This window comes from Salvelinus namaycush, chromosome 9 (assembly GCF_016432855.1).
Source record: "Salvelinus namaycush isolate Seneca chromosome 9, SaNama_1.0, whole genome shotgun sequence".
Classification (NCBI taxonomy): domain Eukaryota; kingdom Metazoa; phylum Chordata; class Actinopteri; order Salmoniformes; family Salmonidae; genus Salvelinus; species Salvelinus namaycush.
In genome coordinates, this window is record NC_052315.1 from 43424279 (window position 1) to 43568457 (window position 144179).

Consider the following 144179-nt stretch of genomic DNA (forward strand, 5'->3'; position numbering starts at 1 on the left):
TAAAGTAAAAGGTGTATGTTTCTGTCTCCATATGATATGGTAAATATATCCAATGCAAAAAACATTTACATTTAAATGGTATTAATATTAATTTGTATATATTTCCGTTAATTCCCATATATTCCCGTTAATTCCCATATTTTCCCGTTAATTCCCACGGAAAGTTTCCACCTCTGAATATTCCCCAAAATGTGCAACCCTAGTAAGGTGTTGGGACTGCTGTTGGGACAGCTTTATGTAGGCCCTAACAGTTTGTTTGTCACCGTTATAGTGCAATTCATGTATTGTTTAGTGTTGTATTGTGTTGTGTAGTGTCTTTGCTGACATGCATCCAAATTATACTTTTTTGGTTTGCACCACCAAGCTTTACATGCTAAAATCACCACTGCTTACAACCTCTGCTACAATTAGGCCTATGACTCCAGAGAAGTGACATAATATATATATGTATATATCCCTAGTTGATATTGACTGCCAACATTAATAACTTTAAGCTACAAATGCAGTTGTAAAACACAATTTTTTTCCTGTAGCCTATCTTGAGTTTAGAAAATGGATCCCCGTTTATGGGTGTATTAAATGGCAGGCTACATTTGCTCAGTGATTGTGCACACGTTTCGAGTGTGCACACACGTGATTGTGCTTGTGCGTGGGTCACAAGTTGTATACCACTCCTTTTTGGGGGTAGGGGGTCAAAAAATGTGAAGTCCACTGGGATAGATGATAGTGGCAAAGAATTGGGTTGGAAAATGGTAGCTTACAGTATTTCTTACAATCTTCTATTATGACTGGAATTGTGTTAGTCATTGTTAATAAGTGCAGCATTTATTCCACTTCAAAATAGTTTAGCAAAATACTATACTCATCAGGTTGTGCTGCTTTCCCCTCTTCTTGTAATAATTGCTCAATTAGTATGTGACCGCAGTTGCGGGAAAAACATTATTTGGGTGCCTTTTTTTAGCTTGAGCACATGCCCCCCAAAAGGTCTGTGCATGGCCCTGTCATGCAGTAGTGGAAATAACATCATTGTTATACTGTATGAGACAACAGGAGAAACCATGGCTCTGGTCAAAAGTAATGCACTATATGGGGCCAAAATGGTGCCACTTTGGATTTGTCCAACATGTCCTTGTAGCCCTACATACCTCATCACAGACACATCCAGACAGGTGTTTATTCTTACAAAGTAGGTCAGAAAAGACCCACCTTAAGGGCTGAAATCAATCCGTAACGCATTAAAATGTTCCGATTGAGATGACAATACGCAGCTTGTGTATGCAGTCTCTCCCAACGCAGGAACATTGCCTTTAAATTTCTCAGGCAAACTATAACACGATACTTCTGCGATACGGATGGAATCTAGTTTCGACCTGTTGCCTTTGTCACTTGTGTTTGCAACACCAAAGTGAACAACCATTTATAAGCCTCAAGCAAGCACTATCCTTACCAATAAATTAAGCTAAGCTTAATACAGTTCCTGTATCCTCCAGTAGTTTACAATGTTGAGTGCAATTACTGTAACCTATACCTAACCCAGTTCAAATGACTCGGTTTCTTTTTTATTTGAATTTAATGTGCGTAGCCTAATGCAATTATTTTCACATTTTAATTATTGTCCTAAAGTAATACAACTTAACGCCAATTACTGTACATGGGCCTATATGGTTTGGCCATTTCTACACATTAAGCTCAACTATTGACAGTAATAAACTACTGGATTCAATAGCCTATCTATTTATTGCCTACATTTGTTTATATTTTCAAATTCTGATCTTTTCCGGCGAGTAATTCCTCACGAAACCCAGACAAAACAATACCATTATTTTGGGTACTTTCATGAAATGTAATTCATAGAATAGTCCTTTGGAGGAAGGATTGTTGTTATATATTTGACAGTTGTATCTAAAAGCATATTTATGACATTTTGGCCTTACCCAGGCCTCCTTTAAGACTCCATAGTGTTGCATCTGTAGGTGCTATAAAGCAAACATTGCTGTCATATAACGCTTTACTGCTTGCTCTGTAATAGTATTTTGATTTCAATAACCTTATGAATATTGACAAAAATAAACATGAATATTGAAAATATCAAAAAATGTATATGGATAATTGTTCAGTATATTGTTGAACATAATATACAAGCACATCAAAGTTCCAGGGTGGGATCTCTGCCACTTTTAGAGTTCTGATCCAATTTGTAAGCAAGGAATATTTTTTGCAACGGTGAGGGAGTGCCAAGATGGAGGCGCGGTGGCTTCAAAACTGCGCCCCGCAGTCATCTAGTATATATATAAATCATTGGTTACATTGACTGCTATGCCAATTTCTCTGTAAAATGTAGCATAACTTTAAAACTAGCAGAGAGCCCACTCTGGAACTTTGACATGCACCTAGAGTATGTTATGTTCAACAGTACGGTAAGGCTGTGGAAAAAACAACAACACTGCTCAATCAAAGCAGTCTAACCTATAGCAGACCGCTTTTAACACACACATTCCTTTCCACACACCCACTACTTTCCTTTCCACACACCCACTCGCCCATACTCTGATCGCCATATTGGGCTACAGGTACCCCCTTCTTTAAAAAGAAAAAAAAAATGTGTCTGGGTTTCTTGAAGAATCACTCAGGTATGAAAAATGATCCAGACAATATATTATATTTTCTCAGCATTAACAGATGGAAAAGGGTGTAATTGCGGCCCGCAATTCGGGGTGTTGCTGCATGTGGGTATTCCTGCATCTGCAGGAACTCCTCTTTATACTTCTATTGGTATATTTTGAAGCTAGGACTCCAGTACACAGGGGCGCTGCTCTGTATTGGAGTAGCTAGCGGTAGGCGGGGTCGACACCGGTAGACAGTGTCCTTCGCCCCCGTCTGTCAGGCATGTTTTTCTCCAGTACACAACAGGCAGGAGGCGGGGGGCAACACCATGTGCCAGCTAGCTAACTAGCAAGCACATGGTGTCTTACCCGCCTGCTGTGCCAGCGGGAGGCGGTGGCGACTGATAGACTGTGTCCTTGGGCCCTGCCTGTCAGCATAGTTCTCGGGTACACAGCAGGCAGGAGGCAGGGGCGACACCGTGTACTAGCTAACTAGCAAACTAGCACACGTGTCACTAACTAGCAAGCTAGCTAGTTAGCACATGTTGTCGCCCCAGTCTCCCACCTGATGTGCTAGCAGGAGGCGGGGGCAATCAGTAGACAGTGTCCTTGGGCCCCGCCTGTCAAATCAAATCATATCAAAGTTTATTTGTCACGTGCCCCGAATACAACAGGTATGCTTACTTACAGGCTCTAACCAATAGTCCAAAAAAGGTGTAAGGGGAACAAAAGGTAAGTAAAGAAATAAAACAACAGTAAAAAGACAGGCTATATACAGTTGCGAGGCTATAAATTAGCGAGGCTACATACAGACACCGGTTAGTCAGGCTGATTGAAGTAGTATGTACATGTAGATACGGTTAAAGTGACTATGCATATATGATGAACAGAGAGTAGCAGTAGCGTAAAAGAGGGGTTGGCGGGTGGTGGGACACAATGCAGATAGCCCGGTTAGCCAATGTGCGGGAGCACTGGTTGGTCAGCCCAATTGAGGTAGTATGTACATGAATGTATAGTTAAAGTGACTATGTATATATGATAAACAGAGAGTAGCAGCAGCGTAAAAAGAGGGGTTGGGAGGGCACACAATGCAAATAGTCCGAGTAGCCATTTGATTACCTGTTCAGGAGTCTTATGGCTTGGGGGTAAAAACTGTTGAGAATACTTTTTGTCCTAGACTTGGCACTCTGGTACCGCCTGCCATGCGGTAGTAGAGAGAACAGTCTATGACTGGGGTGGCTGGAGTCATTGACAATTTTTCGGCACGGTTTTCTCAGGTACACAGCAGGCAGGAGGCGGGGCGACACTGTGTGCTAACTAACTAGCAAGCTAGCAAACAGTGTCACTAACTAGCAAGTTAGTTATTTAGGACATAGTGTCGCTCCAGCCTCCCGCCTGCTGTACTAGTGGGAGACGGGGGCGACCGGTAGACAGTGTCCTGTTCAATGAAGGAAACAATGGGATGCTCGAGGGGCGCAGTAGTACATTACTGGGCTGCGATCACACAGTATTGGAGATGCGCCGACGTGTAATGACGTCACGGGAGAACGGATGGAAGCAATTTCGTGGACCACTTTGCCTCATAATAATCGAGAGATGGCGTCCTGTACCCAGTGAATAAGCAAAAAATTATCTTAAAGAATTGACGAAAAGATGCTCTAATGACATTTATCATTAGGCTACGAACACTGTTGAAGTAGGCTAATAATAACAATAATCTTTCACTGATAGAAAGAGCATTTGTTTTGGTTCTGCAATAGCCTATTCCACCTGGTTTCACCAGATTTAACAGGGGTGGGTTCCGCGGCGTTTGTTTCAGCATCCTCCAGCCTCCGCCTCTGTGTAGTCTATCCAACGCGAGGACGGCGAAACTAGAGACAGGGAGAGAGGGCGATGGCTGCCGGTGGAGGATGCGGGGAGACTGTGGATCAGTACCGGGCGGAGGTCGAGCGGCTCACCCAGGAACTTGCGGATGCGAACAGAGAGAAGATCAGGGCGGCAGAATGCGGTCTTGTTGTGTTGGAAGAGAACCAGACTTTGAAGCAGCAGTATGCCGATTTGGAATCGGAACAGGAGACGCTGAAGCAGGAGTTGGAACAATTACAAGAGGTAGGCTAGTATACACTATGCTAGAGGATGCAGCCTTTTCCCAATCTATTCAAGATAAATTATATTATATTATGTACAGCTCAATCACCAAACCTATTATTAGATCATATTAGGTTACACGAAATGGCAAGACAGGGCCCCTACAAACATATTTACGTTTGGGTGAGCTTATTGCCATATGTTTTGTACATTTCTTTGACATGATCCACACATTATTTGTATGGAAAAGGTATGTGTGTGTGTGGGTTCGTAGTCCACTTTTTGCATCTTACTTTGCATGACCTCTGTCATTTATCTCTTGGTGAAGTGCATATGTCCTGTGCAGTCATGGAGTAATGAATTATGTTAAGTGCTGTCTGTGATAGAGACTGAGGTGATTTCCCTATTCTCCCATCCTCTCAATGTGGGTGGCTCCCGTCCCTAAGTGCATTGGACACACACACACACACACACACACACACACACACACACACACACACACACACACACACACACACACACACACACACACACACACACAAACTGCAGGCATTGTTTAAACTAGGCCCTTTCTAATGCAAATGTCACCCTTCACAAAGCAAATATGCAATGCATCACAGTAAAGTTAGCCTTTTAGTCATTGTTTGAGTGCATGGGGTCAGTTGTCATTCAGACTGTTATGGTGGGACTGTAAAGATCTGCTCAAGAGATGAGGTATGCACAAGAGTAAATGAAGGAATGCTTTGGTAATTGGAGCTTCAGAGTTGCTGTCTACTATGGTTTGTGTGGTGGCTCACTTGCCTTTTGATCCAAGTGTCACGTTTTCATGAAGAATCTGTGAAGTGTCTGGATAGGTCCTTGGATCCACTTCCACAACACTGCTGGGCGAGCTCTTTTTCTAAAGTTTCATTTCTAAAGTAATTGTAACTGTAAAGAATATCATAAACTCCATAGGTATTGAGTTTGTCTGTCCCCACTTGCCAGGGCTTGACAAATGTATGACTATGTGTTTATGCATTCGGTCAAACATGCATAAAGCAAAAGGGAAGAGCAGATGCTGACAGAGCTCCAAGTTCAAGGTCATTATGGAGGTGGAGAACCTGTAGTGCTATTGGGAGCAGAGACTAGAGTCTAGAACGGTTGACGTGGGAAGGGAGATGGGCAATAACGGCAGTTTGATATGGATTAAATTCCCTTTGCAAAGCAGCCCAGTTCTATATCAGATTTAAACCAGTGTCATCTTTTACAGTACGGTGCATGGTTACCAACGACTTAGTCTTAGTTATCAAGATGTATTTTACTGTCCTGAATCTATAACCCGTTTAACTCTGCACTTAGCCCTGGGCTAAGAGAGTTCTTATCATCAGCTTTTCAGAGCCAGCCGATCACAGAGTTCCATTGTAACCTAATTTGAATATTCATTAAGCTTAGCACTGGGCTAAGAAAGTTGATATTTTACTCATTGACAATCTAGTTTTAGAGTTTCCTAATTTGATATAATTGTGGAATTTCACACATTGGTTTAATGTATGTCATAATTATTTTTATTCCCCAAAGCCAGTACTATGAAACAAAGATAAATTATATAAAGAATGATAGTAAAAAGCTTTGGAGCACCTTAAATTACATTTTGGGCAAAAAGGCAAACTCAGCTTCATCATTCATTGAATTAGATGGCTCCTTCATCACAAAACCCACTGATATTGCCAACTACAAGATTAGCAAACTTAGGCATGACATGCCAGTAACAAACACCTAACCCACACATCCAAGTAAAGCTGACCAAATTATGAAAGACAAGCCTTTTTGAATTCCATAAAGTGAGTGTGAAAGAGGTGAAAAAATGATTGTTGTCCAGCAACAATGACAAGCCACCTGGGTCTGACAACTTGGATGGAAAATGACTGAGGATGATAGAGGACGATATTGCCACTTCTATTTGCCATCTCTTTAATCTAAGTGTTTAAAAAATGTTTGCCCTCAGGCCTGGAGGGGAGCAAAGGTCATTCCGCTACCCATGAATAGAATAGCATCCTTTACTGGCTCAAATAGCTGACCAACCAGCCTGTTACCAAATGTTAGTAAACTTTTGGAAAAAATTGTGTTTGACCAGATGCAATGCTATTTAACAGTAAATCAATTAACACGACTTTCACAAATGACTGATGATTGGCTGAGAGAAATTGATAATAAAAATATTGTTTGAGCTGTTTTGTTACACTCCAGTGTGGCTTTTGACATTATCAATCATAGTATGCTACTGGAAAAACATATATGTTATGGCTATATCGTGGATCGAGACTTACCTGTCTAACAGAACACAGAGGGTGTTCTTTAATGGTTGCCTCCAACATAATCCAGGTAGAATCAGGCATTCCCTAGGTCAGCTGTCTAGGCCCCTTTACTTTTTTTCAATCTTTACTAATGACCTGCCATTGGCTCTGAGTAAAGCCTGTGTGTCTATGTATACAGATGACTCAACACTTTACACGTCAGCTACAGCGTGTGAAATCACTGCAACACTAAACAAAGAGCTCAATGCGCACATTGCAGTTTCTCTAGAGATAAATCAGATCCAGCCTGAACTGTGCGATGTAGTAGGGAGTTGTAGTTTCCAACAGACCAATATTCTACATAGTTTAGTGCATAAAACGTGGTAATTAACTACATTGACCATAATCCATTGTCCATCTACTTGCCCGGTCTGTGTTTCTTTTACACCTGCTACGGAAGAGACAGAAGAATGTGCGATCGTGGGGTGATATAGAGAGACGATGTTGCTTCGCAAGGTATCTCTACCTGAAAATACATGATTTAAGTGATTGATAGTTGTTATTTATTCAGCAGTCATAAAAGTATGCCTTATTTACTTTGAAGAACTACAAAATGGGGATTTTGTCAGACAGCATATGCAACAGTTCTATAGAGATTAGAGAATGACTTTGAATGAAATAATGGAAACACTTTACTTGGCATCCAGTGTCATAACACTTTATGACATGGGCATAACCATGTCATATGTCATAACAGCTGACATAACTTGTCATAATATGGTCCTTACACTGTCATGACCCATATATTTATCCCTATTGTGACATATATTGCGTTCTTGTATGGCTCGTTATGACACCTACATAAGTGTCAAACCCCAGATTTATTCAAGTTAGTTTTTCCCTGCCAAGTAGTTTCCTTTCGTTTGAAAGTTTGTTTCTTAAATCCTGTGTTGTTGTTGTATTGAATTCTTTCCAGTCATGTTTTTTTCACATATTTTAAATAACTTGTAGAAAATACACTTTATTACACTGTCATGAAGCATTATTACCATCATAATCATAACAGTTTTCAGCTGTGCTAACATAATTGCAAAAGGGTTTTCTAATGATCAATTAGCCTTTTAACATGATAGACTTGGATTAGCTAACACAACGTGCCATTGGAACACAGGAGTGATGGTTGCTAATAATGGGCCTCTGAAGGCCTATGTAGATATTCCATAAAAAATTAGCCGTTTCCAGATACAATAATCATTTACAACATTAACAATGTCTACACCGTATTTCTGATCAATTTGATGTTATTTTAATGGACAAAAAATTTTCTAAGTGAGATTTCTAAGTGACCTCAAACTTTTGAACGGTAGAGTATATTATTTAATGTATGTAAAGATAAGATTAAATCAAGAATAGTCTGATGGGTGACAATATTAGCCTGTCACTTGTGAGTTATATATTATGACTTGTGAATGATGCCCAGCATAAGGAAACAATGCCTATTTTTTGCGACTTTTTCAAATCATAGTCGCACACCTCATGTAGCCTAGCCCATAGGCCTATATGTTTTAATAAGGTTTGTATCACAACTAAATTGGCCAAATAACTTAAGCACAATAATCCGCTTTACAAGGGGTGTAGAGCCTAACTGGCATACATAAGCAGCGTGTGAATTTCACGTTTGGGGAAGATCATTTTCACCATAAAAAATGTTACCTTTATAATAAAAGCATTACATGCATAATTGCATTTGCGGTCACTTTTGATAATGGTGTTTTCCACTAATGGAACATTTGCGCTTATAGCCTACTGCCCATGTGCGCATTGCTGTGCTGTTAATGTGAAGAAATAGACCAATAGTTTATCAACATTTTAAGCTAAATGTTCTGATCTGTTGTGTCATTGCGTAAAAAAGGTTTTTTGATGCTATTAGTTGTATTAATTTAGGATCTATCGCATCCCACAACTGTCCCAGACTATGTTTGGAATATTTATTTCTCGCACAAAATAGAATGTCAACTTTTGTACTATGGGCAATAGTAGATTGACATAGACTAGTGCTTTTACTGTTCGTTAGGCCTGCTCATCTTGTTGGCTGACGAAACGTAAATGTGGACAGTTCTTCCAATATCTTCAATATGCACCTCGGAATTGAATAAACGTGTCCCTGATCTGTCTGTCTTCACTTGTAGCCTGTGAGAAAGACCCGATGGAGCGCACATCACTCAGGGAGAAGGGCACAATGGGCAAAAGGCATGTTTTTTTTAGGGTGCATTACTGCCACACAAAGGGGATGCCGCTGTGAAATTCAAGACATTATCAAGTGCTTGTCAAATTGTGAATGAGTGACTGATTTAGGTTGTAAAGCCTGCTCAAAAAACATAGCAGAGCTCATGCCTTTCAAGCAACGTTTTTCAAATCATCATTAGGAGTTGCATCATGCAGCCTTACAATGTATTAAAAATCGAAACATAGAGCCCAACGTTTGTAGAACAACTAAAGTTACATGAATAACTCTAAATTAAGCATATAGGAATACCTATTTCTTTGTTAATCGCTCAACACTGAATAGCCGCATGTGCGCACTCCCTCAAATCGTTTGGAGAAAATATCCTCTCTTTTTTATTCAGCTTTGTTCAATTGTATTCTTCATACTATAAAATAATGATACGGGATTCTAAGCAAATCTTGTCTGCTAAATTAAATAGTGTAGCCCACAGCCATTTGGCATAGCCAGATCAGGACCTAACATAAGGACAACTCAGAGTATGCTATTCTGTTCTTCTGAAATAGGCTTCTTTAGACCTGTGTAGAATAAATCATGGATTTATTGTGAAGGTGTAGGCTATATTACATGGATTTATTAGACATTTTAAAATGTAGATGTTCCAAAGGTCTACATCAGTGGTGATGTGTGTGGAAGCCAGGAGATGCTAAATGTGTTTATTTTAATTAACGGTCAATTGCTGTGAGACCGACAGTTATTTGCTTGACAATCACCGACTGACAAAATTTCGTGACCGCCACAGCCCTAGTCATGACAGTGTCATGACCATATAATAACAGGTTATGTCAACTGTTATGACATATTATGACACGGTTATGACCGTGTCATAACGTGTTATGACGCTGGGTGTCAAGTAAATTGTTACCGAAATGGTAAAGTCGTCAAATAAAATAAATGTAATATACACAACAACTGAAATATTTTATGAAGGTAATGTGAATCAATTATTAACCATAAGTGATAAGCAGTAATGGGCAGTCACTACCATCGTGGAACTTTTATTCATTGTTTTATTCTGTGTTGTTACAGCATTCAACCCACATAATGGATAGTGCATTTAATGATTTAAAAAAAAATATCGAACCGAAACCGAACCGACCTCAAAAAGCATTAATCGCTCAGCACTATAAATTATACATGCATCATGGTTACATTCGTGTGCATTTTTGGGTTGTACAGTATGTGTTCTGCTCTACTAGTTGGACATGGTATGAATAGTGCTTTGCTTTGACTGGCACTCAGATGGCAGAAGTATTAATTGGGCCTCCTGTTGAATTTCTAATTCATGCTTGTTATTCAGATTGAATTAATATTGAATTTCAAAGCATTTTTTTGTAGTATACTGTCTGATGTTTGTACTATATGAGTGTGTGTTGTGTTTATGCCACTCTTTCATCTGCGTGAAATAAAGAGACATACCAATGCCTAGCAGCTCTCCACCACAACTGATCTCAGTCTGTTATGGATCATTTATTGAGTGATGATGTGTGGGATGACGAGGCAGAGCAACAGAGGAAGATGGAGAGAGAAAGAGAAAGAGAGAGAGAGGGAAGAAGGATCCATAGTGATTGATTAGAGACATGGGAAGTAGTTCACCAGACACAGTGCTCCCTGACAACACTGTCTGATGTACACCAGCTCCATATCCTAAATCCTCACTGTGTAAGATAGCAATGTCCATTTTCAGCTGTATTCCTCCGCCTCCACTGCTACACTGCTTAATCTGAGTCATCCTCTGCTGTGCCTCTGCCCTGGCTAGGCTACCACACACTATATCTCATTCTGTATCTAGACCTGTGTGGAACTCTGTTTTTCTGCCTACATGCTGACTGATAAATGCCACTGGCATGTTGTTGAATTGTACTGTAATGCTATTCTTGAAGGCCGTTTTAATACTTTTTCAGTATAGACTTTTAGTTTGTGCACATAGTTTCACATCGGTCTCTGCACCTGCTGGTCCCTCCCTACCGTGTAGTAGTAGCAGCAAGTGTTCTTTGTATCCCTGCCTGCCTGTCTCAGAGTCTACGGTATAGCCTAACAGAGGACACATCAACACTGGAGGTGATATAACATCCCAGGAGGATAACCTGCTGTTTCCCTCCTCTCTCTCATGTCTTTCTATGAATATTAAACAGAGAAATAGAGCGCGTGGAGCCCGTCGTACCAATAATAACACTCTCACCTTCCTTTTCCTCTGAATTGTGTGTGCCTATCCTTAACATGCAGGGAACTGCAAATGGAAATTGGAATTGCTTCCTGGATGGAGTGGCGGGCAGTTGAAATCCCACAGCTATTGTTTATCCTGATGAAATAGATCAACACTATTGGAATTGTACGTTACACATTCATTCTTCCTTCTTTATTTTACACTTTTATATCCTTTGGAGAACAGTTGCGGTATAGTTTTGACCCCGACAAAGTTAATTTCCTATTTGTCAGAGGCAGGTATGCTAGAGAGCTGCTGTTGCATTCCACACATTGACACATTCCTATGGACAATCAGCATGACTCAAGAGTGAACCCACACCTGGAGAATGACATCGGCTAACGTGATGTCGCTAATGACACGTCGGGAATGACGCGTTGGTAATGACGTTATGGTAATGCCATAAAAACACTAATGATATGTCTTTGGGAAGACCAAACCAACACAGGGCTCACGTTGTGGAACCTTAAGTCTCAATGTCAGTAGCCTACTGTATATTTATGATTATAACTTAGATCTGTTTTAGTGCTCTCCACAGACCGCTGCATAATGGTTGTTGTTCTGTACTTGAAGGACAGAGCAGAAATAGGCTGTAGTACTGTATGTGCTTGTTACACTAAAATCAGCCAGGAAGCCTTTAGCATTACTCTTATGGGTGAATTCCCAGTAACTATACAGTATATGGGTTGTAGGTTGTGGGTTGTCAATATTTTACCCGGGTTGTCAATATTTTACCCACTGGCCAGTGTTTTAGTGACAGGCCAGTCTCGAGGGCTGCAGATGGAGTCCTCTCCACAGTGGTGGTGCCCACATTACTCTCCAATTCTGTCTCCTTACTGCAGTCTCTGGGTAGAGGATCGGCCTATCAGAGAGAACTAGTGGAGGGAAGAAAACAACATTACAGCAGCATATTATTAGGAGCTGTACAGCCAGGGATGTGTGCTCATATGGATATGAGTACTCCATCAGCAAGTCAACGGGGCCGAAAATCATCTACAGATGTACTTGACAGTAGAGCAGATCACATACACAGGCTTCAATTAAGAAATGCTTTTGAAACAGACAGTTAGGCATCGACGTGTAGTGTACAACCCACCTAGACACGGCTCCCTATTCCTAGACACTGTCACATATAGGATGGAAACCATCGTTTTGTCTCTATGCTGTCACACACGTTCAGGTCTGAAGAGTGGCTGATGTCTGAGGAGCACAGACTCAGAACTCATTCCCGTCAAGGATTTGAAGAGCACACTGTTTTGCGAACGCAGTGTCTCGGAAGTCACCTTGTTTGCCATGCATACGGTCTAATATTTCAGAGGAGTGTACGATTCAATGATAAGAGTAAAACCCAACCTAAGATACATTTCTCCATAAATAATTGCTAAGCATGTTCTTCCTTAGATACGGAGTTACTGTAAATCTAAGGCTTCAATGGTAAGAACTGAAATTTTACTATTGTAGGGAGGAGAGATTTTTCTAGAATAGTTCAGTTGTGAAGCTGAGGAGCAGAATGCCATGTTAAACATGGATGATTAATGGTTGCGCTTGGTGGTGGGCATAGCAACCATTTCTGTACATACTGTAGTTATGTTCCTAGACAGCCAGGCTCTCTGGGCCTGTAGTTGGAGTGTGTTGGAGCTGCATGGTCCTTGACTGTGCCTTTCACAACATGGATTATAGAGCCCATAGGAAGACCAGCTCAAAGTCACATTAGTTAGCAGGCTGGAGCTAGAGGACTTCAGAGAGCAAGATATTTTCTTCATAATTTACTGTGGACTTTTATAACCCCTTGCCTCCACTCAACTGTACAGTCTTCAAAGTCTGGTTGATCAACATTGGTGAATCCAGATTGTTGGCTAGGTGAAGATCTGACTGAATGTGCTCTCAGTTTGAGAGTTCAAATGCAGGTTGTGGTAGGTGGAGAGAGAATTGAAAAGTTAGTGAATGGGTGAAAAGAAAAGAGTCCTGCATAATGGAGAAGTATACTTAACCCTGCTTTGCTGTGCTGAATCTGCCTACTGCGGTTGAATAAGTGATTAAAAAAAGGAGTGGGGTAGAGGACAGCTTCCCTACTGTCCCAACAGAGGACATGTGGCAGTAAATGTGAGGATGTGGCAGACTTTTCTGTGAGGAGAGAAAGGAGAGATGCATTACAGGTTTTATTACCCTGCTCTCCTCCTCCTTCCTGACATCAGCATGGTGGGGGGGGGGGGGGGGGGGGGGGGGGGCAGAATCGATACATGAGGAGACCCCCTCCCCCCTGCTAAGTCTCTCACCCCTCCCCTGCAACTCCTTCCTTCATTAGGTCAGTTTCCCCCCTGGAGAGAGGAAGGGGGAGAAATATGCATTGATTTTATACCTGAGATGCATTGTGTTGGGCTGCTTAATGATGTGCAGTATGTGGCAGTGTTAATTTCAAACACCAATTTTCAGTGGCAATTGACTAGATGATAACTGACTAAATAGACCCAGAAAAACTATAACTTAACTAAAAATATTTTTCATTTCGGTTGACGAAAACGATACGTGACAACATTTTCTCTGTAACTAAAATCTGACTAGTCAAAGGTTTTTGGACATGTTGAGAGCTTTTCAGTCATATTAGTTTGGTCCAATCAAAAGCATGCATGATATTAGCAGAATTGTAAGGCTTTCTAATTGCAGTGTTGCAATGCTGTTATTGGTGGAAAATAAATTCCATGCCCAGATCATTCACGAGTCACCTCTCTGCCCGTCAGCCGTTTTCCATCAGGCAGCAACAAATAATGTATGTAAATAAGGAACACGCCATGGCTACTCTCCCAGTGGTAAAAGCTCCCAGTAGAAAAAGGGGCGACGTTTGAAGCCACTTTACTTATGTCGCTTAAAACAAGAATGAATGTAACGTTTCCACGGGAGAAGTCAGCGTTTGCACCCACAAGTTGACGGAGAAAAATGCTACCAATATATACAGTATATATATATATATATATACATACATACATACATACATACAAACAATCAGGTAATAACAGATTGATAATGCTAGCTAGTTAGTTTGCTGCAACCTATCAGATCTGTACTTATGACAGAACTTTGATTACAGTATGTCAACACAATGTCAAGGGGTGTGATTTTTAATCTGCTGCAGAGTAATGTGTTCTTCTGCCAAGTTGGCTGTTGGGAAGAGAATCATGCGATAGGATGTTGTGCAGAAAAATATGTTTGTAGGACAAAGCTATGTATCTTTTTGCACATAGAAGTCAGACATTTATGTGTACTATATGTTAATGAGGCAATAAAAAGGTGATGTGACTAAAATGTAATGGTACTTAGTTGACAAAAATGGCCCAATGTTTTTGTCATTTTTACAGTAACTAGACTAAATCATTATTCAAATGACAAAAATGTCACTAATACTTAATGATATGAGTCAAAATGACTAAGACTAGTCCAAATCTAAAAAATAGTGGCAAAATTAACACTGGTATGGGGAGAAACATGTGCTCGTAGTCAACAAAACTCAATCAGCGATGTAATGCGATATCTTCAAAATGGATGGCAACAGCTATTGATTGAAAGCCACCAATGCATGAAGTGGTGAAACAAGATCATGTAGTAATTGTGTTTCAGCCTCCATTTGATGTCTGGTGCCTGTCTGACGTAGGGATCATCTGAGCCAGACTTCAGTATGGAAGTCACATGCTGTAGGTTGAGCCAGGGCTTGGAGGTCTCATTGCCTTGTAGTTAATTTTTTTTATTGCAGAAAAACCAGTATACATACATACAATAAGTATACAAACAGACAATGGTAACATATGCTTGGGGGTACAACAAATTACAGACTATACAAAGACCTTAAAAGAAACACACATATTGATTGTTTTACCAGCGTTCTTATTAGAAGACTGTTGAATGGTCTTAATGTACTGCTCAAATTCCTTATAGAAAACACGGAAGAGTTTTTTTATTAGTGAATTTACATTTATGAATATTTTGTCATTAGCGCAATTGTTTTTCTATCACGCCCTGACCTTAGAGATCCTTTTTATGTCTCTATTTTGGTTGGTCAGGGCGTGAGTTGGGGTGGCCATTCTATGTTTTTGTTCTATGTTTTCTATTTCTATGTGTTTGGCCGGGTGTGGTTCTCAATCAGAGGCAGCTGTCTATCGTTGTCTATGATTGCGAACCATACTTAGGTATCCTTTTCCCACCTGTGTTTTGTGGGTAGTAGTTTTCTGTTTTTTTGTCTGCACCAGACAGAACTGTTTCGCTTTCGTTCTCCTGTTTGTTGTTTTTGCTCGTTTTTTTTTTTTTTTGATTAAATCATGAACACTTTAAACGCTGCACCTTGGTCCACTCTTCCTTCAGCCCACGAGAAGCGTTATATTTTCTTTATCCTTATTATGGTTAAGGAAACCGAGCAGCACATTCTCCCATAAAAAAACTAAAGTCATCAAGAATATGAACAATTACAAAACTATGAATATCTTTCCATCATTTTTTTTTACATGTAGACAATGCCAAATTAAATGCAAAACTGTTTCTGGATGCTCAACACAAAGTACAATAAATGTTAATGTCTTTTTGGAGTTTCTTCTGGTAATGATTCGCAGGGTAATACTTATGGATCATTCTGAAAGATCTCTTTGACCTTGTTACCAAGCAGGTATTTGTGTGGTAATAACCAAACAGATATTATTGACAAATATAATCCAGTAAGTTGTGACATAAGGAATGGAAACAATATCCCTTTGAAATAAAGCACCTATAGATCTGTTCTGAGGGAGCAAGGAGAAACATTTTTTTCCTATTGGTGAGTCAACTGTATTAAGCGAGGGTTGGTCAGGAAGGTGAGGTCTGGCTACACCTCTGAACAACATGAGAGTTCCAGATGGAATAGCATCAAAGACTATAACAAACTCTCTACGTGTAACAGGGATATTGTAAAGAGATAAAAAATTCCTCATAATTGAGTAACAATGCTTCTGCATTAAAACGTTGACTCACCAGCAGGATATGATTATTGAACCAGTTCTTTAAAAATAAACTTTCTATACAAAATATCATACCTATGTGGGGGAAAATGATGTTTATATATTCACCTGTTTGGCGTGCAAGCCCGACGTCGGTACACTTATGACAACAGCCAGCTCAAAGTGCAGGGCGCGAAATTCAAAAGATATTTTTTTTAAATATTTAACTTTCACACATTAACAAGTCCAATACAGCATATGAAAGGTACACATCTTGTGAATCAAGCCAACATGTCCGATTTTTAAAATGTTTTACAGGGAAGACAAAATATGTAAATCTATTAGCTAACCACGTTAGCAAAAGACACCACTTTTCTTACTCCATCAGTTTTTTACTCCATCAGTAGCTATCACAAATTCGACCAAATAAAGATATAAATAGCCACTAACCAAGAAACAACTTCATCAGATGACAGTCTGATAACATATTTATTGTATAGCATATGTTTTGTTAGAAAAATGTGCATATTTCAGGTATAAATCATAGTTTACATTGCAGCTACAGTCAGAAATTGCACCGAAAGCAGCCATAATATTTACAGACACCAACGTCAAATACCTAATTACTCATCATAAAACATTTCTGAAAAATACATAGTGTACAGCAATTGAAAGACAGGCATCTTGTGATTCCAGACAATATTTCCGATTTATCAAGTGTTTTACAGCGAAAACACAATATAGCGTTATATTAGCGTAGCCACAATAGCCAAAAACACAAGCAATTTCCCAGTAGCAAAAGTAAGCGATCGTAACAAACAGGCAAAAGATATATAATTTTTGACTAACCTTGATTTTCTTCCTCAGATGACAGTCCTATAACATCAGGTTATACATACACTTATGTTTTGTTCAAAAATGTGCATATTTAGAGCTGAAATCAGTGGTTACCCATTATGCTAACGTAGCTACTATTTCCCACAACGTTCGGATATTTTACTGACACTTTTTCTGACACACATATTCTGACCAAATAGCTATTCATAAACATAACTAAAAAATACATGTTGTATAGGAAATGATAGATCCATTAGTTATTAATGAAATCACAGTGTTAGAATTCTAAAAATAACTTCATTACGTTATGCAGCTTCGGTATAGCTTAGAGTAGCCAAAACGTTGGCCGCCCACGACTAGTACACAGTTCGACAGATATATGAAATAGCATCATAAAATGTTTCTTACTTTTGCTGATCTTTCATCAGAATGTTGGACAAGGTGTCCTTTGTCCAGAACAGTCGGTGTTTGGATTTAGAACCTTCATTTTCCCTCTCGATTTAGGAAGCGCACTTGCCAAGTGGCACAAAGTTCTCCAACGTCAACAAAGTCAGAGAACGGAACACGGCAAAACTCCCGAAAATTTTTCAATAATCTGATGAAACTATATTGAAAAAACATACTTTACGATGATATGGTCACATGTATCAAATAAAATCTATCCCGGAGATGTTAGTCGTTCATAACGACAGCTAAACAGAAGGCAAATCCATGTCCTCTTTCGCGCGCTCCAGAAACAGGATATGGACGGTCACGTCAAACAAAGAGCTTTTATTCCACCTCAGACCAAGATAAACACGAAATTCTTTCTCTCACCGCCTCTTGACAACCAGGGGAAGGAGTATGAAGTGTACGTAGACTCTTACGTATCATGCCCATGTATAGGCAGGAAGTTGAACAGAGCATCGATTTCTGACATTCCACTTCCTGGTCAGGAAGTGTGCTGCAGAATGACTTCTGTTTCACTCAGAGAAATAATTCAAACGGTTTTAGAAACTAGAGAGTGTTTTCTATCCAATAGTAATAATAATATGCATATTGTACGAGCAAGAATTGAGTACGAGGCCGTTTGAAATGGGCACAATTTAACTGGCTACTCAATACTGCCCCTTGCAGCCATAAGAAGTTAAGACACTGAGGAGAAGAGGAAGAGGGGCTAAAGGCATGTCTGCGATTTGGGGATATATGCAATCTGTGTATTATTCTTAATTGGATTGCTCTAGTACGATTACATATAGATATTGTTTTTGCATATCTCCAAATGTCCTCCCACCTCTCTTCGTCAATAGTAACAGACAATTCTTTCTCCCACACTTGTTTCACGCTCTGTGTGTCGACAGCAGAAAGGGACCTTAAAGCATCATAAAACAGACTTACAGACATTTTCCTTTGTGGGAAAAAAGCATTCTTTCAATGACAGACATATCAGGGTTACCAATTAAGGTGGTGCTCTTCACAATATAATGTCTTACTTGTAGGAAGCGGAAAAAGTCCTGCTTTGGGAGTCGATATTTCTCGACCATCTGCTCAAATGACAATAAAATCTTATCAGCAAATAAGTCATTTAGTCTGCATATGCCCTTATTAAGCCAAAAGTTAAAGCCAGCATCCAGCAATCCTGGACCAAATCTGGGTTGTTAAGAATTGGGGTAAGAGCAGAGGTTAGTTTGGACCTTCCCAGGAAGCGTTGAACTGACCTCCATACTTTGAGTGTGTTAAGTGTAATAGGATTATTGCAGTGATCTTCTACAGACTTGAAACTTCTGAAAAATAAAAGAACCTTTTAAAGGGGTATTTTGAAAGAGAAGTCTCAATGTCTAACCAAATAGAGGAGTCATCGTTTGTGATCCAGTCAGAAATATAACATAGGTGGGCACACCACTGATAGAACCTGATATTGGGTAGATCCAAGCCACCCATATAACTTGGCATCGGCAAACTTAATGATGGTGTTGGAGTCGTGCCTGGCCGTGCAGTCATGAGTGAACAAGGAGTACAGGAAGGGACTGAGCATGCACCCCTGAGGGGCCCCTGTGTTGAGGATCAGCGTGGTGGATGTGTTGTTACCGACCCTTACCACCTGGGGGCAGCCCGTCAGCAAGTCCAGGATCCAGTTGCAGAGGGAGTGTTTAGTCCCAGGGTCCTTAGCTTATTGATGAGCTTTGAGGACACTATGATGTTGAACGCTGAGCTGTAGTCAATGAATAGCATTCTCACATAGGTGTTCCTCTTGTCTGGGTGGGAACGGGCAGCGTGGATTGCATCATCTGTGGATCTGTTGGGGCGGTATGCAAATAGGAGTGTGTCTTGGGTTTCTGGGATAATGGTGTTGATGTGAGCCATGACCAGCATTTCGAAGCACTTCATGGCTACAGATGTGAGTGCTACGGGTTGGTAGTCGTTTAGTCAGGTTACCTTAGTGTTCTTGGGCACAGGCACTATGGTGGTCTGCATAAAACATGTTAGTATTACAGACTCGGACAGGGAGAGGTTGAAAATGTCAGTGAAGACACTTGCCAGTTGGTCAGTGCATGCTCACAGTACACGTCCTGGTAATCCGTCTGGCCCTGCGGCCTTGTGAATGTTGACCTGTTTAAAGGTCTTACTCACATCGGCTGCGGAGAGCGTGATCACACAGTCTTACAGACTGGTGGTCACATGCATTTTTCAGTGTTATTTGCCTCGAAGCGAGCATAGAAGTAGTTTAGCTCATCTGGTAGGCTTGTGTCACTGGGCAGCTCTTGGCTGTGCTTCCCTTTGTAGCCTATAATGGTTTGCAAGCCCTGCCACATCCGACGAGCGTCAGAGCTGGTGTAGTATAATTCGATCTTAGTCCTGTATTGATGCTTTGCCTGTTTGATGGTTCGTCGGAGGGCATAGCGTGATTTGTTATAAGTTTCAGGGTTAGAGTCCCGCTCCTTGAAAGCGGCAGCTCTAACCTTTAGCTCAGTGCGGATGTTGCCTGTAATCCATGGCTTCTGGTTGGGGTATGTGCGTACGGTTACTGTGGGGACGACGTCATCGATGCACTTATTGATGTTATTGATGTGTTGTACTCCTCAATGTCATCAGAGGAATCCCAGAACATATTCCAGTCTGTGCTAGCAAAACAGTCCTGTAGCTTAGCATCTGCTTCATCTGACCACTTTTCCCGGCCTCTAGGAGGGCGGCCTCTGGGTGAGTGTTTTCTTGTTTGCTTATGGCGGAATACAGCTCATTCAATGCTGTTTTAGTGCCAGCCTCTGACTATGGTGGTATGTAAACAGCTACGAAAAATACAGTTGAAAACTCACTAGGTAGGTAGTGTGGTCTACAGTTTATCATGAGATACTCTACCTCAGGCGAGCAATAGCTTGAGACTTCCTTAGATATTGTGTACCAGCTGTTATTTACAAAAATACATAGTCCGCCGCACCTTGTCTTACCAGACGCCGCTGTTCTATCTTGCCGGTACAGTGTATAACCAGACAGCTTTATGTTGATAGTGTTGTCGTTCAGCCACGTATCTGTGAAGCATAAGATATTACAGTTTTGAATGTCCCGTTGGTAGTTTAATCTTCCGCGTAGGTCATCTAGTATATTGTCCAAAGATTGAACGTTTGCTAGCAGAATGGAAGGAAGTAGGGGTTTATTCGATCGCCTACAAATTCTCAGAAGGCAGCCCGCCCTCCGGACCATTTTTCTCCGCCTCCCCTTCATGGGAATCTGGGCTTGTTCCCGAGAAAGCAGTACATCCTTCACTTCGGCCTCGTCAGACTCGTTAAAGGAAAAAAAGGATTCTGCCAGTCCGTGGTGATTCATCGCAGTCCTGATGTCCAGAAGTTATTTTCGGTCATAAGAGATGCTAGCGGCAACATTATGTACAAAATAAGTTAAAAAATAAGTTACACAGCCGGCCGCGACCGGGAGGTCCATGGGGCGACGCACAATTGGGCTAGCGTCGTCCGGGTTAGGGAGGGTTTGGCCGGTAGGGATATCCTTGTCTCATCGCGCTCCAGCGACTCCTGTGGCGGGCCGGGCGCAGTGCGCGCTAACCAAGGGGGCCAGGTGCACGGTGTTTCCTCCGACACATTGGTGCGGCTGGCTTCCGGGTTGGAGGCGCGCTGTGTTAAAGAAGCAGTGCGGCTTGGTTGGGTTGTGCTTCGGAGGACGCATGGCTTTCGACCTTCGTCTCTCCCGAGCCCGTACGGGAGTTGTAGCGATGAGACAAGATAGTAATTACTAGCGATTGGATACCACGAAAATTGGGGAGAAAAGGGGATAAAAATTTAAAAAAAAAAAATAATAATAATAATAAGTTACAAACAACGCAAATAAACAAACAAAAAAACACAATGGGTTGGGGGCACGTCGGTTCTGGGCCCGTAAAACGTCTGCCTTCTTCTCCGACGCCATCTTACTTTTCAGGTCAGTGCTTCTGTCTTCTCCTCTCTCATCTAGCCAGCTGGAATATCTATGGGATGAGACAGCCGTTAACCCATCCCAGATTAACCCACTTAATTAACCCACTATAGCAACCCTATCAGAGAAGCCTTGTAACTAAGCGTGATTGTTAAGTTGGTCGTGGAAAGTGAGGTTGTGGTTATTGATGTACTGTGCACATAAAGTTGATGGAAATCTTAGAGCACGTGCTGCTACATGAATTCATTCGAGGGTATAATTCAATGTATGTAATGGAGAGCAGGATATTTAAGCAATAAGGCCCGAGGGTGTGTGGTATATGGCCAATATACCACGTCTAAGGGCTGTTCTTACGCACGACGCATCTCGGAGTGCCTGGATACAGCCATTAGCCGTGGAATATTAGCCATGTACCACAAACCCCTAAGGTGCCTTATTACTATTATAAACTGGTTACTGAAGTAATTAGAGCAGTAAAAACAAATGTTTTGCCATACCCATGGTATACGGTCTCATATACCACGGCTGTCAGCCAATCAGCATTCTTGGCTGGAACCACCCAGTTTATAATGGCTGTTACATCACATACACAAACAGAGGAACAGAGTGTGCTTGTATGGGCCTAATGAGTCGTTAGGCTGATGACATCACCCCTGTGTGTGGGCCTACAGTACACCCAAATTCCAAGACCCACATTCACACTAAGGGTGCTCTGTTGACTGCTCTGTAAACTCTCTCGCCTATAATGATTGGTGTTGTGTGAGGAGAAGACTGGGTTGTTTGCAGTCACCCAGTACACTAAAGACTAGAAACTGTGAGTCTCGTTCCCATATCATATAGTCCTGGCAAGTGAGGGAAAGAGACTGTAGACTCTCCCTCTGTCTCATTCACGCCTCCTGCTCTGTGACACAGCCATTAGCTGCCTCTCTACGTGTCTGCTGGAGCTGACACAGAACACCAATCAGCCTGCCTGCTGCCAGAGAGCGACGCTGTCTCTCTCTCTCTCTCATCCCTGCAATTACTCAGCTAATGCAGATTTGTCAAACAAAGTGAACATGTGAGTGTGTGTTGTTCTCCACATTAGAGCTCTATGCCCGTATCCACAAAGCATCTCAGATTAATGCACGTTTTGTCCTCATCAAGCTTTGATTATTTTAATCAAAGCTTGATAGTGCTCGGGCACTAGTGCTAGGGCAAGGGGCAAGGGCAAAAACCAAAATGTGCACCCAGGGGGCCCCAGGACCGAGTTTGGGAAACTCTGCCCTAGGGTATCAACAGATCACTGAGGATGAAGTCATACTGTAGAATTGTCAGGGTGAAAAGTGTTGTGTCATTCAGACGGTTCTGGATGAAGTAACCACAGTCAGTTAAGAACAAATTCTTATTTAAAATGACAGCCTAGGAACAATGGGTTAACTGCCTTGTTCAGGGGCAGAAAGACAGATTTTTACCTTGTCAGCTCGATCTAGTAACATTTTACTGGCCCAACGCTCTAACCACTAGGCTACCTGCCACCCCTAAGACATAAGAGCAGGGCTGCCAGAAAAAGTGTGGCGAGGCGGCATTTGCCACAGCACTTTTCAATCAGGTGTCGCAGCGCCACTCCATTTTTTATTTAGTTTAATAAAATATATTGACGTATAGCGTTAAAAAGAGGGGCAAAGTGATTTTTTATTTTTTTTACCAGTTTGCCATTTTATCAACTTGTGCATAATTTCGCTTTCAATTCACATCGGAGTGCTGCTGCAGGCTCTGTGCGTGTCTTGACTAATCAGATTCACGGAAATCGCAGTTTGCGCGGGGCACAAAGCTCAAGGCTTGCTCTCCACATTCCTCCAGTATTTATTTAGCAAGGGTGATAACACATCACTCCCGACAGACACAAGCAAATACACTCACATAAATATAGCAACCTATATACCTAAAGATGTGCAATCTGACATGAAGTATTGCAGGGTTCCCCAACTGACGGGCCGGCAGCCCCATAAGTTTTCTAAAAAAATATATCAAAAATAATAGAGACGTGATCGTATAAAAATGTAAGCAAGGTTTGAAATGATTATCTTTTAGTCAAACATTATATCCGTTTGGGCTTCTTGGGGTCAATTGGCAGTCTACAAATGATTTGTAATTATGTTCCCAGCCCCCCGACCATCCGCTCAAGAAAAAATCTGCCAATTGCTAAATCTAGTTGATGATCCCTGATGTATTGCATGGAAACTAGACTATTTTTCAGTCTGATCAGCAGCGGCTACATAGTCTAGCCTATTATGCGCCCTGTCCCTCTGTCCAGTGGAAACAAATCGGTAACGTTGTGTATTTATTGCCCATTTGTTTGAGAAAATGTGAATGGGATCAAATTTGGTTCCAACTTCAAGCTGACTAGGCTACCTAGACTTTATCAACACAAAATTATTAACTGGAATTAATCAATAAACACAACAGCTGACAAAGACTGACAAAGGCCTAGAGTTACATAGGGCAGGACTACACAATGCAAACCAGCATAAAGCAAGCTCAGCCCTGTGAGATGTCTTGTCCAGTCATGTTGGTTTCTCTGTGTCTGTGTACAAGTACAGTACAATGTTGCTGCAGTTTGACAGGGTTTTCATCCTCCCCAAGGCCAGGAGTTTTTTAAAACCATGTGACCTAATTACAAAAACTCTTGTCCCATCAGAGCCCGTTTTAAACCGTTTTACAACAGATGAATCACGGTATACTGTATAAGGTTCAGAATTTTACCTGGTTAGGTTACCAGTTCAGAATAAATCATTATAATTGCCACACCACTCTGGGACCTGTGGTGCCACTTCTGCATAAGAGGAACTACTCAGATTGAGACAAATTGGTGACTGAATGGGTTCCTTTTATTTCTCCAGATACACTTGATTTATATAATACAGACCATCAGTTAATGCCATTCATCACCTTTAATTTAGACAAAATGGAGATAACTGCAGAAAAATGAAAACATTTGAAACTTACAACAACAAAAAAGAAACCAAATGTATGATTTGATGTAACATAGTGTTTCCTTGAACATTTATATATGAAAGAACATTCCCTGTTATCCACTTTTAGGCTTTGTCAAAAGTTGGGAAGTGAATACTTAGTTTCTGATTGACTTGGGTAATGACCAATGGGGCAGAGTTTTTACCGTCATTGTCAGTGCCGGTGCTGAAGAATGGATAAAGTTTAGCAGGTTTTAAAGCGTAATTGGAGAAAGAATAGATATGAGACCTGTTGTCCACATCATAAAAGGAGACCTGACCCTGTTCATAATCAATATAAATCCCTATCTTCTGGGGCGTCTGATTAAGAGAGAGGAGGACAGGAAGCTTATCAAGAGCTATATACTCATTCTCATCCCTCATCCATAGAACCAGGTATCCATTGTCAGGGTCCAGAATAGTCATTCCCTTCCTGTTGATGGATTCTGCTGCCACTCCTAAAGCCCAGTCAGTCTTTCCTTCCACCTGCACCTCATAGTAGAATCTCCCTGAGGAGAAACCCTCCTTTCCTAGGACATTAACAACCAAATCAAACCTTTGAGGGCTGTCTGTGACATTTTGCCGGAGATCTCCAACTCTCACTTGTTTCCCGTCTTCAGAGACGATGAGGTAGGGATGTGCTGTATCAGGGTCCAGAGTCACATTCACTGCACACTTCTTGATCCTTCCCAACTCAGCAGCAGACAGCCTGTTCTCTTCACTATCGAGTGCTTCCCTCAGCTTGTTCACAGCTCTCCTCATAGCTCCAACACTGGGATCACTGTGAACGCTGACCTCAGACCAGTCGATGGTAGCCGGTGGGGTACACAGGGATGGGAACATCTGGAGAAGGTGGAGGTGGTCTTCAGTGTGGGAGAGCTGCTCCAGCTCATTGTTTCTCTTCTGTAGCTTAGAGATTTCCTGTGATATCTTTAGAATGTGCTCTACAGCCCGGGTTGCTGCTGCTTCCTGGTTCTTCTCAATCTCCTCAATTACTTTTATGTAGGTCTTCTCAACGAGCCTTGCTATTTCAGTCAGTAACAGCACTGTGTCCTCTTTCTCCCTCTCCACATTTTTCTCACTGAGTTTTGCAGCGTGTGCGATCTCCTTTACCTTCTCATGTCGGTCCTGGATCATCAGCTGCATTTCCACCCTCACTTTTTTTACGTCTATCTCTCCACACTCATCCCTTGTGTGGACATAGTGGTTCTTGTCCTTGCAGAATGGATACTGACCAGTTTGGCCGCTTCCACAGGTGTGTCTGTCTTGATTCATGCTGTACTCATACTCCAGGTCTTCCTCCTCATCATCGATGTCAATATCTTCTTCGAATTCGTCCAGAGTAGCGGTGCATGTCATGCACACAGATAACAGCAGGTACAACAGGCTGGCATTCAGGGCCCTCCCTATCCTATTGTTGTTTGGTGACATGGCTGGGAACAAGAAAACACAGTCATGTTTTAGTTTAGTTTAGCTTAGTTTTTGTTCAGTCTATCTAGAATATGAATGCAATGCCCCATTTAAGAACTGAAACTTTAATGACTGGTATATATCCATGTAGAGATAAAGGCAGCATTGGTTACGTGTATTCTCTGGGGAAAAAACTTTGCTTGGCCCATGTTGGCTCAGTCTGCCAGTCAATGACTTATGCATCATTAGCCTGGTTAAATTGAAAACATAACAGAGAGGCTAAATCTCAAACTGAACAAATCTTCTAGAAGTGACTTTGTTGAACTACACAATCAATTTGAGATGTTTTAGGATGATTTGGACAGAGTGCTTGAAAAATGCTTATATACACTCTATATACAGAAGTATGTGGACACCCCTTCAAATGAGTGGATTCGGATATATCAGCCACACCCGTTGCTGACAGGTGTATGAAATCGAGCACTCAGCCATGCAATCTCCATGGACAAACATTGGCAGTAGAATGGCAGTAGAATGAACTGAAGAGTTCAGTGATTTTCAACGTTGGACCGTCATAGGATGCCACTTTTCCAACAAGTCAGTTCGTAAAATTTCTGCCCTGCTAGAGCTTCCCTGGTCAACTGTAAGTGTTGTTATTGTGAAGTGGAATGGTCTAATAGCAACAACGACTCAGCAGTGAAGTGGTAGGGCACACAAGCTCACAGAATGGGAACGCTGAGTGCTGAAGTGCCTAGTGCGTACAAATCGTCTGTCCTCGGTTGCAACACTCACTACTGAGTTCCAAACTGCCTCTGGAAGCAACGTCAGCACAATAACTGTTTGTCTGGAGCATAATGAAATGGGTTTCCATGGCCGAGCAGCCGCACACAAGCGCACCATGCGCACTGCCAAGCGTCGGCTGGAGTGGTGTAAAGCTCGCCGCCATTGGACCATGGAGCAGCGGAAACGTGTTCTCTGGAGGGATGAATCACACTTCACCATCTGGCAGTCAAACAGACTAATCTGAGTTTGGTGGATACCAAGAGAACGCTACCTGCCCGAATATATAGTGCCAACTATAAAGTTTGGTGGAGGAGGAATAATGGTCTGGGGCTGTTTTTTATGGTCCGGGCTAGGTCACTTAGTTCCAGTGAAGGGAAATGTTAATGCTACAGCATAAAATTATATTCTAGATGATTCTGTGCTTCCAACTTTGTGGCAACAGTTTGGGGAAGCCATTTCCCGTTTCAGCATGACAATGCCCCCGTGCACAGACTGGCCTGCACAGAGCCCTGACCTCAACCCCTTCGAACACCTTTGGGATGAATTGGAATGCTGACTGCGAGCCAGGCCTAATCGCCCAACATCAGTGCCCGACCTCACTATTGCTCTTGTGGGTGAGTGGAAGCAAGTCCCCGCAGCAATGTTCCAACGTCTAGTGGAAAGCCTTTCCAGAAGAGTGGAGGCTGTTATAGAAGCAAAAGGGGGACCAACTCTATATTAATGCCTATCATTTTGGAATAAGATGTTCGACGAGCAGGTGTCCACATACTTTGGTCATATAGTGTAGGTAACATGACTTGCATGGGATTTGTGCCACAAATGCTAAAACTTCAGCATTTGAAAACAGTGCCAGGCCAAGCATGGATTGCTGTCATACCTTGTATCAACACCAAACACATACAAACACTTCTCACTCAGGACGCAAATAATAATTGGGATGCCAGTGACCAAAAAGTTGAATTTATCCTGGGGCATATTACCGTAATTTCTGGACTATTAAGCGCACCTGAATATAAGCCGCACCCACTGAATTTTTTTAAAATATGTATTTTGTACATAAATAAACCACACATGTCTATAAGCCGCAGGTGCCTACCGGTACATTGAAACAAATGAACTTTACACAGCCTTTAAACGAAACACGGCTTGTAACAAAAATAAATAGGCTTTTAAACGAAACACGGCTTGTAACAAAAATAAATAGGCTTTAACGAAACACGGCTTGTAACAAAAATTTTAAAAATAGCAGTAAACAGTAGCCTACCAAGAAAGTCATTGGTCACTATCTTCCTCCTCCTATGCACTGAAACCACTGAAGTCATCTCCTTCGGTGTCGGAGTTGAATAGCCTCAGAATTGCTTCATCTGATGTTGGATCGTTTTCATTGTCGCTCTCGTCACTTTCATCCGGAGGCAAATTCCCCGCTGAGCTCATGCTGCCCTCTTCAACACGCAGCAGTCCAGCCTTTCGAAACCCGTTGATGATAGTGGATTTTTTTGACAATGCTCCACGCTGTCAGGACCCACTGGCAGACTTGACCATAAGTTGCTCTTCGAATGCATACAGTTGAAACACCTCGGCCGTCTGCTCTCTGTGTGTTAACCCAGTCTTCAAGCTCATTTTCTAGTTCGGGCCATCTGCTTTTCTTCCCTCTGAAAGCTTTTGTTGTCTTTTTGCACTGAGTCAGTTCCTCACGCTGCTGTTTCCAACGTCTTATCATCGACTCATTAAGGCCAAGCTCCCGTGCAGCAGCTCTATTTCCTTTTCCAACAGCCAGATCGATCGCCTTCAACTTGAAAGCTGCATCATATGCATTTCTCCGTGTCTTTGCCATGATGAGGGTGACAAAATGACTACCGTAATCAGAATGATGGGAAGTTTGAGCGCGCTCGATTTACGTCACATTATGTGACGGTGCTCAGTTTTTGGGCGGCATGAATCTTGTGAAAGCGGGAAAAATCCATAAATTAGCTGCGTCATTGTATAAGCCGCGAGGTTCAAAGCGTGGGATAAAAGTAGCGGCTTATAGTCCGGAAATTACGGTAGTAGGATACTACCATGAAATAACATTTGAACTGTATAATGTATTGTAGATAATCCACAATTTATCTACAAAAGTTTGCAATGTCCAATCTATACATTGCATTTCTATTAAAGCTACAATATGTAACTTTTTAGGCGACACATTGAAATGTGGGACATACATCTTAAATTCTCATTGAAAGCAAGTCTAAGAAGCAGTAGATATGTTCTATGCTTGCTATTTCTATGCGTCGCGTTCTTAAGTTTTATTTTTGCGTCTTACTTTCAGCTTCAAACAGCTGAAAAGACAATAATTGTTGGTTATGGGAAATATATTTCACAGAGGTTTAGATGGTACAATGATTCTCTACACAATGACTGCTTGTTTTGTCACATAAACTGAAATTAGGCGAACTATTAACATTTTTACAACCAGGAAATAGCAGAGTGATTTCTGCATAGTGCACCTTTAAAGCGTTAAATGTCCCCTTGGTAAATAAACTTGTCCACTCACCTGATTATGTGTTTGCCTCTAGTAGTGTCTCAGTTGGCTCTCTTCTTTCACTTCACTTGAAAGAGGATTACTTTATATCCAGTACCTGGCCAGGATAGTTTCACTTTACTATAATACCCTGACGTCAGTCATACCAGCATAAAATATGTATTTCCTCCTCCTCCCACTTCTTATAAAGAACTATTGCATAACATCAACTTAAAGGAACTCAAGTAAAATATGAACTTAACTCAAGTCGGTGCACATAGCAATGCACATTATATAATTTGGACTTAATACAACACCCTAAATCATCAAACCACTAGTTCAGTGAACTAAACCACTGACTCCATGGCAGCCCAGTATATAGGACATGAGGCCCTAATGAATCTTTATGGAGAGCTGGAGACAGAGGACTGGGACACATCTCTTTCCATGCAGACACACACACACCCTTATTTACCACATGGCTGCCTGGAGTTTGACAGGTCCTATGTGGTTCTTAACAGTTTTATGCATGGATGGAGGCTGAGAGGCTGTCACAGCCTCAGGGGATATCAAGACTCAGGATAAGACCCAGATGCAGACACAGCAAAGGGCAGGTCGAGGACAGGCAGAGGTTCCTAATCCGAGTCAATAAGGGACAGAACAGCAGGCAGGCTCAGGACAGGCAGAAAGGTTAGAACCAGGGAAGACTAGAAAACATGAACTTACAAAATGGCAAACACGCTGGTAAGACCTGACAAAACAAGACAAACTGGCAAGAGACAAACAGAAAACGCAGGTATAAGTACACAGGGGATAATGGGGAAAAATAGGAGACACCAGGTGGGGGGTGGGGACAAGCACAAGACAGGTGAAACAGACCAGGGTGTGACAGGGGATCAGGTTAAGAGACATAAGGTGCAGATTTTTTGGTTCTGAAATCTACAGAAGAGACAGGAAGGACAATGACAATATTCAGAGTCATATATCTGTAAAGCTTAGAGAGGATCTCATGACAAATGCTGTTGAAGTAATATGGCTACAGGTTCACCTGCCTCACCTAAAGCCTATTATTGTGGGAAGTTGCTATAGACCACCGAGTGCTAACAAACAGTATCTGGATAATACACTGATTGTACAAAACATTAGGAACATGACATAGACTGACCAGGTGAAAGCTATGATCCCTTATTGATGTCACCTGTTAAATCCACTTCAGTCAGTGTAGATGAATGGGAAGAGACAGGTTAAAGCCTTAAGACAATTGAGACATGGATTGTGTATGTGTGCCATTCAGAATGGGCAAGACAAAAGATTGAAGTGCCTTTGAACGTGGTATGGTAGTAGGTCCGAGGCGTACCGGTTTCAGTGTGTCAGGAACTGAAACGCTGCTGGGTTTTTCACACTCAACAGTTTCCCGTGTGTATCAAGAATGGTCCACCACCCAAAGGACATCCAGCCAACTTGACACAACTGTGGAAAGCATTGGAGTCAACATGGGACAGCATCCCTGTGGAACACTTTTGACACCTTGTAGTCCGTGCACCGACAAATTAAGGCTGTTCTGAGGGCTAAAGGGGGTGCAATTCAATATTAGGAAGGTGTTTGTAATGTTTTGTACACTCAGTGTGAAATGCTTGATGGTGTATATGATACTAACAGAGGTATAGTTTCTGCCTTAAAATTACATAAAACAATTGACTACATTAGATTTTTGTTCCTACTTATGTACACAACTGTCTGTTCAAACTAGAGGTCGACCGATTAATCGGAATGGCCGATTTAATTAGGGCCGATTTCAAGTTTTCATAACAATCGGTAATTGGCATTTTTGGATGCCGATTATGGCCGATTACATTGCCCTCCACGAGGAGACTGCATGGCAGGCTGACCACCTGTTACGCGAGTGCAGCAAGGAGCCAAGGTAAGTTGCTAGCTAGCATTAATCTTATCTTATAAAAAACAATCAATCTTAACATAATCACTACTTAACTACACATGCTTGATGATATTACTAGCTTGTCCTGCGTTGCATATAATCAATGCGGTGCCTGTTAATTTATCTTTGAATCACAGCCTACTTCGCCAAACGGGTGATGATTTAACAAGCGCATTCGTGAAAAAAGCACTGTCGTTGCACCAATGTGTACCTAACCATAAACATCAATGCCTTTCTTAAAAAAATTTAACCTGCATATTTAGTTAATATTGCCTGCTAACATGAATTTCTTTTAACTAGGGAAATTGTGTCACTTCTCTTAAGTTCTGTGCAAGCAGAGTCAGGGTATATGCAGCAGTTTCGGCCGCCTGGTTCGTTGCTAACTGTGTGAAGACCATTTATTCCTAACAAAGACCGTAATTAATTTGCCAGAATTTTACATAATTATGACATAACATTGAAGGTTGTGCAATGTAACAGCAATATTTAGACTTAGGGTTGCCGCCCGTTCGATAAAATATGGAACGGTTCCGTATTTCACTGAAAGAATAAACGTTTTGTTTTCGAAATGATAGTTTCCGGATTTGACTATATTAATGACCTAATGCTCGTATTTCTGTGTTTATTATATTCTAATTAGGTCTATTATTTTATAGAGCAGTCTGACTGAGCGGTGGTAGGCAGCGGCAGGCTCGTAAGCATTCATTCAAACAGCACTTTCCTGCATTTGCCAGCAGCTCTTCACTGTGCTTCAAGCATTGCGCTGTTTATGACTTCAAGCATATCAACTCCTGAGATTAGGCTGGCAATACTAAAGTGCCTATAAGAACATCCAATAGTCAAAGGTATATGAAATACAAATGGTACAGAGAAATAGTCCTATTCCTATAATAACTTCAACCTAAAACTTCTTAACTGGGAATATTGAAGACTCATGTTAAAAGGAACCACCAGCTTTCATATGTTCTCATGTTCTGAGAAAGGAACTTAAACGTTAGCTTTTTTACATGGCACATATTGCACTTTTACTTTCTTCTCCAACACTGTGTTTTTGCATTATTTAAACCAAATTGAACTGTCCACATTTCATTATTTATTTGAGACTAAATAGATGTTATTTATGTATTATATTAAGTTAAAATAAGTGTTCACTCAGTATTGTTGCAATTGTCTTCATTACAAATATATATATATATATATATATATACCCTGCTCAAAAAAATAAAGGGAACACTTAAACAACACAATGTAACTCCAAGTCAATCACACTTCTGTGAAATCAAACTGTCCACTTAGGAAGCAACACTGATTGACAATAAATTTCACATGCTGTTGTGCAAATGGAATAGACAAAAGGTGGAAATTATAGGCAATTAGCAAGACACCCCCAATAAAGGAATGGTTCTGCAGGTGGTGACCACAGACCACTTCTCAGTTCCTATGCTTCCTGGCTGATGTTTTGGTCACTTTTGAATGCTGGCGGTGCTTTCACTCTAGTGGTAGCATGAGACGGAGTCTACAACCCACACAAGTGGCTCAGGTAGTGCAGTTCATCCAGGATGGCACATCAATGCGAGCTGTGGCAAAAAGGTTTGCTGTGTCTGTCAGCGTAGTGTCCAGAGCATGGAGGCGCTACCAGGAGACAGGCCAGTACATCAGGAGACGTGGAGGAGGCCGTACGAGGGCAACAACCCAGCAGCAGGACCGCTACCTCCGCCTTTGTGCAAGGAGGAGCACTGCCAGAGCCCTGCAAAATGACCTCCAGCAGGCCACAAATGTGCATGTGTCAGCATATGGTCTCACAAGGGGTCTGAGGATCTCATCTCGGTACCAAATGGCAGTCAGGCTACCTCTGGCGAGCACATGGAGGTCTGTGCGGCCCCACAAAGAAATGCCACCCCACACCATGACTGACCCACCGCCAAACCGGTCATGCTGGAGGATGTTGCAGGCAGCAGAACGTTCTCCACGGCGTCTCCAGACTCTGTCACGTCTGTCGCATGTGCTCATGTGCTCAGTGTGAACCTGCTTTCATCTGTGAAGAGCACAGGGCGCCAGTGGCGAATTTGCCAATCTTGATGTTCTCTGGCAAATGCCAAACGTCCTGCACAGTGTTGGGCTGTAAGCACAACCCCCACCTGTGGACATCGGGCCCTCATACCACCCTCATGGAGTCTGTTTCTGACCGTTTGAGCAGACACATGCACATTTGTGGCCTGCTGGAGGTCATTTTGCAGGGCTCTGGCAGTGCTCCTCCTGCCCCTCCTTGCACAAAGGCGGAGGTAGCGGTCCTGCTGCTGGGTTGATGCCCTCCTACGGCCTCCTCCACGTCTCCTGATGTACTGGCCTGTCTCCTGGTAGCGCCTCCATGCTCTGGACACTACGCTGACAGACACAGCAAACCTTCTTGCCACAGCTCGCATTGATGTGCCATCCTGGATGAGCTGCACTACCTGAGCCACTTGTGTGGGTTGTAGACTCCGTCTCATGCTACCACTAGAGTGAAAGCACCGCCAGCATTGAAAAGTGACCAAAACATCAGCCAGGAAGCATAGGAACTGAGAAGTGGTCTGTGGTCACCACCTGCAGAACCATTCCTTTATTGGGGGTGTCTTGCTAATTGCCTATAATTTCCACCTTTTGTCTTTTCCATTTGCACAACAGCATGTGAAATTTATTGTCAATCAGTGTTGCTTCCTAAGTGGACAGTTTGATTTCACAGAAGTGTGATTGACTTGGAGTTACATTGTGTTGTTTAAGTGTTCCCTTTATTTTTTTGAGCAGTGTATAAAGATCCAGTCCATTAAAAAAAATGGAGGCCTCTTACACTTCAGTGTTGTGATGCAAAAATCCTAACAAAATGCTTGGCGCTTAGAATTTAAAAAAGTATTGTCAGATATTATTCATCCTAATCAGACAGGTTTTTTACATGGACGATACATTGGAGATAATATAAGACAAGTACCGGAAACAATAGAATACTATGAAATATCGGGGACACCAGGCCTGGTTTTCATAGCTGATTTTGAAAAGGCTTTTGATAAAGTACGACATTACCGTGTAGATTACCAATTAAATGGTCTGACGGAGATGTGGACATACTCGGTATACAAATCCCAAAAGAAAGAAATGATCTCACTCCAATACATTTTTATAGAAAATTAGCAAAAATAGTTAAGATCTTGCTACCATAGAAAGGAAAATACCTGTCTATTTGTGTAAAAATCACCCTGATTAACTCTTTAGTCATATCACAGTTTACCTATTTGCTTATGGTTTTGCCTACACCTAGTAACCTGCTTTTTAAATTATGTGAACAAAAAATATTCAATATTATTTGGAATGGCAAGCCAAACAACATTTAAAAGGCCTATTTATATAACAAATATGAATTCAGAGGGCAGAAATGATTAAATATTAACTTCTTATGGCTGCAGGGGCAGTATTGAGTAGCTTGGATGAAAAGGTGCCCAGCGGTGCCCAGAGTAAACTGCTTGCTCCTCAGTCCCAGTTGCTAATAAATGCATATTATTATTAGTATTGGATAGAAAACACTCTAAAGTTTCTAAAACTGTTTGAATGATGTCTGTGAGTATAACAGAACTCATATAGCAGGCAAAAACCTGAGAAATTCAACCAGGAAGTGGGAAATCTGAGGTTTGTAGGTTTTCAACTAATCGCCTATCGAATACACCGTGGGATATGGATCAGTTTGCACTTCCTACGGCTTCCACTAGATGTCAACAGTCTAAATAACCTTGTCTGATGCTTCTAATGTGATGTGGGGCCGAAGGAGAGGGGAATGAGTAATGTCTGCCATGAGCTGACCATGCTCTGACCATGCGCGTTCACATGAGAGGGAGCTCTGTTCCATCGCACTTCTGAAGACAATGGAATTCTCCGGTTGGAACATTATTGAAGATTTATGTTAAAAACATCCTAAAGATTGATTCAATACATCGTTTGACATGTTTCTACTGACTGTTGCGGAACTTTTTTACATTTCGTCTGCTTTTAGTGAACGCGCTTTGTGACTTTGGATTTGTTTACCAAACATGCTAACAAAAGTAGCTATTTGAACATAAATGATGGACATTACCGAACAAAACGAACATTTCTTGTGGAAGTGGGAGTCCTGGGAGTGCATTCCGACGAAGATCAGCAAAGGTAAGTGAAGATTTATAATGCTATTTATGACTTTTTTTGACTCCACAATTTGGCGGGAAATTGTATGGCTTCCTTTTGTGGCTGAACGCTGTTCTCAGATTATTGAATATTGTGCTTTTGCCGTAAAGCTTTTTTGAAATCTGACACAGCGGTTGCATTAAAAACAAGTGTATCTTTAATTCTATGTAAAACGTGTATCTTTCATCAAAGTTTATGATGAGTATTTCTGTTATTTGATGTGGCTCTGCAATTTCTCCAGATATTTTGGAGGCATTTCTGAACATGGCGCCAATGTAAACTGAGGTTTTTGGATATAAATATGAACTTTATCGAACAAAACATATATGTATTGTGTAACATGAAGTCCTATGAGTGTCATCTGATGAAGATCATCAAAGGTTAAAGATTAATTTGATCTCTATTTCTGCTTTTTGTGACTCCTGTCTTTGGCTGGAAAAATGGCTGTGTTTTTCTGTGGTTTTGACCTAACATAATCGTTTGTGGTGCTTTCGCTGTAAAGCCTTTTTGAAATCGGACACTGTGGTGGGATTAACAAGACGTGTGGTGTGAAATTATGTGAAATACTTGTATGCTTGGGGAATTTTAATTATGAGATTTCTGTTGTTTGAATTTGGCGCCCTGCACTTTCACTGACTGTTGTCATATCGATCCCGTTAACGGGATTGCAGCCCTAAGAAGTTTTTAAAGCATTAGACCTCTCACTAAAGGCATCAGTCATACAAAAGTTATACTTAAATCCAAACTGGTTCTCTAGTAAATTGGTAGGAATGTCTCATCCCATGTTCAAGAATGGCCTTTTTCCCTTTATTCAGATTACAACTGCTCACTTTCGGTTGTTTGAAAAGGAAATAATCTCCAAAATATTATAATTTTTTAAAGAAGCCTTAGAAAGTTGGTTTCAATTTCAGTTTAATCCACCTGAAAAGACAGAACTAATAATACAACAAATATTGTGGTTAATCTCAAATATACTAATTGATTATTTTTTTTTATTTTTTTTTGGAAAACTCTGTTTATTAAGTTTTACACACACAGACAAGACAAAGCAATATAAATAATATACTCAACTAGAAAAAATACAAATAATACATTAAAAAAAAAAAAAAAAGCTTTAAAGATACCATACTTTAGACAAGTTAAACACACCAGGCAGAAGGCTCCAAAGGTTAAAGGGCAATCTATAGTATAGGGACAGAGCAAACACCTCACCATTGTTCCTGTAAACAGTCAAGGGATGGGGTGGAGAAATGCAACCACTCACAGACAGTCAAGGCCACAGACCAACCATCCACTGGACCAAAAATAAAAAGTTTACAATGCTTTAAAATAAAAAATGAATAATAATAATTTTATGTAGGCGTGAACAAAATGTAAAAATAAAAATAACTGGGAAAAACAAGCTCACACCTTAGTCTCTGCCCGGGCAAGATGAACAAGGCATCCGCAGGTCACAATCAATAAGCACATCAACCTTAATGCCCCCCACCCCCACCCCAGAAAAAACACAGGCAAATGCTCATCCAACCCCTAAGTCACAGGGGGGTCAAATACAGACTTATTTTGGTTTTAATAGGAATGCCATCAGAGGATGGACTGTTTAAAGTAAGACCGGAATGGAGCCCAAGCCTCATTAAACAGTTTGGGGTTCCCACGTGAATTGAATTGAATTTTTTCTAGTTTCAGAGAGCACAACACATCTCTCACCCAATATTTATAAGATGGGGGAGCTGCCATCTTCCAGTTCTGTAGTATTAGCCGTCTAGCTAAAAGAGTTGTATAAGCAACAGTGTCCGACTGGATTCTTGACAGGGGGGTACCTATGGGCAGTACTCCAAAAAGGGCTGTAAGGGGAGAGGGATCTATAACAGTGTCATCAGAGAAACATTTAAATATTAATTCCCAGAAACCTGACAGTTTATGACAGCCCCAGAACATATGCAACAGTGTGGCTGGTTCAATTTTACATCTGACACAGGTAGGATCAAAATCAGAGAATATTCTTCCAAGTCTGGCCCCAGACCAGTGGATACGGTGAACCACCTTGAATTGAATGAGGCTGTGTCTAGTGCTAAAAGAGGATGAATGCACCCTGCGCAGCACAGATTCCCAGGTGTCTTCCCCAAGTTCCTCCCCCAAATCCTTTTCCCATCGAGTCTTTAAAGGCACCAAAGAAGGGTTCTGTAAGTCATGAATGATTGCATATACATCTGAAATTGCGCCCCTAGGAAGCTTGTTCAGCTCCAAGATGCTCTCTATAGCTGTATTCGCAGGCCTATGGGGAAATTCAGGTGTGTTAGCTCTGACAAAGTTCCTAGTCTGGAGATAGCGGAAAAAAGTGGGATTGGGGGAGGTTGAACCTTTCCTGTAGCTGAGCAAAAGGGGAAAATGTGTCATCAAAGAATAATTGGGCTAGTGAGGAGAGGCCTAGTGAGTGCCAGATGCCAAAAGCCCCATCATTCAAAGATGGAGGAAATAAAATGTTCTGATTGATTGGGCCTGATAGAGAAAAGCCTCGGAGGCCAAAGGCTAAACGGAACTGATTCCAAATTTTAAGAGACTGCTTTACAATTGGGTTGACACACCTTTTGCCTAGGGAAACTGGGAGAAACGAGCACAACACAGAAGAAAGTGCAGAAGGTTTACACGATTCAGACTCCATCTGGACCCAGAGTGGTCTAGGGCCAGTAGGATCAGTCTGCAGCCAGTACAGAAGGGCTCTGAAATTTGCAGCCCAATAGTATGTCTGAAAATTTGGTAGAGCTAAACCCCCCAATGACTTAGGCTTCTGTAAATGTTTTCTACCAATCCGTGGTACCTTGCCATCCCAAATAAAATGCATGAATGTTTGATCCAGTGAAATAAAAAAAGATTTTGGAATAAAAATGGGTAAACATTGAAATAAATATAGAAATTTGGGCAACACACTCATTTTAATGACATTAATCCTTCCGATAAGAGAAAGAGGTAGCGAATTCCAAAAAGTAAAAGATTGTTTCAAACTGTCTGCTAGAGCAACCAAGTTTTCCTGAAACAGATTTGAATATTTCCTTGTCACTTTAACTCCCAAGTAGGTGAATTGATCCCGGACAATCCTAAACTGAGAACTTGTAAAAGAGCACTTTAAAGCAGCCTTGTTTACAGGAAAAAGCTCACTCTTGCCTAGATTCAGCTTGTACCCTGAGATTGATCCAAACCTTTTAAGAACAGATAAGGCGCGTGGCAATGAGGTATCAGGGTTAGAGATAAACAAAAGGAGGTCATCCGCATATAGCGAGACTTTCTGCTCTGAGCCCGTCCTGATTATTCCTTGAATGGCATCATTAGAGCGTAGTGCAATGGCGAGAGGTTCGATTGCCAAAGCAAACAACAAGGGGGAGAGTGGACAGCCCTGTCTGGATCCGCGGTGCAAGGGAAAATAGTCAGAGGACAAGTTGTTAGTCCGTACCGAAGCCATGGGGGAAAAATAAAGAATCTTTATCCACGCAATGAATTTGGGGCCAAAGCCAAATCTATAAAGGGTAGCTGTTAGGTAATCCCACTCAACGCGGTCAAACGCTTTTTCTGCATCAAGTGAGACCACCACCTCTGGGTCCTCCGACGCTGGGGAGTACAGTATATTCATAAGGCGCCTAATATTGAAAAACAAATGCCTATTTCTCACAAAGCCAGTCTGGTCAGAGTGTATTACTTGGTGCAGCGAGCCTTCCATACGGATGGCTAAAAGCTTGGCTAGGATTTTGTAATCACAGTTTTAAAGCGAGATTGGGCGATAGGATCCACATTCCATGGGGTCTTTGTTTTTCTTTAACCTGTTAGGCGGGCTGTCCCGACATCGGTACATTTATGACAACATCCAGCTCAAGTGCAGGGCGCGAAATTCAAAATCTATTTTTTTTTTATATTTAACTTTCACACATTAACAAGTCCAATACAGCATTTGAAAGATAAACATCTTGTCAATCCAGCCAACATGTCCGATTTTTTAAATGTTTTACAGAGAAAACACCACATATATTTATGTTAGCTCACCACCAAATAAAAAAGAGGACAGACATTTTTCACAGCACAAGTAGGATGCAAGTAGCATGCACAAGCCAACCTAACTAACCTAGAACCAACCTAAATAACCTAGAAAAAACTACCTCAGATGACAGTCCTATAACATGTTACACAATAAATCTATGTTTTGTTCAAAAAATGTGCATATTTTAGCTATAAATCAGTTTTACATTACTGCTACCATCATAGCTCCAGTCAGAAATCGCACGGGAGTAGCCAGAGAAAATACAGACACCAACGTCAACTACTAATTACACATCATAAAACATTTCAGAAAAATATATGGTGGATAGCTAATGAAAGACAAAGATCTTGTGAACAGAGCCAATATTTCCGATTTTTGAAGTGTTTTACAGCGAAAACACAATATATCGTTATATTAGCTTACTACATTAGCTAGCACACAGCAGCATTGATTCTAGTCGAACGGTAGCATAGCACAGTTCGACAGATATATGAAAAAGCATCCCAAATTGGGTCCTTATCTTTGTTGATCTTCCATCAGAATGTTCTCCAAGGGGTCCTTTGTTCAGAAACGTCTTTATTTCGATCCAGAACGAACGATTTCCCTCTTGAATTAGCAAGCACACTGGCAGTGCGACGCTAACCTCTCCATCTTGACAAAATTCTTGCGTCGCATTACGTCTAAAGTCCAGAATAAATTTCAATAATATAATTAAACTATATTGAAAAAACATACTTTAGGATGATATTGTGACATGTATCAAATAAAATCGAAGCCGGAGATCATATTCACCTTTAACGAGCGTTTTCCAGGAGCCGAGTACAGGTCCTACTTCGCGCCCAGAAAAAAAAAAAAAAGTGCGCAAGTCTCACTCCAAGAGGTTGTGTTCAGTCCCTGGACGAGATATTCAAGTCCTTTCTGCTCTCACTTCCGCATGACACCCAGGGGAAGGCGTATGACGTGTTTCTACAGTCCTAAGTGACATGCCCTTTTATAGACAAGGTCTTGAAGAGAGACATCGATGTTGGAAATCTCACTTCCGGATAGGAAATGGGCTGTAAAAATAGTTCTGTTCCACTTAGAGAAATAATTCAAACGTTTTTAGAAACTAGAGACTGTTTTCTATCCAATAGTAGTAATAATATGCATATTGTAAGAGCAAAAATTTATTAAGAGGCCGTTTGAAAATGGGCACATATTTTCCAGTTTTTCAATACGCCCCCTGCAGCCATAAGAAGTTAATAGTAATGAAATTGAAGCCTGATAAAGACTAGGCTGTAGCTTTGAGGTATTAAGGCACTCTGCAAATAGTCGAGACAAGAATGGGCAAAGCAGACCAGAAAACGTCCTGTAAAATTCGGTTGGAAAACCATCCGGACCCGGTGATTTACCACTTTTCATTGCGGACACTGCTGTTGCAATCTCCTCAGGTGTAAATTCTTCTTCTAGACAGTCATGGGTGTCTGTATCAATTGAAGGCATATTCTGGCCATTAAAGAAGGAATCAATCAGCAAAGGTTCTTGAGGGGATTCAGAGGTGTATAGCGCAGAGTAAAATTGTTTGAATTGATCATTGATCTCTTTATGTATAACTGTGGTGGCACCAGACGGGGTCCTTATTTGTGGGATTAAACGTGAGGCCTCAGATTTACGGATCTGATGTGCAAGGAGTTTACTGGCCTTGTCGCCTTGTTCATACACTCTGTACCAAGCTCGCAAGAGTAACTGTTCAGCTTGCCTGGTAGAAAGCTCATCAAATTCAGATTGGAGTAGTTGGCGCTCTTTATGCAGATCAGAGGAAGTAACCGTAGCATACTTCTCATCCAATGTGGCTATGGATTCGCTCAGGTCCCGAAGTCGCTGAGAGCGAACTCTGTTTTGGTTGGCTGTATAAGAAATAATTTGGCCACGTAGGTATGCTTTGAGAGACTCCCATATGGTAGAGCAGGACATACCTGGTGTTGAATTAGTTTCTAGGAATAAGGTGATTTCAGAAGAAATGAAATTGACAAACTCCTTATCTGAGAGTAAAATGGAGTTAAGACGCCATTGATAACACATAGGAGGTCGCTGGGGAAACTCTAGTTCAAGCACTAATGGTGAATGGTCAGAAATAACAATACTCTCGTAAGTACACCGCCGAAGGTTAGGCAGAAGTTTTTTGTCCAAAAAGAAGTAATCAATCCGGGAGTATGTTTGATGAACATGAGAATAAAAGGAATACTGTCTATCTGTAGGATGTAGGAGACGCCAGGCCTCAAACATGGCATATTTCTGAAGAAAGGCTTGAATAAGTAGGGTACATTTAGATGGGCCTGTAGTTGTTCGTGAGGACTTGTCAAGAACTGGGGACATTTTGCAGTTGAAATCCCCCCCTAAAATCAACAAATGAGAATCTAAATTGGGTATAGCAGACAAAAAGGAAGAAATGAAACTTGTGTCATCCCAATTGGGAGCATAAACACTAGCCAAAACAAGAGGGGTAGAAAACAGTTTACCGGTTACTATGACGTATCGTCCCTAGGATCAGCGATAACCTCAGAAGCTACAAAGGGAGTAGCTTTATCAACCAAAATGGCAGCCCCTCTTGATTTACTATGAAAGTTAGAGTGGAACACTTGACCAACCCAGTCCCTACGCATCCTAAAGTGCTCACCAGTCCTCAAGTGAGTCTCTTGTAGAAATGCAACATTTGCATTCAAACCCTTTAAGTGTGTCAACACCGTCTTACGCTTCACTGGGTTATTAACCCCTTTGATGTTCCACGAAATGTACTTGATCGCATTGTTTCGGCCCCTCTGGGCATTCCCGTTATACAACCCTGTCATTAGAGCATAGAATGGAAAAGCAATGAGCGCCCAAAAACCCCAGAATAACTTGTCTCAGAGTAATAATGTACGGTGGTAGATGTTTGGAAAAAGTACAGAAAAAACCCCGAAAAAGACAGAATGACAACATTAGAACTGAACAATTCAACCCCTCCCCCCACCCCCTCCCCCCATCCCAGACAATACCTCCCCAAACGAGGTACAAGCCTAAATAGAACATGTTCTCTTCGCACAGTATGTCTGTGAGAGTGCGGTCTTAAACCTAAACCCACAGTCCCGCTCTTTAAAGTCGCGTTTTGTTAATGGATCAAACAGCAAAAAGAGATAATCATTTTTAAAATAAAAAAAATAAAAGTGAATCCCTTGTGCAAACGAAATTACAAAAGCACCACTTGTAGATGTATAGAATTATATTCCCAGTCTTATAACAGGCATTTGAGAGAGAAAATAAAGAAAATAAATAAAATGTATAAAGGCTCTCAGCCGAAAACCTAATTTGAAGTAAGGAAATCGTAGTAAGACAATCAAAAATAATAATAATAATTATTATTATAATAGTTGTCTAGTTGAATGCTGAGACAGCTTACGACCAAGACCAAAAAACTACGTGTGCGCAACGTTGAACGCTTGCTGGGCATAAATGACGCTCAGAACTTTTAAAATTTAAGTGAAGACCCCAAAAAACGTGTCGCCTCAGGAAGCATTTACTGTTTACTGGGTCAATGCAAACGGATGCAGTAAACAAATAACCAAGAATATTTTGAGTCACTGAGACACTATGTAAACAAACTGAATAGGTGAGCAAGACAGCCTAGAAACACAGGAGTAAAGTAAAACCTCAATACAATGAAATTAAAATGACTGAATGCTTGTAAGGCAAGCACACTAGATGATCAAAACATTAGATCACATCAAATAAGCCTGAATGGGTTCGCCAACTCCCCAACTATACAAAATTAGCATGTTGTAGCTAAACATAATTGTACCACAGGTGGGTTACTTACTATCCACAGTTCGCAAGCAACAGTTGCTGAACTATGAGCAAGTTCAAGACTTCTTGATGTGACGTTGAATGTGAGAGAGAGCCTCATCCGGAGATTCAAATGTGTAGTCTTTACCATCATGAGATAGCCATAAACGGGCCGGGAATCGCAGTCCGTACTTCACACCTGGATGGTCCCGAAGTAGTCGTTTGGCCTGTCCGAAAGCTGCGCGCTGCCTGGAAACAGTGGGGGAGTAGTCCTGGTAGATGGAGAAGCTCTGTCCTTGAAAGCTCAGAGTGGTATTGCGGGCTCGTAGGAGAATCTCCATCTTCTCATGGAAAAAGTGCACTCGAAGAATTATGTCACGGGGCCTCTCCCCATCCCGGGGCTTTGGGCGCAGCGACCGGTGGGCACGATCAACCAGGGGCTTTTCATCTAAGGCAAGAACATCCTTCAGCAGCCCAGAAACGAAATCCGTGGCGCGAGGCATTTCCGCTGACTCTGGGACTGATACAAGTCTCAGGTTATTGCGGCGAGAGAATCCCTCTAAACTTACACAGCTCTCCTTCACCTTTTTCAAATCCGCAGCTAGGCGTTTCACGTCAGCCTCCAGGGATGTAGTTAAGTCGGAGACATTTGTAGCGGAGGTCTCCAGTGCTGCAATCGTTGTAGTGTGCGACGCCATTGTTGTTTTGAGTGATGTGATTGCTGGCACCGTCTCGTTCCGCAGGATGGTTAGATCTGCTTTTAAAGTATCAGAAACCTCCTTTAGCCTCAATCGTAGCAACCACCTCCGTTTTCATTTCAACTATCTCAGAGCGTAGTAGTTTGATGGCCTCGAGAATGTTCATTTCAGCGCCGCCAGGCCAAGCCGCCCCCCCGGGTAAAGTGTCAGTCCCCGGGCCGTCAGGCTCAGGAGAGGGCGGTGATGAGAGTGTGTCTTGTAGGCCGGGTTTTCTCAAAGTCATGCTTTTGGCCTTATGTTTCGTCGACATGCTGACATTTGGAAGTAAAGTAGTCTTGGTTTTTACGGGAAGGGATCACCAAAATAATATATGAAAATAAATACGGTTCTGCTGCAAAATTCACATAAACTTTAAAAATACCACGGGAGCAAACGGAAAACACGTCAGTCGCACATGGCGTCCCTCCAATCCCCGATTATTTTTTTTACACATATTTTTCGAGGAAATACATTTTTTTTAAAGATATAATTTTAGCGAATGATATCATAAATAGGACTGGTGGAGTTATGTCACCCATGCAGCTAACACAGACATATGGAAATGTCTGCTCTACCCAAAATTACAACCAACTAATTGCAGCATTACCACAAAAATGGAAGAGTTAAGTAGAAGGGGGAGGAAGTAAGGAACTTGTATGTCGGCCCTGCATTAAAGAACATAAATGGTTAAAGAAAAGTGTGATAAATAAAAACATATACCAATTTCATCTCAAGACCAAAAAACTAACAGCTATGCCATATAAATTGCTAAATAGTTGGGAGGAGATTTTCGATTACCCATTCCATGGCACATGGTTTATGAATTGATACGCAAAACAACGCCGGATTCAAAACTTCTAGTTTTTCTATTTAAATTACTACACAAAATTCTTGCAACCAATAAAATGTTATATATATATATGGGGGATACAATCTTCCCAGCTCTGCAGATTTTGCTGTGAGGAGGCAGAGTCATTAGATCATTTATTTTGGTATTGTCCATATGTAGCTCGTTTTTGGTCACAGGTCCAGGAATGGCTGAAGAGTTGCAACATTTGCCTAGAACTAACGCTGCAGATAGCAATACTGGGTGATTTGAAAAACCATAGTCAATCAATAATATAATAATTATTTTTGCAAAAAAATTTATTTTTAATTTACAATCTGTAGAAGCTATGAGAATAGAAAGGTTCAGTACTTTTGTGAAGCATCACAGCACAGTTGAAAAATATACAAATAGAAATCCAAAATGGATGGTGTTAGGCGATAGATGGGAGGGGTTGAATGGAGCTGAAGGGTGGGACTAATAACAAGATTGTCATGTCCTGACCATAGATTGCTTTGTATGTTTCTATGTTTTGTTTGGTCAGGGTGTGATGTGGGTGGGCATTCTATGTTGTATGTCTAGGTTGTCTGTTTGTATGCGTTTGGCCTAGTATGGTTCTCAATCAGAGGCAGGTGTCAGTCGTTGTCTCTGATTGGGAGCCATATTTTGGTAGCCGGTGTTGTCAATGTGTTTTGTGGGTGATTATTTTCTGTTCAGTGTTTTTTTCTATTTCACCGTTCAGGACTGTTTCGTTCTCGTTATTTTGTTTTGTGTTCATGATAATAAATTATCAATATGGACACTTACCACGCTGGTCCTCCTCTTCTCATTCCAACGACGAGCGTTACAGAATCACCCACCACAACCGGGTGGATGGCAAGGGACCCTGGGTACAGCCGGGAGAATATCGCCGCCCCAAGGCAGAGCTGGAGGCAGCGAAAGCCGAGAGGCGGCGTTATGAGGAGGCAGCACGACAGCGTGGCTGGAAGCCCGAGAGGCAGCCCCAAAAATGTATTGGGGGGGGGAACACGGGGAGTGTGGCTAAGTCAAGTAGGAGACCTGAGCCAACTCCCCGTGCTTACCGTGGAGAGAGGTGGTCCGGGCAGGCACCGTGTTATGCGGAGAAGCGCACGATGTCCCCAGTGCGCACGCATGGCCCGGTGCGCTACATTGCCGCTCCTCGTATCGGCCGGGCTAGTGTGGGCATCGAGCCAGGTGCTATGAAGCCAGCTCAGCGCATCTGGTCTCCAGTGCGTCTCCTCGGCCCGGGGTATATGGCACCAGCCCTATGCACGGTGTCCACGGTTCGCCAGCACAGCCCAGTGCGGTCTGTTCCACCTCGCCGCACTGGCCGGGCTACGGGGAGTATCCAGCCAGGGAAGGTTGTGCAGGCTCGGTGCTTGAGACCTTCAGTGCGCCTCCACGGTCTGGTCTATCCGGTGCCTCCTCCACGTACCAGACCTCCGGTGGCAGCCCCACGCACCAGGCTGTCTCTCCGTGTCCTTCCTCCAGGTGCTCCCGCCTGTCCAGCGCCGCCTGAGCCGCCAGTCTGTCCTGAGCCGCCCGTCTGTCCTGAGCCGCCTGAGCCGCCCGTCTGTCCTGAGCCGCCTGAGCCGCCCGTCTGTCCTGAGCCGCCTGAGCCGCCCGTCTGTCCTGAGCCGCCTGAGCCGCCCGTCTGTACTGAGCCGCCTGAGCCGCCCGTCTGTACTGAGCCGCCTGAGCCGCCCGTCAGTCAGGAGCCGCCTGAGCCGCCCGTCAGTCAGGAGCCGCCTGAGCCGCCCGTCAGTCAGGAACCGCCTGAGCCGCCCGTCAGTCAGGAGCCGCCTGAGCCGCCCGTCAGTCAGGAGCCGCCTGAGCCGCCCGTCAGTCAGGAGCCGCCTGAGCCGCCCGTCAGTCAGGAGCCGCCTGAGCCGCCCGTCAGTCAGGAGCCGCCTGAGCCGCCCGTCAGTCAGGAGCCGCCTGAGCCGCCCGTCAGTCAGGAGCCGCCTGAGCCGCCCGTCAGTCAGGAGCCGCCTGAGCCGCCCGTCAGTCAGGATCCGCCAGAGTCTCCCGTCAGTCCGGATCCGCCAGAGTCTCCCTCCAGTCCGGATCTGCCAGAGTCTCCCTCCAGTCCGGATCTGCCAGAGTCTCTCTCCAGTCCGGATCTGCCAGAGTCTCCCTCCAGTCCGGATCTGCCAGAGTCTCCCTCCAGTCCGGATCTGCCAGAGTCTCCCTCCAGTCCGGATCTGCCAGAGTCTCCCTCCAGTCCGGATCATCCAGAGTCTTCCTCCAGTCCGGATCTGCCCTCCAGTCCGGATCTGCCCTCCAGTCCGGATCTGCCCTCCAGTCCGGAGCTGCCCCTCAGTCCGGAGCTGCCCCTCAGTCCGGAGCTGCCCCTCAGTCCAGAGGCGCCCCTCAGTCCAGAGGCGCCCCTCAGTCCAGAGGCGCCCCTCAGTCCAGAGGCGCCCCTCAGTCCAGAGGCGCCCCTCAGTCCAGAGGCGCCCCTCACTCCAGTGGGGTCCTCTATTAGTCCTGAGGAGGATAAACGAGGTGTGTTATCGATTACTACTTCCTTCGTATTATCGTATTAACCCCTCGTTTCATGTGTCTCTCCTCAGGCCGGTGGTAGCTGGTCCCCTGCAGGACGGTGAGGTTCCGGAGGTCCCTCCGCCCCCTCTGGACATCGAGGGGCCCCCGGCGTACACGATACGGGCCATTCTGGACTCGAGACGCCGGGTGAGGGGCCTGCAGTACCTCGTGGACTGGGAGGGGTACGGGCCTGAGGAGAGGTGCTGGGTCCCGGTGGGGGACATAATGGATCCATCTAAGCTGAGGGAATTCCATCGTCTCCATCCGGATCGCCCGGCGCCTCGCCCTCCGGGTCGTCCTCGAGGCCGGTGTCGGCGCGCTGTGGGAGCGCTGTGGGCGCGTCGGGGGGGGGGGGGGGGGGTACTGTCACGAATATGACCGAAGGTGGCTCCCCTTCCCGTTCGGGTGGCGCTCGGCAGTCGTCGTCGCCGGTCTACTAGCTGCTACCGATCCTTTTTTCCCTTATCGTTTTGTTGGGTCTAATTGGTTTCACCTGTTCCTTGTTTGGGGTTTTTGGGTTGGGTTATTTAAGTTCAGTTAGCCCGCTTGTGTTCGTGCGGGATTGTTTTGCTGTAGGTGGTATAGGAGTGTCTCTGTTTTTTTGTATTGTCCGCTGTACAGTATATGTACCTGTGTAGTACATTATTTTTGGAGTGTTTACGCCTGTGTTCGGCGTCACCCTCGTTTTGCGCGGTATTGTACGGAATAAAGTGTTTTTTTCCGAATCCTCTGCTCTCTGCACCTGACTCCACACCCATCACTCTACGCACCGTTACAAAGATAACAAATGTAAAACATACGGGTTCTGTAAAATGTATATAGGTTCGGAAATTTTGTGAAATAGCACAGTTACAAATAGAAATCAAACTGGATGGACATCAGAAATAGAGGAAGATCTAAAAACAAACAAAATATAACTATTGTAAAATAGATTGTGTCTGTAAAATGTGTATAAGATGTATAAACTGAAGGTAGAAGCCTAAGTGTTATTGTTTATTAGTTTACTCTAATTGGCATTTTGATGCCATCTATTTTGTGAAGTGCACCAGTCCCTCCTGCAGCAAAGCACCCCCACAACATGACAAAAAAAGATATGGGGGATTGTCACGCCCTGACCTTAGAGATCCCTATTATTCTCTATGTTTGGTTAGGTCAGGGAGTGACTTGGGTGGGAAAGTCTATGTTTTCTATTTCTTTGTTTTTGGCCGAGTGTGGTTCCCAATCAGAGGCAGCTGTCTATCGTTGTCTCTGATTGGGGATCATATATAAGTTGTCATTTTCCTTTTGGGTTTTGTGGGATCTTGTTTTCTGTTTAGTGTCTGTGCCTGACAGAACTGTTAGCTTTCGTTTTTTTTGTCTTTGCTATTTTGTTTTGGTGTCATCAATAAAAAGACGATGTACACCTACCACGCTGCGCCTTGGTCCACTCTTCATTCTACACACGAGAGCCGTTACAGGGATTGGAAATGATGGAGACAATTACATTGTTGCTTCCATCAATCTTTCCGCAATATTAAGCTGATCCACCCCTTAATTTAAAAAAAAAAGTAGCTATATCCACAGTAAAACGAGTTCTATATCGACATAACCTGAAAGGCCGCTCAGCAAGGAAGAAGCCACTGCTCCAAAACCACCATAAAAAAAGCCAGACTACGGTTTGCAACTGCACATGGGGACAAAGATCGTACTTTTTGGAGAAATGTCCTCTGCTCTGATGAAACAAAAATAGAACTGCTTGGCCATAATGACCATCGTTATGTTTGGAGGATAAAGGGGGAGGCTTGCAAGCCGAAGAACACCATCTCAACTGTGAAGCACGGGGGTGGCAGCATCATGTTGTGGGGGTGCTTTGCTGCAGGAGGGACTGGTGCACTTCACAAAATAGATGGCATCATGAGGCAGGAACATTATGTGGATATATTGAAGTAACATCTCAAGACATCAGTCAGGAAGTTAAAGCTTGGTCGAAAATGGGTCTTCCAAATGGACAATGACCCCAAGCAAACTTCCAAAGTTGTGGCAAAATGGCTTAAGGACAACAAAGTCAAGGTATTGGAGTGGCCATCACAAAGCCCTAACCTCAATCCTATAGAAAATGTGTGGGTAGAACTGAAAGGCATGTGCGATCAAGGAGGCCTACAAACTTGACTCAGTTACACCAGCTCTGTCAGGAGGAATGGGACAAAATTCACCCAAATTATTGTGGTAAGCTTGTGGAAGGCTACCCGAAACATTTGACCCAAGTCAAACAATTTAAAGGCAATGCTACCAAATACTAATTGATTGTATGTAAACTTCTGACCCACTGGGAATGTGATGAAAGAAATAAAAGCTGAAATAAATCATTCTCGCTACTATTATTCTGACATTTCACATTCTTAACCTGTTAGGCGGGCTGTCCCGACATCGGTACACTTATGACAACATCCAGCTCTATTGCAGGGCGCGAAATTCAAAATCTATTTTTTAAAAATATTTAACTTTCACACATTAACAAGTCCAATACAGCATTTGAAAGATAAACATCTTGTTAATCCAGCCAACGTGTCCGATTTTTAAAATGTTTTACAGCAAAAACACCACGTATATTTATGTTAGTTCACCACCAAATACAAAAGAGGACAGACATTTTTCACAGCACAGGTAGCATGCACAAAGCCAACCTAACTAACCAAGATCCAACCAAACAAACCTAGAAACAACTTCCTCAGATGACAGTCCTATAACATGTTACACAATAAATCTATATTTTGTTCGAAAAATGTGCATATTTGAGCTATAAATCAGTTTTACATTGATGCTACCATCATAGCTACAGTCAGAAATAGCACGGGAGTAGCCAGAGTAAATACAGACACCAACGTCAACTACCTAATTACTCATCATAAAACATTTCAGAAAAATATATGGTGTATAGCAAAATGAAAGACAAAGATCTTGTGAATACAGACAATATTTCCGATTTTTTAAGTGTTTTACAGCGAAAACACAATATATCGTTATATTAGCTTACTGCAATGGCTAACACACAACAGCATTGATTCCAAGTAATCGGTAGCGATAGCACAGCTCGACAGATATATGAAATAGCATCCCAAATTGGGTCCTTATCTTTGTTGATCTTCCATCAGAATGTTGTAAAGGGGTCCATTGTCCAGAACGGTCTTTGTTTGGATCCAGAACAAACTATTTCCCTCTTGAATTAGCAAGCACACTGGCCGTGCGGCGCTAACCTCTCCTTCTTGAAAAAATTCTTCCAATGCATCACGTCTAAAGTCCCGAATAAATTTCAATAATATAATTAAACTATATTGAAAAAACATACTTTAGGATGATATTGTGACATGTATCAAGTAAAATCGAAGCCGGAGATTATATTCATCTATAACGACGGTTTTCCAGGAGGCAATTCAAGGTCCAACTTCGCGCCTTCGAGAAAAAAAATTATGGCGGACCTCTCACTCCAAGAGGCTGTATTCAATCCCAGAACGAGATATTCAAGTCCTTTCTGCTCTCACTTCCGCATGACACCCAGGGGAAGGCGTATGATGTGTTTCTATGGTCCCAAGTGACATGCCCTTTTATAGACAAGCTCTTGAAAAAAGACCTCGCATTTGGAAATCTCACTTCCGGATAGGAAATGGGCTGCAGAAAGAGTTCTGGTTCACTTAGAGAAATAATTCAAACGGTTTAAGAAACTAGAGAGTGTTTTCTATCCAATAGAAATGATAATATGCATATTGTACGAGCAAGAATTGAGTAGGAGGCCGTTTGAAATGGCCACCTCTTTCCAGGTTACTCAGTGCTGCCCCTTGCAGCCATAAGAAGTTTTTAAAAAAGTGCTGATCCTAACTGACCTAAGACAGGGAATTCTTACTAGGATTAAATGTCAGGAATTGTGAAACTGAGTTTAAATGTATTTGGCTAAGGTGTATGTAAACTTCTGACTTCAACTGTACCTTAATAGAAAATGACTCAAGTGAAATTCACTCAGTAAAATACTACTTGAGTAAAAGTCTAAAAGTATTTGGTTTTAACTATACTTAAGTATCAAAAGTAAAAGTAGAAATACTTTAAAGTGACTTCTATTAGGCAATCCAAACAGCACAATTTTCTTTTCTTTTTTAATATATATACGGATAGTCAAGGGCACACACCAACACTCAGACACAATTTACATATGAAGCATGTGTGTTTAGTGAGTCTGCCGCATCAGAGGCAGTAGGGATGACCAGGGATGTTCTCTTGAAAAGTGTGTGAATTTAACCATTTTCCAGTCCTGTTTAGCATTCCAAATGTAACAAGTACTTTTGGGTGTCAGGGAAAATGTATGGGTAAAAAGTACACTATTTTCTTTAGAAATGTAGTGAAGTAAAAGTTGTCAAAAATATAAATAGTAAAATGCTAAACGTTGGTGCACATCCGCTGGATAGGGAGCCATTTCTTATGTTCAACATAGGAGGGCAAAGCACAGGAAGTAGCTCTTTCAGTAGTTTTGTTCGAATAGGGTCCAGTATGCAGCTTGAAGGTTTAGAGACCATTACCATTTTCATGAATGTGTCAAGAGATACAGGATTAAACAAGTTGAGTGTCTCCATTGATCCTAGGTCTTGGCAGTTCTGTGCAGACTCAGGACAACTGAGCTTTGGAGAAATACGCAGATTCAAAGAGGAGTCCGTACTTTGAATGTATCACTGCTAAAGTGAAAGCTATCCTCTCTTGTTGATTGCTGCTTTTTAGTTAACCTTGCGACAGTATAAAATTACATTTTGGATTGTTCGTATTCTCCTCAGTTAGGTTGGAAAAATAGGATGATCAAGCAGCAGTGAGGGCTCTTCGATATTGCACTGTACGGTCTTTCCAAGCTAGACGGAAGACTTCCAGTTTGGTGGAGCTTGGGTATTTTTTGTATACCAGGGAGCAAATTTATTGTGACAAATATGTTTTGTTTTTATGAGTGCGACTGCACAAGGTTAAATTTAGATCCTCAGTTAGGTGGTTAACTGATTTTTGTACTCTGACGTCCTTGGGTAGGTGGAGGGAGTCTGGAAGGGCATCTAAGAATCTTTGGGTTGTCTTTGGATCTTTTGTTGGAGTCTGAGCAGATTATTTGTTGCGATTACAAACATAATAAAATGGTGGTCCGATAGTCCAGGATTATGAGGAAAAACATTTAGATCCACAATATTTATTCGATGGGATAAAACTAGATCCGGGGTATGACTGTGGCAATGAGTAGGTCCAGAGACATGTTGGACAAAACCCACTGAGTTGATGATGGCTCTGAAAGCCTTTTGGACTGGGTCTGTGGACTTTTACAAAAATGGGAATATTATCAGTGAATATTATCAATATTACCTACAAGGTCCGATAGGAATTCAGGGAACTCAGTGATGAATGTTGTATACGGCCCTGGAGGCCTGTAAACAGTAGCTGTAAAAAGTGATTGAGTAGACTGCATAGATTTCATGACTAGAATCTCACAAAAACGTAGTCATTTTTTTTTGTAAGTTGAAATTTGTCAAATCTGTCATAAATGTTAGCAACACCTCTGCATTTGCGGGATGCGTGGGGGATATGGTCACTAGTGTAACCAGGAGGAGAGGCTTGAGCCATGTTTCAGTCAGACCAATCACATCAAGATTATGATCAGTGATTAGTTCATTGACTATGACTGCATTGGAAGTGAGGGATCTAACATTAACCTGTTGAGGACAGAGGGCGCTGTTTTCACTTTGGGGGAAAATCGTGCCCAATTTAAATGGCCTCGTACTCAATTCTTGCTCGTACAATATGCATATTATTATTACTATTGGATAGAAAACACTCTCTAGTTTCTAAAACCGTTTGAATTATATCTGTGAGTAAAACAGAACTCATTTTGCAGCAAACTTCCCGACAGGAAGTGGAAAATCTGAAATCGATGCTCTGTTCTAGGGCCTGCCTATAAATGTCCTTGATATTTATTAGTATACATGCACTTCATACGTCTTCCACTAGATGTCGACAGGCAGTGAGAGAAGAAATGGAGTGTATAACTTGATCTGGGGTCGAATAAAAGCTCTTTGTATGACGTGTCACCAGTTTCCTGTTTTCTGGAGCGCGCGCGAAGGGACCTGGTATTGCCTTCTGAAAGGCTGTCGTTATAGACGACTAATATCTCCGGCTTTGATTTTATTTGATAAATGTGACAATATCATCGTAAAGTATGTTTTTTCAATATAGTTTTATTAGATTATTGAAATTTATTCGGGACGTTAGGCGTGTTGCATTGTGTGCCTTTGTTCAGGAAGGAGAGCTTCGCGCTACTTTGCTAGCTTTCCGTGCTAATTGACTGGAGAAGAGGACATTCTAAAACCAAACAACGATTGTTCTGGACAAAGGACCCCTTGTACAACATTCTGATGGAAGATCATCAAAAGTAGGACCCATTTTATGATGCTATTTCATATATCTGTCGAACATGTTGTACTAGTAGTTTGCGCCCAGATTTTGGGCACGCTCTCGCTATAACTAAGCTGGATGTTGTAATGAAGTTATTTTTAGAATTCTAACACGGCGATTGCATTAAGAACTAGTGTATCTATCATTTCCTATACAACATGTATTTTCTAGTAACGTTTATGAATAGTTATTTGGTCAGAATAGTTGAGTGTCATAAAAATATCCGCACATTCTGGGAAAAAGATGCTACGTTAGCACAATGTATAACCACTGATTTCAGCTCTAAATATGCACATTTTCGAACAAAACATAAGTGTATGTATAACCTGATGTTATAGGACTGTCATCTGATGAAGGTTAGTGAAAATTAATATCTTTTGCTGGTTTATTCCCTATCGCTAACGTGCCTATTGCTATCGCTAACGTGCCTTGATGAATGAATGCGGTAGTGTGGTAGGCTATTGTAGTAAGCTAATATAATGCTATATTGTGTTTTCGCTGTAAAACACTTAAAAAATCGGAAATATTGGCTGGATTCACAAGATGTTTGTCTTTAATTTGCTGTACACCATCGATTTTTCAGAAATGTTTTATGATGAGTATTTAGGTATTTGACGTTGGTGTCTGTAATTACTCTGGCTGCTTCAGTGCTATTTCTGACGGTAGTTGTGATGGTAGCTGCAATGTAAAACTGATTTATACCTCAAATATGCACATTTTTCGAACAAAACATAGATTTATTGTATAACATGTTATAAGACTGTCATCTGATGAAGTTAGAGCCATGTCTATGTTCATAGATAAAATGAGAGCACCCCTCCAGCTAGGATGGAATCCGTCACTCCTCAGCAGGCCAGGCTTGGTCCTGTTTGTGGGTGAGTCCCAGAAAGAGGGCCAATTATTTCCAAATTCTATCTTTTGGGAGGGGAAGAAAATGGTTTCATCCATCGATTGAGTTGTGAGACAATTACTCAATGCTGACACATCTTTCTAGCTGATTTACACGCTGAAGCGATGTTGCGCTTGCTGACTTCTGACTGTTTCATCCTAACATCGTTGGTGCCGACGTCGATAACAATATCTCTATACTCTCTACACTCGCTAGTTTTAGCTTTAGCCAGCACCATCTTTAGATTAGCCTTCACGTCGGTAGCCCTGCCCCCTGGTAAACAGTGTATGATCTCTGGATGATTATTTTTAAGTCTAATATTGCGTGTAATGGAGAGGGTTTTCAATTTGTCACAGCAAATGATGGGATGCTTCGGCGGCTTTGGCGGCTCAGACCCCGTAACGGGTGGAGGAGAGACCTGAGAAGGCTCGGCCTCTGACTCTGCCTTAATGGGGAGAACCGGTTGAAAGTTTGTCGGCTGAATGAGCAACACCGGTTGAACATGCGGACAGCATTTCTTTCCGGAAGCCTTGAAAACAAATGTCCGGCTGCGGGGACTGTGCAGGGGGATTTATACTATTATCTGTACTTACTGCTGGCACAGACGGTGTTGCATCCTTTCCATTGCCTAATGATTGCATCTGAATCTGTGCATTCAACACAGCTATCCTTACTGTAGTAACCTGGTATATTTATGTTTACCAATAGATGGCAGTATTGGCTCAAGACAGGGGTTTGCTTTCTGCTAGCCGTAGCCATTTCCTATGTCTGCCTATATAACCGTGATTTAAGAAGGCTTCAGGTAGCTTAAGCCAGGTGCATTAGAGAATGTTATTCTAAGTTACAATTAAATAATAAACCGTACTTACGTGCCATAAGTCATCAATCTAAGAAGCCTCTAAGGATACTACATTCACCATAAGGCGATAGTTCTCCTGTATATTATGAGTACAGCGACTGCAATGTTAATGTTACTACTTTTTCGGCTGGTGGAGGTCCTGTAGAACCATGTCCAGATAAAGCGTCCGGGGTGAAAAAGTTGAATGAAAAAGTAGAGCGAGGAAAAAACGAAGACGTTCGTAAATTTATTATAAGTAAAAAATGAAAAGTTTGGCACATAGCCAAGTAGTGTCGTGGAAATATTCGGTCAATCATATTTCACAAATACCGGAGCATGTGCATTCAAATAGACTTGTATTACAATATAACAAAAGCCGAGCTGGTTCATGAAACAACTCCCTTTCCAATCTTGGCAGACTACTTTTACACTGAGCCGCCCGTCAGTCAGGATCCGCCAGAGTCTCCCGTCAGTCCGGATCTGCCAGAGTCTCCCTCCAGTCCGGATCTGCCAGAGTCTCCCTCCAGTCCGGATCTGCCAGAGTCTCCCTCCAGTCCGGATCTGCCAGAGTCTCCCTCCAGTCCGGATCTGCCAGAGTCTCCCTCCAGTCCGGATCTGCCAGAGTCTCCCTCCAGTCCGGATCTGCCAGAGTCTCTCTCCAGTCCGGATCTGCCAGAGTCTCCCTCCAGTCCGGATCTGCCAGAGTCTCCCTCCAGTCCGGATCTGCCAGAGTCTCCCTCCAGTCCGGATCTGCCAGAGTCTCCCTCCAGTCCGGATCTGCCAGAGTCTCCCTCCAGTCCGGATCTGCCAGAGTCTCCCTCCAGTCCGGATCTGCCAGAGTCTCCCTCCAGTCCGGATCTGCCAGAGTCTCCCTCCAGTCCGGATCTGCCAGAGTCTCCCTCCAGTCCGGATCTGCCAGAGTCTCCCTCCAGTCCGGATCTGCCAGAGTCTCTCTCCAGTCCGGATCTGCCAGAGTCTCCCTCCAGTCCGGATCTGCCAGAGTCTCCCTCCAGTCCGGATCTGCCAGAGTCTCCCTCCAGTCCGGATCTGCCAGAGTCTCCCTCCAGTCCGGATCATCCAGAGTCTTCCTCCAGTCCGGATCTGCCCTCCAGTCCGGATCTGCCCTCCAGTCCGGATCTGCCCTCCAGTCCGGAGCTGCCCCTCAGTCCGGAGCTGCCCCTCAGTCCGGAGCTGCCCCTCAGTCCAGAGGCGCCCCTCAGTCCAGAGGCGCCCCTCAGTCCAGAGGCGCCCCTCAGTCCAGAGGCGCCCCTCAGTCCAGAGGCGCCCCTCACTCCAGTGGGGTCCTCTATTAGTCCTGAGGAGGATAAACGAGGTGTGTTATCGATTACTACTTCCTTCGTATTATCGTATTAACCCCTCGTTTCATGTGTCTCTCCTCAGGCCGGTGGTAGCTGGTCCCCTGCAGGACGGTGAGGTTCCGGAGGTCCCTCCGCCCCCTCTGGACATCGAGGGGCCCCCGGCGTACACGATACGGGCCATTCTGGACTCGAGACGCCGGGTGAGGGGCCTGCAGTACCTCGTGGACTGGGAGGGGTACGGGCCTGAGGAGAGGTGCTGGGTCCCGGTGGGGGACATAATGGATCCATCTAAGCTGAGGGAATTCCATCGTCTCCATCCGGATCGCCCGGCGCCTCGCCCTCCGGGTCGTCCTCGAGGCCGGTGTCGGCGCGCTGTGGGAGCGCTGTGGGCGCGTCGGGGGGGGGGGGGGGGGGGGTACTGTCACGAATATGACCGAAGGTGGCTCCCCTTCCCGTTCGGGTGGCGCTCGGCGGTCGTCGTCGCCGGTCTACTAGCTGCTACCGATCCTTTTTTCCCTTATCGTTTTGTTGGGTCTAATTGGTTTCACCTGTTCCTTGTTTGGGGTTTTTGGGTTGGGTTATTTAAGTTCAGTTAGCCCGCTTGTGTTCGTGCGGGATTGTTTTGCTGTAGGTGGTATAGGAGTGTCTCTGTTTTTTTGTATTGTCCGCTGTACAGTATATGTACCTGTGTAGTACATTATTTTTGGAGTGTTTACGCCTGTGTTCGGCGTCACCCTCGTTTTGCGCGGTATTGTACGGAATAAAGTGGTTTTTTCCGAATCCTCTGCTCTCTGCACCTGACTCCACACCCATCACTCTACGCACCATTACAAAGATAACAAATGTAAAACATACGGGTTCTGTAAAATGTATATAGGTTCGGAAATTTTGTGAAATAGCACAGTTACAAATAGAAATCAAACTGGATGGACATCAGAAATAGAGGAAGATCTAAAAACAAACAAAATATAACTATTGTAAAATAGATTGTGTCTGTAAAATGTGTATAAGATGTATAAACTGAAGGTAGAAGCCTAAGTGTTATTGTTTATTAGTTTACTCTAATTGGCATTTTGATGCCATCTATTTTGTGAAGTGCACCAGTCCCTCCTGCAGCAAAGCACCCCCACAACATGACAAAAAAAGATATGGGGGATTGTCACGCCCTGACCTTAGAGATCCCTATTATTCTCTATGTTTGGTTAGGTCAGGGAGTGACTTGGGTGGGAAAGTCTATGTTTTCTATTTCTTTGTTTTTGGCCGAGTGTGGTTCCCAATCAGAGGCAGCTGTCTATCGTTGTCTCTGATTGGGGATCATATATAAGTTGTCATTTTCCTTTTGGGTTTTGTGGGATCTTGTTTTCTGTTTAGTGTCTGTGCCTGACAGAACTGTTAGCTTTCGTTTTTTTTGTCTTTGCTATTTTGTTTTGGTGTCATCAATAAAAAGACGATGTACACCTACCACGCTGCGCCTTGGTCCACTCTTCATTCTACACACGAGAGCCGTTACAGGGATTGGAAATGATGGAGACAATTACATTGTTGCTTCCATCAATCTTTCCGCAATATTAAGCTGATCCACCCCTTAATTTAAAAAAAAAAGTAGCTATATCCACAGTAAAACGAGTTCTATATCGACATAACCTGAAAGGCCGCTCAGCAAGGAAGAAGCCACTGCTCCAAAACCACCATAAAAAAAGCCAGACTACGGTTTGCAACTGCACATGGGGACAAAGATCGTACTTTTTGGAGAAATGTCCTCTGCTCTGATGAAACAAAAATAGAACTGCTTGGCCATAATGACCATCGTTATGTTTGGAGGATAAAGGGGGAGGCTTGCAAGCCGAAGAACACCATCTCAACTGTGAAGCACGGGGGTGGCAGCATCATGTTGTGGGGGTGCTTTGCTGCAGGAGGGACTGGTGCACTTCACAAAATAGATGGCATCATGAGGCAGGAACATTATGTGGATATATTGAAGTAACATCTCAAGACATCAGTCAGGAAGTTAAAGCTTGGTCGAAAATGGGTCTTCCAAATGGACAATGACCCCAAGCAAACTTCCAAAGTTGTGGCAAAATGGCTTAAGGACAACAAAGTCAAGGTATTGGAGTGGCCATCACAAAGCCCTAACCTCAATCCTATAGAAAATGTGTGGGTAGAACTGAAAGGCATGTGCGATCAAGGAGGCCTACAAACTTGACTCAGTTACACCAGCTCTGTCAGGAGGAATGGGACAAAATTCACCCAAATTATTGTGGTAAGCTTGTGGAAGGCTACCCGAAACATTTGACCCAAGTCAAACAATTTAAAGGCAATGCTACCAAATACTAATTGATTGTATGTAAACTTCTGACCCACTGGGAATGTGATGAAAGAAATAAAAGCTGAAATAAATCATTCTCGCTACTATTATTCTGACATTTCACATTCTTAACCTGTTAGGCGGGCTGTCCCGACATCGGTACACTTATGACAACATCCAGCTCTATTGCAGGGCGCGAAATTCAAAATCTATTTTTTAAAAATATTTAACTTTCACACATTAACAAGTCCAATACAGCATTTGAAAGATAAACATCTTGTTAATCCAGCCAACGTGTCCGATTTTTAAAATGTTTTACAGCAAAAACACCACGTATATTTATGTTAGTTCACCACCAAATACAAAAGAGGACAGACATTTTTCACAGCACAGGTAGCATGCACAAAGCCAACCTAACTAACCAAGATCCAACCAAACAAACCTAGAAACAACTTCCTCAGATGACAGTCCTATAACATGTTACACAATAAATCTATATTTTGTTCGAAAAATGTGCATATTTGAGCTATAAATCAGTTTTACATTGATGCTACCATCATAGCTACAGTCAGAAATAGCACGGGAGTAGCCAGAGTAAATACAGACACCAACGTCAACTACCTAATTACTCATCATAAAACATTTCAGAAAAATATATGGTGTATAGCAAAATGAAAGACAAAGATCTTGTGAATACAGACAATATTTCCGATTTTTTAAGTGTTTTACAGCGAAAACACAATATATCGTTATATTAGCTTACTGCAATGGCTAACACAACAGCATTGATTCCAAGTAATCGGTAGCGATAGCACAGCTCGACAGATATATGAAATAGCATCCCAAATTGGGTCCTTATCTTTGTTGATCTTCCATCAGAATGTTGTAAAGGGGTCCATTGTCCAGAACGGTCTTTGTTTGGATCCAGAACGAACTATTTCCCTCTTGAATTAGCAAGCACACTGGCCGTGCGGCGCTAACCTCTCCTTCTTGAAAAAATTCTTCCAATGCATCACGTCTAAAGTCCCGAATAAATTTCAATAATATAATTAAACTATATTGAAAAAACATACTTTAGGATGATATTGTGACATGTATCAAGTAAAATCGAAGCCGGAGATTATATTCATCTATAACGACGGTTTTCCAGGAGGCAATTCAAGGTCCAACTTCGCGCCTTCGAGAAAAAAAATTATGGCGGACCTCTCACTCCAAGAGGCTGTATTCAATCCCAGAACGAGATATTCAAGTCCTTTCTGCTCTCACTTCCGCATGACACCCAGGGGAAGGCGTATGATGTGTTTCTATGGTCCCAAGTGACATGCCCTTTTATAGACAAGCTCTTGAAAAAAGACCTCGCATTTGGAAATCTCACTTCCGGATAGGAAATGGGCTGCAGAAAGAGTTCTGGTTCACTTAGAGAAATAATTCAAACGGTTTAAGAAACTAGAGAGTGTTTTCTATCCAATAGAAATGATAATATGCATATTGTACGAGCAAGAATTGAGTAGGAGGCCGTTTGAAATGGCCACCTCTTTCCAGGTTACTCAGTGCTGCCCCTTGCAGCCATAAGAAGTTTTAAAAAAAAGTGCTGATCCTAACTGACCTAAGACAGGGAATTCTTACTAGGATTAAATGTCAGGAATTGTGAAACTGAGTTTAAATGTATTTGGCTAAGGTGTATGTAAACTTCTGACTTCAACTGTACCTTAATAGAAAATGACTCAAGTGAAATTCACTCAGTAAAATACTACTTGAGTAAAAGTCTAAAAGTATTTGGTTTTAACTATACTTAAGTATCAAAAGTAAAAGTAGAAATACTTTAAAGTGACTTCTATTAGGCAATCCAAACAGCACAATTTTCTTTTCTTTTTTAATATATATACGGATAGTCAAGGGCACACACCAACACTCAGACACAATTTACATATGAAGCATGTGTGTTTAGTGAGTCTGCCGCATCAGAGGCAGTAGGGATGACCAGGGATGTTCTCTTGAAAAGTGTGTGAATTTAACCATTTTCCAGTCCTGTTTAGCATTCCAAATGTAACAAGTACTTTTGGGTGTCAGGGAAAATGTATGGGTAAAAAGTACACTATTTTCTTTAGAAATGTAGTGAAGTAAAAGTTGTCAAAAATATAAATAGTAAAATGCTAAACGTTGGTGCACATCCGCTGGATAGGGAGCCATTTCTTATGTTCAACATAGGAGGGCAAAGCACAGGAAGTAGCTCTTTCAGTAGTTTTGTTCGAATAGGGTCCAGTATGCAGCTTGAATGTGTCAAGAGATACAGGATTAAACAAGTTGAGTGTCTCCATTGATCCTAGGTCTTGGCAGTTCTGTGCAGACTCAGGACAACTGAGCTTTGGAGAAATACGCAGATTCAAAGAGGAGTCCGTACTTTGAATGTATCACTGCTAAAGTGAAAGCTATCCTCTCTTGTTGATTGCTGCTTTTTAGTTAACCTTGCGACAGTATAAAATTACATTTTGGATTGTTCGTATTCTCCTCAGTTAGGTTGGAAAAATAGGATGATCAAGCAGCAGTGAGGGCTCTTCGATATTGCACTGTACGGTCTTTCCAAGCTAGACGGAAGACTTCCAGTTTGGTGGAGCTTGGGTATTTTTTGTATACCAGGGAGCAAATTTATTGTGACAAATATGTTTTGTTTTTATGAGTGCGACTGCACAAGGTTAAATTTAGATCCTCAGTTAGGTGGTTAACTGATTTTTGTACTCTGACGTCCTTGGGTAGGTGGAGGGAGTCTGGAAGGGCATCTAAGAATCTTTGGGTTGTCTTTGGATCTTTTGTTGGAGTCTGAGCAGATTATTTGTTGCGATTACAAACATAATAAAATGGTGGTCCGATAGTCCAGGATTATGAGGAAAAACATTTAGATCCACAATATTTATTCGATGGGATAAAACTAGATCCGGGGTATGACTGTGGCAATGAGTAGGTCCAGAGACATGTTGGACAAAACCCACTGAGTTGATGATGGCTCTGAAAGCCTTTTGGACTGGGTCTGTGGACTTTTACAAAAATGGGAATATTATCAGTGAATATTATCAATATTACCTACAAGGTCCGATAGGAATTCAGGGAACTCAGTGATGAATGTTGTATACGGCCCTGGAGGCCTGTAAACAGTAGCTGTAAAAAGTGATTGAGTAGACTGCATAGATTTCATGACTAGAATCTCACAAAAACGTAGTCATTTTTTTTTGTAAGTTGAAATTTGTCAAATCTGTCATAAATGTTAGCAACACCTCTGCATTTGCGGGATGCGTGGGGGATATGGTCACTAGTGTAACCAGGAGGAGAGGCTTGAGCCATGTTTCAGTCAGACCAATCACATCAAGATTATGATCAGTGATTAGTTCATTGACTATGACTGCATTGGAAGTGAGGGATCTAACATTAACCTGTTGAGGACAGAGGGCGCTGTTTTCACTTTGGGGGAAAATCGTGCCCAATTTAAATGGCCTCGTACTCAATTCTTGCTCGTACAATATGCATATTATTATTACTATTGGATAGAAAACACTCTCTAGTTTCTAAAACCGTTTGAATTATATCTGTGAGTAAAACAGAACTCATTTTGCAGCAAACTTCCCGACAGGAAGTGGAAAATCTGAAATCGATGCTCTGTTCTAGGGCCTGCCTATAAATGTCCTTGATATTTATTAGTATACATGCACTTCATACGTCTTCCACTAGATGTCGACAGGCAGTGAGAGAAGAAATGGAGTGTATAACTTGATCTGGGGTCGAATAAAAGCTCTTTGTATGACGTGTCACCAGTTTCCTGTTTTCTGGAGCGCGCGCGAAGGGACCTGGTATTGCCTTCTGAAAGGCTGTCGTTATAGACGACTAATATCTCCGGCTTTGATTTTATTTGATAAATGTGACAATATCATCGTAAAGTATGTTTTTTCAATATAGTTTTATTAGATTATTGAAATTTATTCGGGACGTTAGGCGTGTTGCATTGTGTGCCTTTGTTCAGGAAGGAGAGCTTCGCGCTACTTTGCTAGCTTTCCGTGCTAATTGACTGGAGAAGAGGACATTCTAAAACCAAACAACGATTGTTCTGGACAAAGGACCCCTTGTACAACATTCTGATGGAAGATCATCAAAAGTAGGACCCATTTTATGATGCTATTTCATATATCTGTCGAACATGTTGTACTAGTAGTTTGCGCCCAGATTTTGGGCACGCTCTCGCTATAACTAAGCTGGATGTTGTAATGAAGTTATTTTTAGAATTCTAACACGGCGATTGCATTAAGAACTAGTGTATCTATCATTTCCTATACAACATGTATTTTCTAGTAACGTTTATGAATAGTTATTTGGTCAGAATAGTTGAGTGTCATAAAAATATCCGCACATTCTGGGAAAAAGATGCTACGTTAGCACAATGTATAACCACTGATTTCAGCTCTAAATATGCACATTTTCGAACAAAACATAAGTGTATGTATAACCTGATGTTATAGGACTGTCATCTGATGAAGGTTTATGAAGGTTAGTGAAAATTAATATCTTTTGCTGGTTTATTCCCTATCGCTAACGTGCCTATTGCTATCGCTAACGTGCCTTGATGAATGAATGCGGTAGTGTGGTAGGCTATTGTAGTAAGCTAATATAATGCTATATTGTGTTTTCGCTGTAAAACACTTAAAAAATCGGAAATATTGGCTGGATTCACAAGATGTTTGTCTTTAATTTGCTGTACACCATCGATTTTTCAGAAATGTTTTATGATGAGTATTTAGGTATTTGACGTTGGTGTCTGTAATTACTCTGGCTGCTTCAGTGCTATTTCTGACGGTAGTTGTGATGGTAGCTGCAATGTAAAACTGATTTATACCTCAAATATGCACATTTTTCGAACAAAACATAGATTTATTGTATAACATGTTATAAGACTGTCATCTGATGAAGTTAGAGCCATGTCTATGTTCATAGATAAAATGAGAGCACCCCTCCAGCTAGGATGGAATCCGTCACTCCTCAGCAGGCCAGGCTTGGTCCTGTTTGTGGGTGAGTCCCAGAAAGAGGGCCAATTATTTCCAAATTCTATCTTTTGGGAGGGGAAGAAAATGGTTTCATCCATCGATTGAGTTGTGAGACAATTACTCAATGCTGACACATCTTTCTAGCTGATTTACACGCTGAAGCGATGTTGCGCTTGCTGACTTCTGACTGTTTCATCCTAACATCGTTGGTGCCGACGTCGATAACAATATCTCTATACTCTCTACACTCGCTAGTTTTAGCTTTAGCCAGCACCATCTTTAGATTAGCCTTCACGTCGGTAGCCCTGCCCCCTGGTAAACAGTGTATGATCTCTGGATGATTATTTTTAAGTCTAATATTGCGTGTAATGGAGAGGGTTTTCAATTTGTCACAGCAAATGATGGGATGCTTCGGCGGCTTTGGCGGCTCAGACCCCGTAACGGGTGGAGGAGAGACCTGAGAAGGCTCGGCCTCTGACTCTGCCTTAATGGGGAGAACCGGTTGAAAGTTTGTCGGCTGAATGAGCAACACCGGTTGAACATGCGGACAGCATTTCTTTCCGGAAGCCTTGAAAACAAATGTCCGGCTGCGGGGACTGTGCAGGGGGATTTATACTATTATCTGTACTTACTGCTGGCACAGACGGTGTTGCATCCTTTCCATTGCCTAATGATTGCATCTGAATCTGTGCATTCAACACAGCTATCCTTACTGTAGTAACCTGGTATATTTATGTTTACCAATAGATGGCAGTATTGGCTCAAGACAGGGGTTTGCTTTCTGCTAGCCGTAGCCATTTCCTATGTCTGCCTATATAACCGTGATTTAAGAAGGCTTCAGGTAGCTTAAGCCAGGTGCATTAGAGAATGTTATTCTAAGTTACAATTAAATAATAAACCGTACTTACGTGCCATAAGTCATCAATCTAAGAAGCCTCTAAGGATACTACATTCACCATAAGGCGATAGTTCTCCTGTATATTATGAGTACAGCGACTGCAATGTTAATGTTACTACTTTTTCGGCTGGTGGAGGTCCTGTAGAACCATGTCCAGATAAAGCGTCCGGGGTGAAAAAGTTGAATGAAAAAGTAGAGCGAGGAAAAAACGAAGACGTTCGTAAATTTATTATAAGTAAAAAATGAAAAGTTTGGCACATAGCCAAGTAGTGTCGTGGAAATATTCGGTCAATCATATTTCACAAATACCGGAGCATGTGCATTCAAATAGACTTGTATTACAATATAACAAAAGCCGAGCTGGTTCATGAAACAACTCCCTTTCCAATCTTGGCAGACTACTTTTACATTTTTCCTCCTTACTCATAGTAACTCCTCTTAATGCATCATCCCCTCTGACATTTAGCCATCGTTATCTTATTGCCTTGCACTAAGTTTAGTTTGGTTTCATATTAGGGCATGGATAGAGCCACAGCAATAGTCCAAAAATAGACATGTTCTCACCTTAAGCCAGGTTCATGCATGTAGGACCATAGTAACAGTCCTTGGCACTTTACAGAAATAACCATACATGTCATCCTGCTAACTCCTCTGAAAGGGACACCCATGTTCTGGAAAAGACCCAAGAGGTGTAACCACAGCAACAGTACATAGTTGGCCATAACACAGTTACAGGAATAACCAGCCGTGTCCACACCCCAGACAGGTGCATGTCTAATGACCCAGAGCACATATAGAGTGCACTAGTTTTGCTGACTATCCTGATATGTATAATGGCCACACATGTTCTGGAAAATTCACAATAGTAGCAACAAACAGCACAACAGCATGGAGACAAGTCCGGAAGTTGAGGGCGGAGCAATAATTCATTATTATCGAGCAAAATGGGTAAATATATCCTGATATTACTTTTTGTCCATATCGCCCAGCTCTACTGATATGTCCAAAATATTATATCACAATATTTTTCTAATTTTGGATGGTATGGCAGTATTTGCCGGTATTATACATTTCTAGTTCTAAATATGTTTTATGTGTAGTGCATGGATGGCAATACATTCTAAATGTTTTATACTTATTAACCAAACTAGGACAAAACTGACAGTAATGCAGCGTGAGACCAGTTGTACTTAAGAGTATCTTAGCCGTTATGCCTTACTTTCATATTTTACTTTGTTCTATTGTGCTTTTACCAATGGCAAAAGTACTTTATCTGAAACCGTCTAAGAGCAGCCCATAGGCAACAGCTTGCAGGAGGAGATGAGGAGGAGGGTTTCTACTGACACAGGCTGACTTTGCTGAAGGGCACAGTAGAACAGCAGAGCCATGGCCTTCTTTAGCGCTTGACATGTCGCCTCTCTCGCTCTCTCGCTTGGAGTAATTGAAGCTAGGGTGATGGAAAGGGTCCAGGAGTTGCTGCCATTGCATCATGCTGATGAGTCAGGGCAGTGGCAGAGTGGCCTTACAGGGCATATTGTATTAAAGCCTCCTTTCCTCTCCTCCTTCCAGCCCACTTCATCTCTGTGTTCTGGCCCTTTGGCACTGTTACCACTGCCGCACTCAAATGAACCAATGGCAGGGATGAACATCGGAATTGTGTGTGTGTGTGTGTGTGTGTGTGTGTGTGTGTGTGTGTGTGTGTGTGTGTGTGTGTGTGTGTGTGTGTGTGTGTGTGTGTGTGTGTGTGTGTGTGTGTGTGTGTGTGTGTGTGTGTGTGTGTGGCAGGGTCAGCATTCCTCCCCTCTAGGGCACATTTCCCAGCTGAGAGAGATGTACACATGACACAGTTAGAAAAAGCTGGTACAATCTGTTGCAAAAGGAATGAACTAAAGCAATCTAGTCCTTTCTCTTTCCTCTGAATGAATAAAGATTTTACTATGATAATATCACTCCCATCCATTACGGTTCTGCTGCCATTTTGAACCAGTTCTTGTGAAAGATCTTATCTCAATAAGATGAAGCTGGCTAAATAAAGGTTAGATAAGATACAATCCTACCTGCTGACTTGTTTGTCACAGATGTGATGTGTGTAGGAGTTAATGCTGTGGTGCTCTAGTTAGGAGTGGAGAGGAGGAATGTTCTCCTACTTGGCTTAGGTGAGAGTATCATTACATCCCTGTGCCTAGCCTCATGCCCACCCTCTCTGTGCCCATGCTGGACCACACAGAATGAGCATCAATAAGTGATGGCCATTCTGGGCTCTGGTCCAGGCGTCCCTCTTATCAGTGGTGGGATGATGAGCAGACTGGGGCCAAATGTAATTGCTTCAACGAGAGGAGCTGAACACTGGCTTTCTCCTGGCTGACCTTTAAAATGAACACAGCATGTACACAGACTACAGACAACACAAGGTGGGAGGGAAAACACTGAATATGAGATTGTTGTTGTGTCTGCTACGGATTTGGTACCATGCTGAGTGTAGGCATTAGTATTTTCTGTAAGGCTTTTCCTGTTGATGCCAAAAGTACAAGAGACATTGTACAGTACATTTTGTATGGTTTATGGGAAGGATTTTGATGTCTGTAAATGCAGACGCATTCACGCAACACACACACACACAGTCAGCTATGCTTTGTTTTGTTTAGTTTCAGTTTAGTAGAACGTCAATGGAAATTCCCAATCAAGAATGGAATCTCAACAGATAAAGGCAGCATTGGTCACAGGTATTCTCGGGGTAAACCATATGACTTGTTAAAATGAAACCAAAACCGAGATAGAGATCTAAATATTTGCGTTTTAAAATGTATTTGTTAATTAAGTCTAGCTTGTAATCCTGGATGTGTAGCTAACAGGTGTTTATTCATACAGTAGATGCCAGCTTTTAAATGTTTAAAGTTCAAATGAGAGCAATCTACTGTGTTAGAGAATAATAAAAAAGCATATCAAATAATTGTGTCTTTCGTCTCTCTGTGTTTCATACACTGAAGAAAAATATAAACACAACATGTAAAGTGTTGGTCCCATGTTTTATGAGCGGAATTAAAAGATCCCAGAAATGTTCCATACGCTCAAAAAGCTTATTTCTATCAAATGTTGTGCACAAATATGTTTACATCCCTGTTAGTGAGCATTTCTCCTTTGCCAAGATAATCCATCCAGCTGACAGGTGTGGCATGTCAAGAAGCTAATTAAACGGCATGATAATTACACAGGTGCACATTGTGCTGGAGACAATAAAAGGCCACTCTAAAATGTGTAGTTTTGTAACACAACACAATGCCACAGATGTCTCAAGTTTTGAGGGAGTGTGCAATTGGCATGCTGACTGCAGGAATTTCCACCAGAGCTGTTGCCAGAGATTTGAATGTGAATTCTTCTACCATAAGCCATCTCCAACGTCATTTTAGAAAATATGGCAGTATGTTCAACTGGCCTCACAACCGAAGACCACGGGTAACTAGGGCTGTGGCGGTCATGACATTTTGTGAGCCGGTGATTGTCAAGCAATTACCTGCCGGTCTCAGGGTAATTGACCTTTAATTAACATAAACATGTTTAGCATCTCCTTGCTTTCAAACCTTTGGAACGTCTACATTTTAAAAAATTCTAATAAATTAATTTATTATAGCCTAGACCATCACAATAAAGCCATTTAGTTATTTTTGACAGGTCTAAAGAAACATGATATGAAGAAAATGTAGTCTATTTCAGGAAGAACGGAATAGCACACTCTGAGTTGTCCTTATGTTAGGTCCTCATCTGGCTATTCCATATGGCTGTGGGCTACACTAGTTCATTTAGCAGGCAAGATTTGCTTAGAATACTGTGACGTTATTTTATAGTATGAAGAATACAATTGAACATACATGAATTAAATAGAAAGGATATTTTATCCAAATGATTTCAGAGGGAATGTGCACATGCATGTGTTTAGCGGTTAACAATGCTTAACTTAGAGTTATTTATGCAACTTTAATTGTGATACAAACGTTACGCTATATGTTTTGATTTCTAATACATTCTAAGGCTGCATGATGCGACTCTAATAATTATATTTTTTAAAGTTGCATAAAAGGCATGAGCTCTATTTCTTGCGCAGGCTGCACACACTTAATCAGTCTCTCATTCCCAATTTGACAAGCACCTGATAATATTCTCAACCGTCAGACTATTCTTAATTTAATCTGATCTTTACATATAGCCTACTAATATACAGTACCAGGCAAACGTTTGGATACACATACTCATTCAAGTTTTTTTTTCTTTTTACTATTTTCTACATTTACAATAATAGTGAAGACATCAAAACTATGAAACAACTCATATGGAATCATGTAGTAACCAAACAAGCTTAACCTGGAATGCTCTTTCAACAGTCTTGAAGGAGTTCCCACATATACTGAGCACTTGTTTGTTGCTTTTCCTTCACGCTGCAGTCCAACTCATCCCAAACCATTTCAATTGGGTTGAGGTTGGGTGATTGTGGAGGCCAGCTCATCTGATGCAGCACTCCATCACTCCTCTTCCTGGTCAAATATCCCTTACACAGCCTGGAGGTGTGTTGAGTCATTGTCCTGTTGAAAAACAAATGATAGTCCCACTAAGTGCAAACCAGATGGGATGGCGTATCGCTGCAGAATGCTATGGTAGCCATGCTGGTTAAGTGTGCCTTGAATTCTAAATAAATCACTGACAGTGTCACCAGCAAAGCACCCCAACACCATCACACCTCCTCCTCCATGCTTCATAGTGGGAACCACACATGCGGAGCTCATCTGTTCACCTACTCTGCGTCTCACAAGACATGGCGGTTGGAACCAAAAATCTCAAATTGGGACTAAGGACAGCTTTCAATATGTCTAATGGCCATTGCTCGTGTTTCTTGGCCCAAGCAAGTCTCTTCTTATTATTGGTGTCCTTTACTAGTGGTTTCTTTGCAGAAATTCTACCATGAAGGCCTGATTCATGCAGTCTCCTCTGAACAGTTGATGTTGAGATGTGTCTGTTACTTGAACTCTTTGAAGCATTTATTTGGGCTGCAATTTCTGAGGCTAGTAATGAACTTACCCTTTGCAGCAGAGGTAACTCTGGGTCTTCCTTTCCTGTGGCGGTCCTCATGAGAGCCAGTTTCATCATAGCGTTTGATGGCTTTTGCGAATGCACTTGAAGAAACTTTCAAAGTTCTTCAAATTTTCAGGATTGACTGACCTTCATGTCTTAATGTAATGATGGACTGTCATTTCTCTTTGCTTATTTGAGCTGTTCTTGCCATAATATGGACTTGGTCTTTAACCAAATAGGGCTATCTTCTGTATACCACCCATACCTTGTCACAACACAACTGATTGGCTCAAATGCATTAACCTCTCTGGGATATTCGGGACGCTAGCGTCCCACCTCAACAGCAGCCAGTGAAATTGCAGGGCTCCAAATTCAAAACAACAGAAATCCCATAATTAAAATTCCTCAAACATACAAGTATTTTACACCATTTTAAAGATAAACTTGTTGTAAATCCAGCCACAGTGTCCGATTTCAAAAAGGCTTTACGACGAAAGCACACCAAACGATTATGTTAGGTCAGCACCTAGTCACAGAAAAACACAGCCATTTTTTCAGCCAAAGAGAGGAGTCACAAAAAGCAGAGATAGAGATAAAATGAATCACTAACCTTTGATGATCTTCATCAGATGACACTCATAAGACTTCATGTTACACAATACATGTATGTTTTGTTCGATAAAGTTCATATTTATATCCAAAAATCTGAGTTTACATTGGCAGGTTATGTTCAGTAATGTTTTGCCTCCAAAACATCCGGTGATTTTGCAGAGAGCCACATCAATTTAGAAATACTCATAATAAACATCGCTAAAAGATACAATTGTTATGCATGGAATTATAGATAAACTTCTCCTTAATGCAACCGCTGTGTCAGATTTCAAAAAAACTTTTCGGAAAAAGCACACCATGCAATAATCTGAGTACGGCGCTCAGACACAAAAACAAGCCATACAGATACCCGCCATGTTGTGGAGTCAACAGAAGTCAGAAATAGCATTATAAATATTCACTTACCTTTGATGATCTTCATCAGAATGCACTCCCAGGAATCCCAGTTCCACAATAAATGTTAGTTTTGTTCGATAAAGTCCATAATTTATGTCCAAATACCTCCTTTTTGTTCGCGGGTTTAGTACACAAATCCAAACTCAGGAGGCGCGGGCAAGTCCAGGCAAAAGTTCAGACGAACTTACAGTTCGTAGAAACCTGTCAAACGAAGTATGGAATCAATCTTTAGGATGTTTTTATCATAAATCTTCAATAATGTCTCACCCGGAGAATTCCTTTGTCTGTAGAAATGCAATGGAACGCAGCTAACTCTCACTGAGCCTGAGACTGAGCTCGTGGCACTCTGCCAGACGCCTGAATTAATCAGCTCTTATTCCCCCCTCCTTCAGAGTAGAAGCCTCAAAAAAGGTTCTAAAGACTGTTGACATCTAGTGGAAGCCTTAGGAAGTGCAATATGACCCTGTAGACACTGTATATTGGATAGGCAAACCTACAAAACTCAGATTTCCCACTTCCTGGTTGGATTTTTTCTCAGGTTTTTGCCTGCCATATGAGTTCTGTTATACTCACAGACATCATTCAAATAGTTTTAGAAACTTCAGAGTGTTTTCTATCCAAATCTACTAATTATATATATAAGTTAAGAAGGAAAGAAATTCCACAAATTAACTTTTAAAACTTCTTATGGCTGCAAGCCCGATATCGGTACACCTATGACAACATCCAGCTCAAAGTGCAGGGCGCGAAATTCAAAAAAATATTTTTTTTAAATATTTAACTTTCACACATTAACAAGTCCAAGACACCAAATGAAAGATACAGATCTTGTGAATAAAGCCACCATTTCAGATTTTTTAAATGTTTTACAGGGAAGACAAAATATGTAAATCTATTAGCTAACCACGTTAGCAAAAGACACCACTTTTCTAACTCCATCAGTTTCTTACTCCATCAGGTGCTATCACCAATTCGGCCAAATAAAGATATTGATAGCCACTAACCAAGAAAAAACCTCATCAGATGACAGTCTGATAACATATTTATTGTATAGGATAGGTTTTGTTAGAAAAATGTGCATATTTCAGGTAGAAATCATAGTTTACAATTGCACCCACCATCACAACTCGACTAGAATAAATACAGAGAGCAACGTGTATTACCTAATTACTAATCATAAAACATTTCTTAAAAATACACAGCTCACAGCAATGGAAAGACACAGATCTTGTGAATTCAGACAATATTTCAGATGTTCTAAGTGTTTTACAGCGAAAACACAATAAATCGTTATATTAGCATACCACATGTGCAAACGTTACCCGAGCATTGATTCAAGCCAAAGAGAGCGATAACGTAATCATCGCCAAAATGTATTAATTTTTTCACTAACCTTCTCAGAATTCTTCCGATGACACTCCTGTAACATCATATTACAACATACATATAGAGTTTGTTCGAAAATGTGCATATTTAGCCACAAAAAAACGTGGTTATACAATGACAATACTAGCAAAACTAGCCTGAAAATGTCGGGCGCCATTTTGGACAGTGATCTGGCGTAATGAATAACTAATCGTAAACTTGACAAAAAAATATAGGGTGGACAGCAATCGAAAGACAAATTAGTTCTTAATGCAATCGCTGAATTACATTTCTAAAATTATCCTTACTGTGCAATACAGGGTTCGCCAAGCGAAGCTATACCAAAAAAAATGGCGGAATATGCGTTTAACATTTTTCGACAGAACAACGATTTATCATCTTAAATATTTCTTACTATGAGGTGATCTTCCATCAGAATCTTGGGCAATGTATCCTTTCTTGGGTCTAATCTTCTTTTGGTCGAAAGATGTCCTCTTGTCCGTCGAAATGCCCACTAACGTTCGACCGGGACCCCGAAACGTGCCCGGCGCTTCAAAGTGCATCACAAAGCAATGCCTCAAAATCGCACTAAACGGATATAAATTGCTATAAAACGGTTTAAATTAACTACCTTATGATGTTTTTAACACCTATAACGAGTAAAAACATGACCGGCGATATATTACTGGCTAAACAACAGCTTGGAAAGAGAGCAGGTCCGACGTCCATCGTGCGTCAGGCGCAGGGAGCAAAAGAACGGTACATCCGGTCTTTGGCCTTTTATACAGGCCCTGATTGCGCAATCGACTCCATTCAAATTGTCACCTCTTACTGACATCTAGAGGAAGGCGTGGGCAGTGTTTGTATCCTCATAGCATTTACAGGGACTTTAAAACTGACCTGGGACCAGAGTCCAAGATTTCTGAAATCTCACTCCATATCAGGAAAAGTGCTGTAGAATGAGTTCTGTTCCACTCAGAGACATAATTCAAACGGCTATAGAAACTAGAGAGTGTTTTCTATCCAATAATAACAATAATATGCATATTGTACGAGCAAGAATTGAGTACGAGGCCGTTTGAAATGGGCACCTTTAATCAGAGCTACTCAATACTGCCCCTGCAGCCATAAAAAGTTAACAAGGCACACCGGTTAATTGAAATGCAGTCCAGGTGACTACCTCATGAAGCTGGTTGAGATAATATCAAGAGTGTGCAAAGCTATCATCAAGGGTGGCTACTTTGAAGAATCTCAAATAAAAAATATATTTTGATTTGTTTAACACTTTTTTGGTTACTACATGATTCCATATGTGTTATTTCATAGTTTTGATGTCTTCAGTATTATCCTACAATGTAGAAATTAGTAACAATAAAGAAAAACCCTGGAATGAGTAGGTGTGTCCAAACTCTTGACTGGTACTGTGTGGAATTACAGTTTTTCTATTAGAATGGCCCACAAAAACAAAACGTCATTTGTAGCCTGCACTGGAATAGCAAATGGAGATTACGTGCAGTTATGTCTTTAATATGCAGGCATAGGCGGCTCGTCTATAAGGCTAGGGAAAGCTTTTCCTAAAGTCATTTGAATTACGTCAACTTAATTGAGAAAACAACAGTATAGCCTATCCTATTGGCACCAGCGGAGAGCATCAGCAATATCCTCAGTGAGTAGATAGTCACTATTTATCATTGTTGACACAGTGCTACTTACAAGTTAGTTTTTGGACAATAATTTCCTCCTTCCGTTTAGATGGACGTCATATTCTATTTGTGTCTCCCCTTCTTGTAGGCCTATTATATGGACGTAATTTTTATTGATATGTTTGTCACTGTCAGCAGAGTAGGCTACCTTTTGTCCTAATAAAAAGGAGTCTGCTAATGTCTCCAGTCATATATAAAGTGTAGTAGAATTGCATGAAATGTGTTTACAACAGGCCACATTTTTCCCATGCAAAGAAAGAAGAAACGTATCTGTTATAGCCTAGACCTACTCTATGCTGTACATGCTCAGTCATGCGTTGTCTTTTCTTGCAAACATTGAGTTATATTATTATCCTAAATGATGACTGTCCAATCTACCCATCACATTAGGAATAGTAGGCTATCTTACATAAGTCTGCAAATGAGATTATGCATACAGTGCTTTATTATAAAGTTGCTTCCCCAAAGATTGAAACTCACGCGCCGCCTATGTATGCCAGTTGTAGAGCATAGTAATGTTTAATTTTAAGAATTGAGCAATAAATATGGCATCACCAGAAATCTGTGATCCTCTTTTAAATAGTGGCCAGTCAAAACTCTGGGTTTATAAGAACACATGTTTCACTAGGCTCTGAAGGCTATGAGAAAGATGAACAGAGCAAAGTACAAAGAAATCCTTGGTGAAAACCTGCTCCAGAGCACTCAGGACCTCAGACTGGGGCGAAGATTCACCTTCCAACAGGAAGCCAGAGCCCAGACTTGAACCCGATCGAACTTCTCTGGAGAGACCTGAAAATAGCTGTCCAGGGATGCTCCCCATACAACCTGACAGAGCTTGAGAGGATCTGTATAGAAGAATGGGAGAAAATCCGCAAATACAGGTGTGCGAAGCTTGCAGCGTCATACCTAAGAAGACGCGATTCTGTAATCGCTGCCAAAGGTGCTACAACAAAGTACTGAGTAAAGGGTCTGAATACTTATGTAAAAAATTATATTTCATTATTTTTGTAAATTAGCAAACATTTCTGAAAAACTTTTTGCTTTGTCATTATGTGGTATTGTGTGTCGATTGATGAGGGGGAAACAACTATTTATTCCATTTTAGAATAAGGCTGTAACGTAACAAAATGTGGGAAAATTCAAGGGGCCTGAATACTTTATGAATGCACTGTAACTGTTTGTTACATGCAATATGCTTTGTGGAATCCAACGGACAGATGTAGGCGCTCCGGTTTTGTGATGAAACAAATGTGTGGTTGAATTTATTCTGCTGTGTGTTTTTAATGTCTCGGTCTTAGGCCTATATATAACGGGGGCAAGGCAAATTAACTAACAGGTTTTAGAGCAAACAATGCAATTATCACAACACATAGGTTGTAATATGGCTTTTTTTCTGGTTTGCCCAAGGATTTTACCCACCGCTACTGGTAGACAAACCTATTAATAGATGTATAGATGTACAGGTAACTACTGTACCAAAATAATGGAAACACTTGAGTAAATGAGGGATACAAAGTATATTGAAAGGAGGTGTGGTTCCAGAGTTAATTAAGCAGTTAACATCTTCGGTTGGGCGGTATCCAGATTTCCATACCGTGCTTGTGCCATCCCGGGATATACGGTATTATTGGTAGTGCATACAAGGGGTGCTATTTAAAAAATAATAATAATCTGAACAAAATGCTAACAAGTACTAAGGAATCCTCATAGAGAATGCTTACTAAATGCTAATGAGCACATTGCAAACATTATATACAGTTTCTGACCTAAACTATACAAGTAACAAAAAAATTCTACCCACAGTTTGCTGCACGCACAAAACGAATATTAGCCAACAAGGCTCTTGATCTAAGAGGGGATTCTCTGCTGTTACCAAGCGAATGCTTGATTTTGGAAGAAGCTAGCCATTTAGCTAGATAGCTAACTAAACTAAATGCACAACTGCAAAGCATTTAGCACATTTTAGACAGTTAACTTAATAGTTATAGCTAGCTGGCAAACATTTAGTTGTGAATTCCATACTGTAATTAGGTCACCTGGCGCATGCTGCACGACAGTGAGTGACTCACAAGTCTCCGGTCTCTCGTCATTGTGTGCTTGTAAACAAACACCACATGACGCTTGACTGGGGACTACTGTAATCTACATAACAATGTGTCAGGTGAAATGAAGAACGCAATGTTCTAATGTGTTGCACAAGATGACCTCAGGAATTTACTTACATAATAACTACAAATATTCAAATAAATTGTTTCACCGGTATTGACGGTATTGGAAAAACATCCCGTGGCTTTTTCCAAATACCCCAGTATATGGTATATACGGTACACGCCCAAGCCTATTAACATCTCATCATGCTAAGGGTCGTGTAGAAAAATGCCCAGTTGCCCAATATTTTGGCTACCATGGCTAGAAGAAGAGATCTCAGTGACTTTGAAAGAGGGGTCTCAAAAGAGCATAGGGGGTTTAACCCTTTGTCGCGTACGATCTCATATGTGTGATCATTGTTGAGTTTTCTCTGCAGCGTACAAATATGGGATTCGAACAGTACCAACAGAATGTACGATGCAACAAACGCATCTGAACAGCATTCTTGTCTGAAAAGCATCTAAATAATGTTTTGTACTGATGGGAAATATATGTCTTCACAACTTTATTCCTCAATTTCACCTTTTATTGTGAAAGTTAAATGCGAACTTCATCATCCAAGCATCACACGGAACACATCCACAGCCATACTCATTCCATCAACCAGTGTTACGTTCCCCAGTTTCTGTGTTGTTGTGGGTTTGTATGTGTGTGTGTGTATTTCAGGAAATGGCTTCCTGATAAGAGAATTTTGTTCTCCAGGTACATAACCCAATTTAATTATATTACTCAGTCTGCAAACCAGAATTTGTAAGATCCTGGTCGAATGAAACGGACGGAGGCCAGCTACAATAGATAGTCAAAAAGGTTTATTCAGAGAACGTTCTAAAGTCAGGAATAGAAAACAATTCATTTTATACTGACTTCTCACACCCACACATTCACACAACCAAACGCACACACACACACACGCACACATACAAACAGACGCACACACACATACACATGCATACAAACAGACGCACACACACACACACACACACACACACACACACACACACACACACACACATGCATACAAACAGACGCACACACATGTCCTGCTACCCAGCCGCCAGAGATTAGTGACCTTGTCCTTGAGTCATACTCCCTGTTCTTCTCCCAAATCTCTAGTCAGGTCGGCACCAAGCTCAGACAGTCTGTGTTTATAATACCATAAAGACATATTGTCTTTACCCTAATTCTGACTAGACTACACATTTATTGATTATGATGTTATACATTCTAATCACTTCCATACAATTATATGTTTCAGGGCGGAATATTCTAATCATTCAATTAACCGATAATTCTCACCTAACACTTCCTGGAATCCTAAAGCAGCTGATTGGTCGGCCCCATCGCTGATTGGAGCTCTGACCCCTCCCTCTCGTCAGGGGAAACAGCTGTCTCGTCAATTACCAACTTCTCCAGCTTGATAAAAGCCAGTGTTCCTCCCTCAAGGAGGAGAGCTTCTTTTTATGTCTTGTGTTGATTGTTGTGGCTGTCAGTAAAAGTTTTGTGGATATTATATTGTAGCCGCTCCTTCAGAGGTATGTGTATGCCAATAGGACTTAGTGATTTTGGTTATTGAAATTGTTCACTTAAATTATTCTGTTTCATTTGTTCCCAGGGGGGGAAGGGGAACGCACCTTGGGAGTGTTTAGGCAAGAGGTCTGCGGGCATACATAACCTGTAGTATTTAATCTGTCCATGCACACTAGGTAAGACCTGGGTGGACCACCCCCTGTATTTTGGTTAGCGTGCCAGGTGGTGCTAAAGGTTAGGTTAGAAGTGGGAAGGCAGGTAAAGGTAGGAGAGGGGATTCCATAACTTTTACTTTCTTTACTTTGGTCCCATCCAGCCCCTTTTCCCCACATTACCGTGTTAAGGAATAATAAATTCCCTGTAAACAGTATTTTTCTCTGCCTCTGTCTTTCCCCGCACCTACGATCCACGGGGAGTTGAGATGTAGCGTTGCGTTCCCTCCTCCATGAGGTGTACGTAACACCAGCCTAAATAAAAGGTTGTGCTGACAAAAGAACAAAACATAAGTTAGCGACCTAACAGCTAGACTTGTTTACAATGTACCACATCTCTGGTGAGCACAAGGGAGAAATGTAATATTGTTTAGAAAGAGATGTGTGTCAGCTACGCATGTTTGGTTATGTTTGACAAACAAAAACTCCCTAATCTTAGAATGCCATTCACTTTAAGGCATATTAAGATGGCTGTTATTCATTTTGTCGTTCAGCCACAACTTGGTGACACATAAGATATTACAGTTTTTAATATCCCGTTGGTAGGCTATACAGTGGGGATAAAAAGTATTTAGTCAGCCACCAATTGTGCAAGTTGGTGGCTGACGTACTCCGAACGTGCGCTGACCAACTGGCAAGAGTCTTCACTGACATTTTCAACCTCTCCCTGTCTGAGTCTGTAATACCAACATGTTTCAAGCAGACTACGAAGGTCGAAAGCCATGCGTCCTCCGAAACACAACCCAACCAGCCGCACTGCTTCTTAACACAGTGCGCATCCAACCTGGAAGCCAGCCGCACCAATGTGTCGGAGGAAACACCGTGCACCTGGCGACCTTGGTTAGCGTGCACTGCGCCCGGCCCGCCACAGGAGTCGCTGGTGCGCGATGAGACAAGGATATCCCTACCGGCCAAACCCTCCCTAACCCGGACGACGCTAGGCCAACAGGTGCCATTAATACAGGTAACGAGTGGAGGATAGAGGAGCCTCTTAAAGAAGAAGTTACAGGTCTGTGAGAGCCAGAAATCTTGCTTGTTTGTAGGTGACCAAATACTTATTTTCCACCATAATTTGCAAATAAATTCATTAAAAATCCTACAATGTGATTTTCTGGATTTTTTTTCTCATTTTGTCTGTCATAGTTGAAGTGTACCTATGATGAAAATTACAGGCCTCTCATCTTTTTAAGTGGGAGAACTTGCACAATTGGTGGCTGACTAAATACTTTTTTGCCCCACTGTATAGCCTACCAACGGGATATTAAAAACTGTAATATCTTATGTGTCACCAAGTTGTGGCTGAACGACAAAATTAATAACATACAGCTGGCGGGTTTACACTGTATCAGCAGGATAGAACAGCAGCCTCTGGTAAGACAAGGGGTGGCAGTCTATGTATATTTCTAAACAACAGCTGGTGCCCGACACCTAAGGAAGTCTCTAGATTTTGCTCGCCTGAGGTAGAGTATCTCATGATAAGCTGTGGACCACACTATTTACCTAGACAGTTTTCATCTATATTCTTTGTAGCTGTCTATTTACCACCACAAACCGTTGCTGGCACTAAGACCGCACTCAATGAGCTGTATACGGCCCTAAGCAAACAGGAAAACGCTCATCCAGAGGTGGCACTCCTAGTGGCCGGGGACTTTAATGCAGGGAAACTTAAATCCATTTTACCTCATTTCTACCAGCATGTTAAATGTGCAACCAGAGGGAATACAACTCTAGACCACCTTTACTCTACACACAGAGTGTACAAAGCTCTCCCTCGCCCTCTATTTGGCAAATCTGACCATAATTCTATCCTCCTGACTCCTGCTTACAAGCAAAAATTAAAGCAGGAAGCACCAGTGACTAGATCAATAAAAAATTGGTCAGATGAAGCAGATGCTAAGCTACAGAACCGTTTTGCTAGCACAGTCTAGAATATGTTCCGGGATTCTTCCGATGGCATTGAGGAGTACACCACATCAGTCACTGGCTTCATCAATTAGTGCATCGATGACATCGTCCCCACAGTGACTGTACGTACATACCCCAACCAGAAGCCATGGATTACAGGCAACATCCGCAATGAGCTAAAGGGTAGAGCTGCCGCTTTTAAGGAGCGGAACTCTAACCCGGAAGCTTGTAAGAAATCCCGCTATGCCCTCCGACGAACCATCAAACAGGCAAAGGGTCAGTAAAGGACTAAGATCGAATCATACTACACCGGCTCTGACGCTCATAGGATGTGACAGGGCTTGCAAACTATTACAGACTACAAAGGAAAGCACAGCTGAGCATACCAGACGAACTTCTATGCTCGCTTTGAGGCAAGTAACAGTGAAACATGCATGAGAGCATCAGCTGTTCCAGACGACTGTGTGATCATGCTTTCCTCAGCCAATGTGAGTAAAACCTTTAAGCAGGTCAACATTCACAAGGCCGCAGGGCCAGACGGATTACCAGCATGTGTACTCAGGAAAATGTGTACTCCGAACGTGCGCTGACCAACTAGCAAGAGTCTTCACTGACATTTTCAACCTCTCCCTGTCTGAGTCTGTAATACCAACATGTTTCAAGCAGACTACGATAGTCCCTGTGCCCAAGAACACTAAGGTAACCTGCCTAAATGACTTCCGACCCATAGCACTCACGTCTGTAGCCATGAAGTGCTTTGAAAGGCTGGTCATGGCTCACATCAACACCATTATCCCAGAAACCCTAGACCCACTCCGATTTGCATACCGCCCCAACAGATCCACAGATGATGCTATCTCTATTGCACTCCACACTGACCTTTCACACCTGGACAAAAGAAACAGCTATGTGAGAATGCTATTCATTGACTACAGCTCAGCGTTCAACACCATAGTGCCCTCAAAGCTCATCACTAAGCTAAGGACCCTGGGACTAAACTCCTCCCTCTGCAACTGGATCCTGGACTTCCTGATGGGCTGCCCCCAGGTGGTAAGAGTAGGTAACAACACAACCACCATTCTGATCCTCAACACGGGGGCCCCTCGGGGGTGCGTACTCAGTTCCCTCCTGTACTCCCTGTTCACTCATGACTGCACGGCCAGGCACGACTCCAACACCATCATTAAGTTTACTGATGACACAACAGGGGTAGGCCTGATCACCGACAACGATGAGACAGCCTATAGGGAGGAGGTCAGAGACCGGACTGTGTGGTGCAAGGACAACAACCTCTCCCTCAATGTGATCAAGACAAAGGAGATGATTGTGGACCACAGTAAAAGGAGGACCGAGCACGCCCCCATTCTCATCGACGGGGCTGTAGTGGAGCAGGTTGAGAGCTTCAAGTTCCTTGGCGTCCACATCACCAACAAACTAACATGGTCCAAGCACACCAAGACAGTCGTGAATAGGGCAAAACAAAACCTATTCTACAGCTGCACCATCGAGAGCATCCTGACGGGTTGCATCATTGCCTGGTATGTCAACTGCTCGGCCTCCGACCGCAAGGCACTACAGAGGGTAGTGGGTACGGCCCAGTACATCACCGGGGTCAAGCTTCCTGCCATCCAGGACCTTTATACCAGGTGGTGTCAGAGGAAGGCCCTAAAAATTGTCAAAGACCCCAGCCACCCTAGTCATAGACTATTCTGTCTGCTACCGCACGGCAAGCTGTACTGGAGCACCAAGTCTGAAAGCTTGGGTGGCCATTTGATTAAATCCTCGACTTCGGCGATGTCATCTACAAAATAGCTTCCAATACTCTACTCAGCAAACTGGATGCAGTTTATCACAGTGCCATCCGTTTTGTTACTAAAGCACCTTATACCACCCACCACTGCGACCTGTATGCTCTAGTCGGCTGGCCCTTGCTACATGTTCGTCGTCAGACCCACTGGCTCCAGGTCATCTACAAGGCTATGCTAGGTAAAGTGCCGCCTTATCTCAGTTCACTGGTCACGATGGCAACACCCACCCATAGCACGCGCTCCAGCAGGTGTATCTCACTGATCATCCCTAAAGCCAAAACCTCATTTGGCCGCCTTTCCTTCCAGTTCTCTGCTGCCTGCGACTGGAACGAATTGCAAAAATCTCTGAAGTTGGAGACTTTTATCTCCCTCAACAACTTTAAACATCTGCTATCTGAGCAGCTAACCAATCGCTGCAGCTGTACATAGTCCATCGGTATATAGCCCACCCAATTTACCTACCTCACCCCCATACTGTTTTTATTTATTTACTTTTCTGCTCTTTTGCACACCAGTATCTCTACTTGCACATGATCATCTGATGATTTATCACTCCAGTGTTAATCTGCTAAATTGTAATTATTCGCTCCTATGGCCTATTTATTGCCTACCTCCTCATGCCTTTTGCACACATTGTATATAGATTCTCTTTTTTTTCTTTTTTTTCTACTATGTTATTGACTTGTTTATTGTTTACTCCATGTGTAACTCTGTGTTGTTGTCTGTTCACACTGCTATGCTTTATCTTGGCCAGGTCGCAGTTGCAAATGAGAACTTGTTCTCAACTAGCCTACCTGGTTAAATAAAGGTGAAATAAAAATAAAATTAAAATGTGTTCTGCTGTTTTAGGAGGCAGAATGCTGAAAGCTCTTCACTTGTTGGGCACAAGGGGACATAGAATGCCTTTGTCTACAGGCAAAAATATATGTTGTTGGTCTGGAAAGTCTGCTGTTGGTTGCGTAATGATGCATTTTTATATGTTAAATACCTGGAAATCCTAGACAGTGTTTTCTATAGCAGAATTCAAACACCTCAGAACTCAATGCATCAAGTACTATGCCTCTTCCCAAGGCTTTTGTTTGTACTAATTTTGGTCCAATAGTATGAGTGAGAAAATGCGACATCCTGCATGTTTATTTATTTCCTGTTTGTGACTGACTGGAGGTTAATGTATCCCACGCTGCCCGCTGACTAACGCTGCCTGAGTACACGTTCGTTGTTTATTTATGGGATTTTTTCAGTCTGGCAGCCTGGCAGCCTGGCAGAGCACTAAAGACTGAGGGAACAAATATTTTATATTAATATAATAAATCATTTATAATATTGTTGGTTAAACCTAATAGACAATATACAGCAGACTGCCTTACTTTATTTTGGATGATTAATACTACTGCATTATGGGCCCTCTTTCCACTGAGTGATACAAACAGACACAAACCCGATCACTTACAAGAGCTTTTCAGGTACTTGAATGCTAATATACTGCAATGGAACAAATCTAATTTTATTTGTCACATGCGCTGAATACAACAGGTGAAATGCTTACTTACAAGCCCTTAACCAACCATGCGGTTTTATGAAAATAGAGTTAAGAAAATACTTACTAAATACACTCAAGTAAAAAATATATGCAAATAATGCAAATAGTCCTGGTGGCCATTTGATTAATTGTTTAGCAGTCTTATGGCTTTGGGGGTAGAAGCTGTTAAGGAGCCTTTTGGACCTAGACTTGGCGCTCCGGTACCGCTTGCTGTGTGGTAGCAGAGAGAACAGTCTATAACTTAGGTGACTGGAGGTAACTTAGGTGCAGCTGTAGAACTTTTTGAGGATCTGGGGACCCATGCCAAATCTCTTCAGTCTCCTGGGGGGGAAAGGGCCCTCTTTACGACTTTCTTGGTGTGTTTGGACCATGGTAGTTTGTTGGTGATGTGGACACAAAGGAACTTGAAACTCTCGACCCGCACCACTACAGCCCCGTCGATGTGAATGGGGGCGTGCTCGGCCCTCCTTTTCCTGTAGTCCACGATCAGCTCCTTTGTCTTGCTCACATTGAGGGAGAGATTGTTGTCCTGGCATCGCACTGCCAGGTCTCTGACCTCCTCCCTATAGGCTCTCATCGTTGTCTGTGATCAGGCCTGCCACCGTTGTGTCGTCAGCAAACTTAATGATGATGTTGGCCACGCAGTCGTGAGTGAACAGTGAGTACAGGGAAGACTAAGCACGCACCCCTGAGGGGTCCCCGTGTTGAGGATCAGCATGGCAGATGTGTTGCCTACCCTTACTACGTGTGGCGGCCCGTCAGGAAGTCCAGGATCCAGTTGCAGAGGGAGGTGTCTAGTCCCAGGGTCCTTAGCTTAGTGATGAGCTTTGTGGGCACTATGGTGTTGAACGCTGAGCTGTAGTCAATGAACAGAATTCTCACAGAGATGTTCCATTTGTCCAGGTGGGAAAAGGGCAGTGTGGAGTGCGATTGAGATTGCGTCATCTGTGGATCTGTTGGGACGGTATGCGAATTGGAGTGGGTCTAGGGTTTCCGGGATGATGGTGTTGATGTGAGCCATGATGATGAATGAAAATGGATGAAAGCCTGATATATAAATGCATCGTGTAATTAATGAGTTGGAGGTGGACGGTACATTGGAGATAATATAAGACAAGTACTGGAAACAATAGAACACTATGATAAATCTGAGAAACCTGCCCTGGTATTCAGTATGTCACTCCTCTCTCTCTGTTCTTCCTTCACCTCATCCTTTCTCTCTCCCCTCTATCCCCCTCCCTCACTTTATCTCTCTCTATCTATTCTCTAATCCCCCCTCTCCATCTCCCTCTTCTCTCTCTTCCCTTCTCCCCTTCTTCTCTCTCCCTCTGTTTGCCTCCCTCTGTCTCTCTCTACATCCTCTTTCCCCCCTCCTTCTCTTCTCTCTCCCTACCATTTCTTTCACCCCCTCCACCCTCTCCCCCATATCTCTCTCTATCCCTTCTCTCTCCCACCCTCACCTCTCTCTACTCTCTCCTACTGCCACAGACTGGATTTTGACACACAGAAGTCAATGCATTGCATTCAATGCAAAAATAAATGTGTCAATTGATTTCACATAAATCAATACATTGCATTCAAAGCAAAAAAGTTGTTGATAAAGCTGAAATGGGTAATTTGGTGACAGACAGATTTGTACACTCACAGACAGACAAACTGACATTTACAGACAAACAGACACTTACAGAAAGACAGACAGACAGGCAGACAGATCCCCTCTAGTGCTGCAATACCATTGTGCCCAATGGCGGTCAAAGATCTGCCGTGTCATAACAGTCCCCCTTCACAAATATGTGCAATTTTGTACATGAAACTTTTTTAACTATTCATTTTTTATATATATATTTTATTGTCACATACACCGGCTAGGTGCAGTGAAATGTCTTGTGTTACAGCGACATGCATAGTAGTACAGCCCTTATGGCCCCCAATTATGTCACTCCCTGTAATCACATGATGCTGAAATTCAATCTACGGCCTCCTGGGGACACTCTTTAACAATGCCCCGATTTTCAAGTTGTTATATTAAGAATTTTACATTTTTGTGTAACTGCAGGGTGAGCCCATGTTGAGGATGAATTAAGCCACTACATGTTGCCACAGGAAGCTGAACCTCAACACGGTATCCCTATAAGGTCACGATTGGTTGTGTGCAGGGACGGTTAGCTAGTTCAGTCACAGTCCACGAGGGCGTCATGGTTATGTGAGGGCTGTAGGTAATGCTTTTTTTATGGAAGATTGGCCTTGTTCTCTGTGGGACCACATTTTCACTGTGAAGAATTTAGGCTTGTGTTCCTCTGGAGCGTCTGCTGAACGATCCCATACGTGAATTGTGTTTCTAGCCTCAACTGTTCTACTGATGTCACTCAAAAACACCTTATCTCTATTTCAGGCTTCAAGTGAGGCCTACCTTTTACCATGTAGTGGGAAGGGGGGAAAGTTAATTCATTGTTAGTTAGATTAGGGATAGGGCAAGTGACTAAATTCTGGGGTGGTGTTACAAATGTTACATGTGAGTGTATAAGTCTGTCTGACTGTCTGTGTCTTTCACCAATTTACCTATTTCAGCTTTATCACCAACTTTTTTCCCTCGAATGTAATGTATTGACTTATGCATCAAATCAATTGACGCATATATTTTGCATTGAATGCATTGAATGCAATGTATTAACTTCTATGCACCAATATCCAGTCTGTGAGAGAGAGAGAGAGAGAGAGAGAGAGAGAGAGAGAGAGAGAGAGAGAGAGAGAGAGAGAGAGAGAGAGAGAGAGAGAGAGAGAGAGAGAGAGAGAGAGAGAGAGAGAGAGAGAGAGAGAGAGAGAGAGAGAGAGAGAGAGAGAGAGAGAGAGAGAGAGAGAGAGAGAGAGAGAGAGAGAGAGAGAGAGAGAGAGAGAGAGAGAGAGAGAGAGAGAGAGAGAGAGAGAGAGAGAGAGAGAGAGAGATGGGTGACAGAAGGGGGGATAGAGAAGAGAAGGAGGGGGGATAGAGAAGAGAAGGAGGGGGGATAGAGAAGAGGTAGTTAGACAGATGGAGGCTAAGAAGCGGAAGAGAGAGTGGGATTAGAACATAGAGATAATTCATAATTATCACCCAATCTCAAATCTTTCATGTTTAGCGGAAATATTAGAGCTCTTGGTAAATTCTCAGCTGCTGTCCTTTTTAGATAGAAATTGTATTCTCAATGCTCACCAGGCAGGCTTTAGGCCAGGTCACAGCACCATCTTGGCTGCTTCTCTAGTCAAAAAGGACATAGTTAACGCACTAGACAGGAAACAGTACTGCGCTGCCCTTTTATATTTATCTGTCGAAAGCATTCGATGCGGTCGATCATTCACTCCTGCTACGGAGGCTATCCGAAATTGGTCTAGACCAAGCGGCCTGCAGCTGGTTAAAAAACTACCTGCATGACAGAAGTCCATGTATATCTGCTGATGGAGTTCAGTCTAAAGGAGTGTCACAAGGCTCAATACTAGGCCCTTACTGATCACTAATAATGTTGGTTTGTCTCTGAATAACAATAACTGGGGCCTATGCGGATGACACATTATTATATATTCATTAACACTAGAACCGCTAAAGCAGTCATTTTGACTGCTCATGAATGTATTCATTTATTATTTTCTATATAACACACTGCTGTTGTTAAAATCTTAATATCACAAACAGAACTGGAGTTATAACCAGTTTTATGAGGGCATGTCATTTATTGTATGGTTTTCCCCCGTTGCCCCTCCTTCTCCTGACAGTAGGGCCTGCTGCGCTCCTTCTCCTGACAGTAGGACCTGCTCCGCTCCTTCTCCTGACAGTAGGGCCTGCTCCGCTCCTTCTCCTGACAGTAGGGCCTGCTCCCCTCCTTCTCCTGACAGTAGGACCTGCTCCGCTCCTTCTCCTGACAGTAGGACCTGCTCCGCTCCTTCTCCTGACAGTAGGACCTGCTCCGCTCCTTCTCCTGACAGTAGGACCTGCTCCGCTCCTTCTCCTGACAGTAGGGCCTGCTCCGCTCCTTCTCCTGACAGTAGGGCCTGCTCCGCTCCTTCTCCTGACAGTAGGACCTGCTCCGCTCCTTCTCCTGTCGGTAGGACCTGCTCCGCTCCTTCTCCCGACAGTAGGTCCTGCTCCGCTCCTTCTCCTGACAGTAGGGCCTGCTCCGCTCCTTCTCCTGACAGTAGGGCCTGCTCCGCTCCTTCTCCCGACAGTAGGACCTGCTCCGCTCCTTCTCCTGACAGTAGGGCCTGCTCCGCTCCTTCTCCTGACAGTAGGGCCTGCTCCGCTCCTTCTCCTGACGGTAGGACCTGCTCCGCTCCTTCTCCTGACAGTAGGACCTGCTCCGCTCCTTCTCCTAACAGTAGGGCCTGCTCCGCTCCTTCTCCTGACAGTAGGGCCTGCTCCGCTCCTTCTCCTGACAGTAGGACCTGCTCCGCTCCTTCTCCTGACAGTAGGACCTGCTCCGCTCCTTCTCCTGACAGTAGGACCTGCTCCGCTCCTTCTCCTGACAGCAGGACCTGCTCCGCTCCTTCTCCTAACAGCAGGACCTGCTCTGCTCCTTCTCCTGACAGTAGGGCCTGCTCCGCTCCTTCTCCTGACGGTAGGGCCTGCTCCGCTCCTTCTCCTGACAGTAGGACCTGCTCCGCTCCTTCTCCTGACAGTAGGACCTGCTCCGCTCCTTCTCCTGACAGCAGGACCTGCTCCGCTCCTTCTCCTGACAGTAGGGCCTGCTCCGCTCCTTCTCCTGACAGTAGGACCTGCTCCGCTCCTTCTCCTGACAGTAGGACCTGCTCCGCTTCTTCTCCTGACAGTAGGACCTGCTCCGCTCCTTCTCCTGACAGTAGGACCTGCTCCGCTCCTTCTCCTGACAGTAGGACCTGCTCCTTCTCCTGACAGCAGGACCTGCTCCGCTCCTTCTCCTGACAGTAGGACCTGCTCCGCTCCGCTCCTTCTCCTGACGGTAGGGCCTGCTCCGCTCCTTCTCCTGTCGGTAGGACCTGCTCCGCTCCTTCTCCTGACAGTAGGGCCTGCTCCGCTCCTTCTCCTGACAGTAGGGCCTGCTCCGCTCCTTCTCCTGACAGTAGGGCCTGCTCCGCTCCTTCTCCTGACAGTAGGACCTGCTCCGCTCCTTCTCCTGACAGTAGGACCTGCTCCGCTCCTTCTCCTGACAGTAGGGCCTGCTCCGCTCCTTCTCCTGACAGTAGGACCTGCTCTGCTCCTTCTCCTGACAGTAGGACCTGCTCCGCTCCTTCTCCTGACAGTAGGACCTGCTCCGCTCCTTCTCCTGACAGTAGGACCTGCTCCGCTCCTTCTCCTGACAGTAGGACCTGCTCCGCTCCTTCTCCTGACAGTAGGGCCTGCTCCGCTCCTTCTCCTGACAGTAGGACCTGCTCCGCTCCTTCTCCTGACAGTAGGACCTGCTCCGCTCCTTCTCCTGACAGTAGGGCCTGCTCCGCTCCTTCTCCTGACAGTAGGGCCTGCTCCGCTCCTTCTCCTGACAGTAGGACCTGCTCTGCTCCTTCTCCTGACAGTAGGACCTGCTCCGCTCCTTCTCCTGACAGTAGGGCCTGCTCCGCTCCTTCTCCTGACAGTAGGACCTGCTCCGCTCCTTCTCCTGACAGTAGGGCCTGCTCCCCTCCTTCTCCCGACAGTAGGGCCTGCTCCCCTCCTTCTCCCGACAGTAGGACCTGCTCCGCTCCTTCTCCTGACAGTAGGACCTGCTCCGCTCCTTCTCCTGACAGTAGGACCTGCTCCGCTCCTTCTCCTGACAGTAGGACCTGCTCCGCTCCTTCTTCTGACAGTAGGGCATGCTCCGCTCCTTCTCCTGACAGTAGGGCCTGATCCGCTCCTTCTCCTGACAGTAGGGCCTGCACCGCTCCTTCTCCTGACAGTAGGGCCTGCTCCGCTCCTTCTCCTGACGGTAGGACCTGCTCCGCTCCTTCTCCTGACAGTAGGGCCTGCTCCGCTCCTTCTCCTGACAGTAGGGCCTGCACCGCTCCTTCTCCTGACAGTAGGGCCTGCTCCGCTCCTTCTCCTGACAGTAGGACCTGCTCCGCTCCTTCTCCTGACAGTAGGGCCTGCTCCGCTCCTTCTCCTGACAGTAGGACCTGCTCCGCTCCTTCTCCTGACAGTAGGGCCTGCTCCGCTCCTTCTCCTGACAGTAGGGCCTGCTCCGCTCCTTCTCCTGACAGTAGGACCTGCTCCGCTCCTTCTCCTGACAGTAGGGCCTGCTCCGCTCTTTCAGTGAAATGTGTGGTGCCTAGTTGATAATCACCCCAATAATTGCCTCAACTGAACCTGAACTTCACCGAAACTAATTTCACACATATAACAGATTAAATAAATGAAGTTAAGTATGGTGGGGAGAAAGAGGGAGAATGGGTGGGTTGATGACCGAGGGGAAGTGAACGATGCATAATTATGTAATCACTAATTGTGAATGAAGAACAGGGCGGGCCATTTTATTGTATTGGTATATTCTAATTATAATCTCAAAATGGTATGTACCCTATATCAGTCCACCAAATCCAATCAGTTTTATCAGTCTACTTTGGCCTACTAGGAATACACAGTGAGAGCGTGTATAATTTACGATGGCAAGAAGACCAAGACGAAATGATGCACATGCTGCGTTAGCGCTGCTACGAGATCTGAATGAAAATGTCTCAGATGGCGGGGGAAGAAAATATTCATGACATCTCTGATGATTATTCTTCTCAGCCTGAATACGCTACATCTCCGAAGCCTAAGCACAAAAAAGCCAGAACGGTGCGCACCGAGCAGGTGCCCGCGCCACTACCGAATGAAGCAGAGACAGGAGAGAGGAAGGGAAGGCACCATTTAGATAGAACAAGCCGGTGACAATGCTACGGGCCGATTTATTAGCACAAAAAATGGCATCACTGAGAGAGCAGGCCCTACATCTCAAGCAAAAAACGACAACATTAATGCACTCGCCAGCTTTCGTTGCTTCTGTGACATGGACATGCTACAGCGTTCAGGGACTCTGATTTGGCTAAATGGCTCTGCATGGTCAATCTGACATCTGAAGTGGCCAGACAGCATTTACTGCAATGCAGCCTCCGCATACGTCAGGGCTTTCATACTTCTTGCGCTTAGCGCAGCAGAGCAGAGCTATTGTGAAGGAAGTTGTCAATGAAGTGAGGTTGTGTTTATACAGGATGTACCGCCCCCACCTACCGTCAACCAGTCATGTCAATGCGGAGCCAGGGAGCCCTCTGCATTGTTACAAAATTTGAGAGGTGCACGGCGATGCAGTACGGAGCTTGATTTGGCCTCTGCATGCCTCTGGAGGCTCCGCAATTGCGTCACACCCTCCGTACGAAGCCTCCGACCACATTTTGGGATCAAGCATAAATTGGCTTTAAGGCGCACCCGGAACATGGAGACACTACCTGGGATCTGTCTGTTGATGAGCTGGAAGCCAAATGTATGTCCATAGAGCATTTGGTGGAAATAGCATGTATACGGAGAGACATGTAATGGATACTTTTCTCTGGAGAAACCATGTCACGGAATCGCTTCAGAGAAGTTGTGCGTTTCCTCCATTTTGATGCGTTACCTCCATTCTGTCATATCAACACTTATATTCATTATAATGCCATTATTGCTTTTGTGCTGATATTCACTAGTTATCAAGCACACTTGGTGCTTACAATGATGTTTAGGCTTCTGATGTTTTCATAATTTGACCGCGGGTCTTCCTGACCATGCGTGTTGGTGGATGGGGTATTTTGGGGTATTTTTTGTATTTCGTCATTATAAAAAGAAGCTGTTACCGTGTTCCAACACATACACTTTCTGTTTGATAGTTGTAACAAAGGCATTCCACAAATTAAATTGATTGAACACTTGCATTTTTACATATAGCCTACATTTACATGAACTAATGAACATGCTATTGTGCTATTTGAAATAATGTTAGCTTAGACCTTCATAAACACAACTAAATTGTTCTTTTTGCGATAGCATATATGAAATGTATTAATTACACTGTTAGAATGTTGCAGTCTAAAGGGCCGCTCATCAGCTTGAAGGGGGGTCCCTTGAGGCCCAGCGGTTTTAGTGTTAACGACCTTCAGATTGGCTTTGATTCAATGCAAGAATCGTTCGCCGATCTTAAATTAGTGGTAAATGTTGATAAAACCAAGGTTGTGTAGTTCTCCAGGTTTTGTAAAATTGACCCTAAAGATCTGCGTATCTGCACCTTGAAGGGAGCCCAAATTGAGCAAGTCCCTCATTATAAATATTTAGGAATTTGTATTGATGATAAGCTGTCTTTTAAAACACACATTGATAAATGAACAAAGAGGCTGAGAATTAAGATCAGTTTCCTTTATAGGAATAAATCCTGCCTTACTTTGTAAAACAGGAGTGAGATTGTTCAAGCATCGCTCCTCCCAGTACTTGACTATGGTGAAATAATCTATATGCACGCAGCAGCCTCTGTTTTAAAACCACTCAGCACTGCGTTTTATCACCTCACCTCACCCACCATCAGACACGCTCTCAATAATGGCTGGTTCTAGAGGTTCCGCAAGTCTCGACAGAGTCCGGGAAGAATGCTTTTAGTTATTGTGCCCCTAACGGATGGAATGACCTTCAGGCCACTTTGAGGCTTGACTCTCTGGTCTCGAAGGGCCAGTTGGGGACTTTGATGAGGAATGTTGTGGAGGAGAATTGCACTTGTTTTGATTGATGTGTCATTTTATCTGTCGCTTTTGAATTTGATTTGTTGTAATGTGTAATTGTAAATTGATAGTGTTGTATTGAGACTGATCGTGTTGATTTATTGTTCCCAGGGCACCCTTGTAAACTCAATGGGTTTCCCCCGGGTAAATAAAGGTTAAATAAAAACATTTAAAGAGAGAGAGATCGAGGGAGGGAGAGAGAACGAGGGAGAGAGGAGGGAGAAAGTGATTGAAGAGGGAGGGAGGGAGGGAGGGAGGGAGGGAGACATGAATGCAGTTGATATACTGTATGTGTCAACTAGTTGAATCATATCTATACGTCAATCTCATTGAATGCAATGTATTCACTTATGCATCATGTCTCTGATGTTTATCTCTAGGCATCAATATTGTGAAACTATTTCCCCCCCTTTGAATGCAATGTATTCACATAAGCTTAATTTAATTTGGAGAATATATTTTTGCTAAAACGTGCCTGATTGACGCTTTACAATGATATCATGTTGGCCAGGAGAGTACCACACTGTGCCTCACTGTCTGTCTCTACTCTATAGACTGGCTTCAATCTACCGTACAGTAAAGCACAGCATCCCTGCTCACCGATATGGTCAGGGTTACATGACTAATTACTGTTAATGTATCGGGAATCATCACTAACCATTTTTTATTTCCCCAGTCTCCATCGTTCAGGGATTACAAGGCAGATAGGAGAGGAAAAGTGTGGAGGATGGGCACTGTGATTTGATTAAGGATATTTTAGGTGTCATTTGTGAAATAAATCCTCCAGGTGTTAAAACCAGTTAAAACCAGATTCATTGATTAGAAGTCCAAACAGACGAGTCCAAAATAAATCTGGATTAAATCATCTACATAGTCCGCTGATCTATCCACTATCAATCGACCTTCCTTTGACCTTAATCTACCAATTCCACCTCTCTAACACTGGAAAAGTAGTTACGTTTATAAGTTGCTTTTCCATTCAAGGCAATGAGGCGGTTGTTGACAGGCCTTGGTTTTTATTGTTTATGTTGCATCCTATCACAGTGGAACGGAAGTCACAGAGGGCTCTACCATGGAGGTTAGGTTGGAAATTAATCACTGTTATATATAAGTAGTTCAGTCTCCTCCATGCTGAGCTCCCTGGGTCTAAAAATGTCCCATAGCTGTCCCACCCCTCCCAATCAGGATCTGTCGCAGGGGGGAAGGATTTCAGGGTCGCACAGCATCCACAACACACCATACACCAGTGCACCAGCCTATGTCGACTGGAGATCTGTCTGCTCCCCATCCTTTGCCCGAGGGATGAATATCTATAGAAAGGTCTTTGTGGATTCTATCGCAGACTGGCCAGACCTAGAGGCCTCAGGGTAGGAATCCGTAATGCAGTATACCATACTGGACCCTGCTCGTTAACCCCTTATTATTCTCACCCCAGGATATGACATTAAACTTGAAACATCCTCACATCCACCACGTTTGATGTGACATAGCAAGAAGATGTTGTTATTCTGACGTCATATACAGTTACAGTATAGACATGTTGTTATTTTAAGCCGTGCGTCAAAGAGGATGCCTCTTAACAGGGAGCCGGAACATGTTTTCGTCCCATGTGTTTGAGCTGCGTTACAGTGTGATGATTTCTATAGAAAATAACAGGAAGCAGATGGAAAGAGCAGGCTTTGAGAATGACTAGCTTCCCTCTGAAGGGGGATGTTTGAAAACCATCTGCCTCTCCTATTTTTGCATCCAGGATCCCCTGTCTCTATGGATGAGCAGCGCTGATTCTGAATCACAGGCAGCCTCCGTTCTGTCTGTCCTCCCTCTGTCCTCCAGGGAGGGGCCAGGGGGAGAGGGGCCTGAGGGGTCTGGGGGAGAGGGGCCTCGGAGTGGGGGCCAGCCAGGCTCCTGCTCCAGGGACCCAGCTGGACTTTGGAGGGGCCTGTAGAACCTAGCCCTCCTGCCTGAATATTGACAGGCCCTCCTCTAAAAGCAACAGCACCAGCTTGCAGCTTTTGTTCTAGGAGCTAGGGGGCCTACCACCTAATCACTTACAGAATCACTCTGTGGTGTTGCACTGGGAGGAGAAGAGACACAAAGGACCACTGAAACAAATTCAACCTAGAGAGAGAGAGAGAGAGAGAGAAAGCCCTTCACATCAATTCATGTTTTTGTGGTGGCCAGACAGAAGCTCCTTTGGTGACTGTGTTTGTGTGTGGGATTAAGGGTTGATTATGCTCTGCGTGTGTGCAAATGTGATTCGCTGGAAAAATAGAAGGAAATATTTAGAACCTGTGCAAAGCTGGGTTTTGTTCACATGCTGTTGGTACAGGTGTGAACCAATTATGTATATAAACCCTGGATTGCTGATGCTATGTATTGGCCATTGAATAGGAATGGAATTCTACAGTATTTCAATTAAATGTTTCAAGGACAAAATTACATGCATTGAAGTAGTTATTGTTGTACTGGTGACATTAACATTATTAATCTCTAAAACTGATACTTTATGGATTTTTTTTGTTTACCTCACATAACAGAATGTTAAAAGTATGTCAACAGTATAAGAAACGTGGCAAAAACGAATGTAGACATTAATAAACGCATTTCTATAGCTTCCAAATAATTTTTTACAATGGTGGGAGAGTGCCAAGATGGAGGTGCGATGGCTTCAACACAGCGCCCCCTATCAGTCATCTAGTGTATATAAGCATTGGTGTGAACAGATGGGAAAACAAAGCTGACTTGTACTGTAATCAGTGTCAATGGAAACAAATTGACAACACATTCTAAATGTCACGTAGGGATCCTCTCCTGTCCCACGAGCCAGTTGATCAGTGTCGTCATGATGCTGACTGTAAAGGTTGAATGGTTGATTGGGTGACACTGTGTCATATGGAGCAGTTTGTGGTTGATTGACCATGATGACCGTGACCGAGGCTTTGCATTCCAGTTATTCAGTAGTCATGAATGGCTGAGCTCTCTTTCTATGAAAGAGTCCTCTCGTCTCTGAGCTGGTTCATTGTGTGTGGGCACACGTGCATGCGTGCATGTCCAGCCTGTACCGCCACCCACCGTGACGTGCTGTTGTGTTTCCGTGGAGACGGGATGGGGATCAGCTGTCGGTGTGTGTGTGTGTGTGTGTGTGTGTGTGTGTGTGTGTGTGTGTGTGTGTGTGTGTGTGTGTGTGTGTGTGTGTGTGTGTGTGTGTGACACAGAAGGTGGTCAACGGTCAATGGAAGGATGGATGTTGTATACATCTTCTGCTGCTAAACCTCCTTATCTCACACACACACACACACACACACACAAACAGTACTGAGCAGAAAAGTACTGATATACAGTGCCTTCAGAAACTATTCAGACCCCTTGACTTTTTCCACATTTTGTTACGTTACAGCCTTATTCTAAAATTGATTAAATATATTTTTTTCTTCATCAATCTACACACAATACCCCATAGTGACAAAGCAAAGACAGTTTTTTAGAAATGTTTGCTAATTTATTAAAAATAATAAACGTAAATATCAAATTTACATAAGTATTCAGACCCTTTACTCAGTACTTTGTTGAAGCACCTTTGGCAGCGATCACAGCTTCGAGTCTTCTTGGGTATGACGCTACAAGCTGGGCACACCTGAATTTGGGAAATTTATCCCATTATTCTCTGCAGATCCTCTCATGCTCTGTCAGGTTGGATGGGGAGCATTGCTGCAGAGCTATTTTCAGGTCTCTTCAGAGATGTTCGATTTGGTTCAAGTCCGGGCTCTGGCTGGGCCATCCGAGGACATTCAGAGACTTGTCCCGAAGCCACTCCTGCGTTGTCTTGGCTGTGTGCTTAGGGTTGTTGTCCTGTTGGAAGGTGAACCTTTGCCCCAGTCTGAGGTCCTGAGCACTCTGGAGCATCAAGGATCTCTCTGTACTTTGCTCCGTTCATCTTTCCCTCGATCCTGACTAGTCTCCCAGTCCCTGCTGCTGAAAAACATCCCCACAGCATGATGCTGCCACCATGCTTCACGTAGGGATGGTGCCAGGTTTCCTCCAGATGTGACGCTTGGCATTCAGGCCAAAGAGTTCAATCTTGGTTTCATCATGACAGAAAATCTTGTTTCTCATGGTCTGAGAGTATTTAGGTGCCTTTTGGCAAACTCCAAGCTGGCTGTCATGTCCCTTTTACTGAGGAGTGGCTTCCGTCTGGCCAATCATAAAGGCCTGATTGGTGGAGTGCTGCAGAGATGGTTCTCACATCTACATAGAGGAACTCTGGAGCTGTGTCAGAGTGACCATCAGGTTCTTGGTCACCTCCCTGACCAAGGCCCTTCTCCCCCGACTGCTCAGCTTGGCCGGGCGGCCAGCTCTAGGAAGAGTCTTGGTGGTTCCAAACTTCTTCCATTTAAGAATGATGGAGGCCACTGTGTTCTTGGGGACCCTCCAATGCTGCAGACATTTTTTGGTACCCTTCCCCAGATCTGTGCCTCGACACAATCCTGTCTTGGAGCTCTACAGACAATTCCTTCGACCTCATGGCTTTGTTTTTGCTCTGACATGCACTGGCAACTGTGGGACCTTATATAGACAGGCCCTTCCTATCCAATCAATTGAATTTACCACAGGTGGACTTCAATCAAGTTGTAGAAACATCTCAAGGATGGTCATTGGAAACAGGATGCACCTGAGCTCAATGTCTAGTCTCATAGCAAAGGGTCTGAATACTTATGTAAATAAGGTATTTCTGTTTTTTATTTTTAATACATTTGCAAAAATATCAAAAAACCTGTATTCACTTTTTTTTCTTTCTTTTAAATCAATTTTAGAATAAGGCTGTAACGTAACAAAATGTGGAAAAGTCAAGGGATCTGAATACTTTCCGAAGGCACTGTAGAGTATATGCACAGACACAATTCCCCTCCACACACACATGAATAGCCAAACTCAATAAACCATGACAGCTGGTCAAACCTGGTAACTTAATTGCTAAATCATCAGATTGTAGTTACACACGACTTTTGCTTGGTGAGCTTTAACCTCATCCACATGGAGCTCTATTGCGCTCTCCCTGCATTAAGATCTGCACTGGACCACAAGGGATTTAACCATAATAAATTACCCCTGTTTACAAATCTCAAAATGCTGCACGCTGCTTATTCCACACTTTGAGTTGTGATGTTGACTCAAAAATCAATTAGTAATTAAGTGTGGTAGAAAAATGGTGCATTGAGAAATAAGTTAATATAAGATAGTATGATTACAAGTAATAAAGGCTTATATCTTATGAATGATTCATTCCTCTTCTGGAATGTTGGAGAGATGATGACGATCAGGTGGAAACAGTGTTCCTGAATTATTAATTGACCAATCAGAGAGAGTATCTCAAGCTCTCTGGGGGAATCGTCCAACTGGGTCTGGTTTTGAGGGAGTGTGGTACTGAGACTATTACATCTGAGAGGAGCCAACTCTCTGTCCAGACCTCTGTCGCTCAGACATGCACAACTAGTACTGTCACCTAGCAATACAACTAAATGTTATATTTTTATGTACAATACACAAATGTTTGAAAAAATACATATTCATTTCCCATGAAGAAATCTCAATAAAAAAAGAGTAATCACAATTTTACAGTTAAATCCAAATGTATTAAAATACTGTAATAATGATCTTATCCTTTAATTATTTAATTATGTGCACAGTCTATTCACAGTATCAATCGGGCCGATACAGGAGAGCCACGGCTGCCGTCAACTCAGCCACCTCCTGGTCTTCTGAGGTCAGACCCTGCACTTCCCTGTAGGGGTACCATCTCATGTTTAGATTCAGCCTTCCTCTTCCTTAGAAGTCTTAGATTTTCTACTGGGCTGTCTGGCCACCGAGGCTTCTGCTTCTCTGACAGTTTAGTGAAAGTCAGAGCTCTGTGCCTCACGACGCTCTGCATACCAACCAGACAGCATTTTTCTTCGTCTGGCAGGTGCTGAATGTACTGGGAGATAAAGAGCCCTATTTGGCCAGCGCTCCCAGTACAACATACAGACGCCGAAGTATCCTGTTAAACTGTAGAGAGAAAAAAGACGTAAGCCAAAAAAGCCATAAGCCATGAACCTTGGGTATAAATGCTAAGAATACACTGTTTGATTCTCACCATTGTTTTTTGTATTTTGAAATTCAACTTCAATGACCTCTGAAATATGGAAAACAATTTGGAAAACAATCTCATAAAAAAAATATAAAAAATTGTCTCCAAAACAACACTGGTGCCTATAAATTCAAACATTCTGCTGAAGTTCCTGTATTCAATTGTGATATTATCACATTCAAATGTTCTAACTTGCTTCTTTATTGTGATGTTATAATGGTCTTCAAATGAATTGAACACACACACACACAGGGCATAGTCTACTACAATACAGTATCTATTACGTTTCCTGATTTATTTATTTTTTGCTTTTCATGATATACTCAGGCCTCATATGATCCCCTGAATAAATAAAAATGATAAATGAATGTATAACCAAGTCTTTCCAAGAACCATAACATATATTCGATCTTACCACAATTTCAAAGTTCCTCTGCACCTCCTATAGAATGTACTTAAAAGATGGTGTCTTGTCTCAGAGTAAGCCCTTCATTGAGGCCTCTTCAGGTACTAACTCCCATAAGTCGCTCTGGATAAGAGCGTCTGCTAAATGACTTAAATGTAAATGTAGACATGTTCTGGCTAAGACCTGCTGGGGGATATGGTGGTCCGTGCTATTCAGTGAGCCATTGAGTGTCGCAGAAGCTGTGCGAGTGTGCGTGCCTGTGCCTGTAGGAGCCTGCAAAGCAACATTTCTGTGCAAGTAGACAAAAAGTACAATCTCATCTAATCTCATTTCATACTCTAATCTTCTACACTTGACCTTACATTACATAGATTCTGTGGGAAGATAAGCCATAATGTAAATAAGTAGAAAGTGTTCATTCTCATCTCATGGGACCTACAGGTAACTGCTTACAACATAAAGTGTCTTAATAGGGCGTTGGACCACCACGAGTCAGAACAGCTTCAATGCACCTTGACATAGATTCTACAAGTGTCTGGAACTCTATTGGAGGGATGCGAGACCATTCATCCACTAGAAGATTCCGTCATTTGGTGTTTTGTTGGTGGTGGTGGAAAACGCTGTCTCAGGCGCCGCTCCAGAATCTCCCATAAGTGTTCAACTGGGTTGAGATCTGGTGACAGACGGCCATGGCATATGGTTTACATCGTTTTCATGCTCATCAAACCATTCAGTGACCTCTCGTGCCCTTTGGATGTGGGCATTGTCATCCTATGGGGGCATAGCCAAGGTAACCAAAATAATGGCCTGCCCAGCATTTTTATACATGACCCTAAGCATGATGGGATGTTAATTGCTTAATAACTCAGGAACCACACCTGCGTGGAAGCACCTGCTTTCAATAAACTTTGTATCCCTCATTTACTCAAGTGTTTTCTTTATTTTGGCAATTACCTGTAGATTGTAGCCTTTACATTAGGGCACAGGTGCAGAAACGCTTTGCAACGTAAATAAAAATGAGCATTTCTTATTGGACAAGGCCAGGTAATCCCTCTCTATTTCAGTCTGTTTCCTTCTGTTTGGTTCCTAATGAATGCAACCCTGGTGTTGTAGAGGTAGCCTTTACAGGTGTGAACAGGATCCACCTTTTCAACATGGCCGGTATCCAGGGGTCATTGGCTGAGTGGTTTCTGCTGTTGTTGATCACTGCTGTGATCACCTCAATCAAGCATAAAGCCAGGATTCCTTTGTCATGACAAGTCAGCTCGGAGCGCTGTGTGAAAACCTGTGTCAGGAGAATGGGGACACTGTGTCTATTGATCTGAGACAGGGGCTGAAATATCATCGCACAATACCCTTGATGCCAAGAGGGACAACCCTGGCGCTTTGTAGGTGATAAGAATGGCCCTGGTGGGACATAGTCTTCTCCATAACCATATCCAAAGGGTATAAGATGTTTTGCCATTAAAAGTATGGACTCAACTGGCTACTTGAGTGCTGCTGATTTCAGATCATTACTACCACTACCATTGTGCCCTTGAGCAAGGCACTTAACCGTGGCTAACCCTCTGCCTCTCCAAGACCAATATACGTTCTAACCAAGTACTGTATCTATTCTTTATTCTAATCTATTCCCTCTCTGTCTCCCCAGGCGTTTGGCCAGGCCTACTCCAACCAGCGTAAAGTGGCGGAGGACGGCGAGAGCAACGAGGAGTCACTGCTGCAGGAGTCAGCGTCTAAGGAGGCCTACTACATGGGCCGGCTGCTGGAGTTGCAGACAGAGCTGAAGCTGAGCCGCTCGGTGGCGTCCAACGCGTCCAACGAGAGCGAGAGGCTCAACGCCGTGCTGCAGGAGCACAGCGAAGTAGTGACCTTTGACCGCTGATGTCACTTACTCACACCTCAGACTAGTGTCAGGCTGTAGTACAGTTTGAGCTGGAGCATGGTTTCACTTTTACACTGTGGGCTACTATGAATCCACAGTATGATGTTCTGTACACAATGTAGCCTGTAGCCGGTACAGTAGTGTCCCACATTTAGATTTGTAGATTAACATGAGGTGCATCTTGCTTGTCTTCATTTCTTCCCTGCTGATCTGTTTTATTGGTGGTGTTGTTTGTGTCAAATTCTGTGTTAGATACAGTAGCGATCACAGGAGAGTGGATAGGGGTCATGCAGAGTGTTTGTGTGTGTGCATGTGTGTGCATGTGCGTAAGCGTACATGCCTGTGTGTGTGCGTGGTGCATGCCTGTGTGTGTTGGTCTATGTGTGGGTGCGTACTTGCCTGTGTGTGTGTGAGGGAGGGAGGGGGGGTTACGTGCGTGTCAGCAGAGGGGTTTGGGCCGGGGTCAGACGCTGCTGCGGCCACGACCCTATTGTGGAAGGCAAATCCTGTGCTAAGCTAGGGAATAAGAGAAATACCCTGAGCTCAGCACATGTGTGTCCCCAAGTGAGCCGGGCTGCTCTCCCATCACACAGCGCAGGGCAGACTGTACCCTCCCAGCCTGGGAGCCGCATTCACTAGTTCATTCACTAGCCGCATTCACTAGTTAGATTAGCTGCTCTACGCGCTGTTGGCAGGGACCGCTGGGGTCGCACAGTCAATGTTTGTTTCCGCTTCACTTGTCATGCCAAGCTTTCCAAAAATGTCACTCCAGTTAATGTGATTCAAATCTTTGTAAAAGATCAATATCATTTGTCTCGGATGTATAAGATTATAAATAATTGAACCAATTAACAAAGTCTAAAACATATTGAAAGATTACATAGGCTATACATGTAATTGGGCCAGAAACCATTGGTACTGTCCTATGAAAAGCCTCCTAATGAATGAAAGGATATTCTGGCTGTTGCTCTTTAAAACGACCGGCCCCTCAGCCTCCCATTTTTACTGTGCCTAGTTTAATCAAGCCAATACACTGTCTCTGCCTCCTCTGACCTTTGATGATCTGTTGGTTAGCCTGTTGCCTTGCTGTGTAGACCTCATTTGCCTGTGCGGCGCATATCAATTAGAAGCCTGTCTCTTTTTTTAAATGCGGGAGACAGATGCTGCAGCTACACAAGGGTCTTCATTTGTCTCTGACTGCGTCTAATCAGCTGCTTTCATGTGGATTCCAAACAGCTTCTGTAGCAGCAGTATTTGCATCTAGGTAAACCAATGGAATGCAGGGAAGAAAGTGTTTTTCTAGGCTTGGAGGCTAAAGGATAGAGACTAGGTTAATAGTAGGCTCTGTGTATTATACTGTTTGTAAATGAAATAAGGTCTGGCCTGTCGCTAGTTGTTAACCTGCATTGTTGAAATGAATCCTGGCCCTGATGTAGAATGGGCTACAGTGTTGTCCTTTACCATTGTGGCTGTGTTGTGCCGGTGTTTGACGGTGCACTGGCCTTGACCTGACCCTGTGGTGGTGTGGAGGAGCCTCTGATAGACCCCAGCCTCTATAGGCCCTCGCTGGCAGATCATTGGCCAGTAATCCCCCTGGACTTAGTCCTTATGCCCTGCTTTGTGACGAATATGTAATGAGAAAAACACTGTCCATTAGCAACCCTCAGGGGTCATATACAATAAACAGTAATGTCACAGAGTTTGTTTATTCGTTTTTCCCAAATGTATTTTTGCCATTCTACTGTCTTCTTCGTAAGTTGCCTCGAGGTAGCAACAGGGGGAAGTGCTGCATCGCAATGAGTAGCAACGCTGTGCTACAATGCTGTAAAGTGTGTCTCGAGGTGGGTGGGTGTCTTCTGGAAGGAATAACAAGAGGAGATAAAGTGCTCTGATATCTAAGTGGTGTTCTTTTCTTCTTTTTGTGTGAATCTTGGCGTTGACATCCACATGAAAACACGGAGCTTTCGCTGCTGAGGCTCATCTTCCCGACTTGCAACCGATTCCCCAGATTTATGACATTTTCGGGTCACTACTAGAATTTCTCCCACCTAATATATCATCTGATCCACCACAGCATGTTCAGATCTCTGTGGCTGCTGCCTCTGTTCTCCGCGATTGCCTCCCCCCCCCCCCCCCCAAAAAAAAATGATCTTGCCGCAAAGGAGAGTGCTGAATCTTAGCTTTTTACTCAAGGGGTGGGGGGGATTTGTTTGACAGAGTCTCAGTCTGATTATCATCAACACATCAGAGGAGATACTGTGTGCGTGTGCGTGGCCTATTTAGATTTGGTGCATTAAAGAGAGACAAGAGGCCTGGTATCTGGACTGGACTTATAGATCCTGCAGAACAAAGGCATCTGTTATTACTGAATCCAGGAGTTTCAGAACATGCAGCAAAGTGCCACTGATTCACATACTACGGTGCCAACACAGAGACAAAGTAGTGCTGACACATGGCAGACTGTTTTAGTTCATGTTTCGAGACATAGACGTTCATACTGTAGTTAACATACAGTAATTACGTCATGTTGTAACTACCCAGTAAAGATGAGGTAGTTTGGCGTCCAGCAGGGGATCTACACATAGTCAAACGATTCTATGTGATTTAAACATGTTTTGTGAATGATTATACAGTATGTACTTGATGTGTGGAACTGTTTGCAGATTAGGACCTGACTTTGCCTCACTTTCCTTCTCTCGCTCCTCTCTACTCCTAGAGTAATGAGATGCTGGAGTTGCAGCGGACCCGGATGAGGGAGGAGATCAGGGAGTGTAAATTCAGAGAGGCCCGTCTCCTACAGGACTACACCGAGCTGGAGGAGGAGAACATCACCCTGCAGAAACTAGTGTCCACACTCAAACAGAACCAGGTCAGCATCAACACCATTACTGTTATGGTTTAGTGCACACACAGTACAGACAGCCACGCCTGTCTCCCAGCCATTAACGTTATTGTTTACCTCGCACAGTCATCAATACATCTTAAAAATGACTCATGCACAGTCATAGCAAATGATGTTACTCAAATGTTGAATCAGCTCATCCAAGTTCCTTATTGTCTGACCTTAAAGAGGCAATCTGCAGTTGCTACATCTTTTGGACATATAAATGAATGATATGCACCCATTGATTCTTGAAGAATATAACTTATAAATGCCCCATGAGCTTAGTTCAACTCTCTTCCCCCATCAGAACCCAAAATATAAACTTGTTTTACTACAATGTCTGTTAACAAAGTAAATAAAAACAAACACTATATAGCCTCAAAACATAGATAAAACTGTAATGTTGATATCATGGATGGTCAGTCATTGCATCCATAGCTCTGGCTATGAATTTGAGAGTGGTTACATATCCCTCAGCTTTTTACTGAAACGGGGGTGGGGATAACGAATGGTTAGTGTTTGATGTGCTGATTGTGGCTTTAAAACTACTAACAATGTATATGACTTATAATCCCTGTCATCCATCTGTCATTTCTGTCTGTGTGTCATCCATCTGTGTCCTGTCTGCCTGTGTGTCATCCATCTGTGTCCTTTCTGTCTGTGTGTCATCCATCTGTGTCCTTTCTGTCTGTGTGTCATCCATCTGTGTCCTGTCTGTCTGTGTGTCATCTGTCTGTGTCCTTTCTATCTGTGTGTTCTCTATCTGTGTCCTTTCTATCTGTGTGTTCTCTATCTGTGTCCTTTCTGTCTGTGTGTCATCCGTCTGTGTCCTTTCTGTCTGTGTGTCATCTGTCTGTGTCCTTTCTGTCTGTGTGTCATCCATCTGTGTCCTTCTGTCTGTGTGTTCTCTATCTGTGTCCTTTCTATCTGTGTGTTCTCTATCTGTGTCCTTTCTGTCTGTTTGTTCTCTATCTGTGTCCTTTCTGTCTGTGTGTTCTCTATCTGTGTGTCCCTTTTCCTCCTGTCCTCTGTCTGTCCCCTGCTCCCCCTCTCCCCCAGGTGGAGTATGAGGGTCTGAAGCATGAGATCAAGGTTCTGGAGGAGGAGACGGTGCTGCTGAACAGCCAGCTGGAGGACGCTCTGCGTCTGAAGGACATCTCTCAGTCCCAGCTAGAGGAGGCCCTGGATGCCCTGAAGATCGAGAGGGAGCAGAAGAACAGCCTGAGGAAGGAGCTGGCCCACCACATCACCCTCAGCGACAGTGTATACGGGGCCGGAGCCCACCTGGCTCTCACCGCCACGGTCGACGGGCTCAAGTTCGCCACAGAAGAGGTCGGGAGCAATGGTACAGCCATGCCCAATGGCAACAATGGGAATGAGGATAGCAACAGCGACTGTAACGGCCACCTGGGACTGGTTAAGGTGAACGGCGACTACCGGCTGCCCAGGAAGGGGGAAGGGCTGCACGGTCCTGTGTCAGACCTCTTCAGCGAGCTCAACCTGTCTGAGATACAGAAACTCAAACAGCAGCTCCTTCAGGTGGGTCTCTAGTCTAGCTGAAACATAGTGGGTTCTTCTCACTACTATGTCTGAGTGATTGTTAGCCTGGTCCCAGATCTGTTTGTGCTGTCTTGCCACCTCTTATGGTCGTTGTCAGGTAAAAATGACCATAGGAGTTGGCCAGACAGCCCAAGCAGATCGTGCACCAGGCTGAGTGATTGTTGTGACACTACGTGAATGTCCTTGGGAGGTTGTACCTAGGTCTTTGTTGTTACCAGGGAGTCTTTTAATCTCTTCCATCTGACCACCTTCCTCATTTGCTCTGAGCAAATCAATGTGGTTTACTTAGAGAGACAAAACCAGCGATTTGGCCTGCACACCTAATGCGTTAGGGCATAGTTATCGACCCCCTCTGTCCGTAGCACATTTCATTAGGGAATGGGAGTGTCAGCCTTCAGATTAGACAACCGAACAACCTGCCTCTTTCATCACACTACTGCAGGCAGCAGCCAACCAATCACAAGGTTGTGACATTTTGAGAACAAGACAACAACAAAAAAGCCTGTCAGATGTCGTCCATATTTTATTATCTAGCAGACCATAAGTCTGTGACCACGCTCCGTATGATTTACCAATGACTAGTTTCAGAGCTGTTTGGGTCTTTCTGGAGACTTCCATCTCAAGAGGGCCATTGGGGCTCATTTGGCAGATTTTGGGGACATGTAGGGATGTTGGCAGACAGGGGAGAGTAGAGCGGTGGCGTGGAGGAGTGTACGGCGTCTACCATGGGGAGGCCTGTCAGGGCGATTAGTGTCAGATAGTGCAGGGCAGTGGATCCTGAGGAGAGTGGAAGGCAGAGGGAGAAAGACGGGCTGCTGGGACAGAGCAGTACTACTACGCTCCTTACAGAACACAGAGGGACAACACACATATGCACAGGGAGGATACACAGGACAACACACACATACTGTACATACAGTACATACAGGTAACTGCCAAAATAAAGGAAACACTTGAGTAAATGAGAGATACAAGGTAGATTGAAAGCAGGTGCTTCCATACAGGTGTGGTTAATAAAGCAGTTAACATCACATCATGCTTAGGGTCATGTAGAAAAATGCCCAGTTGCCCATTATTTAGGCTACCATGGCTAGAAGAAGAGATCTCGGTGACTTTGAAAGAGGGGTCTCAAAGGAGCGTGTGCGTGTGTGCGTGCGTGCGTGTGTGTGTGTGTGTGTGCGTGCGTGCGTGCTCGTGCGCCTCTCAGTTAACAGATCTCAACCCAGTTGAACACTTATGGGAGACTCTGGAGCGGTGCGTCAGACAGCGTTTTCCACCACCATCAACAAAACACCAAATGATGGAATTTCTCGTGGAAGAATGGTGTTGCATCCCTGCTATAGAGTTCCAGACACTATGAATCTATGCAAAAGTCCACACTTGTTTCTCTTGCTGAGGTCAATGGGGAAATGAATGATTTGTGGATACAACATGTATCACTAGAGGTTTAAATTGGTCTTGGAATGGATTTCCCCTCTTGGATTAATCAAGGTTCCATTAAGTCGCTGTAAACAACACCAGGCTCTTAATTGCTTTCAGGAGAGGGCGGTTTTAATTTGTCATCCTCACTGTGTTGTAATTTAGATCTGTTTCCATCAAGCATTACATTAGATTTGCTCAATTTATCTCAGATAGCAGACATATAAAATACAATATAAACATTTGGCATAAAAGTATGGCATAAAAGTGGTTTGTAATTATTCCTTACAATATCCACTGAGATGCATGTGTTTTAGTCTACTGTACAGTCTATGGGTGAAAAATGAAAGATCTGATGGCTGATGCCATGAATGCTTACAGATCAATGTATAAATTCTATGAATCGACTTACAGATTGTGCTTTGCCTGTGTTGTGATTTCTCTTTATCTCTGTCTGTAGATTGTACATCCTACACACACACACAATAGTCCGACAGGGTTATTTATTGGACTAGCTAGTAGGTACTGTACTGCTGAACCCATTGACATGTGTTTCCCTGGGCCTCCTCCCATTGGGGATCAATAAGGTTTCAAAGCCTCAGCACTGGGTGGACCGGATGACCGACACACTCCTCTGACCAAAAAGACATTAAACAGCACTTGAGTTCAATTACTGGAATCTCATGCAGGGGGGTTGTGCTTAATTTGTGACAAGCAAGCCGTGATACTTCACTGCCATATGCTTCAACAGCCTTGTACTTTACCTAGGAAGTGCAATGACATCAGTATTTCCGCGACTCTCTTTCAGTATACTGGACCTGGCCGTTTATACACTATCATTCAGTGTTGTGAGTTTTTAGTTGACCGTACTGTTTCTGAACTTAGTGAAGCGCACTGTTAAGTGAACCTCAGAACTTTGTGTCTGTGGTAATGCTGGTGTGGTCTGAGTGGTCCTCACCCTGCAGTATGTCCTTCCTGTCCTCTAGGTGGAGCGTGAGAAGTCCAGCCTCCTGATGAACCTGCAAGAGGCCCAAACCCAGCTGCAGCACACGCAGGGTGCCCTGACCGAGCAGCACGAGTGTGTCCACCGCCTCACCGAGCGCGTCAACGCTATGAAGCGCCTCCACAGTGACAAGGAGATGGCCGACGCCCAGGAGTCCAAGACGCACGACGGGTTGCCCGGTCGCCACGACTATGTGGTGAACATCCACGGGATGGAGATTCTGGAGTGTAAGTACAAGGTGGCGGTAACCGAGGTGATCGACCTAAAGGCGGAGCTAAAAGCTCTGAAGGAGAAATCTAACCATTGTGTGGAGGGCCAGGGGGAGGAGTGGAGCAGCAGCGATGGGAAGGTCCAAGCTCTGGACGAGCAGGTCAAACGGCTGGAGAAGAGCTGCCGCGAGGCCCGCGATAAGGTGGCGCGTTTGGAGGCGGAACTACAGACGGCGACGGGCGTGGCCACGGAGAGCCACGGCATGCTGAACACGGCGCAGGATGAACTGGTGACATTCAGCGAGGAGCTGGCCCAGCTCTACCACCACGTGTGTCTCTGCAACAATGAGACGCCCAACCGCGTCATGCTGGACTACTACCGCCAGAGCCGTAACACCCGCAGCGGCAGCCTCAAGGGCTCCGAGGACCCCCGGGCACTACTCTCCCCCCGCCTGGCTAGACGCCTCGCCGCCGTGAACGCCGGGTTCTCAGAGGCCCCCCGGAGCCCCATGGACTCGCCCTCCAAAGACCCCCCCAGTGGGGACAACGGGACAACAGGGAGGGAGTCCCCAGCACCAGGCAGTCAGGGGAACCCCACTCGCAGCCCCATTGGCTCCCCGGTCATCAACAGCTCCAACGGCTCTCCCTCCTCCTCTTCCGTCCCTCTCGAGGCGTGCGGAGACCTGCGTAAGGAGCCCATGAACATCTACAACCTGAACGCCATCATCAGGGACCAGATCAAACACCTGCAGAGGGCCGTGGACCGCTCCCTCCAGCTGTCTCGACAGAGGGCAGCTGCCCGGGAGCTGGCCCCCTTGTTCGACAAGGACAAGGAGGCCTGCATGGAGGAGATCCTCAAGCTCAAGTCCCTCCTCAGCACCAAGAGGGAGCAGATTGCCACGCTCAGGCTGGTGCTCAAAGCCAACAAACAGGTGAGAAGAGCAGAGAACTGAGTACCTAGCCTAGTTCCAGATTTGTTTGTGCTGTCTCGCCAATGACCGTAGGAGTTTGGCGACAGCACAAACAGATCTGGGACTAGGCTAGGGCTGAGTACCTGGGAAAGTCATCACACTGTTCTCAGCATTATCCAAAAGGTTTGATCAGTTTTCCTTTGCAAAGTGCATTACATTTGCCCTATTTTTTGTTGGAGATATAAAGTGGCTAATATACACTGTTTATAATCTGATAACATGAAAGTAACTACACAATTAACCCTAACCCCACTCTCTATTCCAGACTGCAGAGGGGGCGCTGGCTAATCTAAAGAGCAAGTATGAGAATGAGAAGTGCATGGTGACAGAGACCATGATGAAGCTGAGGAACGAGCTGAAGGCTCTGAAGGAGGACGCCGCCACCTTCTCCTCTCTCAGGGCCATGTTCGCCACCAGGTGAGTGGCATTCTGGGATCTCATGCAGCCAATTACAACACCGATGTGTAAGACTGTGCAAAGACGATGAGTTGGACCTCTGGTAAATCTCACTGTTTGAGAGTGTATTCCCCGGCTTACACAAGTGTTGTGTCCCTCTCTCTCTCTCTCTCTCTCTCTCCTAGGTGTGATGAGTATGTGACTCAGCTGGATGAGATGCAGAGACAGCTGGCTGCGGCGGAGGATGAGAAGAAGACCCTGAACTCCCTGCTCCGGATGGCCATCCAACAGAAGCTGGCCCTGACCCAACGCCTGGAGGACCTGGAGTTTGACCACGAGCAGACCCGGGGCCGCGGCGCCAAGGTGCCCAAGATCAAGAGCAGCCCGCACAAAGTAAGTCGACGAGCCGCCCTCACAGCTCCCCCCAGCCCCACCATGATACACAGCCCTTCTTCCACCTGCTCCCACACCTTCAACACCTCCCTGACCCTCTGCAGCCCTCCCTCCCTGGAGCTGCCCCAGTCCTCCAATCCCTGGTCGGCCTCAGACGGAGGCACTTCCCAGACCTCATCCCTGGTCTCCTCTCTGCCTCCCTTGGGTCACCCCCAGTGGTCCCTGGGCACTCAGACCTTCATCATTGACCCAGAGTCGCTGAGTTTAGAGTGCTGTCGACTCGTTAACAGTCGAGACTCCAGTCCGCACTCTCCTAGCTCCGCCCCCATGTCTCCTTACCGCTCACCCATTCCTAAGACTTGGCAACACTTGTCGCCGGGGTCGGTGAGAACTCGTACCCAAAAAGACGCACCTCGCCCCTCTGCTCTGGTCACATCTCCCAGCAACCCAGTCCCTCACGCCTAAAGTTCCAAGATGCCCTAGCCCTAGTCCAAGTGGGTGGGTGGGACACAGAGAGGAGGACAGACTGGTTTCCTGTTTCCAGTGTCTGGCTTGACCTATGACTATGCAGTACTGTGACATTCTTCTCAGGAATTGGCTATGAGAAGGAGCCCAACACAGCTTGTTCCATCTGCAGACAATACTCAAGTCTGTTTATAGTTTTGGGCTCATTTCTGTAAATGAAGGGATTTAGGGAAGAAATGAAATATATGTTAGAAATATACCAGTAAATGTGACATTTTTATGACAAATAAAGTTGAGTTTTAGTAACTTTTCTGAGGATTTGTTATGCATAATGAGCTAAGATGGAGTGAAGGATACTTCTACATTTTGGAGATATTTAATTCCGTATAACATAAGTTTTTATTTCCTCTCTTGGCACATAAACTGTAAGCTTTTAGAGTAGAAGTGAAGTGCTGTAGCCTAGTCCTCATATCATACAACCTAATTATTGTCCACTATTTTCCATTGTTAGGCAATTGAATTCCCCTGTTGTTGTCATTGCCTATGTTAATTATTCACTTTGTATAATCAAAGTCTGTTTGTCGTCAATATACGCATTGCTTTTTCCAACCATCCATAAACTGTGCAGAGCTACACTGTGACTCTGTTCTGTGGGTCTCATTGGGCGCCACCCAGTGGATGATTGACACAGTTGAAACACAGACACTAATGTCCATTGGAATTCCCCAGTCTATCCCAGGGATGGGCAATGCAGGCCCGCAAGCAACTCGGGCCCCCGCCCCCATCAAAGTTGCTCATCTCTGGTCTATCTATCCCTATGAATGTTTGGCACAGAAAATATAACACCTTGTTGAAATCTCAGGGAATCTTTGCCTGTATAGCAGAGAAAGGCACCGTATCTATTTCTCTACGGTAGGCTTCTTTACTATGTAGGCTGCCTTACAGTACCTCTCTGACACAGTCTATAAATGAAACAATTTTGATGACTCTGCAAATCATATTATTATTCAGGTCATCAAAAAAGATGCGGTAAAGAGGTCAATGGAACTTGACCAAAACAATGGAATTGCCATGGGAAACGCGTGGGGAAAGATCCAGGGGTTCTGCTCATTGTATTTCACACTATGTTGAGGTAAAAATCTGAGTATAATGTTTGTATGGATGTCAACCCCAACACATGTCATCGTTACCAATCAACTGCGTTACAGTTCAAAACAGCGTTGACTGCCATCAACGATTTCTGTATGATAGCTACATGTATGCTACTAGCTCATACAAACGGGAGTTAGCATTTAGCAGTCACTTCTTCTAAACCTGAAGAGGGACAACTTCTACATGTTATGCAGCAAAAACAGCCAAATATATCCAAATTTGACTTAAAGTAACCACATTGTGGGCTGTTACAATACATAAATCATGACTGATTTGACGAATATCCACTTTGTTAAATCAGATTTGTTGAATGTGGGCCAATCTGGTCAACATTGACTCCTTTACCGCGTCTATGATTTTAAGGAATCATTCTAGTTTGATTAACATGTTCAAGCCATGATAATAACATGAATCTTGAATTGTCATCAAATCTGGAGCAAAAAGCATTTGACAGAAGTCCCTTCCACAAGTCTACAGCCCTATTCAGTGCCACAATCAATTGCCCCTTCTCTACACTATAATACGTAAAGCATACTATAGCTTGACTTCATTGTGTCCTTAGAGTCTATTATTAATATAGAAAACCAAGTGTGTGTGTGGGGGGGGGGGAGAAACTGACTGATTGATCTATGATGCTTTTTCTGTCAATGTTGATAGCTTTTTGTTGTGGCATGCATGTGACTTTGATCAGTCAGATCCAAGAGGAAGTATATACATGGTTTATATGCAGATATACCATTCAGAGCAGCATGGAAACCAGTGTGACCTCCTCTCTGTGACACTCTAACCACCTACCCAGACCTACCACGCTGATAATGCACCCTGAAAATATCACCCTGAAAATATCACCCTGAAAATAACACCCTGAAAATAACACCCTGGAAATAACACCCTGAAAATAAAAGCAGTTCAAAGCAACCCTATGCACATGCCATGTGGTGCCAGCAGATGGCAGTGTCTTAACAATTCCCAATGAGTCATTCCTGTCAAATGCTGTTTGGCCCTCATGTCCCTACCTTGGATAACAAGTTAAATTACACTGACCTCTCTGTGGTTATTAGCTTTTGGCTCCTACAGTGATCAAATGTTTTTATAGACACAATCTGAGGTGAAGAATGTCCATGTACATTCAGGTCCAATCCCTATAGGATAACATGGGTTGCACTTTGACTCTATAAAATAGAAACCCAAGACTGCAGGGTCATTCCTTCATTAATGTGTTACAATTGTGTATGACATTATCACTTATCTGATCTAAAAATGCTGCTTCGTTTTTAGCCCATAGGCTTACATGAGCAGCAGTTAATTGCTCAGTGTGACAGTCGCCATTAGGTTTTTGTTTGTTTGTATGTCTCTTTTTGGTGCAGCACAGAAAAATACAGTACTGGATTTGAAACTGTGCGTAAATGTTCTATGTGTGTCTGTGTTTTTCCTTCCTCCTGGAAGGATGGACAGAGGAATGCCTTGTAGGTTGGGTCAGATGAGGATGGTTTTGAATAACGAGGAGTCTTTCAGTGATACACAAGTACTTTATTGGCCTTGGAATATGAACAGAGAGCTCTCTTTCTCCCTCTATCTCTCTCTGGCTCTGGCTCTGGCTCTTTCTCTCTCTCTCTCTCTCTCTCTCTCTCTCTCTCTCTCTCTCTCTCTCTCTCTCTCTCTCTCTCTCTCTCTCTCTCTCTCTCTCTCTCTCTCTCTCTCTCTCTCTCTCTCTCTCTCTCTCATAGAAACATAAACAACTTCTCTCACACAATATTAACTACTGTGGTATGTCAGACTGTAGAAAGCATTTATCATTTACTTTCTAGGCAAATAAATCATAAGAAAAAACTTAAGAGTGCGTAGATTGTATTAACTCAAATGAACTGTATTACAGTAAGATATTAACTTACAGAATGTGATATTCCAGTAAAATGAAAGTGATTACAAGCATGACTACTACAAGCATAATTACTACAATGCCATTATGCTCTAATGTTATACTCCGAAAGAGCAAAAGGTTTCACAACTGACATCCTCTCCTCGGACATGTTGAGTTATTACATGATGAGGCCAGTGTGTCTCTCTGTCCCTGACAAGTCTTTCCTCCTGTCTTGTGCACCCATGTCTTTGTCTGTCCCACTAACCCTGACTGTCACCACTCTGTATATCTGTCTAATTTATCAGTTTCTTGTAGATTGTCAGCAGCCTGCTTCCTCTGCCTCAGTATCGCCACTCTCCCCACAACTAAGGAGAGTCTCCCTAGTCTGCAGGTAACGTCCTAGAGGCCTGAGCTCTACATCTCCTCCTGTCTCTTTCCACTTCTCTCACTCACACTCCTTGTGACTTGGGCCTGCAGGATACACACAGCATGCCCCGCACGGCTGGTTCTTAAGCCACAGATATTAATTCATACTCACACTACTATACTGTACTTGTTTTATCAAACACATTACATAACAGGCATGTAGTCACACACACAGAAGCCTGAGCTTAAGAAACTCATTAAGGCGTGAAGACTTGTGTATTTTAACTCTGACTCACAGCACATAGAGTAAAAGGGTGAGGCGTTGGTATTTATGACACAGCTACACGGAAACTGTATTGCTTAGGATAAGGGCTATAATTAGTGTTAGCACATGCATTGGTTTGGCATGAAACTTTTGTCACCAGTAATACTCTGCTTCATCTACTTAATGCAGATCATCTACTTCTACTTTGATCAATTTCCTACAGAACTAACTCAGTTCATCTCACTACAATCCCCAACCAGCCCCCTACAACCCACCCATAAAGTAGATCTCATTGCCTCTGAATCATCCCTACAGGCAAATAGGTAACTGATGTCCTGTCTACTATTCCTTCTCTTGGTCATAGTGTTGTTTAAGCAAGTCAACTCTCCTCCCAAAATATTTGAATGTGCTTCCCCTCTCCTGAAATTTGAACAATTTCCATCTCTGTTGTTTTTGGGAACAGTTTTGTCCCTCCCATTTGTTTCTTTGTTAATTTCTGAGCACTTTATAGCACCAGTGGCATACATGTCCTTTTTACTTTTTCCCCTGTTCTCCACTCCTCTCTTGCTCTTTTCTCTTCTCCCTCCCGTCTTCCTTGCAGTCCGAGTCCTAACATTGTGACGGCCCTCCAGGAGGACCATACACCACCCTTCTCCAGCAGGTTCCCCTCAATGGCCCAGCAGCCTCACCCCCAAGGCCCCTAGGACTCGAGCACCCACACCCATGGACCCGGCCCTCACGGACGCACACAGAACTAAGGACACCTGTCTCCCATCTCCCTCAACTTGGCACCCCATCCTGGTGCCTAGTCTTTGTGTCCCCTCAGCAAGCCCCCCCTCCACAGACCACACTTTCTCCCGGTTGGTGAGGTTACAGAGCAAGTTCGGGATGCACTACTTCTCATTGGCTGGGATGGAATAACATCACATCCTGTCCACGAGAGAGACTGGAGGACCGGACAGCAGTGCAAACACCAGAGTGACAAATTGACTTAAACAATGTCCTGTATCTATATGATTATTTATTATCTATTTAGCTGACTTATCTATTTAACTGGTTATTTATTGATTTGTGTTTGTTCATCCATTTATTAATTTGAATTTGCATGTGATATCATCTGATTGTTTGTTGGTCATTCTTTGAAAATGGAATTCAAGATGTGTATTATTGCTGTGGTACTTGGACTTAAATAATGAGGATTGATTTAGCTCACATTATTAAACTATGGCTGTTATGTCCTTATTGCAATCTTTAAAAAAAGAAAAAATCGATAGAACAAAAACCTCTTTCCCAATTGAATATAACAAGGTTTTGGATGGTCTATATCCTACAAGTGTAGCCAAAAATGTTCCGTCAAAAACAACGTTTCCTTTTGGTGACGTGAAAGGCTTACAAACTTGCCTAACAGACTAGACAGAATATAAGACGTAAAAGCATCTGTTTGTAAGCATAATCTCTACATGTGTAAGTGGTTCTGTCTTTTCTACATGGTCATGTTAAAGTACACATTGAATTTGACATCAATGCGGAAAGACTAATTGAATGGAAGTGATATTGCGTTACAAGGATAATGTTTGATGAGATGGGCGTTTTTGATTTCAACGACCAATCTAACGTGACTACACTTGAGATGCTGGTTTTTATACAACTTTTTTGCAAGGCATAAAGATTATATTTTTTACTTAAGTTTATTTATTTTTTACTGCTGTTACTGCTGAGGTGATTGGTTATGTTTGTCATGTAGTTGAGATCGTACTTGACATAGAGACTCGAGACTAAGGTAGGAGATGAGGAAGTGAGGTCTAGGTCTGTAGGCCTGGATGTGGCCTTTTGAATTGCACAGGTTGACTTGACTTGACCATGACATGTGTGACATGACACCCCTCGGTTTAGTTTTTACACAGTTCAGATAACACATTGCCCCAGTAGTACCATGTTTCTGTCGAAGGACATTCGAATTGGCTCGTCTTAAGCTTCATGTTGTTTATGTATAAGGGAACGCTTGTTTCACTCTGTCTAACCCAAAATAAATGACAGTAATCAAATCGCATGCTGGGGCATTTTAACGGGGTTATGGACTAAATAGGTTCAAACAAAAGGTTAACTCCTCTCTCCTCCAAACATCCTTCTTTACAAGAACAATTAGGACTATCCACTGAAGCAATAACACTGGACATGACTTCGTTTATATTTGGCTGGATGCTCTGTCAGATCCAATGACTGTGGTGAGATCTCTGTCCAGGCATCTCTCTTCCTGTTAACAGAGCCATAAATATCTCTACGCTGCCGGATGTAATAACATCACACTAACCAGCTGAATGAAAACAGGGATAAATCCCAAAGGCTTCCAGGATATCGGGTGTATTTTGTGAGTCATCCCTACACCTTCAGATCAATTTGCATTGAGGTTTGGTGATCTGGCAAAAATACATTTTCTTTGTTGGAACATTAATTCAAGGTGAGCCTAGAACCAAACTGTCTGATCATGTTGATGATGTTATCTACCTAATGCTGCATGATTCATTTACCTGATTCACATTATCTCTCTCTCTCGCTCTCTCTCTCTTTTAAATCAAATAATGATTATGTCTTATGTTTGACTAATCAGGTTTATTGAGGGGCAATCTGAACATCTAGTTACTTATGGATGTGAGCCAGAGGCATTGAGACAGATTTTTCTTTCAGTTCTACATTAATTGAATCACAACATATGGGTGGATTCTGGTATTCTGGTAAGATGTGTATAGTAGCCATAAAGGACAATCACCCTTAGAATCCACACAATAAGTACAGGTGAAAGCATGTTAAATCACAGTGGAGAATGGGTATGCTACTTCTGTACTGTATACATGTTTACATTGATTTAATTTCTGTCTATGTTTGTGGAATCACTTGTTTTTATTATAAAACCTTCGGTTGAACAGTAGAGTATGAAAAAGATGTGTGAGGTCCAAAGCTAGTCTAGTGTACGACTGGTGTCAATCTATGGAGAAACATTTCCCCTACTGCCTTGGTTCCCCTACTGCCTTGGTTCTCAGGGCAGTGTTAGAAGCCGGTAGCATGCCCCCCCCCAACATGCCCCCCCCCCAAACAAAGTTGAGGAACTTTTATTTTTAAAAGGCATGCTTGGAACGTGAAGCCAAGAATACTTGCTAGCTACAGAATTACTTGCACAATCACTGTCTTAGTCTTCATGATAGGGTCAGCAAGTTAGCAATGTGCCAGCAATCAAGAAGAGAGAAAAAATAGTTTTGTTCAAAGGAGAGCAAAGGACTGTAAGTAAAGGTCCTGGCAACTGCACGCACACCACCCCTGGAAAACTAGCTGGCAAATTTGAGTTGTTTCAGCTTAGTTGTCTTTAACTTCATCACAGTGATTATGGGTCATAAAGGAGTGTTCCATATGTTAAGACATTGTATGGTGCTATTATGATCATAGCAGGAGAGTGACAGCCATGAACAGACAGACAGGCAGAGAGGGAAAGAGAAGGAGAGGCAACAAACCAACAGGTAAGATAGTGTGAAGTTCCTCTCCAACCCAGTAGAGCTCCTAGATTGATGATCTGTCATAGTGTGAATGAATCTCAATTATCTTATATGATTGATGAAATGATAGCATCTTAAGTCTAGAGGGTGTATTGCATGTGTTAACTTTATGCAGGTGAGAGGCAGCAGTGATGATGTTTTATTTTTGATAATTGTGTAGAGTGGAGATTGATTCATTTAAGTTTGACCTTTCACGCCAACCTTTTTTTTGTATTATGCTGGTTATTATTACAGTATAGTAACTGTATTATAAGTTGAACATATTACATTAAGTTTCAAACCATACAGTATGTAGAGCAGCAGTAGTAACAACCTGACATAGGGGAAGTGAGAAAAATACTAGGAAATTAATCATACAGTAGCCGAGAAAGAGTACAAAATGGTTGTTTAATTTAACAGTCACACCGGTATTCAGTACAGTATGAATGGCCATGGCCATGACTGGTTGGACTGTACTATGACTGGTTGGACTGTACCAGAGTAAGTGCTCTCTGCAAGACCCCCCTTGGCCTTGTAAATTTGCCCATTTCTAAGTTAAGATCTTTCAAAAGTTACTAGAAGTGAGCATTTAAAAAAAAAAAAAAAAAATTACGAGGGCATGCCCCTATAGCAAAATGTGTCCCCCCCAATGTCAGTCGCTCCTACGCCCCTGATGGAGTGCCCTGGAATCTTAACTGAGGTTTAGAAACCCTAATCAATTAAGAAAAAGGGACAGAAAGACAGCAATATACTGTATTGGGTTGTCTTGTTAATATTTCTTACTGCGCTTAAAACAGTGTAACATCTGTTTCAATAGAAAATAAAACAACTGTCTTGGACTGAAATGGGACGTTTGTGCTTCGCTGAGTCTTTTTTTTCTCAATTATGATAATGATAACCTCCTTCTCATAACAGTTTGCATGTCTTTGAAAATGTCACCCTGTCATTATGGCTGTTTATTAGGCTACAATCAGTAACACAACCCTGCCCGTCTTCATTATACAGTAGATTGTATGCAAAACACCTTCCAGGTTCTGTGCTCCATTTTTTAAATACCCGCCCAAAGCTACAATATTTTCATATTGCAATATTGATCCCTTTTAAGTGACATTATTCTGGTTCCCTTTCTAAAGGGTATGGGGGAGAGATGGTTCCTCCAATGAGAGCAACAGTGAAACAGGGCGGGGTTTGAAACAATTTGCTCCAACTCCAAGGTGATTGTACAGAGAGAGATAAGAGCGGACCGGATGATGATGTTGACCCAGAAAGGCAGAGCAGAGCGCACGCATCGCTCAATAACTTTGGACCTGGTTTAATTAACAGTAGCATTTATTGTGGCACGTATCCGGGAAAATAAACCTGCCACGTGACTTTTCAAAACGTTTTTTTGTTTCATTTAGCCGTGAATGATAAATAGGATTTAGGAGTTCTTTGACATGGAATGGAATTTTTCTGTAATATGTTGACTATCAGTTGCACATTTGAATGCGTGATTAATGTTACCGAAAGAGCTGCTCGCTCTGTGAATGTTTTCGATGTTGGAAAGGTCATCGGAGGATAAGGGTATGGACGACTTCAGACGGGTCGCATTCCGGAGGAAGTCCCGAACTTTAGACAAGTCGGACATGGAGCCCAAGAAATGGAGCCCAGGGATTTCAGGTGAGTGACTACCGAACCGGTGGCAGCGCGTAGGTGGTGTAAAGGCTGTGTCACGCAAGGGGACAAAAACTCAGGCCTTAGGTTTGGGTGCAGACAGTGTGGATTGTAATATTTTGTGTAACATGTAATAATGTGTATATAACACTATAATATTGTCCTGGTACTGTGGTGAGGTCTCCTATAATGGCTATTCCATGGTGATCACTTTTTACTGTTGTGCATGTGCACATAGCAACTAAAATAGATTGTGTTGCCTGGCTTCACAGTCCTGACTACTGTAACAATCATATCTTGTTAGTTGTATTTAGGGACAGATCGAAATTTACTGGGGGGGAGGGGTTGTTCAAAATAGGGGAGGGTTGTCATTCTTTTTTTTTTTCTCTCTCAGCGGGGAGGGTTTTGGGGGTTTTGAGGGGCATAGGGGAGGGTACTGTGTTTTTCCCTGCTAGTTTTCCCTATGGCTTGACTTAATGGCTTGACTTACTTTTGATATTACCCTAATAAAGTTTAGAAACGTTTATGAAGGTTTGGTGTGGCTATTATTAAGCTTTAGCTGCTGCTGGCCTATGATACGAAGGCAGTGTGCACCGGCGCGCCAACTGACTCCGACAGTTGAACTTGAAGTGAGGAAGACTGTTTCAGGTCTACCAGAATTACTCCTATAATCTAACAATATCATGCTTATCGTTCTACAAAGTATTTGGATAGAACATGTATGACATCTTCTGTACGTCTATATCTGTACAGTAGACGCAGTAGCCATCTGACATAAAGAAGTTAAAGTCAGTGTCATGCCACCTGCATATCTCTATCTCTCTGGAGTCTACGTTTCTCTTCCTTTATAAACCACTGTTCCCTGGGCGCCGATGACGTGGATGTTGATTAAGGCAGCCCCTCGCACCTCTCTGATTCAGAGGGGTTAAATGCGGAAGACACATTTCAGTTGAATGCATTCAGTTGTACATCTAACTAGGTATCCTTTTTCCCCTATTGATTTTGGAGTTGAAAACACAAACCATGATATTGAAGTGCCAGAAGTTGGTATGCTTTGTGTATTGGTTGTGTGGTGCATTGGCACAGAAACCTGTTGGTAGGAAAATTCATTGCATATATTTAATATAATTATAAATATGGCATCAAAATGTTGAAAATCTGATTTCCTCCTCGCTGATCATTGTCTGCAGCCAGCTTTGATCGTAGTGTAATGAAACAGGCACGGAGAGTGAGCTCGTCTGTGGTGGTCGGCGAAGCCTCAACATTCTGGCCCCTAGCCCTGCGTGGGCTATAGCCCTGCGTCGACAGTGCCACAAAAGCAGGCTGAAGTGGCAAAGTCAATATCCATGTTTCTAAACAGGGTCGCTACAGGTATTGTTTTTTTGTGGTCGTAAACATTATTTTGAGTTAATTCTATGAGGGGAGAGGGTGTTACATTTCTTTTACTATAGAAGGGGAGGGACATGTGAAAATATGTTTGACTTTGGGGGGGTCGCATTCTTTTGTTATGACACCTTGAGTTGGACCATCCCCGCCCCCCCAGTACATTCTGATCTGTCTCTTACTGCTTCACATACCTTTTTTTGTCATTGGGTGAACATGATCTATTGAGCCATTGTGTATGTAATGGCCAACACACCTATAGTATGTGTTTACATAGTGAAGATTGCATTGCACTAGACTGCCGAACAGTCAGGTAGGAAGTGGAAGGTTGCAGACAAGCCCTAACCTGTTGTGTAATTACCTCAATGCCTCAAGGGACAGAATATTTGTCTGCTTCAGTACAGAACAACATGCCCACTTTTCACTTGATATGTCAATTCATAGCACATATACAAAAGTTGGTTGCCTATCTAATACCCTGTTCCCTAATACCCTCTTCCACTTCTTTCTGCCTCGATCTCTCCCCCTATTCCTCCTTTTCAACCATTGACTAATGTTCCTTCTTTCTGTTACTGGGAGTCCTGGTCAGGGCAGGTGGAGCTGGGGTCTTACAGCTGTGACTGAGGGGTTCTGGGCTTTGCCTTGAACTGAGGGAATAGAAAGGAATCCCCCAGTGACTGACTGTGAGGAACCATGTTGTAAACACACAATACAGTGTTGTGCCTGGGCATGCTACAGAGAGAGAGAGGTGGAACACTAACATGGCCCAGTCTTATCTCTTCCAGCCTGGGGAGATTAACTGTGGTTTTGCAAATGACATTGAGCACAGCAAATATTTTATTAAAAGCAGAGGCAACTGTAGCCTTCCTACGTGCTGATTAAGGAAAACGTTGCCTTTGGGCAATGTCACATCCAGGATAGAGTGGTGAGGTGACTGTTTAAGACTGTGTCTGTACTAACAGAAATAGCCAAATCAGATGTCACTTAATTAAACCAAGTGGGGTGAGCCAGCAGACGCTATAAGAGGTGAGGTAATACTGTAGGGTTCATGAGTCATCCTCAAGTGGCTTCTCCTCTGGACCACAGTCACCTGCTGCTCTATAGGTTTACTCATGTGACTATCTTGGACCAAATGCAGACCAACAGGATGAAACATTGACTATACATCTGGGAGAGTCACATTTTCTTTTAATTTTACCTGGCATCTATATCGGTACTGTATATTACTGTATATTACACCTACTGTATATCACCTTACCTATTTAGATATCTGTACATCAGTGATTTCCCCCTGTATTCTCAAATGGAACAACTGCTCAAACATTAGGCTTATCTCATCATGTTAACTCAGTACAGTACAAATACACTATATATATATACAAAAGTATGTGGACACCCCTTCAAATTTGTGGATTTGGCTATTTCCGCCACACCTGTTGCTGACAGGTGTATAGAATCGAGCACACAGACATGCAATCTCCATAGACAAACATTGGCAGTAGAATGGTCTTACTGAAGAGCTCAGCAACTTTCAACCTGGCACCGTCATAGGATGCTACCTTTCCAACTAGTCAGTTCATCAAATTTCTGCTAGAGCTGCCCCAGTCAACTGTAAGTGCTGTTATTGTGGTGTGGAAACGTCTAGAAGCAACAACGGCTCAGCTGCGAAGTAGTAGGCCACACAAGCTGACAGAACGGGACCGCCGAGTGTTGAAGCGCGTAAAACTTATTTGTCCTGGGTTGCAACACCCACTACCGAGTTCCAAACTGCCTCAGGAAGCAACGTCAGCACAATAAATGTTCGTTGAGAGCTTCATGAAATGGGTTTCCATGAACGAGCAGCCGCACACAAGCCTAAGATCACCATGCACAATGCCAAGCGTTGGCTGGAGTGGTGTAAAGCTAGCCGCCATTGGACTCTGGAGCAGTGGAAACGTGTTCTCTGGAGGGATGAATCACGCTTCACAATCTGGCAGTCCGACGGATGAATCTGGGTTTAGCGGATGCCAGGAGAACACTACCTGCCCGAATGCATAGTGCCAACTGTAAAGTTTGGTGGAGGAATAATGGTCTGGGGCTGTTTTCATGGTTTGGGCTCCTTAGTTCCAGTGAAGGTAAATCTTAACGCTACAGCATACAATTACATTTTAGACAATTCTGTGCTTCCAACTTTGTGGCCACAGTTTGGGGAAGGCCCTTTCCTGTTTCAGCATGACAATGCCCCCGTGCACAAAGCGAGGTCCATAAAGAAATGGATTGTCGAGATCGGTGTGGAAGAACTTGACTGGCCTGCACAGAGCCCTGACCTCAACCCCATCGTACACATTTGGGATTAATTGAAACGCCAACTGCGAGCCAGGCCCAACATCAGTGGCCGACCTCACTAATGCTCTTGAGGCTGAATGGAATGGAAGTCAATGCAGCAATGTTCCAACATCTAGTGGAAAGCTTTCCCAGAAGAGTGGAGGCTGTTATAGCAGCAAAGGAGGGACCAACTCCATAATAATTCCCATGACTTTGGAATGAGATGTTCGACGAGCAGGTGTTCACATACCTTTGGACATGTATTGTAACCTTATTACTGATACGACTGACTAATTACGCTATCCCTGCCAAATCTGTCATGCAACTTTTCTAGAATCAAACCTGAACTTGAGCTGAACCACAGTTGTTTGTCTAAGGGTGGGGAAAGCATTTGAATTGACTATACTTCATAATTACACTTCCTTAAATAGAAATTCCTTCCACTTGACATGATTGTTGCTCAGCGATTGTGCATTTTGATTATTGCCTGAATATCTGGCTGCAGATGCATAGGTTGAGTTTCTCATACTGAGCAAGAGAAGATGTTTGTTAGGAGAAGGAGCAGTGGAGCCTCTTTAACTGTAACTAAGGCCCACTGTTTCCCTTTTCAGTCATGAATTTGCTGGGTGCTCGTTAGCTCCACAAGAGACCACGACTCACTAGGGCAGAATGGAAGGATGATTTTTGCTGCATTTGATTTATTTTGTCCTCCTTGTAGAAGAAGGTTCTGGAATGTCATTAAATGTTATCTTCAGATTTTATAGACCAGTGTTTCCCAAACCTCTCCTCGAGTAGAGGTAGGCCGGGTCTGAAAGTTTTGCCTGGTGGCCTGGTGTTAGTATGAGCCTTCCTCTGAGGCCATAACAAAGGATCTGTTTATGTTCTCTCTGCCCTGGGAAGGAGCAGGGCACCCTGGGAGAGCATAGCGGGGCTGGATGAATCAGTGGCTCTGTGTTGTGTTGTTATTGTGGTGGTTGTTGTACTGAGCTGAGCCCTCTGTCTCTCTCACTGACTAACTGGCTTTAATTCACTCTCAACCCCTTGTGTTGTGCAACTCACGCAGTTCATTATAACTATGAGAGCTTTATTAGTCTGTTCAATTTTGCATGTAATAAACATGGGTTATTACCACCTCGTGAATTGTAAGCCATGAATTACAGTGACAGCATTCCTGCAGCTGCATCTCTCTCATAATGGACTAATGTATGAATGGTGTTGTGTCAGAATGAGAAACCAGTCTTTAAGTTTCCCACAGAGGCCCTACTGAACAGGCTACATAAAGGCTCCTCTGACATCATTTTTGGGTGCAGAAAGACCCCCATCGCCAAGATTTATATAGTTATTACATAACAAGATATTATCATATGCTTTCAATGTTGTATTAAATTGTGGTTTTACATTTTTTATTTATTATTATTTTTAGGGGTTAGATCAGCTTTAATATTGCAGATAGATTGTAGCTTCAATCAATGTAATTGTCTGCATAATTTCAAATCCCCCCCAAAATATTTTTTGTAAATATATACAGTACCAGTCAAATGTTTGGACACACCTACTCATTCAAGGGTTTTTCTTTATTTTTACTATTTTTTTACATTGTAGAATAATACTGAAGACATCAACATTATGAAATAACACATATGGAATCATGTAGTAACCAAACAAGTGTTAAACAAATCAAAATATAGTTTATATTTGAGATTCTTCAAAGTAGCAACCCTTTACCTTGATGACAGCTTTGCACACTCTTGGCATTCTCTCAACCAGCTTTAATTCTTTCATATTTAATCATTTCTGCCCCCCCAAATTCATATTTAATAATATTATTGTTGGATCTGATTTTAACAGCTAACATTTCGATGGCAATAATAAATAGATATGCCGATAGTGAATAACCTTGTTTTACTCCTCTTGACAGTTTAAAACGTTCTGAGAAGTTGCAATTATTTACTATTTTACACATAGGGTTACTATACATAACTTTAACCCATTTTATAAGAGATTCTCCTAAATTGAAATATTCCAGGCATTTATATATAAACTACAGTCGTACTTTATCAAAGGCCTTTTCAAAGTTAGCTACGAATACCAGGCCTGGTTTCACAGATTTTTCATATGGAATGGATCTTTATATTTACCACTTGGATCCTGTTTCTGTAATGATGAAATCAGACCTTCTTATTGAGTGTCTTATAATCTACCATTTATATAGGAGTGGTTAAAACATGCTAATAACGGTCCTCTGAATAATATCAAAAAAGGTTTGGTATACCTCCACTGGTATGTCATCCAGCCCCGGAAATCTTCCCGGACATAAAGGCTTTAATTGCATCAAGAAGTTCCTCTGTAATTTGGCATTCACATGAGTCTTTCTGTGCAGATGTTAATTTTACATTATTGATAGAAAAAAAATCCATACAATTAACTTCGGTAAGTGGAGATGGAGGAGACTGAAATGAAAACATATGATTAAAGTACTTTACTTCCTCTTTCAAAATATTGTTTGGTGAATCATGGTTGACTTTCATTAAAAAAAAATGGTTTCTATGTTGAATTTTTGAAATAATATTTTATACTTGATCTTTCTTGAGTAAGTTCCTCCATTTCTTTTAGTTTTTCCTCTAACTTATTCTGAGCCTCTATGGTACAGTTTTTTTATTGCTATCTATCTGTACTGTTAGTCCTTCCATTTTGACCTAAATTGCTTTTGTTTTAGAGATAAGTACTGAATTTCATGAACTCTAACGGCACATTTAAACGTGTCCCATACAATACGCTTGCAATGTTGCTTTGATTATTGCTTGAACAATAATACCTAGGTATTTGGTTGGATGACAAGTTGTCCTTTAAAGTTCATGTGGATAATCTTGTGACAAAGCTTAAATTGAAATTGGGTTTTTATTTTCATAATAAGGCTTGCTTCCCGCTTATGGCTAGAAAGAAGCTTGTTCAGGCCACTTTTCTCTCTGTAATTGATTATGGTGACTTGTTGTATATGCATGCAACCTCCTCCGTCTTACAGAGACTGGACTCTGTTAATCATGTATCCTTGCGCTTTATTACAAATGCCAAGTCACTCACCCACCATTGCACATTGTACCAAATGGTGGGTTGGACCTCACTTTATATGCGCAGAAAGATACATTTGAATGTGTTCATTTACAAAGCCCTTTTTGGTAAACTCGCTCTTTAACTTTGTAGTCTGATCTCCTTCACCACCAGCAGTTACCATACCCTGTCTGCTAGGTGGTTGCTACTTAAAGTCCCCGGGACATTCACAGTATTAGGCAAGACTGCCTTCTCTCTTGTGCACCAGACGCATGGAATAATCTACAATCCATGCTTCATCTAGATATGTTAGTGCCACTGAATGAATTTAAAATATTAATGGGAGACTCTGTTACGGAGTGTAAATTCTTTTTTTAGGCTGGATCATGTTGTTGTATTGTATGTTTTAATTCTGTAATGTATTGATTGTTGCTGCCTTCTTGGCCAGGCCTCCCTTGAAAAAGAGACTCTGGGTCTCAATGGGCTTTTCCTGGTTAAATAAATGTTAAATAAAAAAACGTTTAAAAAACGAATGTACACTCTCTGTGATCTCTGTGCTTTCTGTTTTGGTGTTATCTCTCTGCACTCCTGCTTTTGTATGAGCATGTGACTGTATATAAACCCCTGATAGCCCACATCATGAGCTTTGAGTCAAAGCCAGACTACATTGATCTTCATCGCTTTCTTCGTCAGGCCTTGCATGTTTGTTCAAAATATTCACCCAAAGGTCAAATGTTTTTACCCTCCACAAAGTCAATTAAAGTTTTATGGGAGTGTTCTCTTATTAATAATATGCAGAAAAGTACCTCATACCAACTGTAAAATATGGTGGATCTTTGATGTTATGGGGCTATTTGCTTCCACTGCTCCTGGGCCCTTGTTAAAGGAAAACACGACTCAAAACTATCTTTTGATATTTTTTTCATTCGTCCACTGTTGATACAGTCCCAAAATATTTTGACTGTCAGCAGTCAAGTTTTCAGGATATTGGACTTTCAGTAAGCAAAGTGTCACTTGCCACATCATCATCATGATGCAAAATGCATCATATGATGAAAAACAGCTTGTTTTGAACTATATATTTTTGAAACAGGAAAATATACACATTTACAGCACTTTTATGAGCATTTCAAACATAATCCATGAATTATATTCTTGTTACCAATCACAGGTGGGTTTTTTTTGTTGACCAATCACAAGTGGGCGCTGCCCCTAACGCCCTAATGGGTGGGCGGCCGCTGGCGAAGATGAAATATATCTAGGATCTGGAAAGATTCTATATGGAGGAATGGTCTAAAATCCTCCCAATCTGGTCTCCAATCCCATAAAACATTTTAGAAAATGGCTCGTTGCTGTTATCTTCGCATGTGTAGGGTGCCGGAGTATTGAAAACAAGGGTGCGAATAATTTTTACCCCTATCTTTCTTTAGATTGTTTTAAATTACTTGTTAAACAAAATCTTTTTCTCTGGACAATTGTATTAGTATCAAATAATATACGTAATTATTATTTATAAATTATTATTTTTTATTTTTATTTAACCTTTATTAGCCAGGAAGGGCTCATTGAGATTTGAAATCTCTTTTTCAAGAGCGTCCTGGCCAAGATAGGCAGCACCAAGTCATTACAAAAATTACAGACAGACAACATGAAAAACTACAAGTAATCTAGTAAAAACCATAGAATTCACAAGAGTATAACAAAATCAAAAACAGCAAATTAAAAACATTGACAGGTCAGGGAATCAGTCTCAAAATCCTTCATTAGTGATTTAAAAACACCAATCGGGACAAGTTCTTCCAGTTTAAATATATTTTGTAAGGCGTTCCAAGCCGATGGCGCAGAGTACATAAAAAGCCCTTTTACCAAATTCAATTCGGACATTTGGAACAGTTCGTCATGCGAACGAAGAGAGTACCCACCACATTTCTGAACAATAAAAATGCCCAAATGAAATGGTAGTAAACCCCAAATGGCTTTGTAAATAAAAGTATACCAGTGACTGAGCCTACGAGTGACTAGAGAAGGCCAGCCAACCCTGGTATATAAAGTGCAGTGGTGCGTAAGGATTTTGCAGTTTAAAATAAATCTCAATGCTCCATGGTAAAGGGTGTCAATTGATCTCAAACACTGAGCGGAAGCATTCATTTATAAAATATCCCCATAGTCTAGTAAAGGCATAGATGTAGCTGGTACTTGCCTCCTTCTAGCTTCAAAAGAAAAGCAGAAAAGCCTTATTCCTAAAATAAAATCCCAACTTCAGCTTCAATTGTTTTGTAAGTTGTTGAATTTGCAATTTAAAAGAGAGGCCGTCATCAATTAAAATTCCAAGTTATTTATATGAGGTTACAGTCTCAATCTCATTGCCCTGACAGGCAGTAATAGGTGAAAGGTTCAGAGATCTATTTCTTGCTTTAGAAAACACCATTAGTTTAGTTTTGTCAGTATTGAGGATAAGCTTCAATTGACACAAGGTATGTTGAACAGTATAAAAAGCCGTTTGCAAGTTCTGGAAAGCTTTTGTGAGAGATGAGGCACAACAATAAATAACAGTATTGTAACGTCCTGACCAGAGTTCTTATGTGTTGTGCTTGTTTTAGTGTTGGTCAGGACGTGAGCTGGGTGGGCATTCTATGTTGTGTGTCTAGTTTGTCTGTTTCTGTGTTCAGCCTAATATGGTTCTCAATCAGAGGCAGCTGTCAATCGTTGTCCCTGATTGAGAATCATATATAGGTGGCTTGTTTTGTGTTGGGGATTTGTGGGTGGTTGTTTCCTGTGTCAGTGTTTGTGCCACACGGGACTGTGACGGTTAGTACGTTTGTTGTTTTGTGTTTTGTCTAGTTTTCTTGTCATTAAATCATGGAAACTTACCACGCTGTACATTGGTCCTCCGATCCTTCTCGCCTCTCCTCGTCCGAGGAGGAGGAAGAGCTAGACTGCCGTTACAAGTATCATCAGCATAAAAGTGAAGCTGTGCATTTTGCCAATTTTTGTCTAAATTATTTATATAAATAGTGAATAAGAGGGGACCAAGTACAGTGCCCTGGAGCACACCATTACAGACAGACAATTTAACAGACATGAGCCCATGAAATTGAGTGCTCTGAGTTCTATCAGACAGATAGTTAACAAACCATGCAACTGCATGCTCTGAAAGACCTACACTCGACAATCTCTGCCACAGTATAGCATGATCAACTGTATCAAAAGCCTTAGAGAGATCAATAGAAAGTGAGACACAGTGCTGTTTATTGACAAGGGCTTCAGTGATATCATTTAAAACCTTCATGGCTAATGTTATTGTGCTATGCTTCTTCCTGGAGCCCGATTGGTACATTGATAAAATAAAGTTAGTATATACAGTTGAAGTCGGAAGTTTACATACACTTTAGCCAAATACATTTAAACTCAGTTTTTCACAATTCCTGACATTTAATCCTAGTAACAATGCCCTGTTTTAGGTCAGTTAGGATCACCATTTATTTTAAGAATGTGAAATGTCAGAATAATAGTAGAGAGAATTATTTATTTCAGATTTTATTTCTTTCATCACATTCCCATTGGGTCAGACATTTACATACACTCAATTAGTATTTGGTAGCATTGCCTTTAAATTGTTTAACTTGGGTCAAACGTTTCGGGTAGCCTTCCACAAGCTTCCCACAATAAGTTGGGTGAATTTTGTCCCATTCCTCCTGATAGAGCTGGTTTAAACTGAGTCAGGTTGTAAGCCTCCTTGCTCGCACACACTTTTTCAGTTCTGCCCACAAATGTTCTACAGGATTGAGGTCAGGGCTTTGTAATGGCCACTCCAATACCTTGACTTTGTTGTCCTTAAGCCATTTTGCCACAATTTTGGAAGTATGCTTGGGGTCATTGTCCATTTGGGAGACCCATTTGCGACCAAGCTTTAACTTCCTGACTGATGTCTTGAGATGTTACTTCAATATATCCACATAATTTTCCTTCTCATGATGCCATCTATTTTGTGAAGTGCACCAGTCCCTCCTGCAGCAAAGCACCCACACAACGTGTTGCTGCCACCCCTGTGTTTCACGGTTGGGATGGTGTTCTTCGGCTTGCAAGCCTCCCCCTTTTTCCTCCAAACAGAACGATGGTCATTATGGCCAAACAGTTCTATTTTTGTTTCATCAGATCAGAGGACATTTCTCCAAAAAGTACGATCCTTGTCCCCATGTGCAGTTGCAAACCGTAGTCTGGCTTTTTTATGGTGGTTTTGGAGCAGTGGCTTCTTCCTTGCTGAGCGGCCTTTCAGGTTATATCGATATAGGTCTTGTTTTACTGTGGATATAGATATTTTTGTACCTGTTTCCTCCAGCATCTTCACAAGGTCCTTTTGCTGTTGTTCTGGGATTGATTTTCACTTTTCGCACCAAAGTACGTTCATCTCTAGGAGACAGAATGCGTCTCCTTCCTGAGCGGTATGATGGCTGCGTGTTCCTATGGTGTTTATACTTGCATACTATTGTTTGTACAGATGAACGTGGTACCTTCAGGTGTTTGGAAATTGCTCCCAAGGATGAACCAGACTTGTGGAGGTCTACAATTTATTTTCTGAGGTCTTGGCTGATTTCTTTTGATTTTCCCATGATGTCAAGCAAAGAGGCACTGAGTTTGAAGGTAGGCCTTGAAATACATCCACAGGTACACCTCCAATTGACTCAAATTATGTCAATTAGCCTTGTCCTAACCGACTTGTCAAAACTATAGTTTGTTAACAAGGAATTTGTGGAGTGGTTGAAAAACGAGTTTTAATGACTTCAACCTAAGTGTATGTAAACTTCCGACTTGAACTGTAAAAACTATTTTAGCTGTTCACTCACAAGGGTTTCAAGTATTTTCACCAGGTGTGACAGCTTTGAGATTGGCCTATAATTATTTAAAATAGTTGGATCTCCCCCTTTTAAAATGGGTAGGACAAATGCTGATTTCCAGATCTTTGGAATTTCATTACATTCCAGGGTTAGATTGAACAGATATGTAAGTGGTTCAGCTATGAAATCAGCTGCCAGATTTAAAAAGCAGGGATCCAAAAGATCAGGGACTGCAGGCTTTCTCTGATCTAAGGATTTTTTTTATGTACCTCCTGTGCTGAGATTATTCTAACTCTCGGAATGTAACAGTGCATTTCTATGGAAGATACAGGTATGTGTTGCTTAGTTTAAAGTGGGTCTCAGACTGTGTGTGTGTGTGTGTGTGTGTGTGTGTGTGTGTGTGTGTGTGTGTGTGTGTGTGTGTGTGTGTGTGTGTGTGTGTGTGTGTGTGTGTGTGTGTGTGGTCGAAGAGAGCTTTGATTGGTATGCCGAGACACGCCCTCCTTCTATTTGTGAATAATCACAGTGAGGTGGGTGTGGAACGGGTCTCACAGAACAGGAAATGGGTAATATATCTCTGTCCACATTCCTCAGAGGGCTTTAGTCCACGCACGCACACACGCACACACACACGTACACGTACACGTACACGTACACGTACACACACACACACACACACACACACACACACACACACACACACACACACACACACACACACACACACACACACACACACACACACACACACACACACACACACACACACACACACACACACACACACAGGCCTGGAGCGACAGCCTTGCTTTAACCTTTGAATATTAACAATTCCAGTTCCCAACAACTCCACTAGATGGCACTGAAAGCTCACAAAAGGTCTGAGATGAAATGCATTTGATAAAAAGCAGTTGTGGGGAGTCTGCAACCACTGTTGTTTCATGGCCAATTTCATGGCCAATTTTCTGGAGTGGCACTGTAATAAAGCAAATTATATAATACAATTGAATATATTTTGTTTCCCCCTGTTTGTTCTAAGAGTAGATGTGGAAAAGGAAACGTTCCTATGGTTTCCCTTATTTTCCCACAACATTATCTTGACATTTACATGTGACATTTTAGTCATTTAGAAGACGCTCTTATCCAGAGCGACTTACAGTAGTGCGTGCACACATTTTCTGTCATTACATTATATCCACTCATCTGACTTCCTCCTATCTGGCCAATGACTTGTTTTCTACAGATAATGTGAAGTGGGCAGTGGAGCCTCAGCGTTGTTTTCCTTTATCCAGGATGTGAATGGTCAATTTGATATAATGGGTTTTTGTCTCACATTATCAGACGTATTTGCCTGTAAGTGTTTTTCTCCAGCCTAGTGGGTAATACGGTTAGGGGTGGGAAAAGTAAGAGTCAAGGCCACTCACTCTTTTGTTATGGTATAGTTATTTTCCCAGCTGTAAGGGAGTGCACCACCACACACACTGCCGTCCTCATTCTGGGAAGACGGGGCATTCCTTTCTCAGGCCTATGGGGAAAACAATGAGGAGGTGGAGGGAAAGAGCTAATTTTAGTGTGTTTGTACAGAAACGTGTGTATGAGCTTGTCTGGAGGGAAGGGAAAGGGTCCGATGACACACTTCCTGCAGTATTCCCCCCACCTGCCCAAAGAGCTCTCTGTCTGTTTCAGTCCTCACACCCACGTGAACATTCAAGGCCACGGTGTTTTCCAACTCAATGGGGTTATTTCTTTCAACCAGAAAGCTTCCAGACCCCTCATACAATTAGCCGTCAAATCCACTAAGTTGAGGTAAGGGAAATCTCTGATACTAGAGACTGTTTTTTATTTCCGTGCAACGGCCGGTGCTTCCAGATTTTAGTGTGTCGTTTCACACATGGCTGACTGCGTGCTGCCAGAATCTCCAGTCCAGTCCACAGTGGACCTAAAGAAACTTAAAGGGAAACGGAGACCACCCCATCCTTCCTGTATAGGCCTACTACTGCTGTCCCCCCAGCTCTCTCTCCAGCTCACCCCAGCACAGGGAGCTCCTTAGGCCCATCCATTGTTCAGCTGGTGGAGAGAGAAGGAGGAGGGGGAAAGCGAGGGAGGAAGGTGTATTTCAGGCCATTGTTCATGTGCAGGAAGTGTGGCCTCAGGCCCACTGTCAGATGTACTTTTCCTGCCTCTCTGGTTCTTTGGCTCTGTATGCCTCATTCTCTCTTTCTCTGACTGCCTGTACGCCCACCGAACTGTACCAGTGGTCAGCCCTACCGACCGGACAGGGAGACAGGATGGACTGCCTGGCCAGCGGCTACCGCAGGTCCCAATCGCTGCGCCGCCGCGTCTCCTCGGGTAGGTGACCGTTAGGAGGGGACCTGGTAGTTACAGGAGTAGAACACACCATGCTGTGACACAGTGACACTCACCAAAAGATACAGGGGACCACCAAGGCCATGCAATGACCTTAGTCTAGAACCTTCCGAGGATGAAATTGAATGATTTTGAATAGTGTTCTCTAAAGATAAGGCGTTGACTTTGGATGTTGAAAATGAATCGACGTCGCAAGTATTGGTTTTGGAGACGGAAAGGTAAAGCTGTTTCTGTTGTTAAGATGTGAAGAATTTGTCTGTGTTACTGTAGGATTGGCGTCAATGGTTGCAGTTAGGCAAATGACCACAGTGAGAGAGGGATGTAGCCTTCTCTGTGTATCTGTTTAAGCTGGCTCCATACTGTAGTATAGACTATATAGAATCAGACAGAGTACAGGTATGACATAAATCAATAAGTGAAAGCGTGTGAGAGAACAAGGGAAGGTGTGCAAATTGTGAATTGAATGTAACAATTTCAACCCTCTTGATGATCCAGTCTAAACCTCTGTCTCAAGCCCTCTAGTGTCTCTCCTAAGCCTGGGATCCACACAAACCCTGCCACCCACACAGCCGTCTTAGGAGCATGCCAACCCCTCTCCTCCAGCCCCAATGCCCTCTATCCTGCCCCCCATTAACTGAGACGACATGCAGCTAATCTGTATTCTCTACCAGTGAGAGCTCCATTTTCTGAATGTTATCTTTGGCTGTGCTCCCAGACGTCAGCTGCTCGGTTTATATTACAGCTCAATGACCATATGTTTTTTAAAAGTGACATATTGTGTCCCATAAACAGGAGCAAATCATAAGAAGGTCCTGAGAGACGGAGAAAGTGGTTGGGAGATGTATACTGCCTCCAGTGTACTATACATCTAGCTCTGTGTGATTTCATCTCATAAATGAAGGGATATGTGTATGATTATTTATGCAACTAACAAGTATTTCATCCAATATTACATTACTTTTATATATATGCTGCAATAGACAACAGCTATAAGACCAATGAGCTGAGCAATATTCTGATTTATATTCATTCAGTCTCATGGTTGGGATACATGGCATTGCTGTCAAGGACCAGGACTGGTGTTTTAGACAGTGAGTGCACTTATAGTTACCAGCCTGGGAAAAAAGTATGTTTTGTTCTCTGAGTCCTGGGAACCGTCCCTTCTCTCAAGTCCCTGTAACAACCATTCTGTCCTTTTGGCAAAATCCCCGATGGCCCATTACCCAATTGTGTGTGTGTGTGTGTGTGTGTGTTATGGAGAGGAGGGATAACTCTCCCTCTGTTCATAGTAGAAGAGAGGAAAGTGCGAAGCATGCTTTCTTTCTGTGGGCCAGCAGGAAGGAAAAGGCTGGGAGCAGCAGGACTTGCTCCTTTCACCACACTCATTGTTACAATGTGGGGAGGGTCACATGAGAGAGGACGGGAAACACTAAACACAGCCTAGATATATGGTTACTAGGATGAGCTATAGGAGGACGGTCTCATTATAATGGATGGAAATTAATAAATGGAACGGAATTAAACGTGGTTAAATAAAGGTTAAATAACAAAATAAAAAGTGGTTTCCATATGTTTAATGTGTTTGATACCGTTCCATTTATTCCATTCCAGCCATTAAAATGAGCACGTCCTCCTTTATCTCCTCCCACCAGCCTCCACTGCTAGGCAGATCCTATCTGAAGCTTTGTTGTGTGCACTCGTGTTGTTTTGAGCCTCTAGATCCAAAAATGCAGCTTGTCTACCTGTAGCAGAACAAGTCTAGTGAGATACTGTAGCGTTACCAATAAAGGTCAATGTTTAACATTGCAATAGTCTCTCTGAGAGCGGTTGTTATTGTATCTCTGTTGTTCCTGGTATGTCTCTCTGTCTCTCTTTCTCTCTCTCTCTCTCTCTCTCTCTCTCTCTCTCTCTCTCTCTCTCTCTCTCTCTCTCTCTCTCCATTGATCCACAGCATTCCTCCCAGTGTGCCTGAGCACTGACATCATCCTTCGATCACATTACTGGGCACACTGACAGGAGTTGCATGCTCTCACAAACACTACATTATGGAAATGCACATCTTTTTTCAAACACACACCTGCCGGGGTGGGATTAGTGTGTTTCACTGCTGTTTGTGTGGTTTGTGTGTGTGTGGAGTGTTGTCCGTCAGATGGTGTGAAACTGTGAGAAGAGGGAAGGTTGTCATCGCCCTGCAGCAAGGTTTGATTTATTGATTGTGATGTGGTCTCGTGAAAGAGTTGAAAGAGGAGTAAGGTTATATGTTTTCTGCATAGAACAGCGTTGCAATCAATACTCAGGTCAGCCACTAGGGGGTGGGAGTTTGACAACACCTGAACATCTATTTACTCTTAAGGGGTCTACACAGAATACAGCAAACGGAGCCGACGGAGCGTAGCGCAGTGTCGCAATGTCTTTTTCCGTCATGCTGCTTTGTTGACAACTGCAACCAACTCGCGCCCCAGGTATTCAGCCAGTCAATCCCAAGCGTCTACAGTGGTTTCAAATGCTCTCAGATACTTTAATTGTTTAATCAATTGTGTTTTGGAGATGAGTGCTGTTGTCTAGCAGATTATTATCTTGCCGTTCTTTTGTGGCTTGCTCTTCTCTGTTCTGTGTGACTGGATTGATTTTGACGGGGCTAAGTTCTGCCTGCAGAGCAGATTTGGGGCGAGTCGTTCACAGCAGGTCATGCCAACCGGACTATGTGAGATTAGAAGAGCCAATCAATGTGGTCTGGTGCTGTGACATGTGACAGATGCCATTCATGTCATGCCCTAGTGACAGATGTGCCCTTCTGTCCATTATGGGGGCAGCAACCATCAGCCATGCAGGCCACACTGTGTCTGGATGTGTGGGTGTGTGCGTGTTCAACTAAGCGCATATGTGTGTGTGTGTGTGTGTGTGTGTGTGTGTGTGTGTGTGTGTGTGTGTGTGTGTGTGTGTGTGTGTGTGTGTGTGTGTGTGTGTGTGTGTGTGTGCATATGTCTGTATTCTGCAATATTTCCTACTGTGACCTTCATCAAGTGGGAGGCAGAGGAAGAGAGAGAGATTACAGGAGAGACCGCCAAGCTGAGATGAGAGAGTGGGAAGGGTGTGTGTACAGTAAGTGATGTGTGTTTAATTAATGGTGTGCGAGTGTGTGCGAGTGTGTGCGTGTGTGTGTGTGTGTGTGTGTGTCGCATAACCTCCACTCTTAGAGATGTGGTGGGTAGTGGCTCTGAGAGTGTGCTACACAGCTGGAGGAGAGCCCAGAGGCTGGGACGAGGCTGGGTCAGACGGGGGGGGACGGGGGGGGGACGGGGGGACGACGACGACGACATCAGCCATATATCAAAGCCCCAGAGGTTTTTGGTCACGAATGATAAGTAACCACACGGGGACTTTTCAGTGACGTTCTCGTTGACTGTACTATTCTATAAGCAGTGTTCTCCTTACACCAGCAGTATAAGGGAAGATGACTGCAAGGGCTCTGTAGTCACAGAGCAGGAATTGAAATGACCTATTTCATTCACTGAATTTGAATAACATAATGGCAGCTGGTAAAGAGTTGTGCTTGCGTGTGTGTGTTTTGGAGATACAATGACGATCTAGCCTAGTCTGAGGGCAGTCGGAAAACGACTGGCGAGGCTGCATTTGCCGCAGCACTTTTCAGTCAGGTAGTTTAATAAAACACATAGACTCAAAGTGTTAAAAAGAGGGGCCTCGTGATTTGTCAACTCGCGCACAATTTCTCAGTCCTTCACGTCGGAGTGCTGCTGTAGGCTCTTTGGGTGTCTTGACCAATCAAAATCACGTAAATCGCAGGTCGTGCCCGGGCACAACACACATTGCTCAAGGCTCACTCTCCATTTTCTTCCGGTATTTATTTAAAAGGCGTGATAACACATCACTCCCGACAGACACAAGCAAAAACTCTTAAATCAAATCAAAGTTTGTCACGTGCGCCGAATACAACAGGTATTACAGTGAAATGCTTATTGACAGGCTCTAACCAATAGTGCAAGAAAGGTATTAGGTGAAAAATAGGTAAGTAAAGAAATAAAAACAACAGTAAAAAGACAGTGAAAAACAGTAGCGAGGCTATAAAAGTAGCGAGGCTACATACAGACACAGATTAGTCAGGCTGATTGAGGTAGTATGTACATGTAGATATGGTTAAAGTGACTATGCATATATGATTAACAGAGAGTAGCAGCAGCGTAAAAGAGGGATTGGGGGGGGGCACACAATGCAAATAGTCCGGGTAGCCATTTGACTACCTGTTCAGGAGTCTTATGGCTTGGGGGTAAAAACTGTTGAGAAGCCTTTTTGTCCTAGACTTGGCACTCCGGTACCGCTTGCCATGCGGTAGTAGAGAGAACAGTCTATGACTGGGGTGGCTGGAGTCTTTGACAATTTTTAGGGCCATCTTCTGACACCGCCTGGTGTAGAGGTCCTGGATGGCAGGCAGCTTAGCCCCAGTGATGTACTGGGCCGTACGCACTACCCTCTGTAGTGCCTTGCGGTCGGAGGCCGAGCAATTGCTGTACCAGGCAGTGATGCAACCAGTCAGGATGCTCTCAATGTTGCAGCTGTAGAACCTTTTGAGGATCTCAGGACCCATTCCAAATCTTTTTAGTTTCCTGAGGGGGAATAGGCTTTGTCGTGCCCTCTTCACGACTGTCTTGGTGTGCTTGGACCATTCTAGTTTGTTGGTGATGTGGACACCAAGGAACTTGAAGCTCTCAACCTGCTCCCCTACAGCCCCGTCGATGAGAATGGGGGCGTGCTCGGTCCTCCTTTCCCTGTAGTCCACAATCATCTACTTAGTCTTGGTTACGTTGAGGGATAGGTTGTTATTCTGGCACCACCCGGCCAGGTCTCTGACCTCTTCCCTATAGGCTGTCTCGTCATTGTCGGTGATCAGGCCTACCACTGTTGTGTCGTCTGCAAACTTAATGATGGTGTAGGAGTCGTGCCTGGCCATGCAGTCGTGGGTGAACAGGGAGTACAGGAGGGGACTGAGCACGCACACCTGGGGGGCACCAGTGTTGAGAATCAGCGTGCAGATGTGTTGCTACCTACCCTCACCACCTGGGGGCGGCCCGTCAGGAAGTCCAGGATCCAGTTGCAGAGGGAGGTGTTTAGTCCCAGGGTCTTTAGCTTAGTGATGAGCTTTGAGGGTACTATGGTGTTGAACGCTGAGCTGTAGTCATTGAATAGCATTCTCACATAGGTGTTCCTTTTGTCCAGGTGGGAAAGGGCAGTGTGGAGTGCAATAGAGATTGCATCATCTGTGGATCTGTTTGGGCGATATGCAGATTGGAGTGGGTCTAGGGTTTCTGGGATGATGGTGTTGATGTAAGCCATTACCAGCCTTTCAAATGTAGCAGCCTATACACCTAAACATTAGCGATCTGACATGAAGTATTGCATGGAAACAAGAGCATTTTTCAGTCTGATCAATTGTAGGCTACTAACAACAACAGCTGCATAGTCTAGCCTACTATGCTCCCTGTCCCTCTGTCCAGGGTAAACAAAGTGGTAACCTTGTGTATTTACAGCCCATTTGTTTGTGGGAATATGTGAATAGGATCAAATTTGGTTTATATTCAAAGTTGGGCTGACTAGGCTACCTAGACTTTATCAATCCACAATTATTAACTGGAATTAATCAGTAAACACAACAGCTGACATAGACTGTGAGTTATTTTTTCACTAGGCCTACAGTTACATAGGGCAGGAAACCCCCCCTAGTCCTTCTTTAAAATAGAATTCATATGAAAATTACAATGTTGCTACAGTTTGACAGGGTTTTCATCCTCCCCAAGGCCAGGAGTTTTTCCAGGAGTTTGTTTAAACCATGTGACCTGATTAGAAAAACTCTGGTCCCATCATAGCCCATATTTAACCTTTTTACAACAGATGAATTGCGTCATACCGTGTAAGGTCTGGAGTTTTACCTTGTCAGGTTACCAGATCAGAAAAAACTATGGGCCCCAGAATGTCTCTTCCTCCACACCACTCTGGGACCTGTGGTGTCAACTGCAAACAGGAAGGATGATCTTATCTACAAGCAAGCAGTGAGTGTGTGTGTACTGTATGTGCTTGTGTGTGTGTGTGTGTGTGTGCTTGTGTGTGTGTGTGAGTGTGTACCTGTGTTTGCGTGCCAGTGTGTGCGTGTGTGTGCGTGTGTATGCCTGTGTGTGCATGAGTGCGTGCGTCTGTGTGTGTGTGTGCCAGTGTGTGCGTGTGTGTGCTTAATTGAATTTCATGCCTGTACTATACGGTGTGTGTACGTGCACTACAGTTCAGAACAGCTATGGAGAGTGAATATTAAAGCAAACCCATCACTCACTGTCCGAATATCATTAGTGCTGTGAAATGCCACCGTGGCGACTAAGCGTCACCTTGACAATAATCAATGAAAATGTCGACTCAGGGGAACCATTCGGTTGGTTGACATAATAGTTAAATAGGAAGCCAGATGCTTGACTTTTATCTCAAAGTCATTTCCATGTGAAACGATGAACTCCCCAGGTGTACTTCTAGAGTCTGCTGGTCCACTATGTCTTCGGTGAAATGCCAGACTTTTATTACTACGTAACTTCAACAAGCTGATGTTTCCGCCGCACTGAAATGAAGTCGACCTTCAACTGAAACGGCAGAAACGGAACAGAAAGTGAATTTGACTCACTGGGTATTTTTATGCACTGCTAACATAGTACAGTATTTCATCCATTCCACCCTTGAGTTCAGAGAGCTGGAAATCCTGTGGTTTTACATACAAATGCTGCCAGATCCTATGTGAGTCCATTGAGCCGTGAGGCAGCATGAGCAGAAAAGGCTGGTCCCTCCAATCTACCCCAGTCTCTTTAATGACTCCCATCTCTATTAGACACACTCCTAATGTCTGTAATAGAGGGGTGTTTTATGGCCTTCACACACACACTGAGCCAGGCACATGGTCCCTCTTGTCTCTGTGACTGCAGGCCTGTGACCCTTAGAGCAGTGACCTGGAGGCAATCATGGCTCTGTAGTAAAACCAGTAAGACTGTAACAGAGTGGCTGTCCACTCTCAGGTCTGGCATTTGTACACACACACACACACACACACACACACACACACACACACACACACACACACACACACACACACACACACACACACACACACACACATGCTCACAAATTCAGACTCACACGTCACACACACACACATTTCTTTGTGTGAGGCAGTGGGGATGTTGGCGTCACGCCGTGGTTACTGGTCTCTGAGGTTTGATGGGACCCTTCCTGTCACTAATGGCCCTGTGCCTTAACGAGGTGTGATGCCTGGTTGGGAGGGAGGCATGGTGGCTTGGCCCTGAGGGTGCCCCTGGATAGTGACTGCTCTGTTGTCTGGTTCTCTTTCTGTCAGTCAGGAAGCATGGTGACCGGACCTCTGGAGAGAGAGGTTAACAATGAAGGGACTATGAGGAGAGAGGACTACCAGCCCCAGGCTCACTGTCTGACTGGGGGAAGTAGATGGGAGGGGAGATGGAGAAGGGATGCAGAGAGAGGGATGAGATGAAAGAGAGAAACAGAGGAAGAAGGAGCCCACTGGGCAAAAACTGGTTGAATCAACATTGTTTCCACGTCATTTCAACCAAAAAATGTAATATGATGAAAACTGATTGGATTTGAAAAAGTGATCAACGTAAGGGAATTCTGTCTTTTTTTCACCCAACTTTTAACCTAAATCCAATGACATGGTGACATTTGTTGTTAATTTTGCGTAAAATATAGGTTAGTTGACTAAATCCCAGCGTGAGCTCAGTTCAGGAGTGTCGCGCGCGCCAAGCTGAATTACAGCAGACATGATCAGAATGATGTCCCTAAATGGCCATTGTGTGCGCAAGCATTCCTGTGTGTGTGTGTGTCTGTAGTGAGAACTGAGTAACACTTGGTCGTCCTATAGGTCATGTTCTCAGTCCAGTGTGAGTTCACAACAGAGCACGTATGACAACACTTTCCCCCTGCCTCTTACTCACCATATGAAACCAGTGGCTCTCTGTTCAACCACAAACAGACCTCTCTATACTCTGATGGTAAATGGGGTGTGACCATATTCTGTGTATGGTTGTGGCATAGGAGCATTTGGCTCTAATGCCATGGGAATGGAGTAGGTGGAATTCAATCTCTTCATCGCACACTCCCCCCACGCGCACCACTCTGACTCATCTGCATTCAAAGGGGGGTGGGGGCACTGGAGTTATTGACCCACCCCCGAGCGTACTGTCACATGACCACTGAATTGGTGTGAATGGAATAAAAACACACACAATTGACTGAGACACATGGAACATCATTTTAAACAAAATCTTAATGATTGCTAGAAAATCTGATTCAGGAGCTGCGCCTTCATTGACTGATCTATTTTTTCAGTCATCACCCACCTCATCCATCTATCCCTCCCTCCCTCTACCGCTCTCTCTTTCTCTCTCTCGCTCTGGCTCCCCTCTCTCATCCTCTCTATCACCGTCACTCTCCCTCTCTCCTCTCTCTCCTTGGAGGGGGAGTGTTGTGTGAGGGTCAGCACCTGACAGCCGCGGCCAGTAGCAGCAGCAGCGACAGCAGATGAGAGCCATTTGGCTTCCTCCCCGCTCTCTGGCCCTTCCCCTCCTCCCACACAATAGGGCTGATTGTCTGCGCGACACACACACATACACACACACGCGCACACACACAGAAGGGATCTTACTGTGTGGGTAGCGTTCCCCCGCCATATGCCCCGTCTCCGCTGGAATGTGATTATCTTCACAAGCTACGGATTGGAAACACACAGAGAAGAGACAGAGAGGAGAAAGGAGGAAAAGGTACGTTGAAGTTATAGTAAGTAAGAGAGCGTGTGAGAAAGAGAGAAGCAGGACGAGAGAGAGAGAGAGAGAGAGAGAGGAGGGTGAAAAGGCGATGTAGACGGAGAGAGAAGGGAGGATGCGGCGAAAGCAGCAAGGCAGTAGTTTAGCGCGAACCTGACCCTGCCTGTGTGCCTCTATGAGAGCGAGAGGAACGGAGACAGGGAGAGGTCGATTTTTCCTCATCGTTCTGGCTTAAGTGTAACAAGGAGAAGGATATCCTATCTCTGTGGATGGTAGCTGTTGACTCTGACACACAGACCCATGCGGGACTAACGGAAGCCTTGTCTCAGGTCAGTGTGTTTTTCTCTGGTAGACGGACTGGACTTAAGCTCTCTGGTACACTGTAGCCATCGAGGGCACAACGCTGTGTTCACAGCTGTATTATACAGACAGGGGTATTTATCACTGGTCCCAGAGCAGCGAGAGGAGCAGTCTACTGCTACTGAATACTGAGGTAAAATGTGGGGTTATTGTTAGTCTGGTGACACACAGAGCTGATGTTCAGTATTCCGAGTAGACTGCCGGATACACAAAGGGAGGAACACCTCACAAAAGACGGACCCTACACCACAGGATGTGCCTGAGATAGCATGATAAGTATAGCAGGGAGTGTGTGTGTGTGTGTGTGTGTGTGTGTGTGTGTGTGTGTGTGTGTGTGTGTGTGTGTGTGTGTGTGTGTGTGTGTGTGTGTGTGTGTGTGTGTGTGTGTGTGTGTGTGTGTGTGTGTGTGTGTGTGTGTGTGGCTGTGCCGGGGGTAGGAGGGGTATTAAGATGCAAGCAGGCTTTGTTTGTTGGCTGAGCCCCAGAGCTGCAGCCTCTCTCAGTAGTACACATGCAAACAAACACACACACTTGCAAAACACACACATGTGATTTTCATACACACACTGACACACATGTGGAGGACTACTGCAGTTAGCCTTCTTGGCCACTGTTACAGCCCTTATCTGTCCCTGGGGTGTGCTCTAGCAGAGATGTTAGCCACACCAGCTGCATGTAAGCATTGCCATAGCCTACCCTGCTGTAGCTGAAGCTGCTATTTCACCTTGCTGTTAGAGCTGCAACAGTAGCTGTTGTTATTCCCAATGGTGTTTATCTTCAACTGTTAGCTTTCTTTTGCCATATCTGAAGTCATCAACTCTTGTTGCTGTGTAGCTCAATCTGATCGTGATAGATACCCTAGTAGTTAAACCATTAGCTTCACCTGCTACAAAATGTTAGCTGTAGCCATGGGCTCTTGCTGAGACTGGACTGTAACTGTTAGTGGTCCCTGCGTTCCCTGCTGTGTTGTTGAAACAGGCATGCAGGGCGACTCTAATGGAGCAAATCCACTAGAGGAACCAAGCTGGAACGTGCCGGAACCAGCACGAACTAGGCTTGTTGGTTGTTGCTTGTTTTCCATTTGTTGTGGAACTAGAAACGGGACTAGGTTTAATTTGCGGGAAAAACTGCTAATGACAATTTTAAGACAGCGACCGATGACGCATTTCGACAGAGACATTGTTGTGATCCTCGGTGACTGGCATTTTTAAGTATGGAGGAGGGAGACGCGCTGGTGGAGATAACCAGGAGTTTTGTGCCATCGTTTTAATTTTTGTTTGTGGGCAATAATGGAGACTGAATGAGAGGAGACAGCTGAGAAGAGACAGAGAAATACACAATGTAAGTTTTCATCATGCGAGGAGAGGATCGCTTCAGCTGTTTGAAAGACCAGGTGGAAAGACCAGGTTCTACCTGGAACCAAAAAGGGTTCTTCAAAGGGTTCTCCTATGGGGACAGCTGTAGAACCGTTTTAGGTTGTAGATAGCACCTTTTTTTCTAGGAGTGTAGTGACATGTCTGCTGCTGGTGTCTGACTTCCTTTTATTGCTTGGACAAACTGTCCAAATACAGCTATGAAGCTGTTGTTAAACGAGGCGATCTGGGCCATCTCAGCCGCCCTGGCTGCCCTGTCTGCTGCCCTGGCTGCCCTGTCTGCTGCACTGGCTGCTGCCCTGGCTGCCCTGTCTGCTGCACTGGCTGCTGCCCTGGCTGCCCTGTCTGCTGCACTGGCTGCTGCCCTGGCTGCCCTGTCTGCTGCCCTGGCTGCCCTGTCTGCTGCCCTGGCTGTCCTGTCTGCTTCCCTGTCTGCTGCACTGTCTGCTGCACTGGCTGCTGCCCTGGCTGCCCTGTCTGCTGCACTGGCTGCTGCCTCATCTTCACACAGCTGATTGAAGTGCTGATCCTGCTGCTGACGCTGGACTTCAAGTGTCTCCGGGTATGCACTTCAAGTGTCTCCGGGTATGCACCCTCATGATATTCAGGTATTTGCTGGCTGTGCTCGCAGTGTGTTTTCTCTTCCCTGGGGAAATATTTAGGCAGAATTAATGACATGTACAGTTCAGCAATGATAAGGCACAGACTCCAAAGCAAACCTGAGGGCAGCCTGTGTGAGTGCAGTTTTGTTCTCCAACCATGTATTGTCTCATCAAATGTATTCGATATTATCCAGCAAAGGCCAGTATGAGGCCAACCAGATTTACCAACCAGATACACCAATGATGCAAATAATAAAGTTATATGATTAATTGAATCATTGTGACAGTTGTATATGTAAAATCCTAGATCCACACTGTCTCCATTAACAATGTTTAGGAACATAACCATGCCATGACAAAAGCCCTCTGTGGACGAGATTGCCCACCCCTGTGAAGACAGCTAAATTGTGTGATTAGGGCTAAACAAGTG

At 43.2% G+C, this 144179-nt stretch overlaps 1 protein-coding gene across 2 annotated transcripts; it reads left to right on the top strand.

Annotated features, from left to right (window-relative positions):
• Positions 1–4295: 4295 nt before the first annotated feature.
• On the top strand, positions 4296–110488 carry bicd1a (bicaudal D homolog 1a). 2 transcript variants are annotated; one of them, XM_039000637.1, is made up of 8 exons: positions 4296–4712; positions 100283–100495; positions 103233–103385; positions 104460–104939; positions 107366–107981; positions 108120–108523; positions 108828–108979; positions 109144–110488. In XM_039000637.1, exons 1-8 carry the CDS (start codon positions 4497–4499, stop codon positions 109814–109816), a joined length of 2907 nt encoding a protein of 968 aa, XP_038856565.1. In that variant the 5' UTR covers positions 4296–4496; the 3' UTR covers positions 109817–110488. The 2 variants fall into 2 exon arrangements, with proteins under 2 accessions (XP_038856565.1, XP_038856564.1); XM_039000636.1 differs by having other exon boundaries at positions 107366–108523.
• The last annotated feature ends 33691 nt before the right edge of the window (positions 110489–144179 follow it).

Excerpts from the sequence above, each read along its gene's own strand:
- bicd1a (XM_039000636.1), top strand. The coding sequence starts at position 4,497 with ATGGCTGCCGGTGGAGGATGCGGGGAGACTGTGGATCAGTACCGGGCG. Across the intron at positions 104,940-107,365 it reads TCAAACAGCAGCTCCTTCAG|GTGGAGCGTGAGAAGTCCAG; the intron begins GTGGGTCTCTAG and ends CCTGTCCTCTAG. Across the intron at positions 108,980-109,143 it reads AGGGCCATGTTCGCCACCAG|GTGTGATGAGTATGTGACTC; the intron begins GTGAGTGGCATT and ends TCTCTCTCCTAG.